The following is a 144,179-nucleotide window of genomic DNA, read 5'->3' as shown; positions in this document are numbered from 1 at the left end:
GAGGCTTTGTATGCTCCTTTGTGGGGAGTGTAAACCAGGTCCAAGATGTTATCTCCCCTTGTTGGGAAATGCACATGCTGATGAAATTTCGGAAGGACAGTCTTGAGATCAGCATGATTGAAATCTCCGGCGAGGATGATGAAACCATCTGGGTGTGCTGTCTGTTGTTCGCTGATGGCCTGATACAGTTCATTAAGCGCTGCGTTCCTATCACTGTTGTTGTTAGTGGGAGGGATATAGACAGCAACTACAAAAATCGCACTTATCTCTCTGGAGAGATAGAAACCCATATGGAAAAGTTTTGTTAAAAACATCTGTGATTCTTATATGTTCCAACAGAATACCGTAAGGGACTTATATGTTGCAAAAACCACATATACAAAATGCAGAATATTTGTGTATTAACAATCATATACAGTATGTTATATATGTCCAGCATTTGACTAAAGCCTTATAGATTTTCAAGATGTAAAAATATAGGGAAAGAATGCTAATTTAATATGAATACCAGCCACATCTTTTGAGAGGTGTATAAAACATAGTGCAGTTTACCCAGTTTCCCTCTTTGAACTGTTGCCGTCTGGTCAACAGTGCAGAACGCGGCAAGGCGCAGCAACAGCTTCTTCTCTCAGGCAGTCCATCTCAGACAATAATTGTGGAACACACAACACTTTTTGTACACTTATCTAACATACATACTTATTTTATATTTTTTAGTTTTCAAATTTGCACATAATATACATAAATGTCTATTGTAATATACCTGTACATAAAAATGGTCAATTTGTGTATTGTTTTTCCCTATTTACTTGTTCTAATTTTAATTATTTTATTTTCTGTTTTGTCACTGTCATTCTATTTCACTGTGGAGCTTGTCACAAAAACAGATTCCTTATATGTGTAAACATACCTGGTAATAAAACTGATTCTCATTACCAACCAGTACAAGGCTGTTCTTCAATCATGCCCTTGCTCTGTTCTTGTCTTTTCAATTTTCAGCCTTACATGAAACACAACATTTAAACAACACACACAAGCACACATTTTAATTACAACATTTTTAATAGAGTGTATTATACAAGATGCGATTGCATTTTTCACATATTAATATTTTCCTTTCAAATCATACATCACAATGGTTCTTTTTAATTTGTGACATTTTCTTTAGCACATCTTTTTTCACAGTACTGCGTTTAGTATATGCAACAGTTCTTTTTTGTTACCTACAAACATAAAACTTTCCATAATGTCAAAGTAATTCTTATGCATATTACCACCAGAGTTCATGGCACATATACAAAATGACATTGTTAGTTATATTCTAGCCAAATTTTAAAATCTCAATGTTTAACATTTGGTCACATTTAATAACTGATTCCTCAGCTTCATTCATTTACAGTAATATGTCCTGATTTGTTCACAAACAACAGGACCAGCTTTTTCGCAATTAATGTAAATACATGGTCTCACAATATCATTGCTTTCAACTGCTCTTTCAAATCCAGTTGGAAAATGAACAGTCTTCATAAAGTTCAATGATATCTTGACAGTACATCCTCGAACCAGCTTCTGAACTATACAGTTTCCAAATTTGCCAACTGCATGTAGGTGATGTTGGTCATCACTGACACAGAGAAAGTATGACACCTTGAAAATACTGCCATCTTTTAATATCACAACAGAGTTGTTCCTTTTCTTTGTCTTTGTGTAATTTTGGCTGTGAATGACCTCTCCATTGAACATACATAAGAACATAAGAACTATACAAACGAGAGGAGGCCATTCGGCCCATCGAGCTCGCTTGGGGAGAACTTAACTAATAGCTCAGAGTTGTTAAAATCTTATCTAGCTCTGATTTAAAGGAACCCAAGGATTCAGCTTGCACTACGTTATCAGGAAGACTATTCCATACTCTGACTACACGCTGTGTAAAGAAGTGCTTCCTTAAATCCAGTTTGAAATGTTCTCCCGCTAATTTCCACCTATGGCCACGAGTTCTTGTATTTGAACTAATGCTGAAGTAACTATTCGGTTGAACAGCATCCAAACCTGTTAGAATCTTATAGACCTGGATCATGTCCCCCCTCAGTCTCCTTTGCTTGAGGCTGAACAGATTTAGCTCAAATAACCTTTCCTCGTATGACATTCCTCTAAGACCAGGAATCATTCTTGTGGCCCTACGCTGCACCTTTTCTAAGGCCGCTATGTCCTTTTTAAGATATGGTGACCAAACCTGTACACAATATTCTAGGTGAGGTCTCACCAAGGAATTGTATAATCTTAGCATTACCTCCCTTGACTTAAACTCCACACACCTGGAGATGTACCCCAACATCCTATTGGCCTTTTTTATTGCTTCCCCACACTGGCGAGAATGAGACATGGAAGCATCAACATACACACCAAGGTCTTTCTCATAATCAGCTACCTTTATTTCAGTAGGTCCCATAAAATACCTGTACTTTATATTTCTGCTCCCTACATGGAGTACCTTACATTTGTCTATGTTAAATTTCATCTGCCAGGTGTCAGCCCAGTCACTAATTAAATTAAGATCCCGCTGTAGCTGCTGAGCCGCTAGTTCAGTATCTGCTACACCACCCACCTTGGTGTCATCTGCAAATTTCACCAGTTTACTGTATATATTGGTGTCTATATCATTTATGTAAATTAGGAACAAAAGTGGTCCTAAAATTGAACCCTGCGGTACCCCACTATGAACGCAGGCCCACTGTGACATCGAGCCTCTTATAACTACTCGCTGCTTCCTATCCGTTAACCAGTTATCAATCCAAGTCGCTACAGTTCCTAAAATACCTGTCGCTTTGAGTTTAAGTGAGAGCCTCTTGTGGGGAACAACATCAAAAGCCTTTTGGAAATCTAAATAGATGACATCATAGGCCTTCTTATCATCAACTTCCTGAGTAGCTTCCTCAAAAAACTCCAACAGATTTGTTAAACAGGATCTACCTCTCCTAAATCCATGCTGGCTATCCCTCAAAATGTTATTTGAGTCCAGGTAATCTACCATTTTCTCTTTGATTATAGCCTCCATAACTTTACCAGTTATACAAGTTAGACTGATTGGCCTATAGTTTGACAAATTACTTCTATCCCCTTTTTTGAAAATGGGCGTTATGTTGGCATGCTTCCAATCAGAAGGTACCACACCTTCAGATAAGGATTTTTGAAACAGTAATGTTAAGGGTCGGCAAATAATATCCCTCATCTCTTTTAACACTATAGGTAAGATGCCATCAGGGCCCTGTGATTTATTTATTTTGAGCTTAGCTAGGCTTTGCAAAACATCAGCTTCAGTTATATATATATTAGTTATAGACGATGTTGAATTAGTAATAAGAACTGGTAAGTTACTAGTGTCCTCGACAGTGAATACCCGTGCAAGAGCATCATTGAACTCATTTACTATGTCAATGTCGTTTTCAATTATAAGACCCTTACTATCCTGCAGATTAGTAATTTCAGCTTTTAGAGCTCTTTTAGAGTTAAAATACTGGAAGAAACTTTTAACGTCATCCTTAGCCTCCAATGCGATCTTCCTTTCGACATTCCTTTTAGCTCGTCTAATGTCATTTTTTAATTCAGCCTGTAGATTTAGATACTCTTGCTTTATTATGTCATCATCAGTTATTTTCCATCTCTGGAACAAAGCCCTTTTCCTCCTTACTTTATACTTTATGTCCCTATTAAACCACCTAGGTTGCAATTTCCTAGATTTATTCTTGCTAGAAACAGGTATGAAGTCCTCTTGTACTTGCAATAATGTGCTTTTAAAAAATTCCCATGTCTCTTCAACAGTTTTGTTATTTAACTCCATCCAGTTCACGGTTTCTAGTTTTAATCTCATACAATTGAAGTTAGCCTTCCTAACATTATATATTTTTGATTTGGACTTTGCTCTTCGGGCACTAAACTTAACCTCAAATTTAACCATGTTATGATCGCTACTGTCAAGTGGTTCTAAAACATCTAATTTACCAATCCTGTCCTGGTTATTAGACAAAACAAGATCAAGAATGGCATCTCCCCTGGTAGGGGTGTTAACAAACTGAGCAAAAAAACAATCCTGTACTAATTCCACCATCTCAAGTTCATTTTCAGAAGAGCCAGCAACAATGTCCCACTGTATCCCCGGTAGATTAAAATCACCCATAACTACCACATCATTTTTATTGCTCATAATCCTAATATCACTGTATAACAATCTGCTTTCCTCAGCAGCTACATTGGGTGCTCTGTAACAAACACCGACAATTAGGGTATTTGAGTTTGTAGCATCTAATTTTACCCATATAGCTTCCGTACTTTTACTTATATCAGTAAGCTCCCTTGCCTGCAAGATTTCCTTTACATATACTGCAACACCACCTCCCTTCTTACCTATACGGTCGTTACGGAACAATGTGTAACCATCCATATTATATTCTTGTCCATCCTTATCACTCAACCACGTTTCAGTTATTGCTATAATATCATAAGAGTCCGATGAGATAAGAGCCTCTAAATCATGAATTTTATTCCTAATACTCCTGGCGTTTAAATACAGACAACAAAGGGTAGGCTTATTACAGTGCCTACTTATAATATGATTTTTTTGGGCTTTCCGTTTCCCCCCAGTTACATACTTAACTAACCTCCCTGCCCCCCCAGTCCCTAGTTTAAACATTCCTCAACTACTCTACAAATACGCCTTCCCAGTACACTGGTTCCCCTCCGGTTCAGATGCAACCCATCCGGCTTGAACAGGTCCCACCTGTTCCAGAAGGTCCTCCAGTGCCCCATAAACCTAAACCCCTCTTTCCTACACCATCCTTTTAGCCACGCATTTAATCTCCTTATCTCAGCTAACTTAGCCTCACTTGCGCGTGGCACGGGGAGTATTTCGGAAAATACCACCATGGACGTTCTGCTTCTAAGCTTATTGGCGACTTCTATAAATTTATCCTGCAGAACAGCCCTTCTACCCTTGCCTATGTCGTTGGTGCCAACATGCACCACGACAACTGGATCCACCCCAGCTGGGGCCAAAAGCTTGTCCACACGATCTGGAAGGTCTCCTACCTGGGCACCAGGCAGGCAAGACACCGTACGGGACCCTCTATCACGCGTGCACACATAACTGTCTACTCCCCTAATAATTGAATCCCCCACTACCACAACCTCCCTCTTTCTGGGGGGAGGGGGCTCCTCAGTGCCCAAGGGCCCACCTGCTTCCCCAGTCCCTTCCGGCTCTAAAGCTGGAAGCACCTGAAACCTGTTAGACACAGACACCTCAGGTGATGCCGCCTCTGTAACGTGTGTACACCTTTTCCTGCGTCTACGACCTACGGTCACCCAGCTCTCTCGACCTCTCTGCTCTTCATTCTCCCTCCCCCCCGTTAGTGGCGTACACACCGTCTCCCTAAACGGCGTATCAACTAGCTCATCTAACTCACTGTTGCATTGGATGCGAGCCAGTTGCTCCTCAAGGTCGCGAACCTTGACCATGAGTGAGTCCACTAGCTTACATCGCTCGCAGATGAAGTCCGACTGGACACTAACGTCCAGAAGGGCAAACATCTTGCAAACGCAACACTGAGCTGGCCCCATAATTAACTAACTCACTATGACCCCGTACTCCCAGCCCAGTAAATTTATATAGTGTATTTAACTATAAAGATTAATTTGCGTAACAATAAATGCAGTAACGTGCGGAGTACACTAAAATAAGTTATTACTTGTGTTAAAACGGAACTTAATTATTATTTTATTAAAAATTTTAAACCTGATAAACTTACTACTACTTACCAGAAGAACTTCTGCCTGAACCAAGTATGAACTAAAAACAAGGCGAAATCGAAGTTGCTCTTGGGAGGTCGAAAAACCACAAAAACCCCCTCACAGCAGGCTACTGCCGGAGCGGGAAAAAAGTGGAAAATGTCCTCCCGGCCCCGACTGGCGACCGAGCAAAGCTCAGGAGCAACTGTCCTTTTCCGACGCTTGGTAGCGATACCGACGTTAGATGTTAAACAACGACGTTGACAACTATTCTGTTATAGTACCTGCCAGTAGAACTCCCGGGTACATCTAGCAATGCATGCAATGCATTCACATCATTTTCAGACACTGACCTGATCTTTGGCACTCCAAGTGCAGTCACACCGTTATATCTAGCGTAGTTCCTTACATGATGTTTACCAGAGGTCATTTCTGTGTATAATGATTTTATTTCAGGTGAGACATCATTAGATGAGCAGGCCTTAGCGATGCGTGGCAATGCACGAGACCATGCTACCCTTTTGCAAAGCTGCTGAGGCACTGCATTACTGCTTTTTACTTGCTTGAGCAAGTAGCCATTATACTGTAGTTCTCAAACATGAAAGCAGACTGGGCCCAGAGAGGACCCAAATTCTCAACACTCTTAGTCAAATGCAGGAGTGAATGCACATTGTAAATCATCTGATCTTCCCCATACAAAGACTGAACTGATTTAACATAAAGTTTCAGAGCCTCATGAGCATGGTCAGTATCCTCTTGGCTAATGTCTGAACCTAGCAAAATGCTCACACCCTCCACAAGTAAAACCCAGTGGCAAAGATACTTGTTTGGAAGTATTCCCTTCAGGACCGGCAAACTGTAATATAAGAGCCAGTTCTGCCACTCGTGAGCTTTCCAAAACCTTCGCTCAACAATAGACCGTGGGGTTCTGGGGAAAATGCTTGGAGGCTTGATATGTAAAAGATTTCCATCCACTCTTGCAGTGTTCAAACCGATATACCATGGTTGATTGTAGCTTTTGTTATCAAACCATAAAGTGGCCAATTTCCGGCAAACCCCTAGTAACACACAGTGCATGTAATCAGGGACCATGCCATTGATCAGGTCAAAATGGGGCAAATCCACAATTGGAGATGGCCCTTTTACACCCAAAACGCTCTGTTTGTTATTTTTGGCAATTTCACCTATTTGCACAGATGTGTTGTGATCTCTAAGTTCTGGCATTTCCTCCAAATAAGGATACACTCGTACAGTACCACTGCCTTTTCTCACTTGAACACCAGGATGAAGACAGTGCCCACACCCATACTCTGCGTTAAACTGCTTGAAATTTTGCAGTGAAGGTCGTGCAACAGCATCACAAATGGCTCATAATGCATAGACCTCTGTTGTTTTGATTGAGTGATCTACTGGATCCTGCCACTGTAGTCCCATTTGTCCAAGACTTTTGCATTCCTCCACAAAAGGTTTGAGGAAGCTATTCATCAGTGGTTTAGATGACCCAAACCACAAGGCACATAGTATGACATTTTTATCTCTTTCCTCTCGGGGTACTTCATTAACAGAGCATAGTAAGGGCCAGATGCTGAATTTAGATGACTGGAACACAGGCACTCCGTCACAATTGAATGAGAGAGAAAAGAAAGAATCACTAACTGATTTCAGATATTTATACAACTTCCCATCAGAAATATCTGTTATTCCATCTCTGTTTTGGTCATTGTAAAGGTTTGTAATAGGTTCATTCTCCAAAAGAGCTTTAAGTTGATCCCTCAAAGGTATACAAATAAAAAATTGGCCCAACTGTAAACTTTGTCTCACAGTTTGTGTTGATGAGCAAATCTGACATTTTAATTCACTGTCCTTAGATGCTGAAAGGCCAATATAAGAGCTGCAAATACCACAATAATGGTGGTATTCTGATTTGTCTACAAAATCTTTAAACGCCTTCTCTAGCATGTACTTGCTACTTGGGATGCTTGCTGCATCCCCACTACATAACCTTAACAGCTTCAGGAGGTCCTCCAGTAAAGCCCCTGTTACATTGTGCTTCAAGCAAAATGCAAGGATGTTCAGCCAGCTGGTATTTGTGACATGGTCATTTGAGGAACCTGAAGCGGCATGGTTGGTATTCTGTAACAAATGGAAAAGAATCAAAATAGGACTGATCATAATCGAAGTTTGTACCAAAAGAAATGTGTTATAGTTTAAATGTTTATATTCTTATTTTTAAACTCTTTTTTTTTATTATATACAACTTTTCTGATTCCTGAACATAGTCTAGGATCAATTTCTCATTTACCTGCACCTCTGATGAAGTACCATCTTCTGCAGTCTCTGGTGAAGGGCTGTCATCCTAAAAAGAACAAGACTTTTTAAGATATATATAATTTAAACTATAAATAGCAATTATAGATAACAAAACATAAATAGAACTACAACAGGAATAGGTCATGTTTACCTGTATTTCTCCGGATATGGGCTGCTCTGTCCTCAGTGGTAGATTGACCTGGATGAGGGGACAAGACAAACTAATAAATGTGAATATGAAAAAGAATGTTATTTAAGAAATACAGACTCAAGTATAATTACTAAATACTGTAACTCTCTGAATTTCTATGTGATTTTTGTGTTTTTTCGTGTTTTTCCAGCAAGGTAAAGTGAGGTTAAATTATCAGTTTTTTCATATAATTGCTTCTGCATTCATGGAGCTTAGTATTAAGCAGTGTTTAGATTATTTCATACAACATCAAAGTATAATATGCCAAGAACAATAGAATTTGTTTCCATGGGAAGGGGTTAATCATTCCCCTTTTATTAATTATGGGAAAAAATTGTTTGGTATATGTCCTGTTAGGTATAAGTCCAAGGATCTGGAACGGATTAAGGACGCCTACTGAGATACCACTGTATTTCACTTTTCTTTAAAGTTAGACAGGTTCCTAGTAATTTCCTCACTACATATGCCTATGTTTAGTCCTATTGTAAATCATTTGATTGTGAAACACTGGCTCAACTTCTGTGTGTCATATGAACATGACTTTAGAATAGCAGAATAAGCTTTGGAATGGCTTTCAATCCTTAGATGATATGTGATCACCAGTTAATGGTCACAAGCCTGGACGCATGGTGGCCAGGCTCAGTACATGACTCCAGCATTTTTAAGGAGTCCATTCTTTCTCAAAGATTTGAAGAAGGTAAGGCAATCAGTATTCTAGAGATTTTGTTACACAAACTTGCGTGTGACAGTTGCTCTCCATTTCTTCAAAGGGCCCTTTGATGGCCTGTTGCTGGGAGACTGGGGATACCCATGCCTGAAGCACTTGGTAACTCCTTATCCTGACACTCTAACAAGGCCCCAAATACAATTCAATGCTGCCCACAGCCTAACAAGGGTCAGGATAGAAATGACATTTGGCATTCTAAAGGCACGTTTTACTTGCCTCAAAGGCCTAGGAGTACGGCCAGAGAGGGCCTGTCAGGTGGTGTCAGCATGTGTGGTGCAACATAATATTGCAACTATTAGGAAAGAAAAGACCCCTACTCCGCTGCCCATGCCTCCAGACATTGTTGACCCTGTGACCCTCGACCACCCCACAGAATGCGCAGTGAGAGATGCAATCACAAACCAATGTTTCACTCATTAAAATAATTTTAAGTCAGACCATGACCACATTGAAGTCAGATTTTTTTATTGGTTGGCACTCTCCTTTTCCTACAAAGTAAAAGTGATAAATTAATCATGGTACACATGCATCAAGGTTATAATAGTTTTGGATTTTTCATTATAGTTTAGTTTTATTTAGTTTTGACCTTTTTTCCCTCTAATTTAGTTAATTTTAATTTTAATAGTGTGCCTGGTACAAATCAAAATAGCCAATAGACTAAAGACACACATGAACATAAGAATATAAACCCATTCACGAGGCACACGTCACATTTCTTGACAGCCAGGAATCTCAGGGAGCTCAAACATTAACAAACTCAAAAACCATTGCACAACAGAATTGTCTCAGCATGGAAACCCAGACTTCCCTCTCTCCAGCCACTTCCTCCAGCTCCTCTGGGGAAATCCCGAGGCGTTCCTAGGCCAGCCGAGACATATAGTCTCTCCAGCATGTCCTGGGTCTTCCCCGGGGGCTTGATGCTGATGTGCTTTGCTTTTCTATGTTAACCATACGTCCAATATTGTAAACAAAAAGGAAATGAAGTCTTGTGGTGTTCCTGCGTATTTACTAACCAGCAGCTGTTTGGTCGTCAGTGAAAGCAGTCCATTATGGTTGTCTCCTCCTTCCCGGTGCTACCTGGCCGGGATGTTGCTTCTCTTTCGGGGGAGCTAATCAGAGAGGCTACTTGGTCAAGGTACTCGCGATTAGCTGTCTTATGCGAGCTTCTCAAGAGGACTTTCAGATTTGTGGGGGTTTTTCCCTATGAAGTATCCCACATATTTTGTCACCTGTTTCTACAATGCACCCGCTCTGTCTCGCTGTCATAGTCAAAGAAATTCCAGATAGGACTCTGCCGCCTTCTCCCAACTTTGGTCATCGCCATTTTTCCAGGTAACGGGGTGAGCAAAAGCCGACTGTAAACAAGAAGTGACGGACAGAGAGATGCTGTACGGTGCCGCCAGCTCATGTAAAACTGCTAGAGCGAAATAAATCGACTTATAAATAAATTGACAAAGACGAAAATGAAGGACATTTCATCTATAATTTCAGTACGTTTTGTCAACGCACAATACAGTTATAGTTAGTTATTGTTTTTTCTTTAAATTGTTGTTTTTATTTATTTCAGTTAACAAAAATGTTTTTTCAATTCTAGTTTTCGTTATTTCGTTCATTTTCGTTGACGATAATAACCTTGGTACACATGTAGGTGAAATACTGATGAATGTATAGCAATACCCTCTTTTCATGCTCGAGCTGTTCAATTTCAAGCTTCAGTTATTTTATTTGGAGTTGTTTCCTCCTGCAGTCCAGCTCGAGCATGCGCTTGTAAAGGGAACGCACATTGTCTGTTCTAGCCTACACAGGGGAAAAAAAACCCATAAAAAGGTGAAGCAGTGCGCATGCAGCTTATCAACCCGAAGAGTCAAAGACAAAGCAAAAGTGCACTTTCTGTATGGGAGGTCCGAGTGGAGGAAGCCGCAGGAGGGGAAGGGGGTTGATGCAATTTCTCCTAAGAGAGAACAATGCAAATGACAACTTAAGGACAGTCGATTCACAGAATCTGTGCAGAGGTCTAAATGCCATGCTATACTGTATTATCCTGTCATGGTTCTGGACGGCACGGGAACGGGAACGGGGCATGGTGCACAAAGAAGGGGCGGACGACCCACTTGCGGCTCCAGCAAACAAAACAGGGTTTATTAAACAAAACAGAAAACACAACAAAACCAAAAAGACCACGAGGGGTCAAAACTAAAACAGGGAGGAATTAACTAAACTAAATAACACACAAGGAAAACTAACTAGCACGACACTAAAGTAAAACCAGAGACAAGACTAGACAAGGGCATAGATGACGTAGACAAACCATAGACGAGCGTAGACCTCAGAGACACAACATGAGACATGACACAACGCAATGAACCAGCGGGGAACAGAACAAAGGCAGGAACTAATATACTACGGGGGTAATGACTAACACAGGGCAGGTGAGACCGATTAACAAGGACTAGGGAAACAAGACACAGGTGAAACCAATTAACTCAAAGAAACTAACAATCAGGGAAACTAAGAACTAACCAAGAATGCATATATCAACACTAGGGAAGTACAAAGGAATAACACAGGCAGGGGAACAAGAAACAAAACCGATACTAAATCAGACACCAGGGTTTAACAAGCACAAAGGAAAAAACCAGGGAGCTAAATACAAAAACAGAGGAGGTGGGATTCGAACACAAGACAAGAGGGAACTCAGGACCGAGGGGCAAACATGCTTAATACATTGAGCCACGAGACCAGACAGGAGACAGGGGAGAACAAGGACTGACGTGAAGGACGGGATGACCAGCACCACCTGCTGGTCAAACGGGGAAGGGGCACGGAAGGACCACAGTGGGGGGCTGACCCTGACAGTACCCCCCACCTAACGCGCGGACACTGCCAGGGCCACAGAGAACAGGCAGACAGGACTCAGATGCGGAGCAGGACAGGGAACAGACGAACGACCACCAAGGAACCGGACAGACCAAGACGCAGAACCGGACAGGGAACAGACTAACGACAACCGAGGAACAGGACAGACAGAGCCAAAAACTCAGACAGGAAGGGCACAAAAATAGACAGAGCAGACACCAGGAGCTGAGACAGGAAGACCAGACGGGGAAACACAGCAGGGGGCAGAGCATGGGAACCAAAAACAAAAGAACCCGGGAACGGACGCGGAGGCGGAGGAACAAAACCCGGGGCACGAGGAGGAAAACAAAACGCAGGGGAACCAGAAGGGACAGGACCAGGAACATGGGACTGGGACTGAAATGGGGCAGATGAACTGAAAGGGAAGGGTAGCAACGGGACTCTTTGGGACTGCTGGCCAGGAAACATAAAAGGGAAAGGTTGGGTAGGGTGTGGGCCTGGTGGCCGATTGGAGGGCGAGGTGGAAGGGACTGCAGGACGGGGACAGAAACTGGAGGGCGATGAGGAATGGACTGGAGGACGGGAACTGGAGGGTGACGGTGAGGAAGGGACTGCAGGACGAGGATGGGAACTGGGACCGGAGAGCGACGAGGAAGGGACTGCAGGACGGGGACAGGAACTGAAGGGCGACGAGAAAGGAACCGGAGGACAGGAACTGGAGGGTGACGGCAAGGAAGGGACTGCAGGATGAGGACGGGAACTGGGACCGGAGGGTGACGAGGAAGGGACCGCAGGACGGGAACTGGAGGGTGACGGCGAGGAAGGGACTGCAGGATGTGGACGGGAACTGGGATCAGAGGGTGACAAGGAAGGGACTGCAGGATGTGGACAAGGACGGGTACTGGAGGGCGATGAGGCAATGACGGCAGGACGGGAAAAAGGACTGGAGGGTGACAAGGAAGGGAGCGAAGGACTGGAGGATGATGAGGAAGGGACCCTAGGACAAGGACGGGAACTGGAAACGGAGGGCAACAACGAGGAGGGCACTAGACCGGAATGGGGACTGGAGGACGATAAGGAAGGATGGGGACCAGAGGGGAACAATGAGGAAAGGACTGCAGGATTGGGACAGGGACTGGGATTGGAGGGCGATGATGAGAAGGGCACGGGACCGGAATGGGAACTGAAGGGTGAAGGAGAAGGGAATGAAGAATGAGGGCCAGAGGGTGACACTGAGGAAGGGGCTAGGTCAGGGCGGTTGGACCGCCTGGCATGTCCCCGTCTCCCCTTTCGGGAGACAGAGAACCGGGCTGGTCCTTTGCCGGACCCCCACCAGTGCCAAGAAAGGTCCACTTGTGTGGGGGTAGAAGTCCGGGCCTTGGGGCATGGGGTCAGGACGGCCTTAGATGAAGAAGCAGGGGCAGAGTACAAAGACATGGCCCCCTGTGGGCCGGGTGCGGACAGAGCAGAGACGAAGGCGGCCCCCTGTGGGCCGGATGCGGGCGGTCGGGGCATTGCAGAAGCGGCGGCTCCCTGCGGACTGGGCGCAGGCGGCTGGGGCGTCGCAGAGGCGGCGGCCCCCTGTGGGCCGGGTGCGGACAGAGCAGAAGCAGAGGCGGCGGCCCCCTGTGGGCCGGGCGCGGGCAGAGCAGAAGCAGAGGCGGCGGCCCCCTGTGGGCCGGGGACGGGCGGCCGGGGCATCGCAAGGGCGGTAGCCCCCTGTGGGCCGGGCGCGGGCGGCCGGGGCAGAGCAGAAGCAGAGGCGGCGGCCCCCTGTGGGCCGGGCGCGGACAGAGCAGAAGCGGCGGAAGCGGCCGTGGCTTCCCCTGGGCAGGGCTCTATCTGGATGTGTGTGTCAGACAATGCTGAGAAAGTGTCCTCACCCAAGTCCTCCTGAACAATAAAGGAATACATAGGTAAAGATGCATCAACATTAGGCAAACCTAGTCATTTCTGCATTTATCTGTACCTGAGGATCACAGGAGGTGCTGGGCTCTGCGGGTGGCCTCCACTGCACATAACAGATGAATTTGAAGTCCATGATTGCACAAATTACCACACTGTACAATGTTATTGCAATATTACCCTGCACATAAAGGGTGCACATATCTGAGGCACCAGGGTCTGAACGGACACCTCCCTCAAACCCCTCCATAATGGGTCATCCTATATTGTTGACTACTGTCAATTCTTCAGCACAAGTGAAGGCTTCCGGAGGTGGCCCTCCACCCGTTGCCTTTACAGACAGCTTTTTTTATTAGCTGTGACACATAGAAACACTATTAACTGGAGGCTACACACAAATCTTTCATAATGACTAGAAAAGCATACACCTACCACTTGTCATGATGTTTTTATATTTCATCTTGACTGGCTGCCTCGTGCGCTATTAGTTCATGTGGAATCGTATCAGTTAAGTTATTACCATTAGGTTTACATTCTGAGTAACATCACAGTAACGGAACTTTAGGGAGCATTACATTACTTAACAGCAAATAATAGGCTTACTTCTGAGTTGTGTTGCATCTGTGAGCCTCTGTATTTCTTAACAGTATTTCAATTCTTTTCAGACAACACTTCATAGTCGAATAATCGGTAGTGAGATATTTTAGACAAAGAATTAATGATCATAAAAATGTACTTACGCATTTACGCGGTCGGCAATACGTTGCCAACAAGCCTGCCTGCTTTTGTTGGCTGCAGAGGTGTTAGACTTCCCTTGCAGCGTTGCTTTGAACTCCTCGTAACCCTGCATGATTATCATGCAGTCGTCCTTGGTAAAGTATGGCGATCGCGCCATGAGTCAAAAGGTGACTTGCGCTGCCAAACGTGCTCCATTTATGTGAACGCGCACAAGCTCCAATTAAGTTAACACTGATGTAACAAATCAACTTCTTAACTGGCGTTGTAGTACTTATTAGCCCCGACTGAGACAATCTGATTTTGCCAACCGTGCGTTCGCAAATTACCTCCGGGTTAAGTCTGATTTGGTTAAACCCCCTTCGTAGTACAGGCCACTGCTTCATGGAAGGAGGCGAAGGCGCAGCCACAGCCAGAAAGGGCGCAGGCGACTGAGAAGTCGGAGGCTGGACAACCACAGGAGATCGACGAGGCGTCAGAGGAGGGTCCGGGGATCTGGGACGGGGGCCAGGGGCACGGGAGCAGGGTCCAAGGTATTACTCTTTGGTCAGGGAAGCCCAGTCATTCTGTCCTGACTGTGCTCGGGCACGGACCAGGGATGCAACACAGGAGCTGGGAAATCGGGCGAATGAAGGAGTTTAATTATAAAACAACAAGAAACATGACACACCATGAAAAGGACGGATGTTAGACTTCAATGACTGGACTGGGGAAAACATATAATTATACTGGACTGAGAGATGCTAATATACTTGGCTACTGAGGAGAAATCGATGCAGCTGTGAATGATCCACAGGAGGGCTGGAACAAAAGGTAAGACTGACAGGCCATAGGCATGGCTGATTTGGAGTCACACCCAAGGGGAAACACGGGGATCAGACAAATGGAGTGGGCTGGACGTGACACATGTGGTAATGCTGCATCATGTGTTTTAAATCTATTACACACTTTATATTGAACTAAAGCTTGACTTTAAAAAAATATCACAATATCAGTCAGAAAAGTCGCGCTTACATATTTTCCCCAAATTATTCAGCCCAACCTTTATATATGTATCACAATTGAAGCCAATTAAGGATCACTATTGAATTCCCAAAGGCTTAATTATGTTTAAACTCCACTTTAGGTCATAAAACTAGCAGAAGGTTTTAAAAACAGCAATTTTATATAGGGGTTGAATAATTGTGACATGGCTGTATTAATAAAATATCCTGTTACTCACAAATACTACATCATGCATTAAATTTGTTGATTTTATGTTTAACTCAACTGATAAAAAAGTCAAAAGCAAAACTAAACTCCCTTTAGTAAATCCTTACAATCCTTGGTGGTTGAACATTTCTGATTGCAACTATAGCATTAGTGATGTGTGTAATAGTGTAGTTAATAGTAGTACTAAAGAAATGAAATACCGAACAGCTGTCAAAAATGCAGTACCACGGTACCTTTTGCGTACCATTTACCTATGTAACACTAGTCTGCACAAACTCTGAGATACTCGGCAAAATGTGGGACAGCAAGAATAAATAAAAATCACTGCATTGAATACTTGATAAATTTGTGTTTAGCATCATGTGCACTACGACTCCAAATAAGTCACAAAATAATGACATTAATCATGAATTCCATTCTGCTACAATAGCGCTTTCTTTCCTATGTTTTCTTCAACACAAAAAATTGCAAGGTAGATGACAAAAGTGGACTTGGGCCAGAATGGTTAAGTCCAATATGATGAGATCAGACCAGTGGGGAAGAGGGGAGAAGGAGCAGTCATGCTCAGGCACAGTACAAGGCATCCAGGCCAAGGGTGAGTACACCCTAAGAGTGTCATTAAGGTTTTAAGGGTCTATGTTATGTGCTGGTTTTCTAGTAGGTAGGCCCTTTGTTAAGCTTACTAAAATGTTTTTAATCAGCCTGAGATCAAGGTATATAGAGTTTATGATCCATTGTGTTAGTACAGGGCTGTCTCTTAGACTTTGGAAATGTTATAACTTGAAGAATTCTGTCCTCCAGACAACCCATTGTGGCTGGAGGGCCTGTCGAAGTGGTTCATTGCTTTCGTAAGAGCCTCCGGTGCCAACCCAGTAATATAGCCAAGAAACAGACTCGAGACACTTGCCAGAAATCAAAGTTAGGGATAGGTGTGGCAGACTAGACCAAGCAGGCACACGCTTGCTGTGTATGTCATTGTGTAACCGCAGACCAGTCAGAGTGCCCATGCTGTTGTTTACCTGAGGAAGAGATGGCACCAGTCACTATGGGAAGAAGGAAAGTGGGTGGAGGCAGTATGATGCTTTGGGAAACGTTCTGCTGGGAAATCTTGGGTTCTGGCATTCACATGAATGGATGTACCACTTACCTAAACATTGTTGCAGACCAAGTACACCACTTCATGGCAATGGTTTTCCTCAATAGTATTGGCTATTGTTGTAGTACTCGAGATCAGTCTTGGTCTCCAAATAATGGAGACCACAGTGCTTTTTGGGACCTTCAATGCTGCTGAAATTTTTTCATATCCTTCCTCAGATTTGTGCCTTGCCACAATCCAGTCTCGGAGGTCTACAGACAATTCCCTGGATTTCATTACTTGGTTTCTGCTCTGATATGCACTGTAAATTGTGAGACCTTATATAGACAAGAGTGTGCCATTCCAAATCATGCTCCATAAACTGAATTTACTACAGATGGACTCCAATCAAGTTGTGAAAGCATCTCAAGGATGATCAGTGGAAATTGCATGCACCCAAGTTAAATTTTGAGTGTATTAGTGAATAATTATGTGCCTATTATGTTTAAAGGTTTACATTTTTTATAAATTTAATAAAATGTCTGAAAACACATTTTCACTTTGCCATTATGGACCATTTTGTGTAGATTTTTAAAAAGAAAACTACTCAAATCTATTTTAAAATAAGTTTGTAACATTAAAAAATGTGGAAAAAGTGAAGGGGTGTGAATGCTTTCTGGTGGCACTGTACAGTATACAAAGATGACATGACTGCATATAACAGTAATATGTCCAGCAAAAAAAGGATTACTTCTTCAAGATTATTACAGAGAAGGCTGGTAACTGTAGATTATTATTCTCCACTATTGACACTGTTCAAATCCCGACAAAGTGCTCTGCATCAAAATGTGAAGAATTTGCTGCGTTCTTTCATAACTAGCATCAATTAGATCCAGTATTGCAACTAATGTTAACACAGATGATCACAGCAAACCCCAGAAAAAAGACGCAGCCATGTATTTCACCTGTATTACACTAACTGAGCTTCACAAGACCATCACTGAGTATAGTTTTTTCACCTCATGTATCGAACCTGTACCAACAGCATTTTTAAATCTGGTCACGTGACCGCCATGTCATTGTTCAAAAAAAAAAAAAACTATAAAAAACCCCAGAAAAATTGGTGCGTGTTGGGTGTTTGTGGCGTGAGTTTGAGCGAGTAGTTTGGTAATTATTATTATTTGAATTACTGAAACAGGTTAGCAGTTAGTGTGATTTAGGCATTTGTACACTCACCTAAAGGATTATTAGGAACACCATACTAATACGGTGTTTGACCCCCTTTCGCCTTCAGAACTGCCTTAATTCTACGTGGCATTGATTCAACAAGGTGCTGAAAGCATTCTTTAGAAATGTTGGCCCATATTGATAGGATAGCATCTTGCAGTTGATGGAGATTTGTGGGATGCACATCCAGGGCACGAAGCTCCCGTTCCATCACATCCCAAAGATGCTTTATTGGGTTGAGATCTGGTGACTGTGGGGGCCATTGTAGTACAGTGAACTCATTGTCATGTTCAAGAAACCAATTTGAAATGATTCGAGCTTTGTGACATGGTGCATTATCCTGCTGGAAGTAGCCATCAGAGGATGGGTACATGGTGGTCATAAAGGGATGGACATGGTCAGAAACAATGCTCAGGTGTGGCATTTAAACGAAGCCCAATTGGCACTAAGGGGCCTAAAGTGTGCCAAGAAAACATCCCCCACACCATTACACCACCACCACCAGCCTGCACAGTGGTAACAAGGCATGATGGATCCATGTTCTCATTCTGTTTACGCCAAATTCTGACTCTACCATTTGAATGTCTCAACAGAAATCGAGACTCATCAGACCAGGCAACATTTTTCCAGTCTTCAACTGTCCAATTTTGGTGAGCTCGTGCAAATTGTAGCCTCTTTTTCCTATTTGTAGTGGAGATGAGTGGTACCCGGTGGGGTTTTCTGCTGTTGTAGCCCATCCGCCTCAAGGTTGTGCGTGTTGTGGCTTCACAAATGCTTTGCTGCATACCTCGGTTGTAACGAGTGGTTATTTCAGTCAAAGTTGCTCTTCTATCAGCTTGAATCAGTCGGCCCATTCTCCTCTGACCTCTAGCATCAACAAGGCATTTTCGCCCACAGGACGGCCGCATACTGGATGTTTTTCCCTTTGCACACCATTCTTTGTAAACCCTAGAAATGGTTGTGCGTGAAAATCCCAGTAATTGAGCAGATTGTGAAATACTCAGACCGGCCCGTCTGGCACCAACAACCATGCCACGCTCAAAATTGCTTAAATCACCTTTCTTTCCCATTCTGACATTCAGTTTGGAGTTCAGGAGATTATCTTGACCAGGACCACACCCCGAAATGCATTGAAGCAACTGCCATGTGATTGGTTGATTAGATAATTGCATTAATGAGAAATTGAACAGGTGTTCCTAATAATCCATTAGGTGAGTGTATAGTAAGGGACATATAGTTATAGTAGGTGTAGTTAGAAACCCATCCATCCATCCATTGTCCAACCTGCTTATCCTACTGGGTTGCGGGGGGTCCGGAGCCTATCCCGGAAGCAATGGGCACGAGGCAGGGAACAACCCTGGACGGGGGGCCAGCCCATCGCAGGGCACACACACAGGGGGATGAGGAGCAGAGACAGGAGGGACACAGGGACGAGGAGCAAACACAGGAGGCCAAATGGGAAAGGGCGGGGGACAAAGGAGAGCCAGAGGGAGCCACGGTGGCCAATGGGCGGCAGCCAGAGGGACACACTCACACACCATTCACACACACATGCACACCTATAGACAAATTAGCAATCAGCTACGGAGTACCCAGAGGAAACCCTATGACAACACAGGGAGAACATGCAAACTCCACACACATGTAACCCAGGCAGAGACTCAAACCCAGGTCCCAGAGGTGTGAGGCAACAGTGCTAACCACTGCGCCACCATGCCGACATAAATCATAAATCAAAAAGCTAGAGTACGCATAGTGTTGTGATTGCTGGTCGGCAAACAGGCAGGAAGCGGGGAAGGACGAGGCAGGCAGGCGAGGATGCAGGATACAGGGTTTTATTAGGGGAAACACAGGGCAGATGGAAGGAAGGAGCGGTGGTCAAGAGGTCCGGGACCTCCTTGGGGACATGGACCAGGGTCACGGGCACCGGGGCATGAGCCACAGGGGCAGGAGTCACAGGCGCGGGCAGAGCAGCAGGAGCCTCGGGCATGGGCGGAGCTGCAAAGGGTGCAGCAGGCGGAGGTGGAGCCACAGCAGGAGCCTCGGGTGCAGCAGCAGGCAGAGGCTCGGGCAGAGCAGTAATTGCCGCCACGGTCGGGGCTAGAAAAGCAGGCGTTGTCCCTTTAAGAGTCCCCGCGACCCATGGGATAGCATCCCACATGGCCCTGGCCCCCCTATTAGCCAGGCGTGCCACCCGGAAGTGATAAGCCGCTAGCGGTGGCTGCTCTGCGGCAGCTAGACAGGCTTTTAATACTTGCGGGGGTGATGCAGCGGGGATGTCCACGGCACCTGGGGATTCCCCCCGATCACCAGCAAGGAGCGAAGCTAGGGAGAGAGAGTCGGCTCCCAGGAAGATGGTTGGGGCTTCCTCTGGCTTCTCCTTTGGCTTTCTCCTCTTCTTCCCCCAGCCCGCGGTTCTTGGTGGAGAACGGCGGGTTTACAGCCTCAGCAGTGCGCAGCGCGACCAGCTGGGCTCTCCTCTCCATTATCCGCTCCGTCAGCCACCGGAGATTTTCGCGTACCTCCAGCATGGGGTACGCGTTTCTGGACGGCGGTGCCTCGCTCAGGAGGGTCAACTAAACCATTCCTCTAACTTGCTCAGCATAAGTTTTATTGTTAGTCTTAGAGATCATGTGTCTGAAAAACATGAAATCAGTTATAAGATTGCCCAGGGAAGCTGCCTTGGTTCATTATTATTTTTATTATACATGCTGCCATTTGGTGATATCATCAAAGAATAGAATGTCTGCTTTCATAGTTATGCGATGACACCCAGCTGTACATCTTTGCTGAACCTAATGATGCAGCAACCATAAACTCTGTCACTACCTGCCTTTTGACAGTTCAAGTCAAGTCAAGTTGGTTTATTAATAATTTCAGCCATATACTCAGTATACAGTAAAACGAAATATCCTTCCTTAAGGACCAAGATGCACAAAAAACAAAAGGACAGAAACAATGCAAGACTACACAAGTGGAGTTTACAGGACAGGACAACATATTGTGCAGGTGACAAAGCAGGTACTGTGCTGATTTAAATGGCTATTTGAATAAATAGTATTATTACAGATACAGTACTATGACATATACTGTATTCTAGCAGTAAGACAACAATAAATAGTAAATAAATAACAGTCCAAACAATAGTAGCAGCAGGACAGAGAGTCTGCAGTATATAATAAATGGAATGTGAAATACAGATTATGATTCAGTTCTGATTCAGAAGTCTGATGGCCTGAGGCAAGAAACTATTTCCCATCATGGCAGTGAAGGCCCGTATTCTAGGATTCTAAGATGGTTTGGCAGGGGTGTGTGGGGTCGTCCACATTGCTGGTGGCTTTGCAGATGCAGTATGACGTGTAAATGTCTGCAACAGAGGAGAGTGAGACCACAATGATGATCTCTGCTGTCTTCACTATCCTCTGTTGGGTCTTGTGATCTGAAGCACAACAATTCCAATTCCAAGCTGTGATGCAGCTACACAGAGTACTCTCTATAGTCCCTCTGTAGAACATGATATGCATTCTGTCCATTTTCTGTAACTGCTTATCCTATTCAAGGTCGAGGGGGTAACTTAGGCCTTAAGCAAGAAGAATGTGTATATGTGTGTCATGTGCTGACCCTGAGACTGATGATTGAAGCCTGCCTATTTGTTAAGATATCCAGAGCCTCATTTCCCTTGCTGAGAGAATAGTGTGTGCAAATATGCCGAACACCTGAATTTTGGCTGTGCGGGTGCCAATTTTAATTACCACTGAAGCTCTGAAAGTACACAGCCACTTACAGTTATAACTATAAGAAAGAGAGTGCCAAGCAGTAAATATCCTCTGTGTATGACCCTGAGGGAATGAGTAAGTTTGGGAAACAAATACAAAAAGCTCACCTAGAATATTGTGTGCAGGTTTGGTCACCATACCTTGAAAACGACATTGCTGCCTTGGAAAGTGTTCAACGTAGGGCTACAAAAATGATTCCTCATCTTAGAGGGATTTCTGAGGAGAAGTTAGCTGAGCTGAATCTGTTCAGCTTCGAGCAAAGGAGACTAAGGAGGGACATGATCCAGTTATATAAGATTCTAACTGGTCTGTATGCTGTTCAGCCAAATAGTTACTTCAATATTAGTTTAAATACTAGAACTTGTGGCAATAGGTGGAAATTTGCAGGAGAACATTTTAAAATGTATTGGAGAAAGCACTTCTTTATACAGTGTGTAGAGTATGGAATAGTCTTCCTGTTAGTGTAGTGCAAGCTAAATCAGAGCTAGATAAGATTTTAACAACTCTGAGCTATTAGTTAAGTTCACCCCAAATTAACTTGATGGGTCGAATGGCCTCTTGTTTGTAAATTTCTTATGTTCTTATCAAAGTTACAACCAAGGCTGGATACCCTTCAGGAGTGTGTCCCATTGCAAATTACATTGACTCTTTTGTTATCTCTTATCAAGATATTCCTCACAGGGATTTTCCAAGCATAATCTTTTTGACCTGCTGGTCCCAAGATGCTTAGCCACAGAACGTAATATTCTGTGCCTTCAAAATAGTGATAAGCTGTTTTAATTAAAGTACGTATTCATACTGTACATCAAAGGCTAGAAGCTTCTAAGCCAACTTCCAGCCTAGGAAGGAGGGCAATAAACCCTAGCTTTAGGGAAATCCCACTCCCAACCCGGCAAGGGCACGGATTGCCATATAATCAACTCCCGAAGATATATTGTATACACTTTATCTACATAATCTAACAAGAATACAGCATCTAATTCAATCTCACTATGTAAGTGTATATATTTCACACACAAAGATAAGAGGTTATCTGATAATGCTGCAGACCAACGTCCATAACATATACTTTCTCTTGATTCTGATTGTTCAGGCCATCATAGTAGGCAGCTGTACCCCAGCAGTTCCTTCATGATGTACTCATGGCAGGAATGGCTTGACTTCCGACGTGGGTAGGACCTTGTCAGTGACCTCTGTGTTGCTGTCTGGTTCCAAGTTGGTCCAGGAACTTACTGCTCTGAATGGTCCTCCCACCACCTTCGACATAGCAGCTATTGTCGCATGTCAAGACAGCGCTCTGCTCACTAGAGTGCACATTAAAGGAGCTACACAACAAAGGATTAGTACCAGAGCAGGAATAATCACAGCTCCTAAGAAAAGTCTTTTCATAACGACTTGCTGCCAACTTCTCCACATATTATACCCCCAATCAAAACATTCCTGTGTGTTGACCTGCATCTCTTGCCATCTTATCCTAAAACCTCTGCGATTGGAGTTCACTTGGACGTGAACTCTGTCTCCTGGGGAGATGACTGGCTCCTCCTGGTGGGTGTCGTTTCTTATCATCTGTGTTTTCTCCTTTTCCCGTTTAAAAATGGCTTTGTATATTTGGGTTAGATTCCTCATGTACAAGTTTTCTGTAGCACTGCCCTCCTCGCGCAATCGTCGAGACCATGACAGTCCATTATCAAAGTGTCAACCAGTGGCAGAGGCACAACTAAAAGTCCTTCATGATTGCGGAACAGACCATCAGCATTCTTAGTGCCCCCCCCCCCCTTCAATTTCACACTTGTCACTGGGGGCTTTGGGCAGGGATAATTTAAATCGCTTTGTTTGGAATTTTTCCTTGACATTGTTCGAATACACAATATCTTTATTGTCAATGTACAAGTTACAATATGAAGTTTGGATATTAAAGAAAATTTAAGGGAAAAAGAATTAAATAAATATCATATACATATTACAATACACATATAAATGTAATGGAAGAATATTGCACATGACTTATTGCACATGTGACAATAATTGCATCAGTTGAGAGTGCAGGATAATGATCCTGAACAGCAATATTGCACGTTCTAATGGACTACATGGGACACAATTATGGTAGTGGGATAAGTTTGATAGAAGCATTATCATACAGTCAAAATGGGTGACTGAGTGATGGCTAGGAGCCGAAACAGTAAAAATGCATATTTCTGCATGTGTAGTGCCTGATGAATGTCGTGTGGATAAGTCACAGTTCAGTCTGGTGCCGTGTGAGTGGGGAAGATGGGCCCAGTGTGTTTAGCAGCGTGACAGCTTAGGGGTAGAAACTGTTCTTCAGTCATGCCATGGGAGCGTACAGGGCTCTGTAGTGCTTCCCAGATGTGTGATAAAGTTATGACTGGGGACCACTGCAGATGGCTTTGTGCCTACAGTGAGTTTTGAAGATTTCCCCCATGGGTATGAAGCTGTGAGCCCGTGATGATAATGCTGAAGGGCCCTCCTGTCCTCAGAGGTGCTCCCTGGGTACCATGCTGTGATACAGTATGTGATGATGACCATCAGCTGCTATGGAAGTTGTGCTTTCTTTAGGCTTCTCTGAAGTCCTTTTTTGCCCATGGCTGTTGTATTTGTTGACCAGAATAGGTCCGGGCAGAATCCACCATGGATGTTGATGGGTTGGTTTTCCTTGTGTGTCAACCTCCTGAAGTCCATGAACAAGTCCTTGGTTTTCTTTGGGTTGAGGGTGAGGTTGTCCTGGCTTGTCTCTACAGGCTGACTCGTTGTTTGAGATCAAGCCTAATCATAAAAGGTTAGATGACAGTAACAAAGCAGATAGGATCAATGAGTCATCAGCATCATAATTTTCCCATTGATGGTTTCATTGGTAGCATGCCAGCAGACCTTACCAGATGTCCTCTCCCACAGACACTAATGCTTGCTCATTCTTGGAAATCCCTAGTGCCTTACAAAAACAAAACACTGTAACTGCACTGACAATGAAACTTAGAGAAATGTGTTTTGCCTTAGTTTTAGTGTGAAATTTATGGTTATTGTAATTTCCACACTCTATTTTCTTCAAAACCAAGCATAGTTCATTGTGTTACAGTTTTTCCCAATTGCTAAAAAACCCCACATGCAAGATCATCAGTGGCGGCTGGTGAAAAAAATTATTGGTGGGGCTGACGTACCAATAGATTTCCCTTCCTAGTCCAGTATAAGCATTCAAATGAACAGTCAGAAAATTACAACAATTTCACAATCATAATTTAATTTCCTTCTCAAAATCAGCAGTTTCACAGATAAAATTAACAATTTACAGATACAGTTATTTCGGGCTTGTCGGGTCCCAGCTCCTTAACGTGGATTTTTTCCACCGTCATCCTTCTTGCAAAAGGGTAATTAAATAACGATCTCACCGAAATTGGTGGAAGCTGCCCCACAACTGTCGTTGTCGCCATCATCAATCTCTTACTGACTGACCTGAGAGCAATCCAAAACTTTCCCTTTTTTTCTGTAGCAGGGGCGAAATTTCCAGCACCCCAAAACCATTTAATTCAGCGATGCTAATAGGCCAAATCTTTATTATTTTCGCCTAGCAACCATATACGATTGCCTATTTCGCTGCACTTCTGGGGTGCTTTGAGGAGCGCCCAAGAAGAGAAATGATTGGTGAAAATCTGTCGGTGGAAATTCACAGTTGAATGAGAGTCAGTTGGTGGAAATAGGGTTTAAATAATCCAGATTGCATGTAGGCACACACTATTAAGTAAAACTGATATTGATAAAACAAAAATATAAATATATATATTTTTATATATCGCCCCCCCCCCCCCCCCACATCTGGGAGGGCGATGCCCAAGCGCCCCCTATGGGCCAGCCGCCACTGATACAGATTCTCATGAATCGGAGGATGACATCAAGTGACCTTCAAAAGTAATGGGAAACATTAAGTGTAGGTGTGAAGTGTACTACCTGCTGGTGGCAATGTTGCTCATGGGATTATGGATTATGGATTACTTTTGGATAATTTCCTTCACACTTTTCAAGCCAGCGTTAAAGTTAATTCAAGTTAATTCAATATACTGCTGCTGGATTTTTTTGATTACGTTTTTATTCCTTTGACCCACCTGTGGAATTGTACCGGCATTCGGATATCGTACGATGAGTTGGTGGAGATACATCCATCGTGGGAGCCGTTGGAATTTTCACTATTGGAGCACAGACCCTGTACATTCCTTCTGGTCCTGTACTCCTCGTGGAGCTAAGAAGCATCGACGGGTTGTTGATCATAGCGCCTTAGCTGAACTAGCCAAGTTGGCTAATGGCAGTCCAGGTAAACGCAAGGTTGCTATTGGATTATTTAACATCCGATCCCTTACGACAAAAGGTCCAGTAGTCTGTGATCTACTGAATGATCGTAAGCATGGGCGACATTTGACTCTTGAGTCAGGGGGGGCAAGAAAAACATTTTAACGAGTAGGTATCAAAACAACATCCTACCTTAGTGAAGGGCTAAACGTCGTCCACCAGGCGCGGCATCAAAGCAATTAACGGTCTTATCCAAATCTACGTGAATGGTCCGTTCAATGTTAAGTACTGCAATGTCCGAGAGTCTTTCCTGGCACATTGTGTTTCTCATATAAGTTTTCAGTCGGCGCAAGCAAGAAAAATTTCTTTCGCACGATGCGCTGTTCATCGGCACAGTTAAGAAGAGCTTAAAGAGATTGCCAACGTTGACAAGACTGTGGACTAGCTTTGACTCTTTGAACAGTGACAATCGTTCATCAAAACTCGCTTGTCCTGTTGACATAGCGTTGAAAAGTGAAAGTTCTGCACTCGTCTCTTCTTCTGGAAATCCATAGTGATGACAAATAAATGTCAGGTCCTCTTCGGTGCATGCACTAGTGCTGAGGATGTTGTTAAGAGCAGTTAAAGTGTTCATGTCATTTTCCTGAAATCGTTCACGAATCTCATTAACAGTGTTGTCCAGTACACTGAAATGCAAGTCCTTGTAATGGTCCTGTGCTGAGTCTGCATTTGGTCCAGGCATCGTTGTTTTATTTGTTCTCCTCCATGGACGTTGAGGGCCGCGGTAGTTGTTTTTATCACACAATTGGACTGTGAACTCCCAGGGCTGCTGAAAGTGGTGATCGGTTCTCATCGCTAAAAGAGCAGAGATTGTGGCAGACACTAGATTTTTTACACTTGCATAATGTAAGGTGGATGACTGTAGTGCTTTGGACAGTACATTGCACTGCATGAGAACTCGACGCATCAAGATGCAAGGGAACAGAAAGTGAAAATCGGTGACTGATGTCAGCAGACTATTTGCCTGTCCGCCGATTTGCACATCTTTTTCTGAAATTTCACTTAGAGTGTCAACGATAGTCTCAAAGTTATCAAGTATGGCCTTGAGAGCCTCTGCGCGGCAGCTCCATCTTGTGTCGCTAAGATGTTTCAGTGTGGTAGATTTACCAGAAAAATCGCTGTTTCGTTCTCGCAAAGACTCAAAAACAGCATGTCGTTTTGCTGACCCCTCGATGAAGTTATAGAGTGACTGAACATTTGTCAGCATGTGTCTCACAGCTGTATGGGTGCGACAGACATCCACGATGCAGAGGTTGAGGATATGCGAGTGGCAAAGTACATACATCGCCAGTGGATTTCCGTGTAAGATCCGTGCAGCTACACCACGGTAAGTCCCTCGCATACTCGCCGCACCATCATAACACTGTGCTCTCAAATTTCTCTCAAGATTAAAACTTGTCAGTACATTCTTCAAAAGAATAGCCAGATTCACCATCTGTTCTGTCAGTCCGATGAAATCCAATGAATGATTCATGGACAGCGAGGTCTCCGTCGACATATCTTAAAACCACTGCGACTTGCTCATGCCTGCTTATGTCTTGCGCTTCATCCGCAATAAGGGCAAAAATTCCGGCTTCAAGCACTTTCTGTATGATGTCACTCTTAACCTGACCAGCCATTATATTAATCAACTCATTCTGGTGCATGCTGTGGACATAATTAAATGATCTTTCTCTCTTTTTGAATAGCCGGTTAATTAGTTGGCTGTCATTGGCCCTTAAATCCATCAGCTCTAAGAAATTCCCCCGATTTTGAGATTCTTCGGTTTCATCGTGACCACGAAGAGCAATACAAGAACGACAACAAAAAAGCAAAGTCTCACATATTTTTTTCAGATATTCTCTGTTTTCATCCACTCTCTTTGCGTGTTCACTGCTGATTTGAGTGGCGACGCTTCCTGTTTTACGTGTCTGTTGATAGCCTTTCATTTTTAACCCTGCAGAAATGTGCACGCTGCTTTTCTGATGTTCATTAAATTTTTCAGTGGCTTTTCTCCAGTTGCCAAATCCAGTCACTTGAAATGTGTCCGTCTTGAGCTCACCAAATGCACGACACGTGAAACAAAAAGCACGATCAAGGGCGGGACTATACTTAAGCCATTCATAAATCGCATACCATTCTTTTCTGAACTTTCTGCCGTCAGATGATGGAAATGAAATTATTGGTTGAAATGGCCCGACCTCAATAAAGTTTGCAGACATTTTTGGTCCGTGAACCGGGTCTCGCTCTGGATGCGTGCTGTCTGTGGAGGCTTGGCTAACTGCTCCAAATTTCAGCGGGTCTGACATCGGCTCACAGCGGGATTTCTCCTCTTGATTGACACTTAAGTGCTCATTCTGCTCAATTAAAGTTTCCTGTCTGTCATCAGCATTATCTGTTTTTGTTTTTTTGGAAAAGTACTTATCCAGCGTATTGGGACGCTTAGCCATTTTGCCCGATCGATTGTCTAGTTTTCTCAAATTTTCATACCAACAACAAACTAACTTAAAAAATAAAGACGAAACGATCAAGACCCAGACCCCCCCAAATAGACAAAATAGCAGTTTGGGGGGGGGGGGGTCTTAACATTTTTCTTTTGTTGTAAAAAAAAAAGATAACCTCACTGTCATGACTGTGTGCCATGCCCCCCTCGTTACCTCGTGTTAATTCCCGATTGTATTCACCTGTTGCCTGTTCTGTTCAGCATATCCTGTGTATATTAGTCCGCGTCTTCCTTTGTTTCCCAGATCCGTCATTAACGTAGTGTAATGTTTAGTCGCTGTCAGCCCCGTTTGTACTAATAAAACCCCGTTTGCCTGTATTTACGGCTCGACTCGTCTGCTTTCCCGCTCGCCTGCTTGCCTACACAACAGAATGATGGATCTCCTGGAAAGCACAGGGCAGCAGACCGAGCACCAATGGCTCGGTCTGCTGCAAGAAGTTGTGTACTGGCTGTCCCAACCAAAGGTCATTCATTCTCATTAAGTGACCTGTTCATTGTGTTCGTCTGTCATAGTACTGTTTGTCATAGTAGTTGTTATTTCCTTCATTTATTCGTATATTCGTTTAAGTGTTTCATTTACTAATGCAAGCTGACATCTTTATAAGTCGAATTACTTACCATTGTCCTTCTGAGGCCGGTACAGTAAACGTTAGTTACGTTAACTAGCAAGATAAGCTAAGTTTTCTATTTAAATCAGGCTTATTTGGTGAGGTAAAATCGATCATTTTCCAAGGAGATGAACTCCATATGTTTTCATTCTCATTTTATCATGAATAAATTTTGCCTTTGAAATTAATTTGCCATTTAGCCTGTGTGGTTTGTATTAAGGCCAATGCCAATGCATAAGAAGGTCTAACATTATACTCTGAAAAAACATTACTATAAGTGAAACCTATAGGGGCAACGTAAAAAAAAAATCTAGCTAGCAAATAATAATTATTTGAATTTTAGTGGCATTGATTCTGCATTCCACAATTTCATATTTATAGCTTCATCTGATAGCCCATACTGTTTTCTTAAACATATATTAGATTTTATTCACAGACACATTAGGAGGAACAGGAAAGTTGGAGACATCAGATTTTTTTGGTGGTAAAAGAAGAGTAAGTAGGAAATATTAGTGTTAAGAGCTACAGAACATTACACCAAAAATATAGGTGCAGTTTTGCAAACTGTTAATGTGTATGAAGGAAAGTGGTGGTCAGTAGAAGGCAGGAGAGGCACAGGAGCAGGCAGATGGCAGGATGAGGACAGCAGGAAGATGGCAGGATGAGGACAGCAGTCAGGACTAAGAGGTGAGTTAGAAATTAGGCTGTACTGATCTACTGTATCATCAAGACAGATATTAGCCTAATAGGCAAATATTTATTTCTGAAGGCTGTTGGAGCTGGGGGGACTGAGAGGGCAGGAATAACACCAGACTGCTGGACCAGACCAGGCTGTTTGTAAATGTATAGGCTTATTACTTTTACTAGTATACTTCTTCTAGGATAATTCCTGGCAGTTATCAAAACCAAGTTCTTTTGGATAGGGATAAGGATAATGAGATCTTCTGTATTGATTCTCATTGTGTCGCATGTCCAGACCATGACCGTGTGTTGCATACATGTTAGTAAACACCCCTGGCGCATCTTGCACTCTTAACATTGATCCTGGTGGCTATTCGTATTGACGCGGTGACGGACCATAATGGTCATAGAAGTGTTATGAAGGCAGTACCCCCCAATTATGGAGGGGTAATTCACACTCTGGCTGTACCTGAAGGTTTTGTTTACACCTGCCAGCCCCGTGCTTCTGGTCGAGGGGGTGGGCTCGCGATTCTCTACAATGAGGGGTGGAGAGCATCTTCGGTGACTGTGCCAGTACACACGTCATTCGAATCCATTGACCTGCAAATCAATGGACCTAGTCCCACTATTCTTGTTACTGTTTATCGCCCACCCAGACCCAATAAGGACTTCTTAAATTAATTTTCCGACTTTGTGATGTCAATCAGTTTTATGTCTCCTATTGTCATTTGCTGGGTGATTTTAATATACACATGGACAATGTTAGTGACTCTCTGGCAAGAGATTTTACATCTTGTTTGGACAGTTGTGGGCTACAGCAGTAAATTAATTTTCCCACTCATTCTAAAGGACATATAACCGATCTTATCTGCTGCTCTGGTGTAACACCCATCAACTGCACTGGTTCCAATCTGGCTGTATCTGATCATAAACTAGTGTCTTTTAACATAAGTATAACATCATCTAGATCTAATTCATACCGTACAATTTCTTTTCGGAACACAAAACATTGATAATATAGTGTCTAAACATAATTTATTCACCACTGATCAACTTGTTTCGCACTATAATGTTTAATTACACAGGCTGTTGGACTGTCTTGCTCCGCTAAAGACTCTGAATGTTTCTTTCACTCATTCTGCCCCTTGGTTCACTCCTGAGCTTCACCATCTTAAAGCTAAAGATCGGAGACTGGAACATTTGTTTCCAAGGACTGGTCTTACTGTGCATAAAAATATGTATAATGATCATTTGCACATTTATACGGAAGCTCTGTCTACTGCCAAATCTGTTTACTACAGTAATCAAATCAGGTTAAGTGAAGGAAATACTAGAACTCTTTTTTCTATTGTGAATAACATTCTCCAGCCACCTGATGTTCTTCCAACTCACCTATATTCCACAGAACAATGCAATATTTTCATGCCATTTTTTAAATGCCAAAATCTACCAGCAGGGTTCGTACACATTTTTACCATTACATTTCCATGACTTTTCCATGACTTAAAGGTAAATATTCATTACTTAATAAACAGTAGTTCTGAGGCACTCACAAGGAATATAAGTTTTAAAAGCCTTTATTTAAACTTGGCTATCCATTAAAAACATGCCAACATGTTTCAGCCTCTGTGGCCTTCTTCAGGGCAAAAAAATGCTGTTTTTTTATGGGACCCGTCCCATAGCCTGACATGCATGTCTAGCTGTTTAGCCTGTAAATTTTTGCTCAGCTGCAACTGAGTTGCCCCAAGCAGAGAACATGTCACGTGATCCCTGTCAGCACAAGTACGTAGGCAATACGTCGCATAAACGGCGGATGGTCGCATATGGATCGCGTTCCATTACGAAGCATCGCGTTTTATTCGCGAAAACGTCAGATCGTCGCGGTGTTGAAAAGTGTTGCTCGCTTAAACGCCCAATGTGCAAATGACTGAAAAGCTACTAAATACCGACCTTAAAAAAACTTATCAGCGACGTAGCGCCGACGTACTTGTGCTGACTGGGATGTGACTGATCGCCCGAACGAAAAAATTATTGCAATTTGAAAACCAATATTATCAATTGAACAAATTCAAGTACACAGATATTTTTGAAAAACAAATTTCCATGACTTTTCCAAAACTTTCTGAGTTTATTCATTTTCCAAAACTTTTCCAGGCCTGGAAATTGCCATTTTAAAATTCCATTACTTTTCCAGGTTTTTCATGACCGTACGAACCCTGTACCAGACTCTGACCCCTCCAGCAAATACTCTTCATGGTGCATTGAGCCATTCTTTTTTTTAGCCATTCTTCATTCAAAATCTTCCACTTGCCAGCTTGATCCTATTCCTACTCCCTTAGTAAAAGCATGTCTGCCCTCTCTTATTTAATTAATTATTGATATTATGCATTCATCCCTTTCTTCTGACCATGTTCCCTCAGAGAGATGGAGAATTATAATTATTATATTATTTTATTTGTCAAAATGACAGGTTGGGTCAAAGGTCACAAAGGTCACATAAATCAAAAATGACAGGTCTGGGCTGTGAGCCAGGTGACATCACGACTAGTGACGTTGGGAGAGTTTTATTTTTTATTTATTGTTTATTATTTATTATTATCATAATGTAAATTATTTTAATTATTATATTATTTTATTTTGAGGAGAGTGAATTGTGTGCTTATGATTGGGGTTTTTTGTGGGAATAGCCCCGTGCTACGAGGGTGCCGAGGACGGAGCTGAGCACGGGGGGCTGAGCGGGTCGGTTACCTGATGGAGTGTGAGCGTACGGTGCCTGTGGAGTGGTACCTTGGGAAGGTCCCAGGCTTTGGAGAATCTGCAAAGGACTCGGAGGGAGCGATGCTGGAGAGCTGTGAGCTGAGAGTTGTGCTGCGCGAGACTGAAAGAAACCCTGTGAGAATGAGAAAGTTGGAGCTAAGAATGAGAGGAGGAGGGTCTGGGTCTGACGCTATTCTCCTCCAATGAACGCTTAGCGGCAGTTTGGGGGTGTGTGTTGACACCCCCTGCAGCAGCAGCAACAGTTTGGCCTTGTGTGGTAGCGGTTTTCAAACTTGTTTCAAGTTTGTGTTTTTCGTCATGCAGCCGTTGTATTACATCAGCATAGTTCAAATCCCAGTCAAACTGTAATTTGGGCCACACATCAAATTGGACATTTTGTCTTACAGTAAATTTTGTTTGAAGTTTTGATTTTTCTCATGCACCTGTTATGTACATCCCCGTAGGTCATCTGTAATAATTTGGGCCACACATCAAATTGGACATTTTGTCTTACAGTAAATTTTGTTTGAAGTTTTGATTTTTCTCATGCACCTGTTATGTACATCCCCGTAGGTCATCTGTAATAATTTGGGCCACACATCAAATTGGACATTTTGTCTTACAGTAAATTTTGTTTGAAGTTTTGTTTTTTCCCGACTCGCCCGTAATGTACATCGTCTGCGCACAAATATGAGTTAAAAGAAAAAACGTACATCAAAATAGACTTAAGAAAATCAGATAAAACTTGACAGGCTGTATATTTCTCCTTAAAGAATTCTAAGAAGTAACCATCCGCAGATATTTTTATTAGGCAGAGCAGGGTTTCCCTCCTTTGGTAAAAGAGACACAAGTACCCCACTGGAAAGAGAAAACTACACGGGACATGCATAGAGTGAGTATATTATTTCTTTTATACACGTTTTATGATAAACGCTATACATTAAAATAACTATCATTTTTTAATTATTTTTTTTTTTTAGAGATTCAGCTATTCTGGGTTTTTTTTTTTTCCTACGGGAGACTGCGGATAGAAAACTCCATATAGTGAGTATATTATTTCTTTTATACATGTGATAAACGCTATACATTAAAAAATAACTTATTCTAATAATAGGTATTCTCTGTTTTCTATGTACAAGAGAGATGGCGCGGACCGGTCAAGAGAAAATCTACGCAAGACCTGAATCAGCAGGTATGGACGGAGCAACACCCCCTCCTATACCCGAAGCGCTATTAAATAAAATAGACAACATCAACAATGCTAATAATGATGAAAATGGCGAAGCGACGGCCCAAGAGCCCTGTTTGCTACCATCCTTAGACACATTATTAAATTTCCTCTGGTTAGAACCCCTATAGTTCTATATAGCACACCCAAGAACCTTTTTTTCTAAATATATACTGCATCAAAGCTTTTTGATTTTGTCAGGAATCTCTATTTAAACTAAATAAATTAAAACAAAATCAAGGTAAGGCATCCCCACACATGTAAGGTAAGATAAGACCAGTTCAGTTTATTTATATAATTCTCTAGTCTAGAGGTTTATTTTATCATTATTTTTTATTGAAAACGAGACGAATGCTGTCAAAAGAAAGGTCCACAAGGCCACACCAAAAATATTAAAACCAATCTTTTCATGGATAAGGAAGCCTAACAAGGTAACCAAGAGGTAAGAAACAAATTGGATGATAAATAATTGTTTTGAGGGTATCTTATGGCTGATGTAAGACACGTACTGCTTGGCACCGACCCGCCTAACATAAGAGACAGGAACAGAAAGCTAACATAGGCCGAAGGTTAAGCGTGTTAAATGAAAGGCAGCGGGATAATTCCCCATAATGCCGCACTATAACAAAATCAAACGCGACTTGAAAACGTTTAATAGACCTCAATTAAAATGTCAGGGACGTCTACAACAAACGCAGATAGTTGACTAGTGGGGAAACTGCCTTTTGGATACCGAAATGTAAAACTAGCAGCATCGCAAAAGGGTGTTGTAGCCTATACGTCTTTAAAAATATTTAATCGAATGAATTTGTTAATGTAACATGAAAGTTTTTTCAAAGTAAGATGTACAGATATTTTAAAATGTAATATGAAAGTTTTTCAAAGATGTACAGATGTTTTAAAATGTAACATGAAAGTTTTTCAAAGTAAGATGTAGCCTACAAATGTTTTAAAATGTTCGGGTGTTTTATTTTCTAGACGCGTTGTACAAAAACGTTTTGTTACGTGTATGCAGTGCAAGCGTGTTTGTACAAAGTTATATGCATTCATTTTGCGAATCGGTTTTGAAATCTAATATGAACGTGGCTCACATATTTTTTTCAGATATTCTCTGTTTTCATCCACTCTCTTTGCGTGTTCACTGCTGATTTGAGTGGCGACGCTTCCTGTTTTACGTGTCTGTTGATAGCCTTTCATTTTTAACCCTGCAGAAATGTGCACGCTGCTTTTCTGATGTTCATTAAATTTTTCAGTGGCTTTTCTCCAGTTGCCAAATCCAGTCACTTGAAATGTGTCCGTCTTGAGCTCACCAAATGCACGACACGTGAAACAAAAAGCACGATCAAGGGCGGGACTATACTTAAGCCATTCATAAATCGCATACCATTCTTTTCTGAACTTTCTGCCGTCAGATGATGGAAATGAAATTATTGGTTGAAATGGCCCGACCTCAATAAAGTTTGCAGACATTTTTGGTCCGTGAACCGGGTCTCGCTCTGGATGCGTGCTGTCTGTGGAGGCTTGGCTAACTGCTCCAAATTTCAGCGGGTCTGACATCGGCTCACAGCGGGATTTCTCCTCTTGATTGACACTTAAGTGCTCATTCTGCTCAATTAAAGTTTCCTGTCTGTCATCAGCATTATCTGTTTTTGTTTTTTTGGAAAAGTACTTATCCAGCGTATTGGGACGCTTAGCCATTTTGCCCGATCGATTGTCTAGTTTTCTCAAATTTTCATACCAACAACAAACTAACTTAAAAAATAAAGACGAAACGATCAAGACCCAGACCCCCCCAAATAGACAAAATAGCAGTTTGGGGGGGGGGGGTCTTAACATTTTTCTTTTGTTGTAAAAAAAAAAGATAACCTCACTGTCATGACTGTGTGCCATGCCCCCCTCGTTACCTCGTGTTAATTCCCGATTGTATTCACCTGTTGCCTGTTCTGTTCAGCATATCCTGTGTATATTAGTCCGCGTCTTCCTTTGTTTCCCAGATCCGTCATTAACGTAGTGTAATGTTTAGTCGCTGTCAGCCCCGTTTGTACTAATAAAACCCCGTTTGCCTGTATTTACGGCTCGACTCGTCTGCTTTCCCGCTCGCCTGCTTGCCTACACAACAGAATGATGGATCTCCTGGAAAGCACAGGGCAGCAGACCGAGCACCAATGGCTCGGTCTGCTGCAAGAAGTTGTGTACTGGCTGTCCCAACCAAAGGTCATTCATTCTCATTAAGTGACCTGTTCATTGTGTTCGTCTGTCATAGTACTGTTTGTCATAGTAGTTGTTATTTCCTTCATTTATTCGTATATTCGTTTAAGTGTTTCATTTACTAATGCAAGCTGACATCTTTATAAGTCGAATTACTTACCATTGTCCTTCTGAGGCCGGTACAGTAAACGTTAGTTACGTTAACTAGCAAGATAAGCTAAGTTTTCTATTTAAATCAGGCTTATTTGGTGAGGTAAAATCGATCATTTTCCAAGGAGATGAACTCCATATGTTTTCATTCTCATTTTATCATGAATAAATTTTGCCTTTGAAATTAATTTGCCATTTAGCCTGTGTGGTTTGTATTAAGGCCAATGCCAATGCATAAGAAGGTCTAACATTATACTCTGAAAAAACATTACTATAAGTGAAACCTATAGGGGCAACGTAAAAAAAAAATCTAGCTAGCAAATAATAATTATTTGAATTTTAGTGGCATTGATTCTGCATTCCACAATTTCATATTTATAGCTTCATCTGATAGCCCATACTGTTTTCTTAAACATATATTAGATTTTATTCACAGACACATTAGGAGGAACAGGAAAGTTGGAGACATCAGATACTTTTTTGGTGGTAAAAGAAGAGTAAGTAGGAAATATTAGTGTTAAGAGCTACAGAACATTACACCAAAAATATAGGTGCAGTTTTGCAAACTGTTAATGTGTATGAAGGAAAGTGGTGGTCAGTAGAAGGCAGGAGAGGCACAGGAGCAGGCAGATGGCAGGATGAGGACAGCAGGAAGATGGCAGGATGAGGACAGCAGTCAGGACTAAGAGGTGAGTTAGAAATTAGGCTGTACTGATCTACTGTATCATCAAGACAGATATTAGCCTAATAGGCAAATATTTATTTCTGAAGGCTGTTGGAGCTGGGGGGACTGAGAGGGCAGGAATAACACCAGACTGCTGGACCAGACCAGGCTGTTTGTAAATGTATAGGCTTATTACTTTTACTAGTATACTTCTTCTAGGATAATTCCTGGCAGTTATCAAAACCAAGTTCTTTTGGATAGGGATAAGGATAATGAGATCTTCTGTATTGATTCTCATTGTGTCGCATGTCCAGACCATGACCGTGTGTTGCATACATGTTAGTAAACACCCCTGGCGCATCTTGCACTCTTAACATTGATCCTGGTGGCTATTCGTATTGACGCGGTGACGGACCATAATGGTCATAGAAGTGTTATGAAGGCAGTACCCCCCAATTATGGAGGGGTAATTCACACTCTGGCTGTACCTGAAGGTTTTGTTTACACCTGCCAGCCCCGTGCTTCTGGTCGAGGGGGTGGGCTCGCGATTCTCTACAATGAGGGGTGGAGAGCATCTTCGGTGACTGTGCCAGTACACACGTCATTCGAATCCATTGACCTGCAAATCAATGGACCTAGTCCCACTATTCTTGTTACTGTTTATCGCCCACCCAGACCCAATAAGGACTTCTTAAATTAATTTTCCGACTTTGTGATGTCAATCAGTTTTATGTCTCCTATTGTCATTTGCTGGGTGATTTTAATATACACATGGACAATGTTAGTGACTCTCTGGCAAGAGATTTTACATCTTGTTTGGACAGTTGTGGGCTACAGCAGTAAATTAATTTTCCCACTCATTCTAAAGGACATATAACCGATCTTATCTGCTGCTCTGGTGTAACACCCATCAACTGCACTGGTTCCAATCTGGCTGTATCTGATCATAAACTAGTGTCTTTTAACATAAGTATAACATCATCTAGATCTAATTCATACCGTACAATTTCTTTTCGGAACACAAAACATTGATAATATAGTGTCTAAACATAATTTATTCACCACTGATCAACTTGTTTCGCACTATAATGTTTAATTACACAGGCTGTTGGACTGTCTTGCTCCGCTAAAGACTCTGAATGTTTCTTTCACTCATTCTGCCCCTTGGTTCACTCCTGAGCTTCACCATCTTAAAGCTAAAGATCGGAGACTGGAACATTTGTTTCCAAGGACTGGTCTTACTGTGCATAAAAATATGTATAATGATCATTTGCACATTTATACGGAAGCTCTGTCTACTGCCAAATCTGTTTACTACAGTAATCAAATCAGGTTAAGTGAAGGAAATACTAGAACTCTTTTTTCTATTGTGAATAACATTCTCCAGCCACCTGATGTTCTTCCAACTCACCTATATTCCACAGAACAATGCAATATTTTCATGCCATTTTTTAAATGCCAAAATCTACCAGCAGGGTTCGTACACATTTTTACCATTACATTTCCATGACTTTTCCATGACTTAAAGGTAAATATTCATTACTTAATAAACAGTAGTTCTGAGGCACTCACAAGGAATATAAGTTTTAAAAGCCTTTATTTAAACTTGGCTATCCATTAAAAACATGCCAACATGTTTCAGCCTCTGTGGCCTTCTTCAGGGCAAAAAAATGCTGTTTTTTTATGGGACCCGTCCCATAGCCTGACATGCATGTCTAGCTGTTTAGCCTGTAAATTTTTGCTCAGCTGCAACTGAGTTGCCCCAAGCAGAGAACATGTCACGTGATCCCTGTCAGCACAAGTACGTAGGCAATACGTCGCATAAACGGCGGATGGTCGCATATGGATCGCGTTCCATTACGAAGCATCGCGTTTTATTCGCGAAAACGTCAGATCGTCGCGGTGTTGAAAAGTGTTGCTCGCTTAAACGCCCAATGTGCAAATGACTGAAAAGCTACTAAATACCGACCTTAAAAAAACTTATCAGCGACGTAGCGCCGACGTACTTGTGCTGACTGGGATGTGACTGATCGCCCGAACGAAAAAATTATTGCAATTTGAAAACCAATATTATCAATTGAACAAATTCAAGTACACAGATATTTTTGAAAAACAAATTTCCATGACTTTTCCAAAACTTTCTGAGTTTATTCATTTTCCAAAACTTTTCCAGGCCTGGAAATTGCCATTTTAAAATTCCATTACTTTTCCAGGTTTTTCATGACCGTACGAACCCTGTACCAGACTCTGACCCCTCCAGCAAATACTCTTCATGGTGCATTGAGCCATTCTTTTTTTTAGCCATTCTTCATTCAAAATCTTCCACTTGCCAGCTTGATCCTATTCCTACTCCCTTAGTAAAAGCATGTCTGCCCTCTCTTATTTAATTAATTATTGATATTATGCATTCATCCCTTTCTTCTGACCATGTTCCCTCAGAGAGATGGAGAATTATAATTATTATATTATTTTATTTGTCAAAATGACAGGTTGGGTCAAAGGTCACAAAGGTCACATAAATCAAAAATGACAGGTCTGGGCTGTGAGCCAGGTGACATCACGACTAGTGACGTTGGGAGAGTTTTATTTTTTATTTATTGTTTATTATTTATTATTATCATAATGTAAATTATTTTAATTATTATATTATTTTATTTTGAGGAGAGTGAATTGTGTGCTTATGATTGGGGTTTTTTGTGGGAATAGCCCCGTGCTACGAGGGTGCCGAGGACGGAGCTGAGCACGGGGGGCTGAGCGGGTCGGTTACCTGATGGAGTGTGAGCGTACGGTGCCTGTGGAGTGGTACCTTGGGAAGGTCCCAGGCTTTGGAGAATCTGCAAAGGACTCGGAGGGAGCGATGCTGGAGAGCTGTGAGCTGAGAGTTGTGCTGCGCGAGACTGAAAGAAACCCTGTGAGAATGAGAAAGTTGGAGCTAAGAATGAGAGGAGGAGGGTCTGGGTCTGACGCTATCCTCCTCCAATGAACGCTTAGCGGCAGTTTGGGGGTGTGTGTTGACACCCCCTGCAGCAGCAGCAACAGTTTGGCCTTGTGTGGTAGCGGTTTTCAAACTTGTTTCAAGTTTGTGTTTTTCGTCATGCAGCCGTTGTATTACATCAGCATAGTTCAAATCCCAGTCAAACTGTAATTTGGGCCACACATCAAATTGGACATTTTGTCTTACAGTAAATTTTGTTTGAAGTTTTGATTTTTCTCATGCACCTGTTATGTACATCCCCGTAGGTCATCTGTAATAATTTGGGCCACACATCAAATTGGACATTTTGTCTTACAGTAAATTTTGTTTGAAGTTTTGATTTTTCTCATGCACCTGTTATGTACATCCCCGTAGGTCATCTGTAATAATTTGGGCCACACATCAAATTGGACATTTTGTCTTACAGTAAATTTTGTTTGAAGTTTTGTTTTTTCCCGACTCGCCCGTAATGTACATCGTCTGCGCACAAATATGAGTTAAAAGAAAAAACGTACATCAAAATAGACTTAAGAAAATCAGATAAAACTTGACAGGCTGTATATTTCTCCTTAAAGAATTCTAAGAAGTAACCATCCGCAGATATTTTTATTAGGCAGAGCAGGGTTTCCCTCCTTTGGTAAAAGAGACACAAGTACCCCACTGGAAAGAGAAAACTACACGGGACATGCATAGAGTGAGTATATTATTTCTTTTATACACGTTTTATGATAAACGCTATACATTAAAATAACTATCATTTTTTAATTATTTTTTTTTTTTAGAGATTCAGCTATTCTGGGTTTTTTTTTTTTCCTACGGGAGACTGCGGATAGAAAACTCCATATAGTGAGTATATTATTTCTTTTATACATGTGATAAACGCTATACATTAAAAAATAACTTATTCTAATAATAGGTATTCTCTGTTTTCTATGTACAAGAGAGATGGCGCGGACCGGTCAAGAGAAAATCTACGCAAGACCTGAATCAGCAGGTATGGACGGAGCAACACCCCCTCCTATACCCGAAGCGCTATTAAATAAAATAGACAACATCAACAATGCTAATAATGATGAAAATGGCGAAGCGACGGCCCAAGAGCCCTGTTTGCTACCATCCTTAGACACATTATTAAATTTCCTCTGGTTAGAACCCCTATAGTTCTATATAGCACACCCAAGAACCTTTTTTTCTAAATATATACTGCATCAAAGCTTTTTGATTTTGTCAGGAATCTCTATTTAAACTAAATAAATTAAAACAAAATCAAGGTAAGGCATCCCCACACATGTAAGGTAAGATAAGACCAGTTCAGTTTATTTATATAATTCTCTAGTCTAGAGGTTTATTTTATCATTATTTTTTATTGAAAACGAGACGAATGCTGTCAAAAGAAAGGTCCACAAGGCCACACCAAAAATATTAAAACCAATCTTTTCATGGATAAGGAAGCCTAACAAGGTAACCAAGAGGTAAGAAACAAATTGGATGATAAATAATTGTTTTGAGGGTATCTTATGGCTGATGTAAGACACGTACTGCTTGGCACCGACCCGCCTAACATAAGAGACAGGAACAGAAAGCTAACATAGGCCGAAGGTTAAGCGTGTTAAATGAAAGGCAGCGGGATAATTCCCCATAATGCCGCACTATAACAAAATCAAACGCGACTTGAAAACGTTTAATAGACCTCAATTAAAATGTCAGGGACGTCTACAACAAACGCAGATAGTTGACTAGTGGGGAAACTGCCTTTTGGATACCGAAATGTAAAACTAGCAGCATCGCAAAAGGGTGTTGTAGCCTATACGTCTTTAAAAATATTTAATCGAATGAATTTGTTAATGTAACATGAAAGTTTTTTCAAAGTAAGATGTACAGATATTTTAAAATGTAATATGAAAGTTTTTCAAAGATGTACAGATGTTTTAAAATGTAACATGAAAGTTTTTCAAAGTAAGATGTAGCCTACAAATGTTTTAAAATGTTCGGGTGTTTTATTTTCTAGACGCGTTGTACAAAAACGTTTTGTTACGTGTATGCAGTGCAAGCGTGTTTGTACAAAGTTATATGCATTCATTTTGCGAATCGGTTTTGAAATCTAATATGAACGTGGCTCACATATTTTTTTCAGATATTCTCTGTTTTCATCCACTCTCTTTGCGTGTTCACTGCTGATTTGAGTGGCGACGCTTCCTGTTTTACGTGTCTGTTGATAACCTTTCATTTTTAACCCTGCAGAAATGTGCACGCTGCTTTTCTGATGTTCATTAAATTTTTCAGTGGCTTTTCTCCAGTTGCCAAATCCAGTCACTTGAAATGTGTCCGTCTTGAGCTCACCAAATGCACGACACGTGAAACAAAAAGCACGATCAAGGGCGGGACTATACTTAAGCCATTCATAAATCGCATACCATTCTTTTCTGAACTTTCTGCCGTCAGATGATGGAAATGAAATTATTGGTTGAAATGGCCCGACCTCAATAAAGTTTGCAGACATTTTTGGTCCGTGAACCGGGTCTCGCTCTGGATGCGTGCTGTCTGTGGAGGCTTGGCTAACTGCTCCAAATTTCAGCGGGTCTGACATCGGCTCACAGCGGGATTTCTCCTCTTGATTGACACTTAAGTGCTCATTCTGCTCAATTAAAGTTTCCTGTCTGTCATCAGCATTATCTGTTTTTGTTTTTTTGGAAAAGTACTTATCCAGCGTATTGGGACGCTTAGCCATTTTGCCCGATCGATTGTCTAGTTTTCTCAAATTTTCATACCAACAACAAACTAACTTAAAAAATAAAGACGAAACGATCAAGACCCAGACCCCCCCAAATAGACAAAATAGCAGTTTGGGGGGGGGGGGGTCTTAACATTTTTCTTTTGTTGTAAAAAAAAAAGATAACCTCACTGTCATGACTGTGTGCCATGCCCCCCTCGTTACCTCGTGTTAATTCCCGATTGTATTCACCTGTTGCCTGTTCTGTTCAGCATATCCTGTGTATATTAGTCCGCGTCTTCCTTTGTTTCCCAGATCCGTCATTAACGTAGTGTAATGTTTAGTCGCTGTCAGCCCCGTTTGTACTAATAAAACCCCGTTTGCCTGTATTTACGGCTCGACTCGTCTGCTTTCCCGCTCGCCTGCTTGCCTACACAACAGAATGATGGATCTCCTGGAAAGCACAGGGCAGCAGACCGAGCACCAATGGCTCGGTCTGCTGCAAGAAGTTGTGTACTGGCTGTCCCAACCAAAGGTCATTCATTCTCATTAAGTGACCTGTTCATTGTGTTCGTCTGTCATAGTACTGTTTGTCATAGTAGTTGTTATTTCCTTCATTTATTCGTATATTCGTTTAAGTGTTTCATTTACTAATGCAAGCTGACATCTTTATAAGTCGAATTACTTACCATTGTCCTTCTGAGGCCGGTACAGTAAACGTTAGTTACGTTAACTAGCAAGATAAGCTAAGTTTTCTATTTAAATCAGGCTTATTTGGTGAGGTAAAATCGATCATTTTCCAAGGAGATGAACTCCATATGTTTTCATTCTCATTTTATCATGAATAAATTTTGCCTTTGAAATTAATTTGCCATTTAGCCTGTGTGGTTTCTATTAAGGCCAATGCCAATGCATAAGAAGGTCTAACATTATACTCTGAAAAAACATTACTATAAGTGAAACCTATAGGGGCAACGTAAAAAAAAAATCTAGCTAGCAAATAATAATTATTTGAATTTTAGTGGCATTGATTCTGCATTCCACAATTTCATATTTATAGCTTCATCTGATAGCCCATACTGTTTTCTTAAACATATATTAGATTTTATTCACAGACACATTAGGAGGAACAGGAAAGTTGGAGACATCAGATACTTTTTTGGTGGTAAAAGAAGAGTAAGTAGGAAATATTAGTGTTAAGAGCTACAGAACATTACACCAAAAATATAGGTGCAGTTTTGCAAACTGTTAATGTGTATGAAGGAAAGTGGTGGTCAGTAGAAGGCAGGAGAGGCACAGGAGCAGGCAGATGGCAGGATGAGGACAGCAGGAAGATGGCAGGATGAGGACAGCAGTCAGGACTAAGAGGTGAGTTAGAAATTAGGCTGTACTGATCTACTGTATCATCAAGACAGATATTAGCCTAATAGGCAAATATTTATTTCTGAAGGCTGTTGGAGCTGGGGGGACTGAGAGGGCAGGAATAACACCAGACTGCTGGACCAGACCAGGCTGTTTGTAAATGTATAGGCTTATTACTTTTACTAGTATACTTCTTCTAGGATAATTCCTGGCAGTTATCAAAACCAAGTTCTTTTGGATAGGGATAAGGATAATGAGATCTTCTGTATTGATTCTCATTGTGTCGCATGTCCAGACCATGACCGTGTGTTGCATACATGTTAGTAAACACCCCTGGCGCATCTTGCACTCTTAACATTGATCCTGGTGGCTATTCGTATTGACGCGGTGACGGACCATAATGGTCATAGAAGTGTTATGAAGGCAGTACCCCCCAATTATGGAGGGGTAATTCACACTCTGGCTGTACCTGAAGGTTTTGTTTACACCTGCCAGCCCCGTGCTTCTGGTCGAGGGGGTGGGCTCGCGATTCTCTACAATGAGGGGTGGAGAGCATCTTCGGTGACTGTGCCAGTACACACGTCATTCGAATCCATTGACCTGCAAATCAATGGACCTAGTCCCACTATTCTTGTTACTGTTTATCGCCCACCCAGACCCAATAAGGACTTCTTAAATTAATTTTCCGACTTTGTGATGTCAATCAGTTTTATGTCTCCTATTGTCATTTGCTGGGTGATTTTAATATACACATGGACAATGTTAGTGACTCTCTGGCAAGAGATTTTACATCTTGTTTGGACAGTTGTGGGCTACAGCAGTAAATTAATTTTCCCACTCATTCTAAAGGACATATAACCGATCTTATCTGCTGCTCTGGTGTAACACCCATCAACTGCACTGGTTCCAATCTGGCTGTATCTGATCATAAACTAGTGTCTTTTAACATAAGTATAACATCATCTAGATCTAATTCATACCGTACAATTTCTTTTCGGAACACAAAACATTGATAATATAGTGTCTAAACATAATTTATTCACCACTGATCAACTTGTTTCGCACTATAATGTTTAATTACACAGGCTGTTGGACTGTCTTGCTCCGCTAAAGACTCTGAATGTTTCTTTCACTCATTCTGCCCCTTGGTTCACTCCTGAGCTTCACCATCTTAAAGCTAAAGATCGGAGACTGGAACATTTGTTTCCAAGGACTGGTCTTACTGTGCATAAAAATATGTATAATGATCATTTGCACATTTATACGGAAGCTCTGTCTACTGCCAAATCTGTTTACTACAGTAATCAAATCAGGTTAAGTGAAGGAAATACTAGAACTCTTTTTTCTATTGTGAATAACATTCTCCAGCCACCTGATGTTCTTCCAACTCACCTATATTCCACAGAACAATGCAATATTTTCATGCCATTTTTTAAATGCCAAAATCTACCAGCAGGGTTCGTACACATTTTTACCATTACATTTCCATGACTTTTCCATGACTTAAAGGTAAATATTCATTACTTAATAAACAGTAGTTCTGAGGCACTCACAAGGAATATAAGTTTTAAAAGCCTTTATTTAAACTTGGCTATCCATTAAAAACATGCCAACATGTTTCAGCCTCTGTGGCCTTCTTCAGGGCAAAAAAATGCTGTTTTTTTATGGGACCCGTCCCATAGCCTGACATGCATGTCTAGCTGTTTAGCCTGTAAATTTTTGCTCAGCTGCAACTGAGTTGCCCCAAGCAGAGAACATGTCACGTGATCCCTGTCAGCACAAGTACGTAGGCAATACGTCGCATAAACGGCGGATGGTCGCATATGGATCGCGTTCCATTACGAAGCATCGCGTTTTATTCGCGAAAACGTCAGATCGTCGCGGTGTTGAAAAGTGTTGCTCGCTTAAACGCCCAATGTGCAAATGACTGAAAAGCTACTAAATACCGACCTTAAAAAAACTTATCAGCGACGTAGCGCCGACGTACTTGTGCTGACTGGGATGTGACTGATCGCCCGAACGAAAAAATTATTGCAATTTGAAAACCAATATTATCAATTGAACAAATTCAAGTACACAGATATTTTTGAAAAACAAATTTCCATGACTTTTCCAAAACTTTCTGAGTTTATTCATTTTCCAAAACTTTTCCAGGCCTGGAAATTGCCATTTTAAAATTCCATTACTTTTCCAGGTTTTTCATGACCGTACGAACCCTGTACCAGACTCTGACCCCTCCAGCAAATACTCTTCATGGTGCATTGAGCCATTCTTTTTTTTAGCCATTCTTCATTCAAAATCTTCCACTTGCCAGCTTGATCCTATTCCTACTCCCTTAGTAAAAGCATGTCTGCCCTCTCTTATTTAATTAATTATTGATATTATGCATTCATCCCTTTCTTCTGACCATGTTCCCTCAGAGAGATGGAGAATTATAATTATTATATTATTTTATTTGTCAAAATGACAGGTTGGGTCAAAGGTCACAAAGGTCACATAAATCAAAAATGACAGGTCTGGGCTGTGAGCCAGGTGACATCACGACTAGTGACGTTGGGAGAGTTTTATTTTTTATTTATTGTTTATTATTTATTATTATCATAATGTAAATTATTTTAATTATTATATTATTTTATTTTGAGGAGAGTGAATTGTGTGCTTATGATTGGGGTTTTTTGTGGGAATAGCCCCGTGCTACGAGGGTGCCGAGGACGGAGCTGAGCACGGGGGGCTGAGCGGGTCGGTTACCTGATGGAGTGTGAGCGTACGGTGCCTGTGGAGTGGTACCTTGGGAAGGTCCCAGGCTTTGGAGAATCTGCAAAGGACTCGGAGGGAGCGATGCTGGAGAGCTGTGAGCTGAGAGTTGTGCTGCGCGAGACTGAAAGAAACCCTGTGAGAATGAGAAAGTTGGAGCTAAGAATGAGAGGAGGAGGGTCTGGGTCTGACGCTATCCTCCTCCAATGAACGCTTAGCGGCAGTTTGGGGGTGTGTGTTGACACCCCCTGCAGCAGCAGCAACAGTTTGGCCTTGTGTGGTAGCGGTTTTCAAACTTGTTTCAAGTTTGTGTTTTTCGTCATGCAGCCGTTGTATTACATCAGCATAGTTCAAATCCCAGTCAAACTGTAATTTGGGCCACACATCAAATTGGACATTTTGTCTTACAGTAAATTTTGTTTGAAGTTTTGATTTTTCTCATGCACCTGTTATGTACATCCCCGTAGGTCATCTGTAATAATTTGGGCCACACATCAAATTGGACATTTTGTCTTACAGTAAATTTTGTTTGAAGTTTTGATTTTTCTCATGCACCTGTTATGTACATCCCCGTAGGTCATCTGTAATAATTTGGGCCACACATCAAATTGGACATTTTGTCTTACAGTAAATTTTGTTTGAAGTTTTGTTTTTTCCCGACTCGCCCGTAATGTACATCGTCTGCGCACAAATATGAGTTAAAAGAAAAAACGTACATCAAAATAGACTTAAGAAAATCAGATAAAACTTGACAGGCTGTATATTTCTCCTTAAAGAATTCTAAGAAGTAACCATCCGCAGATATTTTTATTAGGCAGAGCAGGGTTTCCCTCCTTTGGTAAAAGAGACACAAGTACCCCACTGGAAAGAGAAAACTACACGGGACATGCATAGAGTGAGTATATTATTTCTTTTATACACGTTTTATGATAAACGCTATACATTAAAATAACTATCATTTTTTAATTATTTTTTTTTTTTAGAGATTCAGCTATTCTGGGTTTTTTTTTTTTCCTACGGGAGACTGCGGATAGAAAACTCCATATAGTGAGTATATTATTTCTTTTATACATGTGATAAACGCTATACATTAAAAAATAACTTATTCTAATAATAGGTATTCTCTGTTTTCTATGTACAAGAGAGATGGCGCGGACCGGTCAAGAGAAAATCTACGCAAGACCTGAATCAGCAGGTATGGACGGAGCAACACCCCCTCCTATACCCGAAGCGCTATTAAATAAAATAGACAACATCAACAATGCTAATAATGATGAAAATGGCGAAGCGACGGCCCAAGAGCCCTGTTTGCTACCATCCTTAGACACATTATTAAATTTCCTCTGGTTAGAACCCCTATAGTTCTATATAGCACACCCAAGAACCTTTTTTTCTAAATATATACTGCATCAAAGCTTTTTGATTTTGTCAGGAATCTCTATTTAAACTAAATAAATTAAAACAAAATCAAGGTAAGGCATCCCCACACATGTAAGGTAAGATAAGACCAGTTCAGTTTATTTATATAATTCTCTAGTCTAGAGGTTTATTTTATCATTATTTTTTATTGAAAACGAGACGAATGCTGTCAAAAGAAAGGTCCACAAGGCCACACCAAAAATATTAAAACCAATCTTTTCATGGATAAGGAAGCCTAACAAGGTAACCAAGAGGTAAGAAACAAATTGGATGATAAATAATTGTTTTGAGGGTATCTTATGGCTGATGTAAGACACGTACTGCTTGGCACCGACCCGCCTAACATAAGAGACAGGAACAGAAAGCTAACATAGGCCGAAGGTTAAGCGTGTTAAATGAAAGGCAGCGGGATAATTCCCCATAATGCCGCACTATAACAAAATCAAACGCGACTTGAAAACGTTTAATAGACCTCAATTAAAATGTCAGGGACGTCTACAACAAACGCAGATAGTTGACTAGTGGGGAAACTGCCTTTTGGATACCGAAATGTAAAACTAGCAGCATCGCAAAAGGGTGTTGTAGCCTATACGTCTTTAAAAATATTTAATCGAATGAATTTGTTAATGTAACATGAAAGTTTTTTCAAAGTAAGATGTACAGATATTTTAAAATGTAATATGAAAGTTTTTCAAAGATGTACAGATGTTTTAAAATGTAACATGAAAGTTTTTCAAAGTAAGATGTAGCCTACAAATGTTTTAAAATGTTCGGGTGTTTTATTTTCTAGACGCGTTGTACAAAAACGTTTTGTTACGTGTATGCAGTGCAAGCGTGTTTGTACAAAGTTATATGCATTCATTTTGCGAATCGGTTTTGAAATCTAATATGAACGTGGCTTTTATTTTACAAAAACAAAGTTGCAAAAAATTTGTAGGCTCTTTATCAAATCAGTTTTTTTTTTTTCAAAGTTGCACAATGGTTTTAAAATGTAACATGTATACGTGTGTTTTATTTTTCAAACTTGTACAAAAATGTTTGTGTACATTTATCAAATGAGTTTTAAAATGTAACATGTACAGGTGTTTTATTATTCAAAATAAAAGTTGCACATACATTTTGTTATATGTATGCAGCACGGTCATGTTTTTAAAATGTACTAATTTTTGCGGGGTGGTGCATATTTAAAGCGTATTTAAAGGGGTACCTCTCGCGGAATCTACCAATCTTTAGCAGCTTTTGAACCCTGAGCCACACGGGGACTGGGGCTTTTAACCGTGAGACTCGACACCTACACATTAGATCCTTACTTCAGCAATGGTTCCCATGTACCCAGTAGAGTTGTGACGTTCGCGAACGAACCGATTCTTTTGAACGGCTCATAAACATGAACGATGGGAGCCGAGTCGCGGCTGGAGGGGAGCCGTTCTTTCTGTCGTTCTTTTTTTCCTATTCGTGTTTCACACAGATGCACACAAATTAGCTCCTCCGCGAGACAGAACAGTTATAGGGGGAGGGGCGCACCCAGCGCAGGGGTGCTACTGCCTAACAGCATGATGATAGTTGTGCACGCAACCTTCACTTCCACATTGTGTTTTGCACAGAAATTCATTGCAGCCGGCTTTGTTTTTGATGTTTATTTGTGAGTAGGTATTGTATGAATAACATAAGTCAACGTAGCTTTACACATACACACACTTTGTACTAAAGGTAAATCCAAAATAGTGATGTCACTGTCTAAGCAGAGGGATGTTGTGCAACACTATGGAATATAGTCCACACATGACAAATGAGGTAATAATCAATATTTCTGAATAATTCAAACTCAGATATTGGTGTGTGATATCTGAGTTTTAATTATTTGACTACAAATCTCACCTCATCATTCCTCCCAGTGATTATTTCCAGGATAAACTGAGATGCCCCCAAGCTGACTTCTTAATACTGACTAAATATTTAAAAAGAGCCAAAAGAGCCGTTCTTTTGAACGGCTCTTTGAAAGGAACGGATCGCCAAGATCCGGATCCCCTCAAAGAGCCATAAATCCCATCACTAGTACCCAGTGTAGGGTCAGGTCCATCGCAAGAGAATGTCTCCGCCGTGAAAGAACGATCCACCAGCATTTTGTGTATCAACGAATCTGTAACCATTCTTTCCATTCATTATATGCTGAGTTTTCCAAAATTGTTTTTTAGCTGAAGCATCAAAAGCTGTAACTTCGAGTGCACCTGGTTTAATAGCATTTTATTTATAACAGTAGGAGCTTGTAAACTGCATTTAGCAGTCGCATTAAAACACATTAAAAACTTTAAAGAATAAAGCCTTAGTTATTTTTAATAAAGACGGCTAATTTCTAGTAAATGGTTTTCCTACAAGGTGACCCCGCGGTCTATACTTAAGACATCCGGACGCCTGATTTGAGATGTTTACTGAGGACGGTATGTTAAGTTAACAGTGGTGACCGAGCTGCACCGTGTTTGACTCTTAATGAAACGTAGACCTAATTCAACAGAACCAGTCGTCATCCACTTTGCAGTGAGATTTCTGAGCGAAAAGTGAACAAAGATTAATTTTCTTACTTTACCACTTATCGGATAACAAGAGAAATGGCAGCGGCAATAACCTACACAGTTATTTGTTCCTTCCATATGTATATATATACACTGTAAAAAATCTTATGTGCTATCTACTTAAAAAAAATATGGTAACAATATTGCACATATTATTTTTAAGCAGTTTTTAAGGTTTGATTTTTTTTAGAAGAATTTACTTGAATAAATCATGCAAAAAATCCTAAATTATTTAGCCAGACGCATATTATTTTTAAGTAGTATTTACGGCTTGATTTTTTTCCCTAGCAGAATCTACTTGAATAAATCATGTAAAACATCCTACATTATTTAGCCAGACACATGATGATTTTAACATTATTAGTGGAATAATCGTTTTTAGTTTAAGCAGATAAAACAAAATGACCTCATATGTATTAAGGAAAATTACTTAATAATATAAAAAAACATTTTATAATGAAATGAATACATAATGCATTTTGGTGTTAAACATGCTTTTATTCCATGTTACACAGGTATCAAAATATTAACCACTTTGTAAAAGTGTATATAACATTTACAGCAGTTTTAAGAAAAAACAAAAACAATTTGAAACTGACAATTTATGTCATTGAAATCAACTGTTTAGCATCAAACCAGATAACCTGTTGTAGAACAAGCTGCAGAACAATCTCAAACCTCAACCTGTGCATTTTCACCAAAACTTGGTAACAATGGAATCACACAAGTTTGTTTTTGAGAGATTGTAATTTGGGGGAAAACCTGCAAACATCCAGTTCCAAGAAGAGCTTCTGAAAGGCCTCAAACGTGTTCCTCAGTTGTTTGGGATAGGTGAGGTTTAGTGCATATGTCAATCCAAGAAGAATTGCGCAGTCTCTAGTCAGATCTCCCAAGCCAGGCATGACTTGCACACCCTCCAAGACAATGCTAAAGTCCTCCTGGTCATCCTTCTTGCAGACAGCAATTTTCATTACATGCTGCAGTAGACCTTGCTGCACATCCTCATTTTCACACTGTAAAACAAACATAATATTTTATTATGAAGATCTCTTATTTATGCAGTTAATTTGTGTAAGATGTTCAAACAAGTTTTTCCTCATAAGAACTTAATGCAGATACATCAAGGAAGTACAGTAAACCATTTCTAGGTTCATATCTTTGTAACATTGTGAAACACTAACTCCCCAAAACTTGTTTCAGTGAACTGTGGAGACTGACACTACAACAAACTCAAGTATACTATGGCTAATGGCGGACAGGATGTTTTCAGAAATGTTGACAATGTTTAATTTATTTCATTTATATTGCTGACACTAGTGCAAGAATTTTTTTTACATGAGGAACATACTTATGTTTAAGATGTATTTCTGTTTTTGTAAAGGAAAACAAATGCTAAATGCAGTTTTCTGCAAACAATAAATATCTGAAATAGTTTTAGACACTTACATTGTACTCCTGGATGAGGTCTTCCTCCTTTTCACCCAAGTAATAGACCAAGCAACGGAGGACAACATCTCTTGTCTGTTCTATGTTTTGATGTGAGGTCTAAGGCACCAAAAGTGTAGAAATTAGTAATATAGTACCCAATAATAATGAAGCAAATATCAATCAAATAATGATAAAAAATACCAATTAAAATACCTGCTGTATGGCACCCATTTTTTTCTTCAAAATCTGTCCGAGTGCTCCTCCTTTGCAGGAAAATATTGTGAAAAGTTTAGGAGTGTAGTAATCCAACATCTTAATAAATGTTGGCTCAAGGTGCAGAGTATAATTCTCCTAAAGTCTTCATTAATCTAAAAAATGAAACACACAAATACTGATTATAATTATGTTCAGTTGACAACCACATTATTATCTGTGATGGTATTTAATGACAAAATGTAAAATCCCTACCTGGAGAATGTCAAACAGGGGTGCGTTTCTCGAAACCATCGTTGCTAACTACAACTTCCGTCGTTCGAACTATGTAAGTACGACGCAGGTGTTTCTCGAAACCATAGTTCAAACTACATAGGTAACGATACTGCGGACTTACGTGGTACGATGCATCGTTAATGCTAACTTCCGTCGTTGTTCGAGAAACGCACCCCAGAGCAGGCCAGCAATCTTTAAATTATGCAACAGTCGGGCACAATTCAACCACCTCATGTCTTCGGAGAGCAAAGGTTTTTGACATTTTGCGTGAAATGATTAAACGCTAATTTAATATGTAAGGCAGCAGATGTGTTATGCCAGGAGGTGGCAATATTGCACCACACTATGTTCCAGGTTTGTGATTTTCTGGCGGTTTTTTTTGGTCCCTCTGTGATTCCGTAGGGTCGGCACGGGTTCCCAAGTGCAACCTGTTTTTTTTTTCCCAGTTGGATATACCGACCCTACAGGTAAGCCACATGTTTGCGTTGGGAGTTAAAAGGTAAATTTCTCTAAAATGCTGGTACTTTTGGGTTGGCTTTGCTAAGCTATGCGGCTATTGAAAGTATTAGAGAATTGGTAATGGGCTATTTTCCTGTTTTTGTGTTTCGTACACTTATATTTTTGGTTAGAAAACGAGTTAGAAAATGCCTGCTAATGTGATGCTAGAACATGGAGATGTTATATTAAGATGGGTTAACCTGTTTTTTTGTGGTGTTGTACTTTTATTTGTGTCTTTAAAACGTTAACGAGTTGGATATACCGACCCTACAGGTCTGAATTGGATGTATCTAGCCGCCGGTTGTGGAGTCAATAAATGGTCCCGCTGTCCTTGTACCGAGCCTTCGAGTCTTTTCTTCTCTCGTCTCACTCTGTGACCGCCGCCTCCCTCCTTCCGGCTGCACCCCTGCGAGTTTCCAGATAATACTAACACAACGCAGAGTCCCCTAGCCGCAGCGGTGTATGTTGAGGGAGAGATGAAGGGTTACAAATACATCTTTACAATTTGAAGCGAATATATAAACACATCAACACTCTTAAAAGTTTTTAAGTATAATCATAGAAACTGCCCCATCTATCAAGCTCGATGTATGGCCATAATTATTTTTGCTTTAGCGACCAACATGTCCATTCTAGCCTCAGCACGTGCATGTGAGGAGTTATGACTAATGAGCTCGAGTTCAGATTTTCACATCAAATAACATCGCATAATTGTAAACCTTGTGCATATTTTTCTGGTTTGCATGTTGTGTGTGTGTGTGTGTGTGTTGTTACCTAAGCACAGTCGGCCTAGTATTTGATAGGTGATGGAGAAGCGTACGGTCGTGGGGACAATAAACTACATGCGCCTATGCCAACATGTGTTTAAGTATAGCGACAAACATGGACGCTTTCTTTAACGTAAAACAGTTAAAGGCTCATTCGGTTTTGTTAACATTCTTAATTTTTTTTTTATTTCAAGTAGCCTCTAATCACCTTACATTAGTTCTGATTTACTGTAGTCACCAATTAAAGTATTTTAAAACAATTATTAAACAATTTGTTTTAAAAGGCAAACATTGAGGTCGAATTTAAATTGGTCACAATTGTATTTTTTTTCGCAGCTAGAAGTGTTGGCTGAGGCTGATTTTAATTGGCATGTCGGTTTAGGATTCTTGCAGTAGAAGTTATGTAGTGAATTGCGGCACTCTGATATTCAAGTATTATTTTTTTAAATCATTTAATGAAATAGGTAAATACCTCATCATTGATGACTATGGTCCACCTGAGTGACAAGTAACCCGTTCTGGACAGAGGTTTCTTCAAGGCCTGTTGTGGGAACCCCATGGTGTAGGATTAAGAGAAAGAATACAGGGAGTGGTACAAATGAGCAGTTGTCCTGCCCCCTTTTATTCATTTTGGATGCTTAAATTACTAAATTGTGATTTTAATGCTAATCTGTATGATTCTATATGGTCTGAGTGAGTCTCCAGGACTACATGAATGGTAAACTTAAAAACTCTACTTCTCTTAGCTTAATGATATTTTCTTTTACTGTGTATGATTGGTAGAAATGAAAATCGTGATTTGCCTCTCAGCTTGTGTGTGTGTGTGTGTGTGTGTGTGTGAAGGGGCGCTGCTAAGGATTTTGGGCCCCATGAAAAGAATCTTGACAGGGCCCCCAACACAGCTGAGACTTTTTTCATATTAATTTACATAAAATCATGCGCTTTTATGGTACTTTGACTATCATTCTCATATATTTAAGTCAATCAAACAATTGAACTCCATCCCATGTCCACACCCGTAATTTGTCCTCTGTAATACTGCACTACTTCAGTACTGTATAATGTATATACTGTGCATAGTTTATTCACATATATTTATATTTGTATGTGTGCACTGTACATATTTGTACTGTACACTGGCAATGACAATAAAGTTAATCTAACCTAATATTTTTAACATGACAATTGAAATGTAATGGAAACACTGAGCACTCTTAATGCAATGAAATGTATTAATATTTATTTGCTAGCAAAGAAATGCGCGCCTATCAATTGTTACGGCCCACAGTCTAGGGTCAGGGACCGCCAGAAAGGTAAGGGATAGGGAAAGGGGAAGACAAGACAACCGGGGAATAAGGGAACGGGAACAAGGGACACAAGAGGTTCTTTTTTTATGTTTTTTTTTTTTATTTATCACAAACACGAGGTGCAACGAACTTCGGGAGTGATCTATGCCAAAACAACAAACAAAAACAGCTAAACGAACACGTCCCAACTAAGCTAATACCTAAGTGAAACAAACGACAAATACTACGCCTGACTCCCTAACCAAAAACACACAATAACCACGATCCGCAAAACCAAAAGGCAATCACTCCTTACGCACCAAAATGAGACAAACAAACAGCCAGTACACAAGGACAAGAAATCACGGTATCTGAGGGGGCGAGCAAAGGAGAATAGTCGAGAGCCGGGGTGCGTTTCTCGAACAACGACGGAAGTTAGCATTAACGATGCATCGTACTATGGTAGTTCAAACTAACCAACATCCGACCAATGACTGTTTCTCGAAACCGTCGTACCACAGTTGTTCGAACCACGTTAGTTAGTTAGTTAGTTAGGACTTATGTAGTTGGAACTACAGTGGTTCCAGCGCTGATTGGTCAGACTCACGGCTAACCTACCGTAGTTTAAACCACAATGGTTCCAGCGCTGATTGGTCAGACTCACGGCAAGTCGTGCGCAACAACTAACAACGCACTTTCACAGCCGGTCGCGTACAAACACTCGCGAACTGTGTAAAATATATAATAATCACACACACATGTATATTTATTTGTGACATCAATTTCTGTCAGTCACATAACGCCAATAAAATGAAAATTAGCAATCGCGGAAAAATAATGCGACGCTCCTTGGAGTGATAAACAGAATAACTTTTATTCCGACGTTGTCGCTTACAGAATATTGTTATACTGGCTGACTGGAATACACAGGTGTGTGTAATAACCAAACATTACAGACGTAATTTCCCGAGAACAAAGGCATGGATTCGTATCTGGCCGCTGTAGTGTCATTCTGCTAACATTACCCACCCCTGTGCTAATTAATACTTTGCAGTCTGAGATTTGCTCACTACAGACAGTTACCGTACTTATGACCAGAGACCCACACAACAATTACGTTTCAAACGACATTTTCAGACAACTTCACATTATATGTGATCGTAGAGCTAAATTATTTCTTATTAGGTATTAAAGATTATTAAATTTCTTACTTACACGGTGACTATACCCTTATTGCACTGTATTTTCCACCATCGCTGACGAATTTACATATAACTACGCTTCTAACTACAGCTCGTGAGCTGTAGTTCGAACTACACAACTTAACGACAGTGTTTGCGAACGTTCGTTCGAACTATGGTTTCGAGAAACACCTGCGTCGTTCAACGATACATCGCACCACGTAAGTCCGCAGTATCGTTACCTATGTAGTTCGAACTATGGTTTCGAGAAACACCTGCGTCGTACTTACATAGTTTGAACCACGCAAGTTGCTAACGTAGGTAGCAACGATGGTTTCGAGAAACGCACCCCCGCATGGTCTTTGTTTTACCCATAACCAAACCATAAATAAATAAAGATAAGTTACACACAAATTACCACCTGTCAACCACTTTTTCCGCGGGACTCTGGCATGAATAGGCACAGTGATCTGTGTCATTATAATGGCGTCGACAAACAGTTGGTAAAAAAGGTGCAAATTCACCTTTCTGGCAATACTTTGGCTTTAGACCGAATGAAACAGGACAGACACGAGATACGTCTGAAGTGGTGTGTAGGATTTGCGGTCAAGTTATCCGCGCAAAAGATGCGCAGACGTTCTGTTCGTTATGGTAAAACCATGAAAAAGGCATATTTGGTGTAGTTTATTCTAATTTAATTAAAATTATTTTGATTTTTTTTCTGCTGTTTCTGTATGCCTCATTTATTAATGTAAATGAACTAGTTCGTGTAATTCGTTTGGAGTTCACTGTAATTTGTATTGTGATCGCTAACAACTTACATAAGAACATAAGAAAGAACATAAGAAATTTACAAACGAGAGGAGGCCATTCGGCCCATCAAGCTCGTTTGGGGAGAACTTAGCTAATATCTCAGAGTTGTTAAAATCTTATCTAGCTCTGATTTAAAGGAACCCATGGTTTTAGCTTCCACTACAATAGCAGGAAGACTATTCCATACTCTGACTACACGCTGTGTAAAGAAGTGCTTCCTCAAATTTGTTTTAAAATGTTCTCCCGCTAATTTCCACTTATGGCCACGAGTTCTAGTATTTAGACTAATATTGAAATAGTCATTTGGCTGAACAGCATCCAGACCCGTTAGAATCTTATAGACCTGAATCATATCCCCCCTTAGTCTCCTTTGCTCAAGGCTGAACAGATTCAGTTCCGCTAACCTCTCCTCGTAAGACATTCCTCTAAGACCAGGAATCATTCTCGTAGCTCTTCGTTGCACCTTTTCTAAGGCAGCAATGTCCTTCTTGAGGTATGGTGACCAAACCTGCACACAGTATTCTAGGTGGGGTCTTACCAAGGAATTATATAAGTGTAACATCACCTCCCTTGACTTAAACTCCACACATCTAGAGATATAACCCAACATTCTGTTCGCCTTTTTTATTGCTTCCCCACATTGGCGAGAGTGGGACATGGAAGCATCAACATACATACCGAGATCTTTCTCGTAATCAGCTACCTTTATTTCAGTGGAACCCATAAAATATCTGTACTGTATATTTCTGCTCCCTGCATGGATTACCTTACATTTATCTGTGTTAAATTTCATCTGCCAAGTATCAGCCCATTCGCTAATTAAATCCAGATCCCGTTGAAGCCTCTCTGCTGCTTGATTAGTATCTGCTACCCCGCCCACCTTAGTGTCGTCTGCAAATTTAACCAGTTTACTGTATGTATTCGTGTCAATATCATTAATGTAAATTAGAAACAATAGTGGTCCTAAAATTGAACCCTGCGGTACCCCACTATAAACGGAGGCCCACTGTGACATAGTGCCTCTAATAACTACTCGCTGCTTCCTATCAGTTAGCCAGTTTTTGATCCAAGCTGCCACAGTTCCTAAAATTCCTGCAGCTTTAAGCTTTAACAAGAGCCGTTTGTGGGGGACAACATCAAAGGCTTTCTGGAAATCTAAGTAAATCACATCATAGGCCTTTTTGTGATCAATTTCACTTGTAGCTTCCTCAAAGAACTCAAGCAGATTCGTTAAGCAGGATCTACCTCTCCTAAATCCATGTTGGCTATCCTTTATAATGTTATTTGCATCTAGGTAATCTACCATTTTCACTTGAATTATAGCTTCCATTATTTTTCCAGTAATGCTAGTTAAACTGATTGGCCTATAGTTTGCTGGATTACTTCTATCCCCTTTTTTGAATATGGGTGTTATATTAGCATGCTTCCAATCTGATGGTACCACACCCGCAGATAACGATTTCTGGAATATTTAAGTCAAAGGTTGGCTAATAATATCCCTCATCTCTTTCAAGACTAAAGGTAAGATGCCATCAGGCCCCTGCGATTTATTTATTTTGAGTTTAGCTAGGCTTAGTATCACATCAACCTCAGTTATACATATATTGGTCATAGACGATGCTGTATTCGTATTAATTGGTGGTAAATTACTTGTGTTCTCTATTGTGAACACCCTTGAAAAATAATCATTAAACTCGTTTACCATATCAATTTCGTTATCAATTATAAGGCCCTTACTATCCTGCAAATTAGTGATTTCAGCTTTTAGTGCTCTCTTAGAGTTAAAATATTGGAAGAAACCTTTACTGTCATGCTTAGCCTCCAATGCAATTTTTCTTTCTACATCCCTCTTTGATAGCCTAATGTCATTTTTTAACTCTGCCTGTAGACTTAGATACTCCTGCTTGATTTTGAAATCATTAGTTATTTTCCAGTTGTGGAACAGAGCCCTTTTCCTCCTGACTTTATTCTTAATTTCCTTAGTAAACCACCTTGGTTGGCGTTTCCTAGATTTAGTTTTGCTGGAAACAGGTATGAAGTCCTCTTGCACTTGCAACAATGTGCTTTTGAAAAATTCCCATGCCTCTTCAACTGTTTTGCTATTTAACTCTGTCCAGTTTACAGTTTCTAATTTCCGTCTCATACCATTAAAGTTAGCCTTCCTAACATTGTATACTTTTAATTTAGACTTTGCTCTTCGGACACTAAAATTAACCTCGAATTTAACCATGTTATGATCACTACCGTACAATGGGTCTAAAACCTCTAATTTTCCAATCCTATCCTGGTTATTACAAAAAACGAGATCAAGAAGGGCTTCTCCCCTGGTAGGAGTATTAACAAACTGAGTAAAAAAACAATCCTGTACTAATTCCACCATCTCAAGTTCATTTACAGAAGAGCCAGAGACTGTGTCCCACTGTATCCCAGGTAAATTAAAATCACCCATAACCACCACATCATTTTTATTACTCATAATCCTGATATCATCATATAATATTCTGCTTTCCTCTACAGCTACATTAGGTGCCCTATAACAAACCCCGACAATTAGGCCATTTGAATCTTTAGCATCAAGTTTGATCCATACAGCTTCTGAATTTTTATTTTTATCAGTGAGTTCCCTTGCCTGCAAGTTTTCTTTTACGTATACTGCAACACCACCTCCCTTCTTGCCTATCCGGTCTCTACGGAACAACGTATAACCATCCATATTATATTCATCACCATCATTGTCACTCATCCATGTTTCAGTTATTCCTATAATGTCGTAATTGTCTGAAGAAATTAAAGCCTCTAAGTCATTAATTTTGTTTCTAATACTCCTAGCATTCAAATACAGACCACTAATGGTAGGCCTTTTACATTGTCTACTTTTAATATTTATTTGGGCTTTCCGTCTCTCCCCACATAAATTCATAACTGACCTCCCTGCCCCCCCAGTCCCTAGTTTAAACATTCCTCAACTATTCTGCACATACGCCTCCCCAATACACTGGTTCCCCTATGGTTCAGATGCAACCCGTCCGGCTTGAACAGGTCCCACCTGTTCCAGAAGGTCTTCCAGTGCCCCATAAACCTGAACCCCTCTTTCCTACACCACCATTTTAGCCACGCATTTAATCCCCTTATCTCAGCTAATTTTGCCTGACTTGCACGTGGCACGGGAAGTATTCCAGAGAATACCACCGTGGATGTTCTGCTTCTAAGCTTATCCGCGACTTCTATAAATTTATCTTGCAGAACAGCCCTTCTGCCCTTTCCTATGTCATTGGTGCCAACATGCACCACGACCACTGGATCCACCCCGGCTGGGGCCAAAAGCCTGTCCACTCGATCTGGAAGGTCCCCTACCTGGGCACCAGGCAGGCAAGACACCGTACGGGACCCTCTATCACGGGTGCACACATAACTATCTACACCTCTTATAATTGAATCCCCTACTACCACAACCTCCCTCCTACTGGGGTTAGGTGGCTCCTTGGTGCCCAAGGGCCCACCTGCCTCCCCAGTCTCTTCCGGCTCTAAAGCTGGAAGCACCTGAAAGCGGTTAGAAACCGTTACTTCAGGTGATGCCGCCTCTGTGAACTGTGTACGCCCTTTTCTACGTCTACGACCTACGTTCACCCAGCTCTCTCGACCTACCTGTTCATCATTCTCCCCCCTCCCCGCTTGTGACGTACACATAGTCTCCCTAGAAGGCGTATTAACTCTCTCCTTTAACTCATTGCTATGCTGGATGAGAGCCAGTCGCTCCTCTAGGTCACGAACCTGGACCATGAGTGAGTCAACTAACCCACATCGCTCGCAGACGAAGTCCGACTGGACGCAAGCATCCAGAAGGGCAAACATCTTGCAAACACAACACTGAGTTGGCCCCATAATTACCTAACTCACTATGTCCCCGTCCTTTACTCCCAGCCCAGTATATTAATAGAGATTATTTAAACTTTTAGTTGATCTAATTAACGTATAGTTAAAACAAAGTGCCGAGTACACTAAAGCACTAAATTAACACTTGCGTTAAATCGGTACTTTATTATAAATTATCCGGCAGCGTCAGCGATAACAACCTTTAAATTTTACTTTTAAAATAACCAAATTTACAATTACTTACCCGAGATTAACTTCCTGCTGAACCACGTTTAGCTAAACTAAAGCGAAGTTGCTCTAGGGAGGCCAAAAAACCACAAAAACCCTCTCAAAGCAGGCTACTGCCGGAGCGGGAAAAAAAGTGGAAAATGTCCTCCCGGCCCCGACCGGCGACCGAGCAAAGCTCCGGAGCAACTGACCTTTTAGAGTTAATGTTACCGATGTTCGATAATATTACCCGCGGGTGTTTGATGCGAAGGGCGCAAACAGAAACGCCGCTCGCGCCCGCAGCTGTCGGTAACACTCACAAGGACAGACAAGTACACACGTAAAAATAAGAGTAAAAAATGAAAACAACAACAACCACCCACGTAACCGTGCTGGCACACAAACGCTCAAATATACCTTTACAGATAATTCAAATCAAATCAACCGCTTCAACAGGCACACAACACAACACAAGTGCACACAGCGACTACACCACTCCCGATCAGTACAGCAATCCCAGCAGCCTCTACAGCAATCCCAGCAATCCTCAGCAATCCCACTGCTGAGGAAACACAAACGTTCGTGAGCCCCTCTCCCCCTCTTGATTATCATAAAATGGTTCAGTCCGCCCAAATTGTATCCAGGCAACAGCTTGACTTCACTTATAGCGCCGGCAGAAGTGAAAATGCCTCAAAAATCTGGAAGCCAAAAACGGAAAGAGAAAAAAATAAGACAAGTGAAAGAGGCAAAGGGTCGACAGTATGTTACCCAATATTTCAGAAGAAAAGGTGGGTTTGTAAGTAGGACTAAATTGTTAGTGGACCGCCCGTGTGACAATGATCGTAGCCTACGGTTTAAATATTTATTTACACAAATATTTAAACTAGTTTTAATGAAAATTCATGTAGTTTTAGGAAAAGTCAGGGAGCAGCAAGGCTTTGTGATTTATTTAGACAAAGTTATTAAATATGCAAATTTCAAAACGGTCAAAATGACGCCTTGTTCGTTCTAGTGTTAAAGATAATTACCCTAAGTTTAAATGTTGCGATTAAAATGACTGCTGGTGGCCGTTCTAGTGTTAAAAGTGCATGATAAGGGAACTCAATTTTCTCCCCATGTTAGATCAAGAAAACGCTGGAAAAAATAACAATACACAGTTTTAGTTAAACGTTCCAGGGCTTGTCCTTTGAAAAATGCAGGCGCACACAAATTTGTGCACCTAAAAAGTGCTAGGTGCACAATTTTACCTTTTTTGTGCGCCTAAAATGTGGTTGGACTTTGGTGCAATGGGTCAAAATGTACTTGTATTTGTACATATTTCTGTTTTTTGTAGTCCTAGTGTTAGTTGAGAATTTTGTCCTAGTTTTAATGCTTTAACATATTTTGTAGAAACCCATTTAAAGTGAATCACTTTTTATTGGTGAATAAAATTTGCAATTCAGAATTCAGTCTTTTAATAAATAAAAGTCTTTTAATAAATAACTTCCTTGTTATTTCCTCATAATAATAATAATAATAATAATAATAATAAAATAAGTAAAGATGCGGAAATTGAAAGCATGCATTTAATTTGGCTATATAGTGTGATTAAGTGTGTGTTTTTCGTGAGCTGGTTGCTGCTGCGGCGGGGGTGGGGCGGAGGATCGCGATGTCGGCTCAGCATCGTGATGTCTATATCGGCCATCGGCGATGGACGATGGCATCGTCTATCGACCCAACCCTATTGTCCAACTCTTAATATTGAGCTATCCCCACTCCTAGTCCTAGTCCAACAGCAATATCCTTGGCTACTGTCATTACTCACCCTGTGGTCTAGTTGCAGATTCTATCCTGGAAGGCAACCTACTCAAAACTACTCAAGCACTTAAGAGATGGCATCTTCATAACTAGTTAGTATTAGCTGTATACACTCACCTAAAGGATTATTAGGAACACCATACTAATACGGTGTTTGACCCCCTTTCGCCTTCAGAACTGCCTTAATTCTACGTGGCATTGATTCAACAAGGTGCTGAAAGCATTCTTTAGAAATGTTGGCCCATATTGATAGGATAGCATCTTGCAGTTGATGGAGATTTGTGGGATGCACATCCAGGGCAAGAAGCTCCCGTTCCACCACATCCCAAAGATGCTCTATTGGGTTGAGATCTGGTGACTGTGGGGGCCATTGTAGTACAGTGAACTCATTGTCATGTTCAAGAAACCAATTTGAAATGATTCGAGCTTTGTGACATGGTGCATTATCCTGCTGGAAGTAGCCATCAGAGGATGGGTACATGGTGGTCATAAAGGGATGGACATGGTCAGAAACAATGCTCAGGTAGGCTGTGGCATTTAAACGATGCCCAGGGGCCTAAAGTGTGCCAAGAAAACATCCCCCACACCATTACACCACCACCACCAGCCTGCACAGTGGTAACAAGGCATGATGGATCCATGTTCTCATTCTTTTTACGCCAAATTCTGACTCTACCATTTGAATGTCTCAACAGAAATCGAGACTCATCAGACCAGGCAACATTTTTCCAGTCTGCAACTGTCCAATTTTGGTGAGCTCGTGCAAATTGTAGCCTCTTTTTCCTATTTGTAGTGGAGATGAATGGTACCCGGTGGGGTCTTCTGCTGTTGTAGCCCATCCGCCTCAAGGTTGTGCGTTTTTTGGCTTCACAAATGCTTTGCTACATACCTCGGTTGTAACGAGTGGTTATTTCAGTCAAAGTTGCTCTTCTATCAGCTTGAATCAGTCGGCCCATTCTCCTCTGACCTCTAGCATCAACAAGGCATTTTCACCCACAGGACTGCCGCATACTGAATGTTTTTCCCTTTGCACATCATGCTTTGTAAACCCTAGAAATGGTTGTGCGTGAAAATCCCAGTAACTGAGCAGATTGTGAAATACTCAGACCGGCCCGTCTGGCACCAACAACCATGCCACGCTCAAAATTGCTTAAATCACCTTTCTTTCCCATTCTGACATTCAGTTTGGAGTTCAGGAGATTGTCTTAACCAGGACCACACCCCTAAATGCATTGAAGCAACTGCCATGTGATTGGTTGATTAGATAATTGCATTAATGAGAAATTGAACAGGTGTTCCTAATAATCCTTTAGGTGAGTGTACATGTTAAGGATTGGCTGCTGCTGGGATCGACTGCTGATGTGTTCTTCATCCAAGAATGAAGTTTTCAGAGAAGACACTGGCTAACAAATGCAATTTCAGTGGAGAAACAGAATTTGGCTCATACAAATTATTGGATGCCATATCTAAGTTTTGGCCCATATAATCTTAATATTATGGTGCTCTTCCTCTCTGAGCCTTCTGCAGCAAGTGTTTTGCAAATTGAGGACAATCTCCAAAGTATTGATGCAAAAAAGACTGAATTCTGAATTGCAAATTTTATTCACCAATAAAAAGTGATTCACTTTAAATGGGTTTCTACAAAATATGTTAAAGCATTAAAACTAGGACAAAATTCTCAACTAACACTAGGACTACAAAAAACAGAAATATGTACAAATACAAGTACATTTTGACCCATTGCACCAAAGTCCAACCACATTTTAGGCGCACAAAAAAGGTAAAATTGTGCACCTAGCACTTTTTAGGTGCACAAATTTGTGTGCGCCTGCATTTTTCAAAGGACAAGCCCTGGAACGTTTAACTAAAACTGTGTATTGTTATTTTTTCCAGCGTTTTCTTGATCTAACATGGGGAGAAAATTGAGTTCCCTTATCATGCACTTTTAACACTAGAACGGCCACCAGCAGTCATTTTAATCGCAACATTTAAACTTAGGGTAATTATCTTTAACACTAGAACGAACAAGGCGTCATTTTGACCGTTTTGAAATTTGCATATTTAATAACTTTGTCTAAATAAATCACAAAGCCTTGCTGCTCCCTGACTTTTCCTAAAACTACATGAATTTTCATTAAAACTAGTTTAAATATTTGTGTAAATAAATATTTAAACCGTAGGCTACGATCATTGTCACACGGGCGGTCCACTAACAATTTAGTCCTACTTACAAACCCACCTTTTCTTCTGAAATATTGGGTAACATACTGTCGACCCTTTGCCTCTTTCACTTGTCTTATTTTTTTCTCTTTCCGTTTTTGGCTTCCAGATTTTTGAGGCATTTTCACTTCTGCCGGCGCTATAAGTGAAGTCAAGCTGTTGCCTGGATACAATTTGGGCGGACTGAACCATTTTATGATAATCAAGAGGGGGAGAGGGGCTCACGGACGTTTGTGTTTCCTAAACAAACACATTTTTTGACACCAGGAAACAGCAAATAGAACAATTTTAAGTTAATAATTTTTTACTATCAGCACCACAATTTTATTGGGGGCTTCTCTGGGCCCCCTCTCAGTCATGGGCCCCGAGAATCGTCATCGTTTACCCCCCCTTTACAGCGCCTCTGTGTGTGTGTGCGTGCGGTGTGTCAACAATGACAATTAATCACTAAATTCTAAACAAACCCACATATAAAACCCCCTCCCCAGACACCTATAAAACATACTATGTCGTACATACTATGACCCCAGCCACCCGGGGTCATACGGAGGGACCTCCAGACTGCAGAGAGCCGTGCAGGAAGATTCGGGGAAAAAAGTGGCTACTGATGACATCAGAGAGTGGTTGTCTATGCAAGACAGTTATACTTTACATAAGCCGGCTCAAAAGAATTTCCCCAGGAACAGAGTGTTTAATACCGAGAGCCATGTATCAGCGGCAGGCCGGTTTATGCGACATGCAAGGGCTGGCGACGTACAACGACAGGTTAAAGTATCTCCTTACGGTGATTGATGTTTTTTCCTAAAAGGCCTACTTGCGTGTGTTAAGAAACAAGACACGTCTGGTTGTAAAGGAGGCCTTTGATTTTATTTTAACCGAGGAGTCGTGCCCCTCAAGTTACACATGGATGCGGGTAATGAGTTTTCAGAATGAACTTTTCAGAAACTTTTAAAAAGTCATAAAATCACCCATTTCAACATTTAACCAAACGTTAAAAGAGAGGATATCCAAGTCAAATTGTATTTTCTTACAGCTTGAAAAGTGGCCACATCTTTTCATTGTGCCACACGTACAATGTGTAGTGTACACATTCAAATGTAACGCTTTTTAATAGAGTAAAAACATTTTGCCCGCAAATAATTCTATTAAACAGTAATATCAGCGACCGCTCTCCCGTAAGTACAAGAGTAGCAGGACTGCACACATTAATTTAACATGGGAGTGTGTGGTGTGTGCTCCCTCTCGGGGGAGGGGGTCAGCAGGCGGGTGTTACAGCCCCCGCCCGCCACCACCTCGCCGCTTCCCAGGGCCGAGGCAGATGACCTGTCACCGTGCCTTCCCTCCGCCTTCTCCGGGTTCCCCTGTCACGTTTTGCGAGCGGCGAGCAGGCAATGGAGGCGAGAGCAACCAAGATGACAGTAGAAGAGAGTTTATTGGGCAGATGAACATACAGGACTAGCACTCACAAGCATTTAGACGATGACAGATCTGGGGAAAACTACTCGAGACGAGGACTAAATACAAGAGACTAGGTAAACGGAACAGGCAACAGGTGAGAACAATCAGAAGGTAACACGAGGTAATAGGGGGCGTGACACACACGAGGATTGTTCGGAGCTGAACGTGACATAACCCCCCCCCAAAGGCGCACACACCGGGCGCGCCGAGGGGAGGTGACGGACGAGACGAGGGGCCCAAAACCTGGAAGACAGAAGCAAAACATCAATGGGACACTGGAAACAGGACCGAGACACAAAACAGAAACAGGGACAAGAAGAAGGACAAGACCCGACAAAGAACAGGAAAGGCAGACAGAGAAGGGAGACACAGAGGGAACACCCAAAGGCGACACGAAGGGGCCAGGAGTGAACAGAGGAGGAACATAGGGACGAGGAGCAAACACAGCTGGGACGAAAGGAGGAGGAGCAGACAGGGGAGACCAGACAGGAACGGAAGGGGGACAAAGGGGAGCCCAGGCGGGCGACGGGCAGCGGCCGGAGGGGCCGCAGGCGAGAGGGAGGAAGGAACAGGAGGGGACCACACAGGGGCCGAGACGAGGGAGAGACGGAGGGAACAGGAGGGAACACCGACGAAGGCAGGCAGGAGGGGGAAGCCGCGGCAGGCGACGGTGCAGCCAGAGCCGGCGAAGGCGCCGTCCGACGCCCCGCCGAAGCAGGGGGGCCCGGAGGCGGCCGACATGGCGCCGGAAGCAGGACTGAGGACCGGCACCGAGGGGGGACCCGGAGGGGACCGCCGACCCAGAGCCGGAGGACCCGCAGGCAGCCACCGAGCGACAGCCAGGGGCCTGACCCACCTGTCCTGCCTGACTCGCCTGTTCTGCCTGCAGTCCCTGCAGCTGCCACCGCTCTGCCTGCGGCACTGCCCGAGGTGGCCGCGGATGCGCCCCCTGCTGGCCGTGTGATGGCGGCGCCCGCCGAGGCGCCCCCTGCTGGCCAGGAATCGGTGGTGCCCGCTGCATAGAAAACAGAAAATAGGCTACCTATTATTACAATAAGTTATTTTTAATGTATAACGTTTATCACATGTATAAAAAAAATAATATACTCACTATATGGAGTTTTCTATCTGCACAGTCTCCCGTAGGAAAAAAAAAAAAACCCAGAATAGCTGAATCTCTAAAAAAAAAAAAATTCAAAAATGATAGTTATTTTAATGTATAGCGTTTATCATAAAACGTGTATACAAGAAATAATATACTCACTCTATGCATGTCCCGTGTAGTTTTCTCTTTCCAGTGGGGTACTTGTGTCTCTTTTACCAAAGGAGGGAAACCCTGCTCTGCCTAATAAAAATATCTGCGGATGGTTACTTCTTAGAATTCTTTAAGGAGAAATATACAGCCTGTCAAGTTTTATCTGATTTTCTTAAGTCTATTTTGATGTACGTTTTTTCTTTTAACTCATATTTGTGCGCAGACGATGTACATTATGGGCGAGTCGGGAAAAAACAAAACTTCAAACAAAATTTACTGTAAGACAAAATGTCCAATTTGATGTGTGGCCCAAATTATTACAGATGACCTACGGGGATGTACATAACAGGTGCATGAGAAAAATCAAAACTTCAAACAAAATTTACTGTAAGACAAAATGTCCAATTTGATGTGTGGCCCAAATTACAGTTTGACCGGGATTTGAACTATGCTGATGTAATACAACGGCTGCATGACGAAAAACACAAACTTGAAACAAGTTTGAAAACCGCTACCACACAAGGCCAAACTGTTGCTGCTGCTGCAGGGGGTGTCAACACACACCCCCAAACTGCCGCTAAGCGTTCATTGGAGGTGGATAGCGACAGACCCAGACCCTCCTCCTCTCATTCTTTAGCTCCAACTTTCTCATTCTCACAGGGTTTCTTTCAGTCTCGCGCAGCACAACTCTCAGCTCACAGCTCTCCAGCATCGCTCCCTCCGAGTCCTTTGCAGATTCTCCAAAGCCCAGGACCTTCCCAAGGTACCGCTCCACAGGCACCGTACGCTCACACTCCATCAGGTAACCGACCCGCTCAGCCCCCCGTGCTCAGCTCCGTCCTCGGCACCCTCGTAGCACGGGGCTATTCCCACAAAAAACCCCAATCATAAGCACACAATTCACTCTCCTCAAAATAAAATAATATAATAATTAAAACAATTAAAATTATGATAATAATTAATAACAAATAATAAACAATAAAAAATAAAACTCTCCCAACGTCACTAGTCGTGACGTCGTGCCCAGACCTGTCATTTTTTTGATTTATGTTACCTTTAACACTAGTGACGTCAATTTGACTGTGACCTTTGACTCATCCTGTCATTTTGACAAAAGCGGCATTCTCCATCTCTCTTCCCTCATCTCTCAAATAGCTGTTATTACCCCAGTTTTTTTTTTTTTAAATACCCCAGTTTAAAAAAAAAAAAAAAACTGGTGCAGACATCAGCAATTTAAATAATTTCCGATCAATTTCAAATTTACCTTTTATATCAAAGATGCTTGAGAACGTTGTTGCTTCGCAATTACATGCACATCTTGCTGACAACAATCTGTTTGAACAGTTCCAGTCTGCAGTCTCCAGTCCTTTTCACAGCACTGAGACAGCACTGATTAAAATCATAAATGATTTACTAATGGCTGCAGATGCTATCCATACTGGTGCTACCGTTACACACTCACCGGACTAGGTGAGTAGGGCAGCAATGGTAGCAATTAACAAACCCCAAACACCCGGAGAATACGAAAGACTTGACAAATATATTTATTTCGTTAACACCCACAGCAACAGGATTTTTGTGGAGGAAAATTAAAGAAATAATTAAAACAATTCTCACCCTACACCATCTTTTAACTGTTTAAATCCCAAATCTAGCTAATTATAGGCTAACTGACCCTTTAAAACTTACAATGGTTGATGCCCGCCTACTTTACCTAGAGTGACTAAACAGTTTCTATTCTACGAGTATGTAGGTGCGCACACAACTAAATTACTCCTCCACTCAACCACTGAACAATTAGACCAAGTGGGTAGCCTATATAGTAATAATAATAATAATAATATACATTTTATCTAAATACAGTGGTTCCTCTGTTCTCAAACTCATTAGAACTCAAATTTCTTAAAAATCTCTCAGCTGAAGATCGCTAAATAGGCTGGGTTTGAACTGGCCACCATATGATTACAGGCATACAGGCTTAGCCACTGAGCCATGAAAACAGGTATGAGAGTTGCTGCTGAAAGTGGCAACATAAAGGTCCCAAGATTCCCCGGACTGCAGTACTGTACAGAATGTGGCCCGCGGCCTTCCCGTGATGCTGTGAGATCCCGCGAGAGCTGTGCGTAATCCAACATGGCAGCGTCCTACTAAAAAACAAACAAAACTTACTTCGACAGCCAACTTAACCAAGCCAAAATATTAATAATATTAATAATAGTATATATAGTTTATCGGATAGAGAAGTTTACTCATTACATCCTGGACGAAGAAACCTTAGAAGACTTACAGGATTACGTGGACGAGTATTACGAGCGACTCATCATGAAGAAGAACCAAGCGACTCCATCCACGAAGAGAACCCGCTCGGACTGTACTTCAAACAGCCCCTCAAGCAGCCCTTCATTGCCGGATAAGGAATACGGAGATATCCTAGAGTCCATTAATAACAAACTTTCCAGTTTTGACGCCCGACTGGCACTTGTAGAAATCCTACACAAGGAATTTCAAGCACTACGGGAATCTCTGGAGTACAGTCAACAACAGGTGGAATCGCTCGCATCTGAAAACAAGATTCTCAGAGACTCCGTAAAATCCCTCACGGAAGGTATGGCGGAACTCTCCACAGAAAATAAGCGCATGAAAGAGTCCCTGCTTGATATTCAAGCAAGAAGTATGCGGGACAATTTAGTGTTCGCCGGAATTCCGGAGCGCGCAGAGGAAGACGCAGAAGCTACCATCAGATACTTCATGCAACAAGAACTTAAACTTCCTCGGGACACCGTCAACAACATCATGTTTCATCGGGTCCACCGCATAGGAGGGGTGAGGAAAGAAGCTCAGCGTCCAAGACCTATCGTGGCCAAGTTTGAACATTTCAAACAAAAGGAATTGGTGAAAAGCCGAGGCAGGGAGCTCAGAGGAACGGACTTCAGCATCAACGACCAATTTCCCAAAGAAATCCTGGATCGTCGCAGAATCCTGTTCCAGCTAAGGAAAAACTTCATTGCGGAAGGAGCCCGGGCTGTCATCGCAGTAGACAGACTGTATGTTAATGGACAACTGTTTCGCGACCAGAACACCACCGCTTGGCTCTACTGAAACCACTTCCGACTAAGGTAACACGCATTTAACAAACTAACTTTAAAAGTTTGTCAGTTAATACAGGTTTTTAGCGCACGATGCACACTAGACGGCTTTGTCTAGGACTATTAAGGCTGGGTCACTTTATACCCCTTACTGTTCCTCAACCCCCTTGTTTAATGTCTCACCACAGTCGCAGTTGTTGTTGTTGTTATGGCCATCATTGTCATTGTTATGGTAATTGTAGCATATCGATATTGACGCTCAAAAATGTTTTATCTGGAAGCAGTCTACCAGATACTATACACCCACACATACACGTAGATAGTCACACACTCGCATGCATAGACGCCCACTCAAACATACACGCACCCCCTCATCTAAACATCAGACATATATGCATTCATACACTCACATATGCACACGCCCACTCAAGCTCAGACAGATCTCCTCAACTTAATAGCACACATGGAGACATTGACACTTTGACACTTGCACACACATGCATCCTGACACATTCACACTCATACACACACAGTCATTCACATACACACACATCCGTGCATTTTAACATTAGATCATACTCAGAGGGTCTAAGGTAGGACAGCATGAATTCACTACGGTTTGTCACTTGGAACGTGCGTGGTATTGGCTCATTTGCTAAGAGACATAAAATCTTAGAATATCTAACAACAGTACAGGCAGACATTGTCCTACTACAGGAAACTCACTTAGCCAAAACAGGACAGTGTACATTAAATTCACCAGAATTTCCACACGTATACTTAGCTAGTTATAATTCAAAACAGAGAGGTGTAGCAATTTTAATCAACAAAAGAATATGTTTCAACTGTAAAGACACTGTTGCAGACCCAGAAGGTAGATTCATAATTATAAAAATTTCAGCATATAACAAAGAATTATGTATTGCCAATATATACGGTCCAAATAGTGATGACTCCTCCTTCTTCCACCACCTTTTTGCTGCAATATCATCTTATACTGGGAGGGGACTTCAACTTAGTACTTAACCCAGAATCTGACAGACATAGTACAGCAGCTAGTTGCCGTACTTGCCAGTCATCCGAAACAGTAAAACAATATATGAATGATTTCGGCCTATGCGATGTCTGGCGTACTTTTCACACCACGCTCAGAGAATACACGTTTTTTTCACCAGTCCATCATTCTTACTCCCGGATAGACTTTTTTGTTATCAGTAATACAGTCATGAAAGATATACGTGACACACAAATTCACCCTATAACAATCAGTGACCATGCACCTGTCACTATGACGGTCACTGTAAAAGTTAGTGCACCACCTTTTAAACGGTGGAGACTGAATACATCATTACTAACGGACTCAGAGTTTCTAGAAGTTATTAAAAAAGATTGGACAACATTTATTGAAACAAATGACCTGCCAGGTATCTCTGCGTGCATTCTCTGGGAGACAGCAAAGGCTGTAATACGAGGCAGAATAATATCATATTCAGTACATAAAAAGAAAAAGGAAAAAGCACTCGAGACAGAACTAGAACAGAAAATTAAAACTTTGGAATCAGCACATGTTGCCTCCCAAGAAAAACAAACTTCTGAATGAGCTGAGGAAAAGTAAAATGAAATTGCAAGAATTAAGAGACAAAAAAACTCAGTTTCACATACAGAGATTACGCTTGGACAATTTTGAACATAGTAATAAATCAAGTAAATTTCTAGCAAACCAACTAAAACAGAATAAAGAGAAGGCAGCAATCTCTTCAGTTACAGACCCCAATGGGAAGGCAACTCATAGCCTAGGAGAGATAAATAGGATATTTAGGGACTTCTATAAAAAATTATACTCACCTAATATTAATCTAACCAATTCTGAATTAGTTATTAAACAACATCGACCTACCAAAATTAAATAATGAACAAATATCGGCATTAGAATTACCTCTCTCAATATTGGAACTTCACGAGGCACTACAATGTATGCCTAACGGGAAAGCCCCAGGTCCAGATGGATTTCCAGCAGAATTCTACAAAACATTTTGGCCTCTGCTAGCACCACTATTCCATAGAATGGTTATAGAAATTAAAGAAACTAGCAGCATCCCCCCAAATATGAATTGTGCAGACATTAACCTGCTCCTCAAACCTGACAAAGACCCTGCTCTCCCCTCTAGCTACTGACCAATATCACTCATAAATGCGGACCTTAAAATCATCAGCAAAGCACTGGCTAGTAGAACTGAAAAAGTGACACCTTATATAATACATCCAGATCAAACGGGTTTCATTAAAGGCAGACAGTCCACTAACAACATGAGGAGACTAATTGGCGTAATAGACTACTGCAACATTCAAAATAAGGAAGCCATAATCATATGCAGAAAAGGCTTTTGACAGGGTCAACTGGAAATTTCTAATGGCAACCTTACTAAAATTTGGATTTCGCGAGAACTTCGTAACCTGGATTAAAATTTTATACAGTTCACCTAAAGCCTGCGTAAAAATGAATGATCAAATCTCCCCAAGCTTCACTCTCAGAAGGGGCACTAGGCAAGGTTGTCCACTTTCTCCATCACTATTTGCTATATTTATTGAACCATTGGCAGCAGCAATTCGGAACAATAATAATATCAAAGGTATTCAAACAGCAAGTATAACCCATAAAATTAGTCTTTATGCAGATGATGTATTACTTTTTCTTCAAAATACACAGGGTTCCCTCACGGAGACGATAAGACTCATAGATAAGTTCTCCTCCATTTCAGATTACTCTATTAATTGGAATAAGTCGACTACTCTTCCAATATCTTGTGACTTCCAGTCCAATCCAACTATCCCACTTCAATCTGGGAACATTAGATATCTGGGTATTAACATTTCTGCCAAGCTGTCAGATCTGACGCGATTAAATTACAGTCCGCTGCTTAAAAAGATAGAAGATGACCTTGCACGGTGGAACAATCTACCCACATCACTTCTGGGAAGAGTAGCAACAGTCAAAATGATGATCTTACCAAAAATTAACTACACGTTCTCAATGGTTCCGAGTCAACCTCCGGACTTGGTTTAATTCACTGGACTCCTTAATCTCAAAATATCTATGGAAATCTAAACCACCACGAATAAGTTTAAAAACTTTACAGAAACCCAAAAACTGTGGGAGCTTCCCAATTTCTACAACTACTTTCTTGCCAATAGATTGATATATGTCCTAAAATGGACTACACAAAATAACTTAGACCTTAACTGGCTGGATATTGAGCAAACGTTCTGTAATGATATTCGAGTCCAGGGGCCTCATGTATAACAACGTGCGTAGAATTCACACTAAAACATGGCGTACGGACAAAACTAGGAATGTGCGTAAGCAAGAAAAAATCCAGATGCATAAAACTGTGCGTAAGCACAGATCTACGCACATTCCCTTTATAAATCCCAATGAGCGTGAAATTTTACGTACGTGAACGAGCCCACAGCCACTCCCCCGACCCGCCCATATTTATGTATATTTGCATATGTAAATCTGTATAAATGCCCGCTTTGTTCTATGTTTTTCTTAAACAACAATGGACAAACCACGAGGGAAAAAGAAGTATTTCTGCGAGTGCGAAGTGGAGGTCATGTTAACAGAAATCGAGAAAAGAAAAGTGATATTATTTGGTGGTATAAGTGGCATCAGCAATAAACGAAAGTTGACGGAGTGGCACAGCGTGGCGGAGTCAGTTAAAAGTGTTGGTTCCAAAATTCGCACGGTGGCCGAAATTAAAAAGGAGTGGTCGGACATTAAAATCGACGTGAAAAAACGAGCTTTCTATTTACATAAGCAAATTCGTTCTCTGAAGCAATGTGCGCGCAGTCGATAGCTTCGTCTACGTTGGGAAAACTGGACATCGCTGCAAATTGCACTTTAATATTTACCTGTTCAACCACAGTGTAAGGAAATTTTATATATCTGGGCAAGGGCGTAACTTTGGCTGGAACATTGGGGGGGCGAGGGGTGGAAGTCTCCACCCATGACAGGGGAAACATGATTATTGGGGGGAGGTGGTCATGACCCCCCTGGAAATTACGCCCATGTATCTGGGTGACAAGCAGATTTTGCCGTCCCATACAACACTGGCATGGCGCGACTCAGTGTTGACTGAGAAATACCCGATCAGTCCGCAAGTTCTCGCTGAAAAGCACCTGTGGCTAAGAACCCGCGAGTGGACAGAACTTGTAAAGGAACAGGTAGCCTATAGCGCAATTCCTCATCGTCTGCTTTTGTAATGCTGGCCCCAGTTTAGCACACAGCTCCAAAAGGATTGCTCTTGGAAATCTGAATCGACTAAGAAGCCAGTCATCATCATGGGCCAGGAAATCAGTATATGATCCCTGAATACGAGCTCTATTCTGACTCTTCCATTTGCAATGTCCTCTAACAAAGCAAGAGCAGCCATGGTTGGAATATTTTTTGTCTTTCCCTGCACCGTTTTATTGTCACAGATTGATTACGATCAGGTGACCGATGGCCAAATAATTTCGGTGTATTTCATGCAGACCGCGTCATGAATGCGAGTCTGACACAGTGAAACTGCAGTAGCACTCTTTTGCCAGTAGGTGCCTCCATTTTGCCAAATCGAGCAGAAACTTGCGTACGCCTTGTCTGGGGTTGCCGTGAGAATGTGCGTGGCGGTACGCCAAGTTTAGTTTTTATACATCTCGATGTGAGCGTGGAAACGGGCGTGCGCAACATTTTCGTGCGTAAGCACCGTTTATACATGAGGCCCCAGGACCTGCCATTTATCAGTCATATACTTAAACGACATTGTTGTTTTAAGAGCATCAACATCAGCACATCACTGACAGCCTGGTGGGAATTTCTTAAAATGAACCAAACCTCACTGGTCCCATGCAAACTGACACCCATCTGGAACAACCCTGACATCTTGTTAAATAAAAAAATGATAAACTTCCTGGCTTGGCATAATAAAGGAATCAAGCGCCTCGAACATATAATCCAAGACAATCGCATGATATCATTTGACAAAATAGCAGAAACTTATAGCATTGAGAAAAACAAATACTTAGAATATCTTCAGCTTAAATCAATAATACATAATAGATGGTGCCGTAAGCAATTAGAGCTGGAGCTTTCACCTAAAATAGCAAACTTCTTAATAACACCAAATAAAAAACTACTGTCTAGGATTTACGTGCATCTAGCAGAATCTGATACAACGCTCTCACTCCCTACCCACAAATGGGAAAGGGATTTACTCATCAATCCAGACACTAACTTCTGGAGGCAAATTTGCTTGAATACCTTCCGAATGAATCAGAACTCCAACCTGCAGCTATTACAGTACAAAATTTTACACAGAACACACTACACAGGGCAGAGGATGTTCCAGATGGGTATCAGAGATACTGACATATGCCTAACTTGTAAAAAGGACGCACCAGATAATTACCTGCATGCTTTCTGGTACTGCACACTGGTCAACGAATTCTGGCAAAGGATTTGTGAAGACTTATCAATACACCTAGGGCATCCCATCCCACCCTCCCCCTCCCTCTGCCTGCTTGGGGACTTCACTAACACTAATATGGAGACAAATAAATCATGCATGCTTCTTACAGTACTAACCATTGCCAAGAAAACAATCCTTCTGAACTGGAAGTCAAAAGAGAATTTAAATATAAATCTGTTCAAAAATCTACTCTTGGATTATGTTTCCATGGAGAGGTCGTCTGCCTGTAAGAAAAATCAATTGATCGATTTTGAAGATATTTGGGCTCCAATAATTAACTTTTTAATGTAATGTTGTCGGGGCTGGTGGGGCATTGCCATCACTGTCCCGGGTTGGGGGCTGGGGGTGGAGGGGCTGGGTTGTTGGGGTCCTCTGGGGTTTCTCTTGGCTGAGGGCGCGTGGTCAATGTCTCTGGGTGGCCGCTGGCCTGGCCTGTTGGGGGTGGTGCGGGGGGTTGGGGGTTCTGCTCCCCTGGGGTGGGTGGCGCGCTGGGGGGGTGTTCGGGGGGTGGGGCCTCTGGGTTCCGCCTGTGCCGCTGCGCTGGGGTGGGTGGGTGGGTTTGGGGCCGTGGGCTCTATCTGCTGGGGCCGCTGCTCCGGCTCCCGGGCGGGTGGTCGCCCGCATGCTGGGGGGGGCCTGGTCTGCCCGGGCCCGTTGCCTGGTGGGGCGGATCGTTGTCTGCCGTTGGCGATTCCGGCGCGGGGCCCTCGGGCGCCTCTGCCTTGCCTGGGGGGGGCCTGGGGTGGCCGGGGGGCGGGGGTCATCCCGCCTGGCCGGACCGGCTCCCCGTTTGCCGGGGGGTCTGGGGTTGTCCCGTCCTTGGCTGCTAGCTGGGGTCTCATCGGGCGTGGTGGGGTGGGTCTCTGACCGGTCTGCGCCTGGGGGGGGGGGGGGGGGGGGGGGTGGTCCCTGCTGCCGGGCTGCCTGTGGCGCCCCTGAACACCTCGGTTGGCTGTCCCTGCTGGCTGTGCGGGGGTCAGGGATGGGGAGTAATCGGGGCCAGTCGGGGATCTGGCCCCGGTGCCGGGGGGGCCCACTCCTGGCACGCCCTTATTGCTCCTCTGGGCCCAACACCACATTTCACACAACACTAGGGCCTTGAGGGGCGGTGGGGAGGTGCGCCAAGACACTGCCCCTCAAATTTTACTTGCATGTTAGACACCACATGACACTAGGGCTGAGGAGGTGGGTTGAGGCAGGTGGGGCTCTGCCGTCTGCCAGCGGTGGGGTGCCCGTGCCTCAACTGCTCGCCCACTTTTTGCACCTTAGTCATATACACAGTCCATATTACATTAGGGCCTTGGGGGTGCGGGGAGGGGGATGGGGGACTCTGCCATCTGCCAATGGTGGGGCCCTCATACCTGAACTGCACCCACTAATTTTAATGCATTGTAGACATAAACACACAACTCTCTCACACATATGTATGCACACTTCACACCAACACACTCTCTGTCTCTGGCCCTGTGCGGGTGGGGTGGCCCGCCGGGGGGAAGACCCATCATGGGGGGGTTCGGGTGGTCCTGGCGGGTATGGGCGGCCTCCTCTCTTGGGCTGCGGGCCGGGTGGTGCTTGGCTCTGCGGCGCCGTGGTGGGGCCCTGGCGGGCAGTCCAGGGAATCTTGGGACACTCTGGGCTCTGCTAGGCGGATTGGGGGGTTCGGTTTGGGCTGGGCGGGGGGTCTGCCGCTCCCCGGTCGCCGCGGGTCCGCTCCCGGGTGGGGGGGGGCTCTTTGTATGGGCCCCCCTTGGATCATCCTGCAGTGTTGGGGGGGGAGGTGTGCCGGGTCGCTGCGGTGGGCGGCGGTCCGTCCTGCTGGGGGACGGGCTGGGGGGGCTGGGCCCCCCCGGTGTGTGGGGGGCCGTCTGCCTGGGGGGGGGGTGGTGGTTCCGGTTGGTGGGGCCCTTCGGCCCTGGACCCACCTGCCTCGGTGGGGGGGTTGCGGATGGGGCTGGGGGGCTCGCCGCCCGTCCTCCCTCTGCGGGCCTCCCTGTACGGGGGTTGGCGCCCCTTTAGTCCCTCGCGGGCTGCCTCCTGGGTTGGGCGGGTGGTTGTCTCCGGGACACATGGCCGTGGGCCCTTGTGCCGGGGGGGCGGCAGGGTGGCCTCGGTTGCCTGGTTTCTCCTGCCTTCGCCTTCGGCCTTGTGGGGGGGGGGGGGGGGTGCTGTCGCTTCCCCCGACGGCATCATATGCCAGCACATCCAATGACAAATCAGTTCACACCTACACTTACACCTACATATAAGAATGGTTGAGCGATCAATATCATTATTATTGTTACTTTTTAGCGTGTGTTATAGACATAGGAATTGAAATATACATGTATAAGGGTAGGATCACGTGTGTGTATGCTACATATATATATAATACCTATTTGTCACATTATTAATTATAATTATTATTACTGATGTTATAATGTTTGTTGTTTGATGTCCTTGTAATGAGTGTTATTTTTCTTATGGTTGTTTGTATTCTGTATTCCCCTACACTTCATTTTCTCCATCCCACCGACATTATTAGTTTTATTTTTTCTGTATACCCCTGTTTCCTTTTTTTTTTTTTTTCTTTTCTCTTCCCATGGTGATTAATGTCTGTTCTCGTTACGATTGTTGTTTCTGTATCCCCCCTGTTTTTTTTTTTTTTTTCCCTTTCCTCCACGGGACGGGTGAGTTCAGAGCAGCCACACTCTTTGCTCTTGAATTTAATGTAAAATAAAGTTGTCCTCCGAAGAGGGGGGTGGTGTGCTAGGTGCACAATTTTACTTTTTTTGTGCGCCTAAAATGTGGTTGGACTTTGGTGCAATGGGTCAAAATGTACTTGTATTTGTACATATTTCTCTGTGGGCAGTATGATAACAACTGCTGGAAGTGTGGAAAACCAGGTCATATAGCTAGGCAGTGTAGAACTAAGCGCGTAAATAACCCAAACTCGACAGAAAATGATCAGCAGCTGTGACGCCGAGCTGAGAAACCGCAGGCACTATCTCCTCCACCCCCGCTAGGGCCCCCACTAGATAGAGAGGAGGAGGAGGTTGACCTTCAAGCGGTGTGCCAGCTGATAGCGCTTAAACAGCCTGCAGAACTGCCTCGGCGGCGGTTTATTATAAATGGAAAGACATATGATTGTTTATGTGACACGGGAGACTGTAGAACAGTATTAACTACAATTCTGCCAAAAGCAACGTTCTCTACCTAAATAGTATATGTGAGAACGGCCGGAGGGCAATCTGAGACCCATCAATTAACTGATCCCATAACGATAAGAGATGAAGAGACAGGGACAGAGTGTGAGGTCCAAGTTCTGGTGAGCCCGTCATGCCCAGTAAATTTACTAAGAAGAGACCTTATGGTCCAGATGGGCATAAGCGTTGTTGCCACGACCACAGGCATGAAAGCAATAATAGACAGGCATGCTCTAGTAGTCCATGGGTCGTCAGTTCCGCAGTATTACTGGTCTCTAGACCTAGGCCAAACACTACAAGCTCGGGAATTGCTAAGGAAAACTAGAGTAAAGCAGGGAGCAGATATGGTCCAATTTATGCCCGACGATGGCCATGTGACCATATGGTACAAACCCACACCTGGCCCCGACTACCGATATGATCGGCAGTTTCATGCTATGGGACCACCCCAGGTCACATTGCAGTATCTGTATGTTAATCCCACGACTGGCTACGCTGCAGCCTCAGTGTTATTGGGTCCTAAACAACAAAATTTATTTAGGGAAAAGGTGCCCCATGGGTCATTATCAAAGCCACCCCAGGGTAGATGGCAAGATCTCAGGTATTTCGTGGAAGATGCCGCTCACAGATCTGCCTATTATCAGCCAGACCCAAATTCAGATTGGAAACATGATAGAAGCACAGGGGTTTGGAGGTTCCCCCTCGGATGGAGAATTACAGTCACACCTGTAACACATTTAGACGAACCTGAATGACAAGATCTATTATCAGCCAAGGCAACGGAGGACCCAGAACTGGGCCACATCCCTGAGGGATTGTGGTCCAATTCCCCTACGGATGTAGGATTGATTAAAGGGTTCCCTCCTTATAAAGTGACCCTGAGATCAGATCACCGCCCAGTGGTACGTCAGTACCCATTAAAGCCTGAAGCTGAACAAGGCATAGCCCCAGTGGTGCAGGACATGCTGGCATCGGGGATACTGAGAGGGGCGCCAGAGTCCACGTGTAACACCCCTATTTTCCCAGTGCAAAAAGCGAATACGGGTAAATGGAGAATGGTGCAGGATCTGAGACTAATCAATGACATCGTGCAACATGCAACACCAGATGTCCCAAACCCCCATCTCCTACTCAATTCATTGACACCAGACAAAAAATATTTTTCGGTAGTGGATCTGAGCAATGCGTTCTTCTCAGTACCCCTACATCCAGAGTCACAACATTTGTTTGGTTTTACCTATAGGGGACAAAAGTATACATACTGTATACCAGACTCCCACAAGGGTTCTCAGAGAGTCCACATGTGTACACCATGGCCCTCAGGCACTCAATGAGCACATGTCCCACGCCAGCCCATAGTCAGGTGTTACCATACCTGGACGACATACGACATCCAGAAAAAAGGCAATCCAGGAAGCACCCAAACCACACACGAAGCAACAGATGATGTCCTTTTTAGGACTCTGCAACTACTGCAGGGCATGGCTCCCAGATTATGCAGCCTTGGTCCAACCCTTACAATCCCTAATATACGGGAAAGACATGGCCCTAAGGGACAAAATTGAGTGGACCAGAGAAGGGGAAGCAGCATTCACAAACCTTAAACTAATGCTGCAAACTAACACTACATTGGCTCTTCCAGTCTACAAACAGCCCTTCACCCTATGTGTTGACGCGAGTCAAGGCTACATGAAAGCCGTATTGACACAGCCTTTCGGGTCTAAAGACAGACCATTGGCATTTTACTCCAAACGCTTAGATGCGGTTGCAGCAGGTTTCCCCCAATGCCTACAGGCCTGTGCAGCAGCAGCGGAAGCTGTAAAAATGTCAGCAGAATTAGTGTTATGCCACCCACTCACTTTGAAAGTTCCACACTCAGTTTCATTGATACTGTTACAGACACCACTCCCCTTCCTGACACATGCTAGACACCTCACTCTAGTTTCACTTCTACTTTCACAACCAAATATCACATTGCAGAGATGTGGCCCTTTGAACCCGAGTACCCTCCTCCCGTCAGCTATGGATGGGGAACCACACTCATGCAAAGCCACAGTAGAGGAACAAACAAAACCAAGACATGATATTTCTCAAACGCCACTATCCAACTCAGTAACTGTATTTGTTGATGGTTCGGCGTCAAAAAACAGTACAGGGAGAAATAAGGTCGGCTATACTGTAGTTTTGACTGATAAAGTACTTGAAGCTAATGCACTTCCCCCAACATGTTCAGCCCAAGCGACAGAATTGTATGCTGTCATCAGAGCATGTGAATTGTACAAAGACAGATCATTGACGATATACACTGACAGCCAATATGTGTTCGGAGCGGTTCACCATCACTCCAAAGTATGGAAGAACAGGGGATTTAAAACATCGCAGGGCACCTCCCTAGCACACACAAACCTGTTATTACGATTATTAGATGGCGTACAGCTACCATCTGCTCTTGCACTATGTAAATGTAGAGCCCACCAAACTGACACCACCTTAGCTACAGTAGGAAATAGTTTAGCAGATGCAACAGCAAAGGCAGTAGCACAGAAACAACCTACATTGAAAATGATGGATCTCCTACTGATTGACGCAGATATACTATGTGATTCTCAAAAACATGCGCCGCTCTCAGAAGTAAAAGCCTGGCTCAATAGAGGAGCAATCCAGATTAATGATATCTACCACATCGACGATAAGCCCGTACTTCCAAAAAATTTATACAAAACAGCGGCATTGGTGAGCCACGGGAATACCCATGTCTCAACAGGAGGGATGGTACATATAATACATCAACATTTCTATACTATAAATTTTTCTGATTATGCAAAACACTTTTGTAGATCATGCCTCATCTGTTGCAAGCATAATTCCCAGGGCAACCTGAGACCAAAGAGAGGGCAGTTTCCGGTAGCAGAACACCCGTTTCAAATCATTCACATGGATTTTATAGAGCGGTCATGGTCACAGGGAAAAAAGTACTGTTTGGTAATAATTGATACGTTCTCGAAGTGGGTCGAAATATACCCAGTAAAACACTGTGATGTGATAACGGTGGCAAAATGTCTGGTAGGCAGTTATTTCCCTACATATGGCATTCCCCAAACCATCAGATCGGATAACGGTACCCATTTTGTAAATCAAACAATGGACCTGTGCTCACAAGCGCTAGGGTTTAAACTAAAGAATCATTGCGCATACCATCCTCAGAGTGCAGGATTAGTGGAAAGAACCAACGGTACCATAAAAACTAGGAAGAGACAGGGAGGCTATGGCCGGAATGCTTATCTCTGGTAAAATTGTGGATGAGAATCACGCCAACCCCAGCAGGTCTTACGCCGTTCGAAATAGTGCATGGTAGGCCTTTTCCCCTAGCCACAGAGATGAGTGACATAACAAAGGCACACAGGGAAACAACACTTGCAGATTGGATGAGCAAACTGCTGCGCACTCAAGAATTACAAAGACCCAGTAGTCCTTCGGAAGGACTGGAGCTCTCCCAGGTGGGATGGGCCGTATCAAGTGCTCCTCACGACCCGACAGCCATGAAGATAGCGGAGCGGCCATCGTGGATTCACAGGAGTCACTGCAAGCTCATTAAACCCCTACAGGAGCCAGTACAACCGACGGAGTAGCAGTGGAAGTCCGCTACAAAGGCGCGGTAACCAATAGGGTGCCGACGTCTCAACCCGGTGAAGAAACCAACTGATCTGCACTCACTTTTAGAATGGCTCACTGTAAGCGGTTCCTTGTGAAATGGCTTCTGGTCCCCCTGACTGTAGTCGGCGGAGTGCTCTTGTGGACGAGGTCGGCATCGGATAACACTCGCCGCGCCCCCAGGTGGACGCACGATGGCTCCCACTTGAGATCTCTTACAACTAACCACTCACATCCCTATATGCAGAATTACTGGTATCGCTACGTACATGACACAGTTACGAAGTCCAATGTTTCCAACTGTTACATATACTCACATATGCCCATACATGCGGAAGGTCCCACAATATTTGCTAAGCCCATGAATAAATCCCAGGCTAAATGTGCATCTTCGTTTGGAGGGGTTGGATATCAGCATTCTGGTATCACCATTAATGACACGAATCCCTATGCCCCAGGGCTTATTAATGGCACTTGTAATCTCCTGTTCTGGATCGACTTCAATGTCACTAAATCCAATTCCTTATTTCCATTCTCTGTTTTTATGAACAAGGACCCAGGAACATTTAACCATACAATGTGTTATGACCAGATGCATGGTACACGTCTTTTGGGTAACACCACGAACAGTGACCAAATTGCTGTTTCAGGTGAAGGTGCACCAGTCAACATGTCAGGCCCCAGCAATGGGTCCTATTGGGTGCAAGGTGTAGCCTGGTTAAGTGGTAGTCGTGCCTACTTTGTGCTGCCACCTAATTGGTATGGGATTTGCGCGCCCATCTTCATTTCAGATCATACCTTTATTGTATCAACCAGTTCTGTTTCAGGTTCCACTCGCAGACGATGTTCTACCACGCCAGCCCTACGGCCACATGACAGCGTGTGGGGTACTGATGTGCCCCCAGAGTTCAAACATTGGTCCACAGACCAGAAGGTTTTATTATCACTGTTCCCCTGGGTCGGGGTAGCAAAGAACACTTTACGCCTGGAAACCATTGAGTATCGTTTAGGGCTTTTTATTAATAATTCTATTGTAATTAATGAGCAACAAAATGCACAATTGGATGTCACGAGGCAGATGGTGATTCAAAACCGTATGGTGCTCGATATGTTAACAGCGGCCGAAGGGGGTGTTTGTGTTTTATTGAACAATACTTGTTGTACATACATTCCAGATAATGTCCATTCCCCTAATATGACTGAAGCCATGAACTGTCTCAGAGATCTTCGGAGAGCCATGGCCGTGGACTTTCACCCTGGCACATCTTGGTTTGATTGGCTATTTCGAGGGGGCTGGCTCGGACTATTCAAATTTCTTGTAATAATGGTTATCACATGTTTGATTTTTCTTTGTGTTCTTTCCATTTGCATTATACCATGTTGTAAAGCTGTGATTAGCAGAATGGTTGTTAATTCTTTTGTTGTAGCATACACTGCCCTGAGCCAACAAGAGTTCCTCGCTGACGAAGAACATGATGACGCCGTTGTTTAGTGATGCCGCCCACAGAAAATGTTTAGACAGGATGTGGATGGCGGATGTCGAATACACGGTTCATGATAAACAGGAGGGACTGTTGGGTTGAAATTGTATATACACTCACCTAAAGGATTATTAGGAACACCATACTAATATGGTGTTTGACCCCCTTTCGCCTTCAGAACTGCCTTAATTCTACGTGGCATTGATTCAACAAGGTGTTGAAAGCATTCTTTAGAAATGTTGGCCCATATTGATAGGATAGCATCTTGCAGTTGATGGAGATTTGTGGGATGCACATCCACGGCATGAAGCTCCCGTTCCACCACATCCCAAAGATGCTCTATTGGGTTGAGATCTGGTGACTGTGGGGGCCATTGTAGTACAGTGAACTCATTGTCATGTTCAAGAAACCAATTTGAAATGATTCGAGCTTTGTGACATGGTGCATTATCCTGCTGGAAGTAGCCATCAGAGGATGGGTACATGGTGGTCATAAAGGGATGGACATGGTCAGAAACAATGCTCAGGTAGGCCTTGGCATTTAAACGATGCCCAATTGGCACTAAGGGGCCTAAAGTGTGCCAAGAAAACATCCCCCACACCATTACACCACCACCACCAGCCTGCACAGTGGTAACAAGGCATGATGGATCCATGTTCTCATTCTGTTTACGCCAAATTCTGACTCTACCATTTGAATGTCTCAACAGAAATCGAGACTCATCAGACCAGGCAACATTTTTCCAGTCTTCAACTGTCCAATTTTGGTGAGCTCGTGCAAATTGTAGCCTCTTTTTCCTATTTGTAGTGGAGATGAGTGGTACCCGGTGGGGTCTTCTGCTGTTGTAGCCCATCCGCCTCAAGGTTGTGCGTGTTGTGGCTTCACAAATGCTTTGCTGCATACCTCGGTTGTAACGAGTGGTTATTTCAGTCAAAGTTGCTCTCCTATCAGCTTGAATCAGTCGGCTCATTCTCCTCTGACCTCTAGCATCAACAAGGCATTTTCGCCCACAGGACTGCCGCATACTGGATGTTTTTCCCTTTGCACACCATTCTTTGTAAACCCTAGAAATGGTTGTGCGTGAAAATCCCAGTAACTGAGCAGATTGTGAAATACTCAGACCGGCCCGTCTGGCACCAACAACCATGCCACGCTCAAAATTGCTTAAATCACCTTTCTTTCCCATTCTGACATTCAGTTTGGAGTTCAGGAGATTGTCTTGACCAGGACCACACCCCTAAATGCATTGAAGCAACTGCCATGTGATTGGTTGATTAGATAATTGCATTAATGAGAAATTGAACAGGTGTTCCTAATAATCTTTTAGGTGAGTGTATATTATCACTCACGTGTATTCTGAAGAATGCATAACTTGTTCCATGTAGCAACTGTGTAAATGCTTAACAGTAATTTTCCACCACGTGCAGCAGACGAGCCCACCTCTGACACGTTCTGTTGTTCCTGTTTCCACTCCCACATTCACATTGCTTCTATCCCATTGCTAATGTTGTTCACACCCACAATGTAACCTGATATCAGTATGTTTACCTTACAGTATAAATAAATCCTGTCAAGGAGCCACACCCTTGTAGCTCACACTGCAGATTGGTGTGGTTACACTTGCAGCAAGTAAAACAGCGCGTGTCTCATACTCTGTGGGCCGGCAGCCGGGGGAGCTGATCACTCTCCCCGACAACATATTTTGTAGAAACCCATTTAAAGTGAATAATTTTTTATTGGTGAATAAAATTTGCAATTCAGAATTCAGTCTTTTTTGCATCAATACTTTGGAGATTGTCCTCAATTTGCATAACACTTGCTGCAGAAGGCTCAGAGGGGAAGAGCACCATAATTTTAAGATTATATGGGCCAAAACTTAGAGATGGCATCCAATAATTTGTATGAGCCAAATTCTGTTTCTCCACTGAAATTGCATTTGTTAGCCAGTGTCTTCTCTGAAAACTTCATTCTTGGATGAAGAACACATCAGCAGTCGATCCCAGCAGCAGCCAATTCTTAACATGTATACAGCTAATACTAACTAGTTATGAAGATGCCATCTCTTAAGTGCTTGAGTAGTTTTGAGTAGGTTGCCTTCCAGGATAGAATCTGAAACTAGACCACAGGGTGAGTAATGACAGTAGCCAAGGATATTGCTGTTGGACTAGGACTAGGAGTGGGGATAGCTCAATATTAAGAGTTGGACAATAGGGTTGGGTCGATAGACTATGCCATCGTCCATCGCCGATGGCCGATAGACATCATGATGCTGAGCCGACATCGCGATCCTCCGCCCCACCCCGGCCGCAGCAGCAACCAGCTCACGAAAAACACACACTTAATCACACTATATAGCCAAATTAAATGCATGCTTTAAATTTTCGCATCTTTACTTATTTTATTATTATTATTATGAGTGCGAAGCGGCAGGGATGAGGATTAGCACCTCCAAGTCCGAGACCATGGTTCTCAGCCGGAAACGGGTGGTTTGCCCTCTTCGGGTTGGGGAAGACGTACTGCCTCAAGTGGAGGAGTTTAAGTATCTCAGGGTCTTGTTCACGAGTGAGGGTAGGCGAGATTGGGAGCTGGATAGACGAATCGGAGCGGCGTCTACAGTTTTGCAGGCGCTTAACCAGGTCCGTCATGGCTAAGAAAGAACTGAGCCGAAAAGCAAAGCTCTCGATCTATTGGTCCATCTTTGTCCCTACCCTCACTTATGGTCATGAGCTATGGGTAATGACCGAAAGAATGAGATCGCGAATACAGGCGGCCGAAATGAGGTTTCTCCGCAGGGTGTCTGGGCTCTCCCTTAGGGATAGGGTGAGAAGTTCGGATATCCGGGAGGGCCTCAGAGTAGAACCGCTGTTTCTTCACGTCGAAAGGAGCCAGTTGAGGTGGTTTGAACATCTGGTGCGGATGCCTCCTGGGCGGTTACCCGGAGAGGTTTTCCGTGCATGTCCTACCGGGAGGAGGCCCCGGGGCAGGCCCAGGACTCGCTGGAGGGATTATATCTCTCGGCTGGCCTGGGAACACCTCGGTGTCCCCCCCGAGGAGCTGGTGGAGGTAGCTGGGGAGAGGGAGGTCTGGGTGCCTCTCCTGAAGCTGCTGCCCCCGTGACCCGAACCCCGGACAAGCGGCAAATGATGGATGGATGGATGGAAATAATATCAAGGAAGTTGTTAGCGATCACAATACAAATTACAGTGAACTCCAAACGAATTACACAAACTAGTTCGTTTACATTAATAAATGAGGCATACAGAAACAGCAGAAAAAAAATTTTTTTAATTAAATTAGATTAGATAAACTACACCAAATATGCCTTTTTCATGGTTTTACCATAACGAACAGAACGTCTGCGCATCTTTTGCGTGGATAACTTGACCGCAAATCCTACACACCACTTCAGACGTATCTTGTGCCTGTCCTGTTTCATTCGGTCTAAAGCCAAAGTATTGCCAGAAAGGTGAATTCGCACCTTTTTTACCAACCAAGTTTGTCGACGCCATTATAACGACACAGATCACTGTGCCTATTGATGCCAGAGTTCCGCGGAAAAAGTGATTGACAGGTGGTAATTTGTGTGTAACTTATCTTTATTTATTTATGGTTTGGTTATGGGTAAAACAAAGACCATGTGGGTCAGGTAGTGGAAACGGTAGGCTACAATTAATTAATTCGTTATGAATTAATTATTTAACAACAACCATCCCTCCCCTCCCCAAAAACTTTGCATTCTGACACGGATGACCCTTGCTATCCATGCTTTTTTTCGACGCCATTGTTGTCATGAATAATTCCGTGGAGCGTCGAGTGGTCACATGACAAATTATGAGGCGCGTACATTTTAATTCTTTTTTATTGATAGGCGCGCATTTCTTTGCGCAGCTCTTCACCATTTTAGGCGCGTGATGGCGTGCACGCGCAATTGCGCACCTTAAAGGACAAGCCCTGATCACCCCCAGTCCACTTCTAGTTGGACAAGTATGGTGTCAGTCATCATTATCTTGTCATCACCAGGGCAACACAGGACACACCTGAAAAACAAGCAGACATGCTCTCTACAGGCACGTAACACTACTTGATTTGAGTGCAGACTTTGATACAGTCACACACAATATCCTGTTAGAGAGACTGGATTGTATTGAGACTACCGACACTTCCCTTACTTGGTTTAAGTCATACCTCTCTTGTCAGAATCAGTTTGTCCAGCTTAAAAGTTTTAAATCCGAGACTGTCCCTATCATAAGGTGGTGTGCCACAATGTTCTGTCTTCGGGAGTCTTTTATTTATTATTTACCTTTTACCTCTTGGCAACATTTTTAGGAGATTCGGCATACACATGCCGATGACACCCAGCTCTACTTATCCATCAAGCCTAACTCTGCCATCCCTCCCAACTCTCTCTTAAATTGTCTGTCAGATATAAAAATTTGGTTTGCCTCCGATGATCTTAAACTTAATAATGACAAAACTGAGGTCCTACTTGTTGCCACTAAATTGACTCTTGCTAAGCTGAATAACTTCACCCTCACAATTGATGGTTCAATGGTTTCTCACTCTGCTCAGGGTAAGAGTTTGGGCATCGTCCTTGACAGCACTTTCTCTTTCAAACCACAAATTCATATTACCTGGTCTGCATATTTTCACCTCCGCAATATTAACTGTCTTCGTCCATCTCTTACTCCTTCCAATACCACCATTCTTGTACATGCCCTGGGCACATCACATATTGATTATTGTAATTCCACTCTATCTGGTTGCCTCTCAAGCTCCTTCATAAACTCCAGTTAGTACAGAATGCAGCCGTTCATATTATTACCAGGACTCCTATCACGGCTCATATCAATCCTGTTCTGCAACAACTTAATTGGCTTCCCGTTAAACATTCTAAACAATTCTACGGTTCGCTTTCAAAGCCCTTCACAATCTTGCTCCTTCATATCTTATTGATCTCTTACATATTCACACTCCTTCCCGCACACTCAGATCTTCCCATTATGTCTCTCTGGTTGTGCCCCGTGCTCACCTGACCACTATGGGATTTAGAGCTTTTAGTCATGTTGTCGCCAATCTATGGAATTCTCTACCTCCTGGTATCTGTAATATTGACAGGATTTCTGTATTTAAATCTCATCTTAAGTGTGTTTTGCCCCCTGGTGGCACAGTTGACATACTGAGTGAATTTGGGGAGTACAGTGTTTAAGCATACCTGATTCAAGTGACCAGCTATGGTATTAATTAAAATCACGATGATCCTGCTGCTGCTTGTTTTTAATACTGTATAGTTGGTTTTGAGGCAGTGCAAACATTGGTATCCAGAGGAATGTAAACAGCTGTGACAATTACTATGGTTAGTTCTCTCTGTAAATAAAAAGGTCTGCACATAACTGACAGAGCCTCCAAAACGGGGGAACAGTGGTCGTCTATAATTTGGCTGTTCACCAATCGTTGTTTACATAGAGACGGGAAAATGTGGGGAGGTCCTTTTACAAACAGCAGTTTGCACACACAGTGAGTTACATATTGCAAAGAAACACATGTAAGTGTGAACAATTGATCAAAGTGTCATGTGACCAGTTAACTGTTACAAATGAAAAATCACATTATGCCCAGGTAATTCCACCATTTTCGATACATTTACGAAATAAATATACGTTCTCAAACCTTTTATTCATACGTTATTTTGATTTCCAACTTAAGCCCCGAAATAAGACGCTATGAATAAGAAGCTAAATGAATAGGAAGCTGCAGATAAGTAGCTAACTTAAGCATCGTGTGACTTTGCCATTAGTTTGGGCGACACGGGCGACATGGGCAAGAAACACAAGGAGAAAGGAATCGGCAAACGCACTGAGAAGCACAGCAGTGATCAGTAGCTCCGCCCACCGCCCCGCTCCGATTAACATATATTTCCATGTAGCGAACTTGAAAATGAAAAGCCAAAGTAGGAAATTTAAAGTCAAATTGGAAAATGAAAAGACAAAAAGGGTTTTTCATTTTATTGTTCAATTTTACACATCTGACTCATACATGAGTGGAAAATTAAAATGCAAATAGTGCTATTTCATCATAACTTTAATTTTTGCAGGATTTTTGCGCACATACTTTGGAAAGTAAATGGCAAAGTGGAGATTGTATTTTCTTTTTATCATTTTCATTTAAATTTTATTTTTTGCAGAAAATACCTCCCATAACATGCAACATTGAGCACACAGCACAGCTATTTATAATGACAGCAGCAAGGGCTATGTACAACTGCAGAGCATGCTAGGAGATGTTAACGACCTCTGCTAGCGGAAGTTAACTTTCTGATGCTACAATATGTTCATGAGCTCTGCTCTGATTGGTTGGTTTACCATAGGGCACAGTGATGGCTCACACAGAACCAACATACAACTCTGGAAAAAAACTTTCCAGTTTCACTCATTTCACTCACCAGAGACTTCATGGGATCCCCCTGAAGTTGCTGGACGTCATGGCCAGCCTGTACACTGGTACGGTGAGTGCTGTATAGAGTGGAGGGGGAACCTCTGCGTTCTTCCCAGTTGATTCTGGGGTTCACCAGGGGTGTGTTCTTGCTCCTTGCTCCTGCTTGTATGGACTGGGTGTTGGGCAGGACCGTGGGGTCCAACAGCTATGGGGCGTCCGTTGGTGAAGAAAGATTTACTGATATTGATTTTGCCTACGATGCTGTGATCTTTGCAGAGTCAATGGAGGCTGGTGACTCTTCCTTTGAAGTCAGCAGATGGATTGGAAGATCATGAGGTTATGAGGTTGCTGGAAAGGGGTGTGTGGTGCTCTCGATATCTTTGCAAGAGGACCAAGGTCCAAGTGTTTAGAGTCCTGGTGCTCCCAGTCTTGCTGTATGGCTGTGAGACATGGATACTATACAGTGAGCTGAGAGGAAGACTGGACTCCTTCGGTACTGTCTCTGTTCGGAGAATCCTTGGGAACTGCTGGTTTGAATTTGTGCCAAATGAGCAATTGCTAGAGGAGTCCCGAATGAGGCACATTACCTGCATTGTGAGGGAGCGTCAGTTACGGCAGTGCGGCTATGTGGCGCGTTTCCCTGAGGGTGATCCGGCTTTCAGGATCCTCATTGTTGAAGACCCAAGCAGCTGGACCAGGCCAAGGGGACGCCCACATAACACCTGGCTGCATCAGATGGACGGTCATTTCTGGAGGGTGGGACTGGACCATGTGTCTCCCTGGGGGGTCGCCGGGCAGGATCTTGAGGAGTTTCATTGTGTAGTGGGTGTGGCAATGTGCTGCATCAGCGCATGCTCCCAACCTGACCTGACCTGACTCATTTCTCAATTTTTGGGTATGTGCCTGTGTAAAATAAACATTTTTTGCAAACTCCAGCCTGGCTCTTCCCTGATTCTCATCGATGAAGGGCTTCTTCCTTGCTTTAGGGGTCTTTAATACTGCTTCTAGGAGCCTATTATGAGTTTTCCTAGTAATGCACTTCACAAATGTTTCCCATTCTTTTTGTAGGTCGCTTGAGGTCATAAGGTACTACCGGATAAGTTGACGGTCATCTCTGGCACTAGAAAATTGTTTCCGCGCTTTTTATGGTTGGTTTCTGGTCATTTTCAGTGTCTCCTAATTCACCTTGTTGTTGTACACTGCTGTCTGAGAATTTTTGTGCCTTGAAGCAGCCTGCCATGTAGCATAACCTTCTGCCATTAATGTTTCCTGGAACAAACATACACAACATTAGCCTAACTTTGTTTTCAGCATTGGAACAAGAAAATTCAAATTATATTTCATATCACGCAACAAATGATGTTACGATGCTACATTTGTTCAAACTTATTAGCAATGCCTTAGTAATTTTCTTATACCCTTGACCTTTATTGTGCAAACAAATTATTTTCTTTCTCAGATATTGTGACATTTTGTCAGCATTAGATTTTCTCTCTTAAATACCATTTTTAATAATCAATTATCTTGTGGCCACCTGTGTGATGATTGAACAGATTCATCTGTTGGTCAATTCCTGTCAATTAAATTTTTATTAAGTTTTTCTGCTGAGACATTCATTGGGGTGTAATTATTTTTCCATCGCCTTATTTGAATAAAATGTGTCATTTTTATTATCCTAAAGAAGTAAAGGTGATAATACGCTTATGTCGGTGTTGGTACAAATAAATATTACTAAAACTGTTTTGCAAAATACAGCCATCGTCAGTATCACTGGGAAATTAAAAGTTTTAATTTCAAAGGCAGTGCACTCATTTATGCTGAGCACGGTATGTATGGATAACATTATAATTAGGGCTGTCAAAATTAACGCGTTAACGCGGATTAATCCATCATCATGATTAATCTGATTAAAAATTTTAATGCAATTAACCCATCTGCAGCACAGAATGATTCAAAATTTCTGTGTGTCTTTATGTTGGGCGAATGGGTGAATATTTCATTATGTGTGCATGAGGGTGGGAACGTATGCTTGTGTATGTGTGTGCCTGTTTGTCTTTACGCAGGTGTCAGGTTGGGTCTTAGACTCCACCTGAAATAACATCTCAGGCTCTATTGCCCCCCACCACATTCCCTGCTGGTGGATGGGGTCCCCGGCTGCCGATGCGTTGGTGGTTCTCGATGTCCGGGGCTGGATGCTCTGGTGTGTGCTGACTCACTCTCGGCGGTTGCCTGTCGGGGCCTGGTCCTTCCGGCTCTGTCGGGTCCCAGCTGGGGGGTGGGGGGGCCCTTGGTCCTCTGGGCCCGGGGTCCGGTCTGCCCTGGTGTGGCCGGCCGCCGACGGAGCCTGCGTGCCCGCCGCCACGGCCCCCTGGGGTTCCTGCGATGTGGCTGCCGGATGGCCCCCCTCCGGAGCGCTCCTCTGCCTTTTTCTGGGTGGGGGCTGCAATCGTCCCTGCGGTGGTCCTCCTGGTGTTCCCGTGCCCTGAGGGGCCTCTGGATGTCTGGGGCCCGGGTCTCCTCCGTGTCGGCTTCATGTCCTGGGTGGGCGGGGCTGTGGCTCCCCACACACACTACTAGACAGTTACATGGAGAAACCTTAGGAACACCAGCGCGCTGACACACACAGGTGTGCACACAGGTGCTCACAGACACGTGCTCACGGACACACACTGTCTTGACCGGCTGTTGCTTCTGGGCATGTGTTGTAATGCGGGTTGTGTGTGCTGTTCAACAACATTTAACGTTTGATGGTTGTTGTGGTTAGTACAGGTGTTGTATGTTGTCTTTCTCTTTTCAGCAGACATGGAAGCAGATTATCTGTTTTGTTTTTTTTTCCTTTTCTCTCCTTTTTTCTTTCTTTTTTCTTTTCCTCTCTCTCCCTCTCTTCCCCCCTTCTTCTCCTTTGTTCCCTCCCCCCCTCCCTCTCCTTCTTTTGAGGAACCAAATAAAAATATAAAATAAATAAAAAAATAAAAATAAAAAAACTAAAAAAATACAAATAAAGTAGTCCTCCGCAGTGGGGCGGTGGAGGAAGGAGAAAAAAAAAAAAAAAAAGAATGATTCAAAATCCCTGAAATGTCTCTGTTAACCCATTTCGGGCAGTTTTAGTGAGTTCCATTTGCCCTCGGAACTCGTATTCCGAGTCGGATTCCAGAGTTTTGAAGCCGGAAGTGATGACATGCGCTCCAGTTTCTCGGAGATCCGAGAAATATCTCGGAGCAGCACAGAGGATCCCGAGTTCAGAATCCTAGATGGCTGCGCCCTTTATCAACAGAAGGGAAAGTTTTAGTTTTATACTGTTTAAGCACTACTTCTCATTTGTGATTCATTAAATCGGTCGCACACGCTATACCATCCAACTTATCTGTGGATGTATTGGTACGGAGTTTTATATGTAAAGCACCGCACGTAATGTGTTATCAACTGATATTGCTAACAATGGCAATTAACCGGGCTAGAATTGGACTTCATGATTAGTTGGATTATTTGTCGGATTTACGGTAGTTCGTGCTAATTGTAAGCGAACGAAGATAAAGACCATTTAAACTGAGGTACCTTAAATCCGACAAGTTGTCTGGCTAAGCAAAAAATCTTGCTTTTTGATATGGGTACATGGTATTGCACTTCTGTGGCAGATGGAATGCATCCGACTCATGTTCAAGATGTTCAATAAACATGTTAAGTGCATATATATTCCCTTTTTTCTTGAGTGTGTTTGCTCATGCAAAATTAAATGTGATTAATATAGATTAAAAATGAATGATATTTAATCATGATTAATCAAAATTAATCCACAGCAACCCTGTGATTAATCTGATTAAAAAAAATTATCGTTTGACAGCACTAATTATAATACAGTTGTTTCAAATTTGATTTGCCAAGTTTGGGCCAAACATTTGACTGTCATGGGCCACTTTTTAGGTAATGCTGCTCTACAGAGTGTATTCCATTTACATGCATATTTAAATTATGACTGGATGGTAGTGTGCACTGTAGTTGTGTTGCTTGTAGTTCTCATGGCTTTTTGCAATTCAGTGATCCCATTTTCAGTTAAAAGAGCAAAGGGAAAATTGGGGGCTCATGGATGTAGAAGAAAACACAATTAAATGCATTTATCTAAAATGGATAAAAATGAAACTTGACAGGAAAAATAAAATGTGTCCATTCATACAACAAAAAATATGTGTATTCACAGAATAATACAAACTAATACATTCATGTAAGTTGAGTCTGCTTGGAAAGAAACACTCTCACACTAGCCAGCTAGCAGTAATGTTAAAACTTACTATGCAAAACCCATCTCGAAAAACCCGATTCCCACACTTAATCCTGCCCGGGTTCCAACTGACAGGCGGAACTCTAAATTATATAACTGTTTAACAACACAAGTATAATAAAGGGCATATGAGGGCATGCAATTGATAGCACATCACTACCAATCAAGCCCAAGAAATGTTAATATTTTAACCAAATTAAATGAGTTATGCTGCCAGGTATTCCGAGTAATCTGGACATTGCCATCAGTCACAGGAAGCCATTATCGATAAGAAAACAGTGCTAGTGGTGAATACAATGAGGAGTGTAAGCACATACCAGTGACTGCCAATCTCACTACCAAAGTGTTCCAGAAAGAATAATAATAGGCAGACAATAATAATAATAAGTAAGAAGCCACACAGCCAAGACAATCTGAAACAGACACAGATGATGTCAGGAGATCATAGTCGCCAGGGTTCATCCCTCTTGCAGTGTATATGTGGCAAAAATGCCCCTTATTTCTTCCAATGGCTTGAACCCTGCTCCTCGGGCAATGTTATCAACTTTCTCTGCAAATCCAGCAACCTGCTCCTTAGAAAGATCTAGCAGGTAGCTGAAACATAGAACACAAATAAGACAAAGCAAATGGGATACTTACAGTTAGGTGTACATCACATACTCAGTTATGATACAATATTGTTTGCACATCCCTAAAAATAGACTGGGAGTATTGCTGTGCAATACAACAATCTCCAGTTCAATTTAAGATACTCACTCTGCAAGTTCCACAACAAGGACAGCCTTAGGTGCAGCAATTAGTCTCAGTGATGGGCCCAGCTGGTGAACCATGCTATGATGAGAAGAGTACACATTTACGAATGCAAAATGTAAGCAAATTATGGCTATATGTATTAAACAACAGCACATGCATGTTTCTAAAATCAAGCATATTAAAGGAACAGAGAAATAGACAGTTACTTATTAAGTGACAAAGTAGATAAAGAATCATAGCAGAAAAATGTACACAAATGCAATTACCTGGCAGAACAGTATATGCTATCAAACAAACAATTGTATTTTTGTTTGTCAGGAAGTTTAGACAATGAGTCCACAGGAAGGAAAGTCACATTTACTCCACATAGGGTCAAGAGCTCTGCAATAGAAGAGGGCAATTAGGTACACCTTAAAAACCATGGTGAAATGTGAGCTAAGAAGGGGCAATGACGACGCACAAGGATGTCCTGCAAATCCCATATGTCTCATTGTCTCACCCAGTAATTAGGTGACAAAGACATAGGCTCCCTATACAGGTCAGTAGCAGCTGTTTGGGAGGACCTGACACTGAGAGCCTGGTCCATTTCCAGTTACCTGACTTCTGCTATTGTTTCAGATATGGGATGGCTCATCCATGATCTTCTCCCTCTGCTCCTCACTGTATTTGGCAATTCGTTATACTGTTTGCTTCAAATTTTGTTTTTTAGACTCACATTGTGTGGATTCCTTGTCGGAAGCATCTGTCTCATGGTCTGCAACTGGTATGTTGTCTAATTTCTGTTTAGTGTCAGTGTATTTTGCTGCACATAAGCATGGGATGCTGGCAGCTCAGGAAGTTACTGGTATCTGCTGATCATAATGTTTATGTGTCATTGGGCTAGTTCATTGCAAGCTGGCTTTGTCGGCCAGATATACTTTCTGCTTGGAGATGTGTGTTCCATCCTCTTATTATTGTGCTTTGTACTGAATACATTGTTTAGTGTAATTGTGTAAAGGCAAAGCAGAGCTTTTTTTAATGGCCCTTGGTGAGTTTTGAAGCCTTGATTGCCTTATTGATCTTGTTTTGTGCTACATTTATCTGAGTAAGGTTATGATGGAGGGGAAATAACAAGAGCTGAGGGATTTAGTCGCTCATTTACGGCTCCATCTATTAATACTGGCCCCATGATGGAGAGGCTGGTGTTTGTACCTTGGGATCAAAAGTGCCCTGTTTATTGGATGATCAGGTATCAGTTTAAGTGAGTGGCTTAAGGAGGAATGAGTGGGTATGAGGGCTCAGTGTTTGTCCACGTCCGGTCAAGCGTTCTGTTTGATCACTTGGAAGGGGAAGCTTGTGAGGAGAAAAAATGTCACTCTAGTGCGGAACAGGAGCCCCAGCCCAGCTGTGTTGCTGGAGCTGTATGTGTATGCAGAGTTGTATGTAGCTTTGCAGGAGATTTTCTTTTCCATAAAGCAAGTAAGTAAAGAAAGTAAAGCAGCGTGCGCCTAGCGGGATGGTAAATGCTTATATTTTGTTGAGGGACCAGTTTGTTGAGTATGTCTGTGACGGTGCCCTCTGTAGTGAGTTAAAGCTGATGGTGCGCAGGCAGCCCAATGCTACCATACTGATAGTTAGGAGTGAGGTTATCAGGTGGGAACGGGAAGGTTTGCCAGGTGGTGCATGGGCCCAAACTCATTCTGGCCCATTGGCTGTTGGTATTCAGTGTGGGGTCCTGGGCAATCCCCAGAACGTGAGTAATTAAGTTCAGGACTTTGAGATGTAGGAACTGAGGGAACTGCTGAAAGGTCAGCGTGAGCAGCTTTGGCAGCTTACTCGGAGTGTAACCCTCTTGCATCACTCTCATCAGTGCAGGTGTTCACCTGGGCGTAGTCCTATCATATGCAGAAGTTGTCAACAGCTGTCACATTGCTTGGGAATGTGATGGGATGTGATTTCCTCCTAGCCCCAAGTTGAACTTTGTGGTAAGGTGATGTCACAGTGTAGGGGGTACTGGTGGTTAAGGATCCCCCAGGTGCTGTGTCTTGTCAGGTTCCTGCTGTCTTGGGAATGAACGTGATCCAGAGGTGCAATCAGGAGCTCTTTGTGCAGTATGGTTCAGCCTTGTTTGAGTTGCCTTCATTGTTTATGGCACCTGCGTTTATTATGCAGGCCCTGCAACAGTGTCATAGCTCTAGAGTGCAGGCACCTGAGGGAGCCCCAGGTAAGGTTAGAGTCAGGGTGGGAAGGTGTGTCACATCCCTCGGGGAACGATGAAGTTGGTAGCGGCCACCTATGCTGGACAGTATTCAGGTGCTACCATTTTGTTTTAACCTCCATCCTTGGGCTTACCTGGTTGATTGCAGGTGTCCCCTGAGTTAGTGTGAGTGGTAAGAAGCAGTGTGTATATACTGATTGTTAACGGGGGATCAATTGACTTTTTGCTCTACCTCTGTACTACGGTGGGTACATTAGCCAGCGTCTTTTGTGATTAGTTTGCCTGGTGGTGTCATGAAGGTTCCTCCTCATGTTGCTAAGGTAGCCTCTCACTTAGTCTCCACTGTTGGGCAGGATCAGATAGACGCTTTGAACCTGTCTCCTTTGTTAATTGGGGAGCAGGATTAGGTGACGTCTCTGCTTAGGTACACATCGGTGTTCTCGGTGCATGATATGCCCAGATATAGTCCTAGATATCCCACTGGTAGATGATGGCCACGAGCCGGGTGGTGCTTGGCTCTGCTGTGCCGTGGTGGGGCCCTGGCAGGCAGTCCGGGGAATCTTGGGACACTCTGGGCCCTGCTAGGCCGATTGGGGGGTTCGGTTTGGGCTGGGCGGGGGGTCTGCCGCTCCCCGGTCGCCGCGGGTCCGCTCCCGGGTGGGGGGGGGGTTCTTTGTATGGGACCCCCTTGGATCATCCTGCAGTGTCAGGGGGGAGGTGTGCCGGGTCGCTGCGGTGGGCGGCGGCCCGTCTTGCTGGGGGACGGGCTGGGGGGGGCTGGGCCCCCCCGGTGTGTGGGGGGCCGTCTGCTGGGGGGGGGGGGGGTGGTTTTTCCAGTTGGTGGGGCCCTTCGGCCCTGGACCCGCCTGCCTCGGTGGAGGGGTTGCGGGTGGGGCTGGGGGGCTCGCCGCCCGTCCTCCCTCTGCGGGCCTCCCTGTACGGGGGTTGGCGCCCCTTTAGTCCCTTGCGGGCTGCCTCCTGGGTTGGGCGGGTGGTTGTCTCCGGGACACATGGCCGTGGGCCCTTGTGCCGGGGGGGCGGCGGGGTGGCCTCGGTTGCCTGGTTTCTCCTGCCTTCGCCTTCGGCCTTGTGGGGGGGGGGTGGGGTGCTGTCGCTTCCCCCGACGGCATCATATGCCAGCACATCCAATGACAAATCAGTTCACACCTACACTTACACATACATATAAGAATGGTTGAGCGATCAATATCATTATTATTGTTACTTTTTAGCGTGTGTTATAGACATAGGAATTGAAATATACATGTATAAGGGTAGGATCACGTGTGTGTATGCTACATATATATATAATACCTATTTGTCACATTATTAATTATAATTATTATTACTGATGTTATAATGTTTGTTGTTTGATGTCCTTGTAATGAGTGTTATTTTTCTTATGGTTGTTTGTATTCTGTATTCCCCTACACTTCATTTTCTCCATCCCACCGACATTATTAGTTTTATTTTTTCTGTATACCCCCGTTTCCTTTTTTTTTTTTTCCTTTTCTCTTCCCATGGTGATTAATGTCTGTTCTCGTTACGATTGTTGTTTCTGTATCCCCCCTGTTTTTTTTTTTTTTTTTTTCCTTTCCTCCACGGGACGGGTGAGTTCAGAGCAGCCACACTCTTTGCTCTTGAATTTAATGTAAAATAAAGTTGTCCTCCGAAGAGGGGGGGTGGTGTGCTAGGTGCACAATTTTACTTTTTTTGTGCGCCTAAAATGTGGTTGGACTTTGGTGCAATGGGTCAAAATGTACTTGTATTTGTACATATTTCTCTGTGGGCAGTATGATAACAACTGCTGGAAGTGTGGAAAACCAGGTCATATAGCTAGGCAGTGTAGAACTAAGCGCGTAAATAACCCAAACTCGACAGAAAATGATCAGCAGCTGTGACGCCGAGCTGAGAAACCGCAGGCACTATCTCCTCCACCCCCGCTAGGGCCCCCACTAGATAGAGAGGAGGAGGAGGTTGACCTTCAGGCGGTGTGCCAGCTGATAGCGCTTAAACAGCCTGCAGAACTGCCTAGGCGGCGGTTTATTATAAATGGAAAGACATATGATTGTTTATGTGACACGGGAGCTTGTAGAACAGTGTTAACTACAATTCTGCCAAAAGCAACGTTCTCTACCTCAACAGTATATGTGAGAACGGCCGGAGGGCAATCTGAGACCCATCGATTAACTGATCCCATAACGGTAAGAGATGAAGAGACAGGGACAGAGTGTGAGGTCCAAGTTCTGGTGAGCCCGTCATGCCCAGTAAATTTACTAAGAAGAGACCTTATGGTCCAGATGGGCATAAGCATTGTTGCCACGACCACAGGCATGAAAGCAATAATAGACAGGCATGCTCTAGTAGTCCATGGGTCGTCAGTTCCGCAGTATTACTGGTCTCTAGACCTAGGCCAAACACTACAAGCTCGGGAATTGCTAAGGAAAACTAGAGTAAAGCAGGAAGCAGATAAGGTCCAATTTATTTTTCTTATGGTTGTTTGTATTCTGTATTCCCCTACACTTCATTTTCTCCATCCCACCGACATTATTAGTTTTATTTTTTCTGTATACCCCTGTTTCCTTTATTTTCTTTTCTTTTCTCTCCCCATGGTGATTAATGTCTGTTCTCGTTACGATTGTTGTTTCTGTATCCCCCCTGTTTTTTTTTTTTTTTTCCTTTCCTCCACGGTACTGGTGAGTTCGGAGCGGCCACAGTCTTTGCTCTTGAATTTAATGTAAAATAAAGTTGTACCTCCGAAGAGGGGGGGTGGTGGTGGGCAATAAAAAAAAACAAACAAAAAAAAAAAAAAAAACAAATCATATACTATTATGCTCTTAATTAATCATGAACTAACCCAGACCTAATTAACCACACACTAAGTCTTATTTATAACCAAGTGATTAGTGATTATGTACATAACAAGTTGTTGAACACTGTTAACTTTAAATTTAGTTAACGATTATTTTATAGAGTACACTGTAAAAAATGAATCATGAGGCTTGTAATTTTCATTAAATAAATTGATGTAATCATTTAAAATAATGTGCATATTTAATAAAAAAAAATAGGTTTTCTGTGTTTTTATAATATATTGAGAACATTTCACTAATAAAATTAAGAAATAAATTTTACCTATTTTTTTAAGGAAATGAGTGCAATTTTTAGGCTTAATTTGAGGAACCGTTTAGGCTAAAATTTTGAGGAAAAAAGGCTTCATATTTATTTTAAGAGAATTGGTCCAATTATCTGGGTTTGATTGAGTCACCTTCATTTGAATCTCAACGGCTGTGATCAGACGGCGTTTTGAAGGAGCAGACTATCAGTGTAAAATATTAAGAGGTAAGTTAAGCCCCTTACTATTTTTTACATTTTATTTTGATTTCTTAAATAAGCTCCTCAGGATACCGCTTATTCACGCTAGTACAGGAATTGTTTTACACTGATTTTTGAATCTGAACGACAGTGATCATTTTGGCATGTGAAACAGTGACTATGTTGAACCAGGTGTTTTAAAATAAAGGTTTACAATTATGCGATGTTATTTGATGTGAAAATCTGAACTCGAGCTCATTAGTCATAACTCCTCACATGCACGTGCTGAGGCTAGAATGGACATGTTGGTCGCTAAAGCAAAAATAATTATGGCCATACATCGAGCTTGATAGATGGGGCAGTTTCTATGATTATACTTAAAAACTTTTAAGAGTGTTGATGTGTTTATATATTCGCTTCAAATTGTAAAGATGTATTAAATTAGCGTTTAATCATTTCACGCAAAATGTCAAAAACCTTTGCTCTCCGAAGACATGAGGTGGTTACGGAAGAGGATTAGGGCCACCATGAAAATATTATTTGAATTCTGACTTTAATCTCAGAATTCTGACTTTAATCTCAGAATTCTGACTTTTTTCTCAGAATTCTGACTTTAATCTCAGAATTCTGACTTTAATCTCAGAATTCTGACTTTTTTTCTCAGAATTCTGACTTTAATCTCAGAATTCTGAGTTTAGAAAAAAAAGTCAGAATTCTGACATTAAAGTCAGAATTCTGAGATTAAAGTCAGAATTCTGACTTTTTTCTCAGAATTCTGACTTTAATCTCAGAATTCTGACTTTTTTCTCAGAATTCTGACTTTAATCTCAGAATTCTGACTTTAATCTCAGAATTCTGACTTTAATCTCAGAATTCTGACTTTAATCTCAGAATTCTGACTTTTTTCTCAGAATTCTGACTTTTTTCTCAGAATTCTGACTTTAATCTCAGAATTCTTACTTTTTTTTCTAAACTCAGAATTCTGAGATTAAAGTCAGAATTCTGAGAAAAAAGTCAGAATTCTGAGAAAAAAGTCAGAATTCTGACATTAAAGTCAGAATTCTGAGATTAAAGTCAGAATTCTGACTTTTTTCTCAGAATTCTGACTTTAATCTCAGAATTCTGACTTTTTTCTCAGAATTCTGACTTTTTTCTCAGAATTCTGACTTTTTTCTCAGAATTCTGACTTTAATCTCAGAATTCTGACTTTAATCTCAGAATTCTTACTTTTTTTTCTAAACTCAGAATTCTGAGATTAAAGTCAGAATTCTGAGAAAAAAGTCAGAATTCTGAGATTAAAGTCAGAATTCTGACATTAAAGTCAGAATTCTGAGAAAAAAGTCAGAATTCTGAAATTAAAGTCAGAATTCTGAGATTAAAGTCAGAATTCAAATAATATTTTCATGGTGGCCCTAATCCTCTTCCGTAGGTGGTTGAATTGTGCCCGACTGTTGCATAATTTAAAGATTGCTGGCCTGCTCTGGGGTGCGTTTCTCGAACAACGACGGAAGTTAGCATTAACGATGCATCGTACCACGTAAGTCCGCAGTATCGTTACCTATGTAGTTTGAACTATGGTTTCGAGAAACACCTGCGTCGTACTTACATAGTTCGAACGACGGAAGTTGCTAACGTAGTTAGCAACGATGGTTTCGAGAAACGCACCCCTGTTTGACATTCTCCAGGTAGGGATTTTACATTTTGTCATTAAATACCATCACAGATAATAATGTGGTTGTCAACTGAACATAATTATAATCAGTATTTGTGTGTTTCATTTTTTAGATTAATGAAGACTTTAGGAGAATTACTACTCTGCACCTTGAGCCAACATTTATTAAGATGTTGGATTACTACACTCCTAAACTTTTCACAATATTTTCCTGCAAAGGAGGAGCACTCGGACAGATTTTGAAGAAAAAAATGGGTGCCATACAGCAGGTATTTTAATTGGTATTTTTTATCATTATTTGATTGATATTTGCTTCATTATTATTGGGTACTATATTACTAATTTCTACACTTTTGGTGCCTTAGACCTCACATCAAAACATAGAACAGACAAGAGATGTTGTCCTCCGTTGCTTGGTCTATTACTTGGGTGAAAAGGAGGAAGACCTCATCCAGGAGTACAATGTAAGTGTCTAAAACTATTTCAGATATTTATTGTTTGCAGAAAACTGCATTTAGCATTTGTTTTCCTTTACAAAAACAGAAATACATCTTAAACATAAGTATGTTCCTCATGTAAAAAAAATTCTTGCACTAGTGTCAGCAATATAAATGAAATAAATTAAACATTGTCAACATTTCTGAAAACATCCTGTCCGCCATTAGCCATAGTATACTTGAGTTTGTTGTAGTGTCAGTCTCCACAGTTCACTGAAACAAGTTTTGGGGAGTTAGTGTTTCACAATGTTACAAAGATATGAACCTAGAAATGGTTTACTGTACTTCCTTGATGTATCTGCATTAAGTTCTTATGAGGAAAAACTTGTTTGAACATCTTACACAAATTAACTGCATAAATAAGAGATCTTCATAATAAAATATTATGTTTGTTTTACAGTGTGAAAATGAGGATGTGCAGCAAGGTCTACTGCAGCATGTAATGAAAATTGCTGTCTGCAAGAAGGATGACCAGGAGGACTTTAGCATTGTCTTGGAGGGTGTGCAAGTCATGCCTGGCTTGGGAGATCTGACTAGAGACTGCGCAATTCTTCTTGGATTGACATATGCACTAAACCTCACCTATCCCAAACAACTGAGGAACACGTTTGAGGCCTTTCAGAAGCTCTTCTTGGAACTGGATGTTTGCAGGTTTTCCCCCAAATTACAATCTCTCAAAAACAAACTTGTGTGATTCCATTGTTACCAAGTTTTGGTGAAAATGCACAGGTTGAGGTTTGAGATTGTTCTGCAGCTTGTTCTACAACAGGTTATCTGGTTTGATGCTAAACAGTTGATTTCAATGACATAAATTGTCAGTTTCAAATTGTTTTTGTTTTTTCTTAAAACTGCTGTAAATGTTATATACACTTTTACAAAGTGGTTAATATTTTGATACCTGTGTAACATGGAATAAAAGCATGTTTAACACCAAAATGCATTATGTATTCATTTCATTATAAAATGTTTTTTTATATTATTAAGTAATTTTCCTTAATACATATGAGTACATTTTGTTTTATCTGCTTAAACTAAAAACGATTATTCCACTAATAATGTTAAAATCATCATGTGTCTGGCTAAATAATTTAGGATGTTTTACATGATTTATTCAAGTAGATTCTGCTAGGGAAAAAAATCAAGCCGTAAATACTACTTAAAAATAATATGCGTCTGGCTAAATAATTTAGGATTTTTTGCATGATTTATTCAAGTAAATTCTTCTAAAAAAAATCAAGCCTTAAAAACTGCTTAAAAATAATATGTGCAATATTGTTACCATATTTTTTTTAAGTAGATAGCACATAAGATTTTTTACAGTGTACATAATCATCATCTACCTAAAACATACTAGTAATTAAGATTCTAATGAATCAATAAGTAGGTTTGCTCAGGTAAATGACATGGGAACTTACCACTACTCATCTACACTCACCTAAATGATTATTAGGAACACCTGTTCAATTTCTCATTAATGCAATTATCTAATCAACCAATTACATGGCAGTTGCTTCAATGCGTTTAGGGGTGTGGTCCTGGTCAAGACAATCTCCTGAACTCCAAACTGAATGTCAGAATGGGAAAGAAAGGTGATTTAAGCAATTTTGAGCATGGCATGGTTGTTGGTGCCAGACGGGCCGGTCTGAATATTTCACAATCTGCTTAGTTACTGGGATTTTCACGCACAACCATTTCTAGGGTTTACAAAGAATGGTGTGCAAAGGGAAAAACATCCAGTATGTGGCAGTCCTGTGGGCGAAAATGCCTTGTTGATGCTAGAGGTCAGAGGAGAATGGGCCGACTGATTCAAGCTGATAGAAGAGCAACTTTGACTGAAATAACCACTCGTTACAACCGAGGTATGCAGCAAAGCATTTGTGAAGCCACAACACGCACAACCTTGAGGCGGATGGGCTACAACAGCAGAAGACCTCACCGGGTACCACTCATCTCCACTACAAATAGGAAAAAGAGGCTACAATTTGCACGAGCTCACCAAAATTGGACAGTTGAAGACTGGAAAAATGTTGCCTGGTCTGATGAGTCTCGATTTCTGTTGAGACATTCAAATGGTAGAGTCAGAATTTGGCGTAAACAGAATGAGAACATGGATCCATCATGCCTTGTTACCACTGTGCAGGCTGGTGGTGGTGGTGTAATGGTGTGGGGGATGTTTTCTTGGCACACTTTAGGCCCCTTAGTGCCAATTGGGCATCGTTTAAATGCCACGGCCTACCTGAGCATTGTTTCTGACCATGTCCATCCCTTTATGACCACCATGTACCCATCCTCTGATGGCTACTTCCAGCAGGATAATGCACCATGTCACAAAGCTCGAATCATTTCAAATTGGTTTCTTGAACATGACAATGAGTTCACTGTACTACAATGGCCCCCACAGTCACCAGATCTCAACCCAATAGAGCATTTTTGGGATGTGGTGGAACGGGAGCTTCGTGCCCTGGATGTGCATCCCACAAATCTCCATCAACTGCAAGATGCTATCCTATCAATATGGGCCAACATTTCTAAAGAATGCTTTCAACACCTTGTTGAATCAATGCCACGTAGAATTAAGGTAGTTCTGAAGGCGAAAGGGGGTCAAACACCGTATTAGTATGGTGTTCCTAATAATCCTTTAGGTGAGTGTATTACTTCTGTTAATTACTGTACTTACAGCTACATTTATCTCATTTATATCATCAAGTACTCTATATAAGTAGAAAATCATAATCACCAGCCCTTATGCACCAAGTTAATGATATCGTATTTACAATCACTACTGTTATAATCTCTATATAGTATCTCTACTATTCAACCAAGTTATTAATGTTATCATTAACATCAACAACAGAATGTAAAGGTCTCCAGATGAGTACCAAATTGTGCTCAATGTTGTTTGTACAAATTTTTATTTGCTGATAAAGCAGATGGTGGTTTCAGTGCAGAATCTCATATCAAAACAACTGGCCTCACCATTAGGCGACTTCTGAGTGGCTTCAGACAAAGACGGTGCGGGAACTTGTAGGCTGTCTTGAGCATTTGCTTCCTGCATCTCTTCATGAGAAGATGACAGACCCCTGCTGGAAAACGACTGTAACAGCTCCTGGACATTGTGATAAGAGATATCCTGGGCTGTCTGTAGAGAAAAATAGTGATGGGACAGATAATATTGAGAGTTTTCTTGCCAAATTGAAGCCCAGCAACACAAAGCTAGGAATCAGAGCTTGCTTCATTTATGCAATATCATGTGACTGATGACATCCAATTCATCCAGAGGTGTCAGAGATTTCGAATCCTGTCCACTCTTTGAAACTTTAATAAAATCAAGATGAAACCTTTGGACTTCCGCCTGTAGACACTGCTAAATAGCTTGTATTACATACAGTGCCAATAAAAAAGTATCTACCCCCTTGGATGTTTTACCCTTTTATTGCTATTATAAATCAATCATGATCAACATAATTTGACTTTTTTGACAAAAAAAGTGTCAAAGTGAAAACTGATTTCTACAAAATAATGACAATTAAATAAAAATATGTAACATCCATTCATTATGAAAAATGACTAAAGACAAGAGGAGAATCTTATATGTTTTGGAACATTTTGAGCTGATGTGTCCCAATAATGTGAATGGATATTCATATGGAAAAATATTACTATAGTGGTACCTCGGTTGTCGAACTTAATCCGTTCCGGACTCCGGATCGAATCCTAAAAAGTTTGAGATCTGATCGAATTTTTCCCATAAGAAATAATGGAAAACCAATTAATTGGTTCCCGGCCCCCCAAAATTACACCTAAATATGTTTTTCTTTTTTGTTTTTAGCATTTAAACTAGTGCTGGGTGTTACGTCATGCTCCGTCTGCTCCTAGTGTGTGCCACGCCCCCTCATTCTCCACGTGTGGTTTCCTGATTGTGCCCTGCTGTTTCCTGTTTTGTCTGCCTGGTCTGGTGTATTTAGTCCGTGTCTCCGTCTCCGTACCCCAGACTCACCATTGAATGTTGCTCATCGTACGTCCCCAGTCCTGTTCTACCAATAAACCCCCATTGGTACCCGACTTCCTGGCTCCGATCGCCTGTTTTCCTGCTCCGTTGCCCGCGATCGTAACAGAATGGTGAGTCTCCTCGAGAGCACAAAGCAGCGGGCCGAGCACACCCGGCTCGGCCTGCTGCAAGAGTTTGTGCAGTGGCGATCAGAGCCCGAGGTCCAGGAGGACCCGGTGGCCGTGGAGCTGGCCGACCGGGGCACGGAACTGCTCCGAAAGGAGCGCCCGCCTGGACAAGACTATCCGCTCCAGAGGGCACGGAAATACCTCCGCCGCTTGATGCGCCGGCTCACAGAGCGAAGGGAGAAGCACGGTCGAGAGCAGCAGGAAAAAGCAGCAGAACTCTTCCTGGGAGCCTGCTCTCTCCGCCCGGCCTGCTGCTGCCGCCGATCTGCCCGCGGCACCGCCTGACCCACCTTTCCTGCCTGACAAGCCTGCCCAAACAGCGGCTACACCTGCTGCTGCGGTCGCCCCTTTGCCAGCCGCTCTGGCCGAGGTGGCTGCGCCCTCTGATGGCCGCGTGCTGGCGGCACCCGCTGCGGTGCCCCCTGCTGGCCGCGTGATGGCGACGCCGCCCCCTGCTGGCCGCGTGATGGCGGCGCCCGCGACGGCGCCCCCTGCTGGCCGCGTGATGGCGGCGCCCGCCGAGGCGCCTCCTGCTGGTAGCACGCCAGAGGTACCCGCCGAGGTGCTCCCGCCTAAACTGCTTGTTTCGCCTGTCCTGCCGGCTCCTGAACTGCCGGTTTCGCCTGTCCTGCCGGCTCCTGAACTGCCGGTTTCGCCTGTCCTGCCGGCTCCTGAACTGCCGGTTTCGCCTGTCCTGCCGGCTCCTGAACTGCCGGTTTCGCCTGTCCTGCCGGCACCTGAACCGCCTGTCTTGCCTGTCCTGCCGGCGCCTGAACTGCCGGTCTCGCCTGTCCTGCCGGCGCCTGGACTGCCGGTCTCGTCTGTCCTGCCGGCACCTGCACTGCTGGTGTCGCCTGTCCTGCCGGCACCGGAACTGCTTGTTTCGCCTGTCCTGCCGGCGCCAACACTGCCGGTCTCGCCTGTCCTGCCGGCACCTGAACAGCCCGTCCTGCCCGCGGCCCTGTCTGAGGCCGCCTCTCTCGTCTTGCCCGTGGCTCTGGCTGCCCCGCCGGCGGTCACGCCCGCGGCTTTGGCTGCCCCGCCTGCGGCCACGCCCCCTGTCTTGCCACCCGTGGGGGCCTCCCTAATGACTCCTTTACCCTTGCCCCGACCAGACCGACGCCCCCCAGGACCCCGCCTGTCGGTGTCCAGTAAGGGAAGGGGACATAGGCGTCGGGTCCGGGTCCCGCCCGCCCTGCCCCCTGGCTCGCCCGGTCGGCCCCTGGCTGTGGCTCGGTGGCTGCTTGCGGGTCCTCCGGCTCGGGGTCGGCGGTCCCCTCCGGGTCCCCCCCTGGATCCTCGGTGCCGGTCCTCGGTCCCGCCTCCGGGTCCTTGTCGGCCGCCTCCGGGCCCCCCTGCTCCGGCTGGGCGTCGGACGGCGCCGTCGCCGGCTTCGGCTGTGCCTCCGCCTGCCGCGGCTTCCCCCTTTGGCCTGCCTGCACCGGTGTTCCCTCCTGCTCCCTCCGTGTCCCCTCCGTCACTCCCTCGTCCTGTCCCCTTGGCCCCTGGGTGGTCCCCTCCTGCTCCCTTCTCCCTCTCCCCTGCGGCCCCTCCGGCCGCTGCCTGTCGCCCGCCTGGGCTCCCTCCTGCTCCCCTGTTTCCGCCTCCGTTTCGCTTTGTCCCGCCTGTCTCTGCTCCTGGTCCCTTTGTTCCTCCTCCGTTCTCTCCTGGCCCGTTTGTTCCGCCTGTCTCCTCTTCTCTGCCTCTTTCCTTGGTCTGTCTGTCTGCCTTCCCTGTCCTCTGTCGGGTCCTCTCTTTCCTCTGGTCCTTGTTCGGGTTTTGTGTTATCGCGTTAACGCAGTACTTTATTAACGCCGACAATTATTTTATCGCGAATTAACGCAGTTTATTATATCAGTAGTAGTATTATTTTGAAAGTCTGTTGCTCGCTGGCTCTGAATCAGAGCATGTGAGCGGAGTGGAGCGGAGCGTGAGCGAGGAGCGGAGCCGGCTGAATTTGGTCAGAGCGCGAAGCGGTTTTTTAATTAAGGCTGGAGCGGTCGCTCTGTCTCTACAATTTTGCTCCGATACCGCTCACACTACGATTCTGAGGCGCGCCCAAATCTACCCAGAATTCATCTGTACAATTATCAAGACTGTTACACAAATTGGAACGAGATGGAATTCGCAAAGTATTTCACAAAGGAAACTGATAAATCATACAAGTGTACTATTCTTATCAAACGTATAGATGACAATAATGTACAGCAAGAACAACAATGTGGTGAAACTGTTTCAGTGAGTAAAGATTCACTTTGGAATCACTTTTCTCAGAAACATGAGTGTGCTACGCGAACAGGCGGAAGCCAGAGCAAAACGCGTGCAAGTTTTATATGGTTGTAGCATATCAAGTCTATAGTAAATTAAAGTATAAATGCCTATAAAGTAAAGATCGGCAATCAAATAAATTCATTTTGTCATTCAAAGTAGGTCTAATAGGATTTTTTAAATTTCACGTAACGCTGTCAGTGAAATTTTATTTTATAGAGACGCAGCAGCAGCATCAACAGAAAAAAATTGAGAAATTTAAAACGTGCATGTATATTTAGGCTATTAAGCCCACTGATTCCTTTATTTTTAAGCCTATTTTTGCGTGGAATGCCATTGCCAAACCTGTCTGTTGTTGTCTATATGTTGCTTAAAAATAAATATTTTCTGTTCTGACTGGCAATGTTGCCGTTGCTCATATTTCTTTATGACATAAAGCTTTGGTTTAAGGTGACTTTTGTAAGGCATGCAGATTATTTGTCCCTCTTTTAAATTGGAGCGAGCGTGGAGCGATTTGACTGGAGCGGGAGGAAATTTTAGTGGAGCGAGGAGCGGTGTTGAGCGGAGCGGCTTAGTGCGAATTAGAGCGGAGGAGCGGGCGGAGCCAACAGCCTCGTGAGCGAGGAGCGGAAATTCTCACCGCTCCACTCCGCTCACATGCTCTGCTCTGAATACACCTACAAACCATGGGTCACAGGAGGGGAGGGATGTTGATCAGTACTGGCTTGGAATGGGCTTCATCACACGTTTCAATCAATGAGAGCATTTGGGGTGGGGCTAACACTTGTGCTTTTATTCAGCACAAACTCAGCACCAATAATCTGAGACCACTTAAAATGTTAGTATTCTATTTTTTATAAAAATCTTTAAACATATACTTTTCAAAAACCTATTTTCAGACATGCTGAGAAATTGTAAAAAATCACATTATAGACATTTCTAGGTAAGACTTTTGAGCTCTGAAGCTTAGACACAGGGGTTGGCTACACACAGGTGAAAGAGACATTCTGAAATTTTATGTGGTTTGGTTACTAAAGTGTTAGAATTTTGGAGTGACACTCTTTTTCCTCAAAGTCAGTGGCTTTCACAATGAATATTGATTGAAACGCAAGAAAGTAGCAACAATAAAATCCCTTTCACAGTTTATTGGTAGATGGAATGAAAAATGAAACTGTGACCATATAAATATAGAAAGCGATAAATATGATGCAGTGACTATTATTAACACTCGGGACGAGGGCATCGTCAACCGCGTATCTTTCTTGTGTATTTTCAGTTTATATCCCCGAGCCCCGAGCCGGAGGAAATCATTATGTAGAATCGTGAAAAAAACACTGACTAAATCTGTAAATCTGTAATCGGTCATCTTTTCAAAACTTCCATTGTTGGAAGTATTAAAGTTTTTTAAATTAGGTTAAATAGGCAAAAACTGTATCACCTTTCTTTGTCTTACTTGCATCAGGAGTGTATAGGACTGCTCTCAGCTGAAGATCGCTATTCACGTTCTAAATAGGATGGGTTTGAACTGGCGATCTTGTGATTACAGGCAGACAGGCTTAGCACACTGAGCCATGGACACAGGTACAAGAATCGCTGCTGAAAATGGCAACAATTTCTACCTATATATATTTGAAAAGTAGACCGTCCAAGGTTTCTGAGGGTGTTTTTTAAATGTGTATATGACAAAAACTCGCAGTGTTATTTAAATGATTTGGCGAAATTTCTGTCAGGCGGGACCGCTGACCCCAGAAGGTTAAAATAAAGTGCACAAAACACTACTTTTGAATTCATTATTAAATTTTGCGCATAACATTGCGATTAATCACGATTAATCAGACAAATCATGCGATTAATCACAATTAAAGATTTTAATCGTTGCCCAGCACTAATTTAAACACAAAATGAACAGGGTAAAACAAGAAGAGCATTTTTTTCTTAATGGCTTCCAAAACGATAAAGATCTTATCCCAACATTACCCCTGTCCTGCCCCGATCGTCCACTCCTTCCGAGTGCCACGCCCCCTCGTTAACCTCGTGTGGGATCCCCATGTGATCAGCTGTTTCTGGTTGTTGTCATTAGTCCTCTATATTAAGTCTGCGTTTCAGTTTGTTTCCCCAGTCCGGTCATTGGGTGGGTTCGACTTCTTATAGCTGGCTTAAAGCAACGCATTCTGATCCTGACGCAATGCATTACGGTTAGATGCATTGCGACCTCTCACCCGGCTGCACAAACTGGAACCGCCTCCGTGATGACACACCTTTGCCCTTATTGGCTGAAGAGTTTAGTTACACGCATGACTTTGTATCCCAGGTAGTTCCGATGCGTAATCTGCTATTTCTCCCGAATATCACGTAAAGCAGTGAGAACTGGTTTTCAGTTAATTTACCTGGTAAATGCTCTAATAGTACACGTAAGTTAGTGGTTTATTTATTGTTAGTTACTGTAATGTTGCGCTGCTTTATTTGGTTAATCGTCCAGTCTGTGAAGAAGGCATTCAAGTAAGAATTGCATTGTAGTATGACTCATTTCCTGGCGCGTACAATTTATATTAGGTCAGTGTTCACGGTTCGACTTCTGATATTCAGATCGAGTTCTAGGTCAAACTGGTTTGTTCGACTTTCAAGAAATTCGAGTTCTAGTGAGTTCGAGAACCAAGGTACCACTGTATTATTATTATTAGTAGTAGTATTAGTATTATTATTTCCATTGCTGGTTCACTGGGCCAATTCTCTCCTGCCACGTGGGAAACTTGGCATGCTGTAAATCACTTTGAATAAAAGTACCTGCCAAATGAAGAAATTTAAATTTATTAAATTCATATTATTTTTCATTATTGTATTGGCCAGGTTTGCATTGCTCCAAACATCTGTATACAGCAATATCATCCAGTCATCCATCCATCCATTTTCTGTACCCACATTTCCTATTCAGGTTTGCTGAACATGGATCCATCATGCCTTGTTACCACTGCAGGCTGGTGGTGGTGGTGTAATGGTGTGGGGGATGTTTTCTTGGCACACTTTAGGCCCCTTAGTGCCAATTGGGCATTGTTTAAATGCCACGGCCTACCTGAGCATTGTTTCTGACCATGTCCATCCCTTTATGACCACCATGTACCCATCCTCTGATGGCTACTTTCAGCAGGATAATGCACCATGTCACAAAGCTCGAATCATTTCAAATTGGTTTCTTGAACATGACAATGAGTTCACTGTACTGAAATGGCCCCCACAGTCACCAGATCTCAACCCAATAGAGCATCTTTGGGATGTGGTGGAACGGGAGCTTCGTGCCCTGGATGTGCATCCCACAAATCTCCATCAACTGCAAGATGCTATCCTATCAATATGGGCCAACATTTCTAAAGAATGCTTTCAGCACCTTGTTGAATCAATGCCACGTAGAATTAAGGCAGTTCTGAATGCGAAAGGGGGTCAAACACCGTATTAGTATGGTGTTCCTAATAATCCTTTAGGTGAGTGTACATATATATATATAGTTACGTTAACTATATATATATATATATATATATATATATATAGTTTACGTTTTTCTTAAAATGCATAAGGATCGTTTTGTTATAGCGAAATTTTAAATCAATTAGGCAACAAGAACGGTAGGAACTAGTGAGCGGCATGTATCAACATACATCAAAAGCATTTTATGGTCATCCGCTCACAAGCCATTAAACATGGGGGTAAGTGGTATATATATCAACATACACCGAAACATTTTTAAATATTTGGCAGAATAATGCTATATAATTTTGAAAAGCTGTTCAAAAAGCTGTATAGGCCACGGCTTAAACATATTATCACAAAAGCTGTCGCCATGTTTCACCCTCACACCGCTCCTGTAAAAATACATGCATCAATCGATGTGTTAGTTTCTGAACTTAAAGGACAAATTAATGTACGGGCCAAATTGCGCGAGCTGAAACGCATAGTTGAAGAGGGTGATTGTGAGTATGCTGTAGATGAGGCATTTAATGATTTCTGTAATTTGTACACATGCGAGCAGACTATTGCTGGTGTGTAAACGTCTATCGAAATGTGATTGGCTGATCATTTTTATATGCTTTCTAAATAAAATGAGTTGAGTCATGAAAACATTGTGTCATTATTGCTAACATGCACTTGAACGTGTTTATTTTACGCACTATATGTTGGGTGTCACGCCCCGCTCCGTCCGCTCCTAGTGTGTGCCACGCCCCCTCATTATCCACGTGTGCTTCCCCGATTGTGCCCAGCTGTTTCCTGTTTCTTTTGCCTTGTCCTTTGTATATGAGTCCGCGTCTCCCCATTTATGCCAGATCCGTCATTGTATTGTCCGTCGATGTCCATCTGTCGTGCAATAAACCCACGTTTACCTGACTACCTGGCTGCTCTCGCCTGCTTCCCTGCTTGCCCGAGCCCGAACGTGACAGAATGACGGATCTCCTCGAAAGCACAAAGCAGCAGTCCGAGCACCACCGGCTCGGGCTGCTGCAAGACTTTGTGTACTGGCAATCCCAGCCCGAGGTCCAGGAGGACCCTATAGCCCTGGAGATGGCTAACCAGGGTACGGACCTGCTCGGGAGGGAGCGCCCAGCTGGGCAGGAATACCCGCTGACGAGGGCACGGAAATGCCTTCGCCGCCTGAGCCAGCACCTAATGAGCAGCCGAGAGAGGCGGAGCAGAGAGCTGGCGGAAGCAGCTCCAACGCTCTACCTAGGAGCCTGCTCTCTGCTCCCTGCCTGGGACGACACCACCACTACCCGCCTGGCCAGCTCCCATCCGGAGAAGCCACCTCCGATGGAGGCTTATAACTACCGGCCGGCGCGCCTGGGACAAGGTGGAATACGCTCTGCCCGCGGCACTACCTGCTGTTGCTGCTGCCGCCGATCTGCCTGCAGCACCGCCTGTTGCTGCTGCCGCCGATCTGCCTGCAGCACCGTCTGCTGCAGCTGCCGCGATGCCAGCAGTACCGCCTGACCCGCCTATCCTGCCTGACCCGCCTGTCCTGCTTGACCCGCCTGTCCTGCCTGCAGTCCCTGCAGCTGCCACCACTCTGTCTGCGGCACTGCCAGAGGTGGCCGCGGATGCGCCCCCTGCTGGCCGCGTGATGGTGGCACCCGCCGCGGCGCCCCCTGCTGGCCACACGCCTAAGGTGCCCGCCGAGGCGCCCCCTACTGGCCGCACGACGGAGGTGCACGCCGAGGCACCCCCTGCTGATCAAGTAACGGCGGTGCCCGCCGAGGCGCCCCCTGCTGGTCACATGCCCGAGGTGCCTGCCAAGGCGCCCCCTGCTGGCCAAGTGACTGCGGCGCCCCCCACGGTGCCCCCTGTCGGCCAAGTAACGGTGGCCCTGCCTGAGGCCGCCTCTCCCGTCCTGCCCGTGGCCCTGCCTGAGGCCGCCTCTCCCGTCCTGCCCGCGGCCCTGCCTGAGGCCGCCTCTCCCGTCCTGCCCACGGCCCTGCCTGAGGCCGCCCCTCCCGTCACGCCCGCGGCTCTGGTTGCCCCACCTGCGGCCACGCCCGCGGCTCTGGCTGCCCCGCCTGCGGCCACGCCCGCGGCTCTGGCTGCCCCGCCTGCGGCCACGCCCGCGGCTCTGGCTGCCCCGCCTGTGGCCACGCCCGAGGCTCCGGCTGCCCCACCTGTTGCCTCATTGGAGGCCCTGACTCCCTCGCCCTTACCCCGGCAAGGCTGACGCCCCCCAGGACCCCGCCTTTCAGTGTCCCGCAAGGGACGGGGACATAGGCGTCGGGCCCTGGTCCCGCCCGCCCTGCCCCCTGGCTCGCCCGTTCGGCCCCTGGCTGTGGCTCGGTGGCTGCCTGCGGGTCCTCCGGCTCGGGGTCAGCGGTCTCCTCCGGGTCCCCCCCTGGATCCTCGGTGCCGGTCCTCGGTCCCGCCTCCGGCTCCGTGTCGGCCGCCTCCGGGCCCCCCTGCTCCGGCTGAGCGTCGGACGGCGCCTCCGCCTGCCGCAGCTTCCCCCTCCTGCCTGCACTGGTGTTCCCTCCTGCTCCCTCCGTGTCCCCTCCGTCACTCCCTCGTCCCTTTCCCTTGGCCCCTGGGTGGTCCCCTCCTGCTCTCTCCTCCCTCTCCCCTGCGGCCCCTCCGGCCGCTGCCCGTCACCCGCCTGGGCTCCCTCGGGCTCCCCTTTTTCCTCCTCCCTTTCCCTTTGTCCCGCCTGTCTCTGCTCCTCGTCCCTTTGTTCCTCCTCCGTTCACTCCTGGCCCTTTTGTTCCACCTTTCTCCCCTTCTGTGTCTCCCTTCTTGGTCTGTCTGTCTGTGTTCCCCGTCCTGTCAGGTCCTGTCTTTCTTTTGGTCCTTGTTCTTGTTTTGTGTCTCTGTCCTGTTCCCTGTCCCTCGTTGATGTTTTGCTTTTTGTCTTCCAGGTCCTGTTCCCCGGTTTCGTCCCGTCCGTCGCCTCCTCTCGGGCGCGCCCGGTGTGCGCGCATTTTGGGGGGGGTTATGTCACGCCCCGCTCCGTCCGCTCCTAGTGTGTGCCACGCCCCCTCATTATCCACGTGTGCTTCCCCGATTGTGCCCAGCTGTTTCCTGTTTCTTTTGCCTTGTCCTGTGTATATGAGTCCGCATCTCCCCATGTATGCCAGATCCGTCATTGTATTGTCCGTCGATGTCCGTCTGTCGTGCAATAAACCCACGTTTACCTGACTACCTGGCTGCTCTCGCCTGCTTCCCTGCTCGCCCGAGCCCGAACGTGACATTGGGTTGGAATTGTTTATATATTATCACTCATGTGTATTCTTATGAATGTATAACTTGTTTTATATGGCAACTGTGTAAGTGCTTAACAGTAATTTTCTATCACGTGCAGCAGACGAGCCCACCTCTGCTGTACGTTCTGTTGTTCCTATTTCCACTCCCACTTCCACATCCCATTCTATCCCACTCGAAATGTTGTTCACACCCACAATGTAACCTGATCACCTTAAAGTATAAATAAACCCTCTCGTGGTGCCACACCCTTGTAGCTACACTGCGGTGTGCACCCTTGCAAGTAAAACAGCGCATGTCTCATACTCTGTGGGCCAGCAGCCGGGGGGGGGGCTGATCACTCTCTCCGACATAAAACTTGGTCCTTCGAGCCGGATCCATAAACCAGTGATCCGTGAGGGTCGGGAATCCTGAGGACATCACCGGGGCGCCGAGAGGAGCGACACAGAAGTCTGTCGACAGCCGCTGGTCTAAGACGGGTCGAGAAAGTCCTGGAACGTGAGAATTCGTGACCAGGCCGGTGGTTCGAACTGCGCTCGACGCCTGGTGATGCCTGACGAACCCCGATCGTCGTGACTGACCCCAGAGGTGAGACGTTTGGTTATATTTCGCCGAAAGGAAATAGTTTGGTTATATTTCGCTGAAAGGAAATAGTCTAAATTTGGTTATATTTCGCCGAAAGGAAATAATCTAAATTTGGTTATATTTCGCCGAAAGGAAATAATCTAAATTTGGTTATATTTTGCCGAAAGGAAATAGTTGAATTAGAATTTAATTGACCTGTTAATTGACAAAGGCTAGAGTTGGCCGTAATCAACCGGGTATGAATGTTTGTGTGAATGTGGAGGACTAAGTGATTTATAGAATCCTAGGCTGATTCTACCAGTCCTGTTGTTTCTTTGCCTGAGAAGAAAGACGTACTGGCGATTGGGAGATCATGGACGGGTTTCATCCCTGAAAACTGACACCGCTGCACAGATAGTGTGCAGTAGAAGGCCATGTTAATGTCCTCTCCCTAATCTCGTGCCAGAGAATTTCTGCTCAGGACCCTTGTAGTAATAACAATCGACAAGTAAAAGGATGGGGAAGGGGCAAAGTAAACAGCCATCCTTAGAGGGAGATGAAAAGTTTATGGAAGGATATGTGGAAGGAGCAGGGACTATGAGTAACAAAAGGTGGAAAAGAAAACATGGGTTTGGAGGAAGCCTCCATACGCCAAACATTCTTAAGCTACAGAGTGATTTAAAACTAGAAATGTTGTGCACTAAGAATAGCGGAAAGTTGGACAGATGGAAGAAGGAGTAGCACTAAAAGATAAGCAGATAGCAGCGCCTAAAACACTGATAACACATTCTGCTCCATTAGCGTCATTGGCACCAGAATCTCCTTTCCATCCAATGGAAAGGAAGGCACCGCTTCTGGGCCTTCCGTGCATGGCCGCTGTGATATGCTTGACAGACATGTTTGATGTTTTCGCCCTTAAAAATAATATACCCATTGCATTATTCTAACATGGTATGTTGCTAAATACCGTTCACCAGTTCCTACAACTATTAACCCCCTGGGGCCTTTCGAGGTAGTCTGACATGCCTTGACATTTTAAAATATTTCACCTATCTAAAAAACATTTATCCCAAAGTGATACATTTGCTTTTATTCAGCACAAACTCAGCACCAATAATCTGAGACCTCTTAGAATGTTATTATTCTATTTTTTGTTAAAATCAACTTTAAACATATACTTTTCAAAAACCTATTTTCAGACATGCTGAGAAATTGTAAAAAATCACATTATAGACATTTCTAGGTAAGACTTTTGAGCTCTGAAGCTTATAGACACAGGGGTTGGCTACACATAGGTGAAAGTGACATTCAGAAATTTTATATGGTTTGATTACTAAAGTGTTAGAACTTTGGAGTGACACTCTTTTTCTCAAAGTCAGTGGTCTTCACAATGAATATTGATGAGATAGGTGTCCTCACACCTGTAGTAGTTTGCATACTGTCAATGGCCCATCAGTCTGGAATGTCACTGCACCCCACACCCATCACTTTGGAAAGGCAGTTTGAAACGCAAGAAAAGTAGCAACAATAAAATCCCTTTCACAGTTTATTGATAGATGGAATGAAAAATGAAAAACTGTGACTATATAAATATAGAAAGCGATAAATATGATGCAGTGACTATTATTGACGCTCTGGGGACGAGGGCATCATCGACCGCGTATCTTTCTCGTGTATTTCAGTTTATATCTCGCTGAAATCATTATGTAGAATCATGAAAAAAACACTCACTAAATCCATTATCTGTCTTCTTTTCAAAACTTCCATTGTCAGAAGTATTAAAGTTTTTAAAATTAGGTTAAATAGGCAAAAAAGCAAATCGTGTCATCTTTCTTTGTTTTACTTGCGTCGGGAGCGTGTAGGACCGCTCTCAGCGGAAGATCGCTATTCACGTTCTAAATACGCTGCGTTTGAATCGGCGACCACGTGATTGCAGGCACACAGGCTTAGCCCACTGAGCTATGAACACAGGTATGAGCTTCGCTGCTGAAAGTGGCAACACTGGCGCAAAGCTTCAGCGGCAGAGACGTATCCGTGTGCTATATTGTAGCCGATCAGTGTAAACACTACCCAGACATGTGCTCTTGTTTATTTCGGTCACAATGGGCGTATTCACATATTTCTTTACCCAATACTAACTGTCGGATTATCATGTTATTATCATGCGAATAGCGCGATTTGCAAGTGGGTGGGCGATCAGAGCCGCTTCAAGACGCAGACGCTTAAGTCAGTCACTCTTGTTCTTTCAATTCGTATCACGAAGCTGTAAAAATATACTTAGTTTCTACCTATATATATTTGAAAAGTAGACCGTCCAAGGTTTCTGAGAGTATTTTTAAAATGTGTATATGACAAAAACTCGCGGAGTTATTTAAACGGTTTTGCGAAATTTCTGTCAGATCCCGCCGGCGGGATCGCCGGTCCCAAGGGGTTAAATGTATTTAAATAAAATCGGGCATCTTGTTTAAAATAAAACTAACAAAATACAAGTAAATGCATCTAGGTCTAGGCTGTTCACATAGCCTACATTGTATTAAACATTGTGTTAAAACAGCACGTTCATGTTAAAGAGAATTATTTCTAGTTTAAAACTAGTGGCAGGCCGGCTTTTAACCACCACCGCTTCTGGGGTCATGCCGTACGCTCATTTTACCAGCGGCAAGGCACTACTACCCTGAAAATACGTCCATTGGAGCTTAAGTCCAACGCCTTAACCACTCGGCCACCCTGGTGAACATGGTACATATGCATACATTTTGTCTATTTAAAAATGCTATTACAAATCGACATTTATTTAATTTAGAAATATATTATTTATACTGTTTACAAATAAGTCAGATTAACAAATAGAGTTAATGCGCATTCTGTCAGGATGGTGGCGTGCTCACACAATTAAGGGCCATGGGTTAGCGATTACAATTTCCGCCGTCGCCATTTTGAACGTGTGTCTGCGTCAGGGCGCCTGCGTGACGCGTGCTGCCCCCACTGGGCAATCATTCGACCCGCAAGTTTGAACTGGGGGGCAGGACACGGTCGAGCTGCGGGGCTAAAATGTTTGCTGGTTAAATGTTTTCTTCAACCTAACACTGGTAAATATCGCTAAAAGTTTTTCTTGTTCTTCTTTAAATACGTGGGTTAAATGTAATGGGTTTAAAATGTTTGTGCTTGTTTCGCATTTGCTCTTTTGTGCTTGTTTAAAAGTTAAAAGTTTGGGCCTTGTGTCATTTGTGCTTAAAATACGGTGTTTTATCTTGTCAGTGTTTCGCTCGGACATGTCTCTACTTGTTTAAATTCCGTCTGCTTTTCTTTCTTTTAAATGTATCACTAAAGTTTTGCCCTAGCTTACGTTCATCCTGCTATATGTTTTATTATTCCTTAAAAACATAATTAAAAATAACACATTAATAAAATACATGTAATGTATTTTTATTCTATTAAAGTTTAACAACCCCCCCAAACCATACGACCCCTTATCGGCAACACGTGGCATAAGCATGTATGATACCATTTGGCCAAAAACCCCCTCCCCCCGACCAATCAGAACAAAGGATACACCCACCTCCCGCTTATGACGTCATAGATGGGAGAGAGCTTTAAGCTCCGCCCAAACTGCCACATAACCTCTCTCACACCTGATACACTCCAGTAGCTTCTCACTATTACAGCCAACTTAGCTTCAACATAGTTGGCTCCAATATTTATCTGTATCAGATGAGTTAAATTAGGGTTGCACCTAAGCTTGGCAGAGTGGTACATCTCCAGAAGCAGGATTAGTGACCACTAATCTAAACTATCATGCTGCTGTACAATATCCTGGATACATTTTATTTTCTGTACAAAGGGAAAGGGAAGGGCACTATACCTTGGTATGCTGCCCATTCTGTGTCTTCATGAGAGTCTTGTTGTCCGTTTCAATGCCGAAAGAGAGATAGGGGCTGGAAACAATATCTCCCCAATACCCTCGAACTGCCACTCTGTCTCCCCTCTGATAGAAAAAACAACAAACAACCGAACACACCATGACTATATGACATCACTGCACCTTTTAACAATGACCATGTTTAAAATACGGTTTTATTCATCTTACTCCAAACTATTATCAATATCTCAAACTGTATCCGTTTCATTGCAAGAAACTATTGTTATACTGTATAAATAAAACACAAGACGAAATTAATAGCAAGTTAGTCTGTAGATTCCTAGTTAAGTATTTATTACACTCAATTATTAGAGATAGATTTGTAGTAAAAAAAAAACCTACATAATGTACAAGAATGCACCACTCATGAAACTGGGTTTCACACAAAAATACATACCAATTTACATGCCTGTATGAATAATCATTTAAGTATATAAGTTACAAGTGAATACTAACGTGATTGAGTATGCGGGTGGAAAGCACACTGTGATTGGTGGATTGGTAAAGACCCTCCCTCATCTCAAAAGCCACACCTCGCTCCCTCCACCTGATATACTGCTGCTTGTTAATGACTGTACACTGAGAGAGGAAAAAACACAAAGATTATTGGTGCTCATACAAAAACACTGGATGCACAGAAACACAGCTGCCCTAATGGCAATCAGTATTTTTCAGTACTATGTTTGTAGAAATGATCAGCAATTTAATGCTACACAATTAGTTTTAGGCCAGCATGGTGTTAGCAGATTGCCTGACACCTCCATAGCTGGAGGGTTTGTATCTGCCTCTGTGTGTACAGAGTTCCATGGGTCTCCTCTGGTTACTCCTTTTCCTCATGCAGTCCAACGACATGTAGTAAGGCTTACCCTAAAGTTAAAGTTTGAAATTTCACGTTTTTTGTCATATTTAGGGGACAGTGATATTCTTATGCCACAGTTGCAGGGGAAGGCGCAGGCAAATGGTGGGACAAAAGGACAAATGGTACTGCAATAAAACAAAAGACAATGCAAAACAAGACAAGACAAGTGCAGTATATGAATAAGTGAACAATAAATAAGGTGTATCTTTGGCAAATGCCCAATGCTACCTGGCATGGGCTCTAGGCCATACCCCTCCCCCCCCAGCCCCCAACATGATCCTGACTCGAATAAGCAGTTGAATGGATGGATTTAAAACTCTTTTAAAACACTTTTTACAATGGAGGTGAAACACTCACATGCCTCTGATGCAGCTTCATCATAAGATCCCAGTCAAAGCATCCCAGTCTAGAATCATAGCGTGTGCCCAGGTGCTGCCTAACCCGGCTATCCCAGGCCTTTGATATGGAAGGTGATGGAGAGGGTGGATGTATCCACTGTTTGAATATCCTGTCCAGATCATCACGGTCCTTAAACTGAAATGAAATCAGAGTGCTAATGTAAATTGTAGGTTTTCATTCCCAGTAGTAAGACAGACAGCCTTGTAAGATAGGCCGGACTGTTTCTATTATGCTAGGATGATTAAATTTTTTTCCAAGAATAAGCTGTGCAATGAAAGAATAAAGAAAACCTTAGTTTTATTTATTGTGAGAAAATAAGAAAGCAAACATTTTGAGTCATGCAACTTCAAAGTATCAAAAGTATCCAAACACATGACTCACCCTAAGATGAGTAGTGTCTAGGCAGGAGTTGTTAAGGCCTGTTAGTGTGTTTGTAACACCCAAGGAAAGCTGCCTGGCCATGTGTCTGAGCATCTGCTCGGTCTGACTGCGGACCTCACTGTTCCCAAAGATCTCCAGGAATACCTCAGTTTTCTCTGAAAGACAATGATATTGATGCATCAAATACAAATCATTGTGAATCACATTCTGACCTTATGTATAGTGCCAGATGCTGACCCTGTAGTCCCATGCTGCGTGGATGAGTGAGGGCCAGAGAGAGCAGCAACAGCTGCCTAGCTACCACTTCCAAGCAGTTTTCTACGACCCACACCTGTAAAGGCAAAGAAAGATTACACTTAAACGCCTTGCCTTTTAAAATGCAACCTCTGAACTAAAACATACTAAGTACATTTAACCAGAAAGACATAAATAATAAAAATTATAGCAATAATACCAACTTCTACTGTAATACAGAAGAAGACCATTGTCACACCAAAGGGGAAGCATGGGCCAGGGAAGCAGAAGAAGGAGCCGAAGAAAGAACGAGGGATTTATTGGGGGAACAATACGGAACATAATGCAGGACAAAGGATAGACGTCAATGACAGAACTGGGGAAAGACTAACAGGGAAGCACTTGATATACATGGACTCAATTAAACAAGATGAGGAATGCGGGGGCGTGACACACAGGAGGAGCGGCATGATCGGGAAGTGACAACCATAGGCAAGAATTTAGTCAGTCATTTAGTCTTTAAAATGAATTTGCATATTAGCCAGTACAGATGCTCCTCTACTTATGAATGAGATATGTTCCAAACAGTTGTTTGTAACTTGAAATGTTCATAAGTCGTTATTCAACATCATTTTAAGGGTATACGCAAGTACTAAGAACTAGGATGCTGGGAGTACGCACGCTACGCTGCTGTGCAGCGGGAGTAGCAGCCAGAAGTTGTACTAGGCGGAATTGGTGTGCAAAAAAAAAAATTGATGCAGACAGGAAATAGGAGTCCAACGAACACAATTTGGACTTACAGTCCACTTCGTTTATATGTCTGAAAGTTGAAAATTCGTAAGTGGAGGAGCGTCTGTACATTTATTGCTATTTTGAAATGACAGTAATTATTTTACAATAAGGTGTATGTTTCCATTTGCTTTATAAGGAATGCTAAAAAATTCTTTGTTCTAAGAAAAATGCTGACTAAGCCCATTTGAAGCAGCCTTCACTTGTGTACACATTTCCCCAGAAAGCTGCCTTTGACCAATGACAGAGCTGCAGGCGCCCAGGCACCCACATGTAGGGTATCGGTGTCTCTCAGGTGGGCGATGGTTTTGAGGATATGTCTTGGGTCTCCACTGCCAACAAGCAACACATTCACTCGACCCTTCTGTCTCACTGCTCCTGGAAAAAAGAGAACAGGATCATTTTTAGGAAAAAAAATAAAAATTAGAAATAACAAAACAAACACACAGACACATATTATACATCTTATGCAGTACTGGGTTATGGAGAGCCTGGATACTATTCCAAGAAGCACCTAGCACAAGGCACAAGCCACCAATACAGGCATGTTCACATTATTTGGCATTTTTAAATGTTAATTTTTATTTATAAATGTCAGCTCTTTGTGATCTAATTTTCCATGAAAAATCAAGTAGGTGTACATGATCAAGAATTCACCATTGTTATTACTGATATGAGCACGTCCGTGCTAGCAAATAGGAAGAAATAGTATAAGCAGAGGGGTCACAATTTCTGATAGCAATCATCAAATGTTGTGAACTCAAACAATTCTAGGAAAAAAAACATTGACCCAGCAGACATAAATAAAAATTACAATCCTGGAAAGATTTCATAACAGATTTTGTGACCCGAGTATTGGCTTCTGGAAAAGCAGCAACACACTATTCAGTTTTAGGCAAAAAAAAATGTGGTGGTTGGGTCTTCAAACAGACTGTTTACACACTTCAGACAATTGTCGTCACATTATATCTAGCATTACTAATTGTCAGGAAATGTAGTGGTAACAGCCGTGTAATCAGGCGCGTAGCCAGTAATGGGCCAGGGCGGCACTGGCCCGCCCACATTACTCCCTGGCCCACCCAGGCAAGTTTGATCAAAATACATTTTTAGTTTATTTTTATTATTCAAATGTATTAAAAAATATATATTCATATAAACCTGATTTATTTATTTCAAACCGTTCTCTGCTGAGAGTTTTCATTATTTTAATTTTCTTTACTTTTAGCCTACTTTATTTTCAGGTGAACTGTCTGCTCTGCACTGCTGACTAACCTGAATAAAATAGACAGGTTATTGTCTATGCTGGTGGTTTGTCCAGCCTTTATTGAGCACTGTTGAACATGATGGTTAGACGGTGTTTTGTTATTGCCTTTGCCGAATATTGCAAAATAAAGGTGTGTTTTTGCAGTTTGTTTGTCTATTATTTTTTCTACTCTCTAAGGTTTAATTATTATTTAAGTAATATTTTTTCTAGGAAAAAATATAGGCCCGCTCACTTTTTCAATGGCCCGCCCAAAATACAATTTCTGCCTACGCCACTGCGTGTAATTATCATAAAGTATAATAAAGGAACTGAAAAGAAGATCTATCATGTTGTTTTAAAACATTTATTTCTCTGAAATATGACTTTACACACACTACAAAAACATAAAGCAGAGATAACTGAAAATAAATCAAGAAAAAGCGAACAAACGTGGAAGTTAGACGCAACATTGACTACATGTTTTGGGGCACAGTACACTTGTAGCACAATCAAGCATATTTTTTGAATGCTGATTTTAAAAAACATGCAAATCTATCCTGCCTAAACTGAGACGAAACTATGACATTCAAAAAAGATCATGGAATGAGAAATGCAAAGCATGATGCCTTGAAAAAGTTAAAATAATTACGCTACGTAGAATGCGTTGAAAGCTCGTGCACATGGACCTTACGTTCATTCCCAGCACTGAAAAATATCGCCTCTAGAGTAAAGTCTATCCATCCTTCAATGGTCATAGAATGAGTGTTGCCAACTCTCACGCATCTGGCGTGACACAAACACTTGCAGACTCAAACGCTCACGGCAAGAAATCTTACGGCGAATCTCTATTAATCCATTTTATACCTAAAATTAACAACATTAAAAACATTGGGGCAGTTAGCAAACCCTAGACGGTTTACAAGCTAATGAAACTTATATTCATGTAAATACGTGTGCAGACTTGAAAATCTCGTGCTAGCCAGCTGACAAAGGTACTGTAGGCAACCCTGCAGAATTCCGTATTACGCAGGCAGGGCTGTGTTACTACTTACCAATGCTGACAAGATCTAAGGCTGGACTGAAACCCCACCAGGTCACACAGCCAGCCCCCTCCAGTGTCCTGCCGGCACACATTCTCAAGACTCTGTGCTTACTTATTAGCGTTAACGAGCAAAATTGGATACTACACAACCTCCTATTTTTAGTTAATTGCACAGAGCAAACCAAAAGAATATCACATGTAAAAAGACCTAGAAGCACTTTCAAATGTCTGTAAGAAGGTCGCTTGGTGTTGCAGATCTAGTTCACTATTCTACGTCTATAACCTCACACTAGTTCATCCGTTTTAACACGAAGATTTATTAAAATGGCAAAAAAATATTAGCGTATTCAGCGCTCTGCCTTCACTGCGAGAAACCGAACAACAAGCACGAAGTTTCATGTTGCCTAGCAACAGTTACCGGAAGAAAACGAAATCCTCGCAAATACTTCGACCCAGATCGCTTTGACGCTAATGAACAGTAACGTTAAATTTCACCATTATATAATACTTTGCCAATGTTGTAAGCATATTTTAAGGATTATTTAATTATGCAATAAGAAAAGCTATACCTGGGGAACACGAGGTAGGGGAACACGAGACAGGATGCAAGTGTTGTGCCCCCTGCCACGGATTGATTCCCTGACGTAATCGCCACAGTGAAAAGTTAAAATTTGCTGAGTTCTGATTACTTTTGGTTCGGTATCATATAATTTCCAGGTGTGATGGTGACGAGTATAAAGCTAGTCGCCGCATTATAGGTACGAAAAGAAGACAGAATAGGAAAAATATTGCAGCAGGATGACTTAAACAAAGTGTCAAACATACTATAAAGACAGATATAGATAGATAGTAGGGGTGTGCAAAGCAGCCGGTATTTGTATTTGTTGAGGGGGGAAAAGTATTTGTATTTGTATTCGAGTAAAATTCAAAATAGGCGTAAAAATCCAGTTTTTTTGCGTTGCACTTCTAATTTACGTTACAGTGTAAGTATTCTTTAATTATATCCATTATAATAATTATGGATATGCAGTAGACAGAGTAACTTAAACGTACCATATAACTCCTACAAGTGCATACAATTCGACACAACTACACAAGCATTGTTTTAACCTTTTTAACCAAACTTTAACGTTACTCTGTCAACAGCCTATTGTCTAAATTACCGAGCTAACAGAGCTACTGTACGTAAACAGAGCGAACATGAGAGCACCTGACTGCAGACGTCAATAATGCAGCGTAATGGAATAATCTCCCGATCAAACTCCGCTTCCCGAAAGTTATAAACTGCCTCCGGAACCCAGTTAAGGTACAAAAATAGTGATACAGTTAAGTCTTTTTTTCGCTCAGCCGAGCCTTCTCTGTTGCTGTGTGGAGCAGCCTGTGCCAGTCACCTCTTTTACTGCCCCCCCTGACTCCTGAACTCACTCACTCACTCATCCGGGCATGCACTGCGGTCTCAAAAGGAAACGCAGCTTTTTGATATAAAGTTTTTCTTGTTCCCGAATACAAATATTTTTAAAAGTATTTGTTCGAAATAAGTATTCGTAAAAAACACATTATTTGTGCCTTTCCGAATACCGTATTCGGGTTCGGCTCCACCCCTAATAGATAGATCAATTTATTCAAATTAATCGCTTCTTGTGACAGGAGACAATTTGCATGAACAAGCGATGTCGAAAAGAATTGCACCACTGTCGTGTTTGAATGAAAAGTAGTAACTGTCTCATTTGCAATGATTTATAGGAGGTTATTAATCTTAACTTAAGGTCTGATTGTAAAATTCCACCCACAGTTACAAAGACAAGTGGAGGCTAGTTTGTAATTTCAAGAGACATGAAAGTTTTAAGAATATTTGGCTGTATATGACCCACATATTAATATCAGTTTCTATACAGCAGGTCATGATCACGTTTTAAGTTTTATGATATGTGAAAAGTGCATGCCAGACACTGATTTTTAAAAATATATTTTGAATTATATACACACACACATACACACACACAAACACATGTTCTGAGGATGTGAAATATTTAACACTGAAGTGCAGACCGTTTTATTTACCCAGAGAACTGCAATGCATTATTGTGAGTGCTGTGTACACCCCCCTCCACTAAGGAGGAGGCTGCACTGAAAGAACTGCACAACATGATAAGTGAGCATGGAAACATGTATCCTAATGCTGCTTTCATTATCCAGTGAGACTTCAATCATTGCAATCTCTGGAGAAACATTCCAAAACTTTACCAGTTTGTGACTTTTTCCACCAGAGGAAACAACATCTTGGGCCATCGTTACAGTAATATTAGAAATGCATATTCAGCTGTGCCAAAACCCCATTTTGGAAAATCCAATCATCTGACATTCCTGCTAAGGCCTACTTACACCAAACGGCTGAAGGCTAACCCAGTCACAATCAGGAGAACTGTTAAAACATGGACTGATGGTGCTCTGGCAAACCTGCCGGGATGCCTAGACGCCACAGACACACAAGCAGTTGTCCCATGCATATTCAAGTCATTAAACTGGTCCCTAAGAAACCAGACACATCCACCCTGAACAACTTTAGACCGGTGGCACTTACATCAGTTGTTATGAATTGCCTGGAGAAATTGGTTCTATTGCATATCTACTCCCCTATCCTCTATAGTGTGCCTACTACCCCAACAGATTAGTAGATGATATGGTAGCCATGGCTCTGCACTGCATTAAATGTTACTTATTTTTGTAATGAAAAACAGAGGATATACTGTATGATTGGAAGGAAAAACTGACCTAATTCAGGGACAGAAGCATGTGACACAGTGAAATCATATGCAAAGGGCCTGAACTTTCTTTAATGATTATCCTTATCAGGGCAGACAAGCAGAATATAATGGGAGACAATGGAGCGGGGGTGGTTGAAGGGTCCCATCCAGTCAGAGTAAATTACAGGCATTTGGGGGCAAGGGAAGAAAAAATCCCCTTTGAACAGGGACCAGAGAAGAGCAATAAACCTGCTTCGAAAATTCCTTTGATCTTGCCTAGCTCACATGTGGTTCATGGGGCAGAAATGCACACATGCATAAAGACCAGACATGAGAGGGAAGTGACACAAAGATTAGTCACATGTGACTCACTTTCAAAAGATCAATGGTGCAGATTGCAGACTGCAAGCTGATTTAAGCCTGCCATATTAGCCGAACAAATAAACAACTGTTCTGGGCCCATCCATTCAGTGCTCACAGCAAGCGATACAGTACGATAAAACGATTGTGTCTGACAGGTACACATGTGTGCATGTAGGTAGATCAATAGGAGGAGAGGTGCTGTTGAGAGGCAAATGTATAAGAAGAACAATAAATTTGCCAATTCAATAACTCAGTTTGATTATGTATATGCAAAAATGTACCTACATAAACAGATAATGTTTACAAATAATATTTTACATAACAGCAGAGCATTGCATTTCCAGTTTTCATATCCATCCATCCTTCCATCCATTTTCTGTAATGGCTTGACCCTTTCTCTTACAATGTAATCTTTGCAGTAAAGTGAGTGGAAATAAAACATATGAACAAGCAACAAACACCTGCATAGCATCAAATCACAGAGAAGAAACATGCATGTAAAGATTCAAATAACAGACACAAAGAAGTATGTTGAGCTGGGAGGTAGGCTATAAGTTCAGAATATTTAGGTTGCTACTTATGGGGACACAAACCAACAAAGGATATTTAGAGACTACTCAATGATGCAAAGGTTAGCGATGGGGTCCTTTAAGAGCAGAATCCACTTCTTCTTCAGGCTGCAGAGTATGCCACTGGGCAACAGGTCGTCTTGGATTGGCCAACATATCTGACCAATGGCGTAGCCCTATCCCTGACGCACCGTAGCCAATAAAAGTTTTTCCAATGGCATCATTGCTTCCAAGCTTGTCGTAGTCATACACCGTTATGAGAACCTGCACTTTCTGCATAGAAAATAACAGGAAATTGTAAGATTATATTAATTTATGCTGGAGGTAAGTACACTAAGAACTAACAGAGTAATATTATACCTGTATCTGTGCAAAAGGAACGTCAAAACTGAAGCTCTCATTGAAGTAGGGGTTTAGAGTATTTTTTTTAACAGTTGTTTTCTTTTTCTTCAGTCGTTTCCCATTGTGTTGCAGCACAATTTTCACAAATGGATCTAATTAAAAAAAAAAACACAATTCATTTTCAAAGAACAGTAAATTTGCCTATACAGAGGTACCTCAGTTCTCAAACTCATTATAACTCGAATTTCTTAAAAGTCGAACCAACCAGTTCAAAATTTTTTTTTACCTAGAACTCAATCTGAATCTCAGAAGTCGAACTGTGAAGGCTGACCTAAGATAACTTGTACGCACGGGGAACTTGTGAGTCACGCGGCACGTCTCAGCAGAAACAAAGGGTTAGGGTTAGTCTCAGTCTCAGTTCCGCGTTCGCTGTGATAGCATCATTTCCACTAGCTGAATACATATATTTGGACAGTAAAAATAAATTGACAATGATAGTAACAGTAATTATTATTATATAATAAAATATATTTTAAAATAAAGATTTCTTATTCATTATTTTAATATTAATAATAAAACATTAATACATTTAATTATAAAAATATTGTCCTGCCGAGCGGGGACGGAATGGAGACAAAGGCGCAGAGGTCAGGGTATCAGGGAATACGGGGTTTAATTACAGGTAAACGCAGACAGACAATACAATGACTGGACTGGGGAAACAAACTGAAACGCGGACTAAATACGCAGGACAAATGACAGCAACTAGAAACAGCTGATCACACTGGGATTCCACATGGGGTTAACGAGGGGGCGTGGCACACAGAAGGAGCGGACGATGGGGGCAGGACACATTGTTTTTTTTTTACTTTACACATTGTTTGGATACATTTATTTTCTTACTTTACAAATTACTGTTTTGATAAATGTGCTTAGATGTGTTTATTACAGTATATGCTCTTCTTGTTTTATCTTATTCATTTTGTGTTTAAATGCTAAAAAAAAAAAGAGATATATAGTGTAATTTTTTGGGGCCGGGAACCAATTAATTGGTTTTCCATTATTACTAATGGGGAAAATTCAATCAGAACTCGAACTTTTTTGGATTCGATCCGGAGTTCTGAACGGATTAAGTTTGATTTCTGAGGTACCATTGTAATAGCGATTGTGTTTGCTGACATGGTGAAGAGGCAGAAAGAGCCACAATGACCAAAATAAGCCTCTAATCATTGAAACACAAATGTAATGAAAAGTGGCTAATTGATAATAAAATGCTAAATTTCCTACAGCTTAATTAAGCAGGGTTCCCCAATTCTGGTTCTAGAGGGCCAATATTCAACACAGTTTTTAGATTTCCTTGCTGAAACACACCTTATTCAGCTCATCAGTTAACTGTCAGATTTAATATGCATGTTTGAGCAGGGAAATCTGCCAGCTGTGTTGCAGACTGGCGCTCTAAGACCAGAATTGGAGATTCCTGGGCTAAAGCACAAAATAGAGTGGTTAGTTTACGCCCCCTACTGTCTAGGTATGGCAAGCACAAAGTGCAGAGTAAAGGCAGTAACGAACGTGGCAGGTTGTCTGTTAGGGTAATGGATAACATTGGAAATTGCAAAAGTAATTAATATTTATATAACACAGCTGCAAAAAGCTCTGGACCTCTCATGCAGAAGCTTTTAATCCAAATTGACTAATAGCAGTTAAAAGTATATTTTCCCTGTAAGAATAACTTCATAAAGTTGCAATGAGAAATTGCAGGGAGCCTATGAATGAGTGAGTTGTATAGCACCTGATAAGCCACCAACATCCATCTTCTTCAGGTTCTTAGCCTCCATGATGTTGACTGTGAGTTTGCCAGCTGTAGGAACATAACGCAAAGAAATGCAGATATCTCCCAACTTCTCTTGCTGGAACACAAAGATGGAAAAAATCATATACTAAAATTCTGACAAACTGAATGAGTCAGAAAAAGAAAATACAAAATGTCATTAAAATGGTTGAGATACTGACAGAGAATGGTGATTAAAACAATTAGTTTTTAAACAGACTGAAGGATGAGGGTAAGGAACATCTAGATCATTTGTGCACAAATTACATACCTCTTCCTTTTCTCCACTCTCCAGATCTCTCCATTCCTGCAGGGGTTGGCCAAGATCCACACTATTCATAGGGATCTTGATTTCACCAATAATATCATGCTTTGAGAAGCGGTCAAAGTCAAAGACCTGCATCACCAGCGTCTTTCCCCCAAGTTCTGCATATGGAATCTTTACAAGGGGAAAAACATGCAAAACATGTAAAAAGAGTTTACACATATAGTAGTCGTCCCATATCCAAGGGAGATACGTTCCAAGATCTACTGCGGTTGGTTGAACCTTCCATGATCCCCATATATTACATGATTTTTGTGCATGAACATGGTAAAGTTTGATTGATAAATTATGCAGAGTAAGACCTTACCAGCGTTAAATACAGTTATAATAAAGTACATAGTACATTGTTACACAGTACTGTGCAGTACTGTTCTCTCTCAAATGAAAAGGATTCAGATGTTTTAGCCTAAATATCAGGCATCAAATGATGATGCAAAAGTAATACCACACAATGAAAATAGTGCTTGTTATGCATTTTTATAACACAGGTACTGCAATCAGGACTGCAAGTGGGCTGTGGCTTTCTCCATGTTGCAGCCTGTACAGGCTTGGCATGCGGTTTGAAATTGAAATTTTCCACTTTTTTTTAGATCACAGTAAATCAAGGATAACTGAAACTAAAGAAATTGGAGGGCCCACTGTATTATTTACAGGTTTGAATTGAAAAAGTGCAAAGAGATGAATAAATTAGAACCTAGTGAAAGACCCCAAGAACAGTTTAACTAAAATAACCTTAGATGTTATTTTAACCATTGCAATTACAAATGAACAAAAAAGTAATGTACTGTTTATATCGTATTTAAAAAAACTGCTTTCAATTACTTAATTATTTTTAGTGGTAAAGAAATCGCAAGTCAAAGTAGGGCAAATCACACATCAAGTTAAAACAACAAACTACTCAATGACAACAAGTGTAAATTTGTTGTCCCAGGGCCATTAATTTAAGAGAAAAAGACAAATTGTCATGCCCTGCTCGTCTGATCCTCCTGTGTGCCACGTTACCTTGTGTGGAATCCCGAAGTCTTCAGCTGTTTCTAGTCTTGTTAATAGCTGTTGTGTATTTAAGTCTGCGTTAGAGTATGTTCCCCAGTCCGGTCATTGACGTCAGTTGTTGTGTATGTGTTTTAACGTGTACCTTCGATTAAACCCCTCGAGTCCTGCTTTTGCTTCCACAGTCCATGCCCTGACGAAGAACAAGACAGAATGACTGGACTCCAGAAGAAGAAGACACCTCCCCTCGCTGAGGAGGAATACCTCGTCTTAACAGATGAGGTAATTTATTAGCTGTGGGAGCCCGAAGTCCGAGAAGACCCCGCAGCACGAATCCTACCCAGGCGAGGGATATCCTGGAGAGGATCTCCCTGCCCATTGGAGGTGCGCGAAAGCTTACAGCAGCTGAGGAGCAGAGTGGCAGAGAGGATGATAAGGCAGGTGCGTTTGGACTGTGGGCTGCCTCATGTCTCGCCTTTGATGCTGCCCGAACTGTCCCCTGCTCGGCTAATAATATAATCTTACATCTCGGCTCGCAGAAAGAAGTGGAAAGATTGCAAACAGGAGTGCGTGTCGGATGCCCTTCTGTAACCCGCCGCTGATGCCCGAGGCTCGTCTGCCCGCCACTTCGCCTACGCCTCCTGTGTCAATCTCGACCACCGTTCCTGCTTTGTCCCTGGCCGAGAAATATTTTCACTTCGGGGTCTATACTGGCGGGTAATGGAAGATCCGGCAGTGTGGGACTCCCAAGAGGCTACCCCGCTCCGGATGTGGATTCCTCCTTCACCCTAACCTCCCCACCTCGAGAGCTGGAGAAAATGGCGGAGAGCCAGAGGTAGCTGCTCCGTTTGAGGTAGGAGCAGGCTTCCTCGACATGAGACGCTGTGGGGCCCGAGGTCTCTGCTGCTCCCTTTCCTGAGGCTGCGCCCTATCCCAAAGTGCAAACCCCGGCCGCGTCCGCACTCGAGGCACCACCCCCAGCTGCACCCGCACCCGAGAACCCAGTCTCCGTGGTTCCAGTCCCTGCAGTTAGTGCTCCGCTCTCCGTGGTTCCACTCCTGGCAGTTCCAGCTCCAGTCCACGTGGTTCCTGTTCCCATGCCCCCGGCTCCCGACCCTGAGGAGGTCCCTGATTGTTGGACCACCACTCCTCCCCCCTCAGTGGAGATGGAGTGGGACCCCTCGGGGATTTCCCTGATGACTACCCCAATGAACCCCTCTGGTGGGTCACCCCGACCACCTTCCCAGCATGGCAGATCCCAGCCAGATCCCTGTCTCTTGGTCACATACACATCAGTCGTTGTGTATGTGTTTTAACGTGTGCTTTCGATTAAACCCCTTGAGTCTTGCCTTTGCTTCACCGGTCTGTGCCCGACGAAGAACAAGACACAAATATTTATATAAAACTATAATACTAATTCACTGAACTCATAATCTTTTGTTTTGACCCAGAGTGTCATACCTGCAGGCGGCACGACTGCAACCAATCAGTGACACGCCCACTTGGCTACTTGTCCCTCTGGGGTCTAGGGGTAGGGAACACAATTTCACTGACTGGGGCATAGTCACACATTTATTTCAACATCATAAACTTAATTCATGGCAAATAAATTAAATATGTCAGATTTATGTGAAGTTTGTAATTTGACATCAAAGTATAGACATTGCAAAATGCAGTTTGTAACACTTGCAGAAACATTATAAAAGTACATAGTAAGCAATGGTGGCAGTTTGTTTTGATCCCAGATATCTGATCACCAAAGTCTTGGCTACATGAAGATGACTAAATGGTGTAGATGCAACATTCAGCTGGATAAATAACAAAAAGCTAACTCATGTCATTATTTCTGGTCTCCTTCTATTGAATATGTAGGAGCTCTCATGTGTATGCATGAGCCATTCACACTTGGCCACATCCTCCTCCCCCCTTTTATGGTGCTGATGGGGATGTATCTGGATCGCGTTCCACCGTTGCGTTGTTCATCAAATTACCATGCGAATGCGATTTGAATACGTGGTAATGCGGCTATTTAGAATGTGAATAGCGATCTTCAGGTGAAATTGGTACTACACGCCCCCGATGCAGGAAAAACAAAGAAAGGTGAAATGGTTTACTTTTTTGCTTATTTTTTAAACACTTTAATACTTCCGACAATGGACGTTTTGAAAAGAAGACAGATTACGGATTTAGTAGTTTTTTTCATGTTTCTATAATACGATTTCAGTGAGTTATGAACTGAAATACACAAGAAAGATACGCAGCATTGCAGATGATACCGTCGACCCCAGAGGGTTAAACCCTGCACAAAGATCGCTCGATGCAAGGTACTGTTTGTCATGCAATTTTCGAGTGCTTTACTCCTGTGTCTCTGTTGCAGCTCTGCTCCACCCAACTCTCCCTACTCCCTCTTCCCATGCCTCCTGAATCTTCCTGCTCCCAACCATCCCAGTCCTAATCTTCTCCCGTGGCTGCTGCCTGTGTGTCCCGTCCTTGTCATCGGACTGACCTCCCGGCTCCCCGACTCTTCTGCACCCGGCTCAACGACTCCCCCTTCGGTTTACCCTTTGGCTTCAGACGCTTGGCTCAGACTGATTTCTGACTTGAACCCCGCTTGTTGTTTGGACTTCACTCTGGTTTTCCCCAATAAAGTTTTTTGTAACTTCTCCAAGTGTTTTGTCTTAACACAGAGTTATTTGTGCTGCAAACTATTAAATTAAGGAATTTTTAAGCTCTGACATGTCAAAACGTGCTTTATTGTAACTGTCCTGATTAAAATTCTAAAGACAGAAGTATTTTCAAAATGTAAAAAAATTCTTACTAAAAATATAAATGAATGAATGAATAACCATGACATAATTGTGTTAGTGATTGCAACAATTCATCCATCCAATGATCCATCCATCCATTTTCTGCCACTTATCCCAAGGCACTCACAGGCCAGCTGAGACATATAAACTCTCTATCGTGTCCTGGGTCTGTCCCGGGCCTGCTCCCAGTTGGACATATCAGAAACACCTCCCCAGGGAGGCATCCAGAAGACATCCTAGATAGATGCCCTTACCATCTCAACTGGTTCCTTTAGATGCAGAAGAGCAGCAGCTCTACTTTGAGCCCCTTCTGAATGTCTGAGCCCCTCACCCTATCTCTAGGGCTGAGCTCAGACACCCTGCGAAGGAAACTCATTTGAGCCGCTTGTATTCCGCAATCTCATTCCAGAACATAGATCATCTGGTGAATTGAGAGCTTTGCCTTCCAGCTCAGCTCCTTCTTTACCACAACATAATGGTACAGAGTCCGCATTACTGACAATGCTGCATCAATCCATCTGTCAATTGCCTGGTCTCTTCTTCTCTTACTTGTGAACAAGACCCCAAAGAACTCCTCCACTTCAGGCAACAACTCATTCCCCACCAGGAGATGGTGCTCCACCCTTTTCTGGTTGGGAACCGTGGCCGCAGATTGGAGGTGCTGATCCTCATCCCGGCTGCCCACACTCAAACCGCCCCAGTGCATGCCACAGGTCACACCCCAATGACACCAACAGGACCACATCATGTGCAAAAACCAAAGATGCGATCCTGAGGCCCCCAAACCAGACCCCCTCCACTCCTTGCCTACCTAGATATTCTGTCCATAAAAGTTATGAACAGAATTGGTGACAAAGGCCAGCCCTGGTGGCGTCCAACACCAACCAGGAACAAGTCTGACTAACTGCTGGCAATGCAAACTAAGCTTTCGCTCTATTTGTACAGGGATTTGATGGCCCACAACAATGGACCCCATACCCCATACTCTTGGAGCACCCCCCACAGGATCCCCTAAGATTCACGGTCATATGTCTCGGTGGGCAAACTCCCATGAACACTCCAGTGTCCTTGTGAGGGTGAAGAGATGGTCCAGTGTTCTGTGACCAGGATGGAATCCGCACTGTTCCTCCTGGATCCAAGGTTTGACTAACAGGTTAGTGACCAAAGAATACTTTTTAAACAAAGTAATGCCATTAAATGTGAATGCTGGCTTGGTATCTGTTAATACTTAATTAAATACTACTTGTGTTGTGTTTATGTGTTAATTTCTTGCTGACTTGTTGGGGATCAAAATCTTTTTTCCCTAGATCAACAAAACAAGCCAGAAAAATCATTATGTAACAGTTACAAACCAATTTGTTATTTATCTAGGGAAATAAGTATTCACATTTAATGGCATTACTTTGTTTAAAGAGCATTCTTTGGTCACTAACCTTTCTAGTTCTTCAATCTTATCACCATGAGAGACACCAGAGAACTGTCAAAGGATGTCAGAGACAAGATTGTTGACCTTCACAAAGGTGGAATTGGCTACATTACCATCAGCAAGCAACTTGGTGAGAAAGTGACAACTGTTGGTAGAATTATTCACAAATGGAAGAAAGACAAAATAACTATCAATCACCCTTTGTCTGGGGCCCCAAGGAAGATCTCATCTCATGCAGCATCAATGATCATAAGAATGGTGAGGGCTAACCCCAGAACTACACGGGAGGAGCTTGTTAATGATCTCAATGGAGCAGGGAATGCTGACTATAAGAATGCTGCAAAGAGGGGTGGATGAAAAATCCTGCTGACCTGCATGCAAACCTCATGACCAGTGACAAGAAACATCTGACAGCTGTGCTTGCCAAAAATGGTTATTCCACCAAGTACTAAAGCAAGTGTTCCAAGAGATCAAATACTTATTTCCCTACATAAATGACAAATTGGTTTGTAGTGTTACATGATGATTTTTTTTCTTGCTTATTTTTTTGATAATCTATCTTTTGCTGTTAAAATAAACCTACCAGTGAAATTATAGACTTCTAATTTCTATATTAATGGGTCAACTTAAGAATTCAGCATGGGGTCAAATAATTATTTCCCTCCCCCTGCAGCTGGTGCTAGGGAGAGCAGGCCCATGTTATGTCTTCAGGCTTCGCTTGGCCAGACTCCATGGGTGGAGGCCCGGCCACCAGGTGCTTGCTCTCAGGTTCCTGCTCCAGGCCTGGCTCCAGAATGAGGCCCCGATCTCCCCAATCCAGGCAGAGTAACATGGTCCTTTATAATAATCATCACACCGCACTTAGTCTGGCTACTCACCTGGGACCAATTTGCCTTGAGAGGCCCTACTAGGGGCAATTGCCCCCGACAACATAGCTCCTAGGATCATGGAGGCACGCAAACCCCTCCACCACGATAAGGTGATGATTCATGAAGGTGGATAGCAACAATGTATAGAATATATATTTATGTTTTTCCTAGTGTATAGGCAGAAAAGTTCTGTTAAAAATGTTCTACAGATTTTGAGATGTATCTGTGACACATGTTGACACATGTTGCATATTACAAATAAAAGAATGTCATTTTTTCTAGGTAGTTTTATTTCTACCAGTCTCATCATGGATAAATAATGAAAAAAATGGACATAAAGAAATTGTTTTGGAAAAAAACTTACCATTACAATGAATGACATTTTGCTAAAGTGCATTCATATGAATCACAAAAAATATGACTTGTTGGCTTTATTCTTGAATATTAGTAATATGGGGGGATAGGTGACACACAAATGAGCATAAAATGGCTTTTAGGGAATTGTAATTGTGTTTGTTTTTGCAACTTTGAAAACCTTATAAATCTTTCACCCAGGTAAAACAGGCATAATATCAGACACAGGATTATTGCACAGACCTTGAAGGTGAAGGTCTCGTTGAAGACAGGACACAGGTTCTTGCGCTGCACCTTAGTCTCAAACTTTTTCTTCTTGTCAGGGAGCAGGTAGACCTTAACGTAGGGGTCTGATGTTCCCCCCATATCCATTGCGGCAAGATCCTGGGCCTGGAGTATCCCCACTATCAGCTAGAGGGGAGGAAGACAGTGACTGTTATATACAGTGACTGTTATATACAATGATACTGGGTGCAGGAGGGTAGGAAAGAGAGAATTTACAAAATTGAGACTTCCTAGATATACTAGCAACAAGTAAAGTGTTTTACATAAGCCAGGTGAAGACACACATTATGGCATTATGGTAAAAAAAACAATGACATGACAATCAAGCTACAAACAGACAGAAACATACCTGGGTCTCTGTAAAGTTGTAGTCCAAGGAGAACTCCAGCTTACCCAATTTCTCCTGTTCCTTCTCCTCTCCTTCTCCCTTTTTCTTATCTCCTTCATCCTGTTGGACAGTACTTGTCATTGCAACGTACTATTGTTATAGTATATACAGTAGCCGTACAAAAGCTCGCTCCTCCTCTCTTTTCTCCTTGTCATTCTTACCTTATCGCCACCCTCACCATCTCCTTCTCTCTCGCCCCTCCTCCTGCAGCCAGTTTTCCTCTCTCGCACCTTCTTTGCTTTCTTTTTTTTGCCCAAGCACTTTTTAGCAATACAGAAGATGATACAGGCTACTAAAGCCAGGAGTACAACTAGGATAGCTCCTACTGCCCACAGAGGAACTGAAAAAAGATAGATATCATTATATATAACACAGTATTCATCTCATCACACACACAATCACACCTTAAGGGTGAGAGTCACAAATGTTTTTCGAAGTTTGGATGGGTACTCTACAGATGCACAGCTGGAGAATATATTGCTACTATACCAGTTCAAGGTCAACATACTCAAAGCACTGTTGAGGTCTTAGGTCTCAAAATGAATTACTGTGACAAAAATAGGAGGAGTACGACTATAAGCAGAGAAAACTGGTTCCACTATTAAAGCACTTAAGCAAAAAACTGGACCTGCAGTCAAAACGAGGAAAGTAAAAGATCTTTGGTTGTGAGGTGAAAGTGAGACTGCAGTTTCTAGAGGGAAATTAGCAGTGTGATTGTATGATAGATGGCTAGAAATAACAAGTTAAATCATTTTAAAATGTAGAAAATACCATTTTTACCTCAATGTCATTTTGTCAGAACACTTAACACCTGTATTGGGATTCTTTTAGGGAAATTTAGTGAACTTGTATTCAGTGCACTAAAATCACTCAAGGAACTTGGACTTAAAATCCATCCTGAGTTTAACATTTTAAGATCTAATTAATTTACTGCTATTTCATCCTTTTTTCCATCTGACAGACTATATTTTAAATATAATTAACATGTAACATGGGAAAAAGTGGGAAAAAGACAGGCACAATCAAAGGCATCCTTAGTCAGGGTAATAAGCTTAACCAGTGTGAGTAAATGAGATCGGCGCTTACTTGGTGTTCGGCCCAGTTCATTCATAAACTTGTTCTTGATGTCACTAAATTCATGGTGGTGATAGTGGGGGTGCACAGGTGAGGCCGGAACTGATGGTGCTAGAACTGGAGGTTTGGGCTCTGGGTCTGGTGCTGCTGACGGTTTGGGTTCAGATGAGTCAGCCTCCCTTCGGGCTCGGAGTTCTAACTTGGTCCACTGCATTGCAGTTCTGCTGAAGAAAAAGCACATTATCTAGCATTAAGACAAATTATTAAAGGGGACTTCATATGCTCATTTGCAATGTTCATAATTAAAATTTTTTGGTCTATTAGAATAGATTTGCATGCTTCAATGTTCCAAAACACTTTTCTCATATTGTGCATCTCTATTCACTCTGTCCATAACTCTATGTGAAATACTCTGTTAGACCTTTAAGCCCCACCCCTGATGAGCCTAGTGTGCTCTGATTGGTCAGCTTGCCTGATTGGTCAGCTTGCCCTACATCCGGGGTGGCCAATCTTATCCACAAAGGGTCGGTGTGTATGCGGGTTTTCGCTGCAACTTCCTAATTAGGTCACTAATTAGAAGACTGATTGGCTGAAGAGTCCTCACACCTGGGCTTGAACAGCTGACCTACAGGTTATCCCAAAAACCTGCATACACACCGGCCCTTTGCGGATAAGATTGGCCACCCCTGCCCTACACGATCTGCAGTCTGCATTCAGATCCTTGCAGGTAGTCAGCCAATAATGATTGTGTTACGAGGTGACCTAACCATGTAAAGGAAGTATTCAGAATTTCAACAAGGTGTTTCAAGCAGATTATAGAAGAGTGGTTTCTGTCATGAGAGTTAATCCCTTTGGCGTGTGCTTTGGGCCTTAAGACATTGCAGACCATTTATATGCCCATAAAGCTCTACAACACACTAAAGGAAAGGGAAAAACCGGAAAAGCACAGGGCCCTGTTAACATTTCATAGCCTGCCTAAAACTAATCCAAGGTGAATATCCTATTTGATTCTCATTTGGACAGCTGTATATTTTTCCTGGAGAATTTTCAGTTGAGTATCTCACTGAAGGATACAGTAGCAGGGAACCTCTTTGGACCACCACGTCGCCTGCTGGCTATTCAGTAGAAAATCTTTTTTTTTATATATGTAATTCTCTCTGCAATCACTCTGCCTTTTTGCTTCCTTCTTATTCTTCGCTAATAATGGTATTTCATTTGTCTTGTGCTTGCTTTCTCTCTCTCCTCACTGGATAGCTTGTTCCACATGTCGATGGTGGGGTAAAATGAAATTACAAGCCAGCTGTGTGATATGGCTGACCCCAATCCCCTTGACACGCTGTTATTCTCCATTCCCATAATACACCACCATGTTGTCCTTGCCTGTCTCTCCACTAATGTAACAAAATCCATGTGGAAATTAATCCAAAAATCCTAAAGCTTAAATAAATAAGGACAGTGTGACTCCTCCCCATCCTGACTGATGAAAGCTCTTCCCCCTATCTCCCAGTTTGTTGCCACTGTGGGGAATCACACAAATTCTGCTCTAGGAGCTTGTTGGTTTATTGAGAGATATGATGGGTTTGAGGCCACTGGAGTGTGCATCATAACGTGTTGTGAAACAAACAAAACATATAGAATTAGGTGATCAGTGTTAACACACAATGTACAACAACGAAATGTGTCCTCTGCATTTAACCCATATGTGACTTTCGTGACATAGCAGGAGGCAGCTAATTCAGCACCCAGGGAGCAGTGCTTGGGGATGGTAACTTGCTCAGGGTACCTCAGTGGTGCCTTGCTGGTCAGGGATTCAAACCCACAATCTTTCAATTACAAGTGCACTTCCCTAACCATCAAGCCACCACTGCCCATATATAAAACCTATCAAGTTAAGCACAGAGAATGTTCAGCTTCACTGAACCAAACATTGCAAAGGCCACAAAAGAATTTTTAATGTAATATTGCGAACTGCATTCAAACACCAAACTCCACAATCTGCACCATCACAGGTTTAAGATATTGATAAATAGTATTTTCGAAAGTTTCTATGTTTATTTAACAGACAAATAATAAAAAGCATCTAAAAAGCCCAAATAAGTAAGAATTTGATTTGAAATCTTTCATTAGTTATCAGACATTTTCAGATATTTATGGGATGGTTGTATATTTAAATTTACAAAAAACACTTGGTTAATAAGTGTTCTGTTATTGTACTTCACAATTTATTCAAACCATTTTACATCAGTTAAATAGCTAAGGAAGCTAATGTTGGTACTTGCGTTGAATTCCATCTTTGAAAACATCCACACTAAAATATGAAAATGTTAAAATTTGGGTTGATTTTTTTCTAAAATGCTATTGTCTTGTAGTATTTCCAAAAATGTCTGAACAGATAACTTAGAATGTGAAAACATCAGCAAATACAATTATGATACTCTTACATCACAACTTACCAGTTAGATATTCCCACCTTACTTTCTGGTACTGGATACAAAAAAATGGCGAAACTCCTTTTCCTCCTTTATTCTTTCCCCACTCGTGTATTTTCTGCCTTTTTATATCACTAATATACCCTCCCCCAACACCAAAGAAGCACCGACCAATTGCCACCACATACTGGTGCTTGACTTAATCTCTTTCACTCTGCCAGCAGCTCATCTGCTGTGCCTCTCTCAGATTGATTTACACATGCATGACGGTCACTACTCACTTCTCTCTGCCTTTTCTCTAAATAACCACCCATAAATAAATGTAATGCAGATATTGGTCCTTGGATTCTCTGTTCTGGGTTTAACTGAGGGTTTGACTCTCATTCCTGTTTGATTTCTCTTTCACTCTGTCTGTATGTATGCATGCCATCTGTATTTTTAAACAAATCTGAATTTTTAAATCCTGGTTTAACCCTGAAGGCTACACTGAGCAGTAGATTGCTTCCATGTTAAGACAGCAGTGTACAAGAACAAGGTTGAAGCAGGAGACACTGGGAACGACCAGAAACCAGCCAGGTAAGGGGTGGAACCAACTTTCTAATGCCAGAGATGACTGTTAACTTATCTGACAGTTTCTCATGAATCGGAGGATGATGTCAAGTGACCTTGAAAAAGAATGGGAAACATTAAGTGCAGGTGTGAAGTGCACTGCTAGGACAGTTTGCATCAGGGTCCTACTGTAGAAGCAGGACCATTA

General features: G+C 42.7%; 2 protein-coding genes and 2 long non-coding RNA genes across 7 annotated transcripts; all 4 read right to left on the bottom strand.

The window, feature by feature from the left end:
• Positions 1–51,191: 51,191 nt before the first annotated feature.
• Positions 51,192–52,680, bottom strand: LOC140591002 (uncharacterized). Its single transcript, XR_011991888.1, has 3 exons — positions 52,356–52,680; positions 52,161–52,259; positions 51,192–51,727 (listed from the first exon to the last, which is right to left on the bottom strand). It is a non-coding gene; the product is annotated as an uncharacterized lncRNA (long non-coding RNA).
• Positions 52,681–66,115: 13,435 nt separating this feature from the next.
• LOC140590920 (uncharacterized) lies at positions 66,116–68,086 on the bottom strand. Of its 2 annotated transcripts, none has more exons than XR_011991823.1 (4): positions 67,996–68,086; positions 67,843–67,909; positions 67,588–67,746; positions 66,116–66,974 (listed from the first exon to the last, which is right to left on the bottom strand). It is a non-coding gene; the product is annotated as an uncharacterized lncRNA (long non-coding RNA). The 2 variants fall into 2 exon arrangements; XR_011991824.1 differs by having other exon boundaries at positions 67,606–67,746.
• A 27,336-nt stretch (positions 68,087–95,422) lies between these two features.
• LOC111837266 (dynein axonemal assembly factor 3) lies at positions 95,423–128,030 on the bottom strand. Of its 3 annotated transcripts, none has more exons than XM_072712666.1 (12): positions 127,840–128,030; positions 126,640–126,736; positions 124,616–124,722; positions 123,559–123,652; positions 123,322–123,476; positions 122,899–123,075; positions 122,139–122,261; positions 121,626–121,748; positions 107,012–107,174; positions 96,621–96,735; positions 96,358–96,432; positions 95,423–96,195 (listed from the first exon to the last, which is right to left on the bottom strand). In XM_072712666.1, exons 2-12 carry the CDS (start codon positions 126,719–126,721, stop codon positions 96,060–96,062), a joined length of 1,350 nt encoding a protein of 449 aa, XP_072568767.1. In that variant the 5' UTR covers positions 126,722–126,736; positions 127,840–128,030; the 3' UTR covers positions 95,423–96,059. The 3 variants fall into 3 exon arrangements, with proteins under 3 accessions (XP_072568767.1, XP_072568768.1, XP_072568766.1); XM_072712667.1 differs by lacking the exon at positions 127,840–128,030 and adding an exon at positions 126,809–127,139 and having other exon boundaries at positions 124,616–124,719; positions 126,640–126,738; XM_072712665.1 differs by lacking the exon at positions 127,840–128,030 and adding an exon at positions 126,809–127,138 and having other exon boundaries at positions 126,640–126,738.
• A 1,427-nt stretch (positions 128,031–129,457) lies between these two features.
• Positions 129,458–143,524, bottom strand: LOC111837254 (synaptotagmin-2-like). The gene is made up of 9 exons (XM_023799145.2): positions 143,447–143,524; positions 141,006–141,217; positions 140,081–140,259; positions 139,881–139,979; positions 139,490–139,657; positions 132,747–132,914; positions 132,437–132,554; positions 130,666–130,799; positions 129,458–130,578 (listed from the first exon to the last, which is right to left on the bottom strand). Exons 2-9 carry the CDS (start codon positions 141,205–141,207, stop codon positions 130,369–130,371), a joined length of 1,278 nt encoding a protein of 425 aa, XP_023654913.1. The 5' UTR covers positions 141,208–141,217; positions 143,447–143,524; the 3' UTR covers positions 129,458–130,368.
• Positions 143,525–144,179: the final 655 nt, after the last annotated feature.

This window comes from Paramormyrops kingsleyae, chromosome 5, assembly GCF_048594095.1.
Source record: "Paramormyrops kingsleyae isolate MSU_618 chromosome 5, PKINGS_0.4, whole genome shotgun sequence".
Taxonomy (NCBI): domain Eukaryota; kingdom Metazoa; phylum Chordata; class Actinopteri; order Osteoglossiformes; family Mormyridae; genus Paramormyrops; species Paramormyrops kingsleyae.
Note: the sequence above shows the minus strand (reverse complement) of the source record. Positions and strands in the feature narration are given on the sequence as shown.

Coding starts and splice junctions, on each gene's coding strand:
- LOC111837266 (XM_072712666.1), bottom strand. CDS start 126,721: ATGTGTGCCGGCAGGACACTGGAGGGGGCTGGCTGTGTGACCTGGTGG. Junction 124,723..126,639: donor CTTAGATCTTGTCAGCATTG/GTAAGTAGTAAC, acceptor TCTTTTTTCCAG/GAGCAGTGAGACAGAAGGGT. Junction 123,076..123,321: donor TAGACACTACTCATCTTAGG/GTGAGTCATGTG, acceptor ATTTCATTTCAG/TTTAAGGACCGTGATGATCT.
- LOC111837254 (XM_023799145.2), bottom strand. CDS start 141,207: ATGCAGTGGACCAAGTTAGAACTCCGAGCCCGAAGGGAGGCTGACTCA. Junction 140,260..141,005: donor TGAACTGGGCCGAACACCAA/GTAAGCGCCGAT, acceptor ATCTTTTTTCAG/TTCCTCTGTGGGCAGTAGGA. Junction 139,658..139,880: donor ACAACTTTACAGAGACCCAG/GTATGTTTCTGT, acceptor CCTCCCCTCTAG/CTGATAGTGGGGATACTCCA.